At 34.9% G+C, this 142,436-nt stretch overlaps 4 protein-coding genes and 1 long non-coding RNA gene across 7 annotated transcripts in view; 3 read left to right on the top strand and 2 right to left on the bottom strand.

Annotated features, from left to right (window-relative positions):
* The first annotated feature begins 6,118 nt into the window (after positions 1-6,118).
* LOC127837203 (ras-related protein Rab-14) lies at positions 6,119-31,570 on the top strand. Its single transcript, XM_052364127.1, has 9 exons — positions 6,119-6,215; positions 11,930-12,064; positions 13,562-13,607; positions 15,258-15,389; positions 15,744-15,810; positions 19,878-19,965; positions 20,882-20,912; positions 21,207-21,275; positions 24,367-31,570. The coding sequence occupies exons 2-9, from the start codon at positions 11,959-11,961 to the stop codon at positions 24,470-24,472; spliced, it is 645 nt and encodes a 214-aa protein (XP_052220087.1). The 5' UTR covers positions 6,119-6,215; positions 11,930-11,958; the 3' UTR covers positions 24,473-31,570.
* Positions 31,571-36,518: 4,948 nt separating this feature from the next.
* LOC127837202 (coiled-coil domain-containing protein 105-like) lies at positions 36,519-52,535 on the bottom strand. The gene is made up of 6 exons (XM_052364126.1): positions 51,998-52,535; positions 44,817-44,921; positions 40,982-41,350; positions 40,082-40,177; positions 38,584-38,697; positions 36,519-36,912 (listed from the first exon to the last, which is right to left on the bottom strand). Exons 1-6 carry the CDS (start codon positions 52,370-52,372, stop codon positions 36,727-36,729), a joined length of 1,245 nt encoding a protein of 414 aa, XP_052220086.1. The 5' UTR covers positions 52,373-52,535; the 3' UTR covers positions 36,519-36,726.
* A 308-nt stretch (positions 52,536-52,843) lies between these two features.
* On the top strand, positions 52,844-108,476 carry LOC127839267 (neurofilament heavy polypeptide-like). The gene is made up of 5 exons (XM_052367547.1): positions 52,844-52,945; positions 60,938-63,644; positions 105,588-105,704; positions 107,645-107,762; positions 108,134-108,476. Exons 2-5 carry the CDS (start codon positions 60,993-60,995, stop codon positions 108,331-108,333), a joined length of 3,087 nt encoding a protein of 1,028 aa, XP_052223507.1. The 5' UTR covers positions 52,844-52,945; positions 60,938-60,992; the 3' UTR covers positions 108,334-108,476.
* A 9-nt stretch (positions 108,477-108,485) lies between these two features.
* On the top strand, positions 108,486-112,262 carry LOC127839280 (uncharacterized). The gene is made up of 2 exons (XR_008030268.1): positions 108,486-108,828; positions 108,985-112,262. It is a non-coding gene; the product is annotated as an uncharacterized LOC127839280 (long non-coding RNA).
* An 8,586-nt stretch (positions 112,263-120,848) lies between these two features.
* Positions 120,849-142,436, bottom strand: part of LOC127839273 (plancitoxin-1-like) — a 284,745-nt gene continuing 263,157 nt past the window's right edge. For all 3 annotated transcript variants that reach the window (XM_052367555.1, XM_052367553.1, XM_052367554.1), the window contains exons 2-8: positions 134,304-134,463; positions 130,905-130,998; positions 128,242-128,406; positions 125,713-125,910; positions 124,611-124,717; positions 122,872-123,003; positions 120,849-121,966 (exon numbers count right to left, since the gene is read on the bottom strand). In XM_052367555.1, coding sequence (XP_052223515.1) covers positions 121,820-121,966; positions 122,872-123,003; positions 124,611-124,717; positions 125,713-125,910; positions 128,242-128,406; positions 130,905-130,998; positions 134,304-134,463 — 1,003 coding nt within the window. In that variant the 3' untranslated portion in view covers positions 120,849-121,819. The remainder of the gene's footprint in view (positions 121,967-122,871; positions 123,004-124,610; positions 124,718-125,712; positions 125,911-128,241; positions 128,407-130,904; positions 130,999-134,303; positions 134,464-142,436) is intronic.

Genomic DNA, 142,436 nt, shown 5'->3' with positions numbered 1-142,436 from the left:
TGTTTTGTTTTGTAAATGATCTACTCTCTCTCTCCCAAGAACATATTAGGCCGATGATTGGATGCTCAGTGTTGCAAACGTGCTACCTATACTTGCTTAAGATGCCTCTGCTTAACACAAAATAATGTAAACCTAAAGGAATAAAATAACATTAAAACATGCATATATATAGCACATTTTCATCTTTAAAAATAACCTTAAAAGGGAAGGTCGCTTTCTTACCCAATCGCAGTTGGTGTTATGTGGGAATTGAAAATAAAGTACAGGTGTTAGGCATCGGAACAATGCGATATTAATACATTTAAAAACAACAAGTTTGGTACGCGATTATTACTTTACACAAACCTGTGCAAACAGGAAAAATACAAGTAAAGACAAATTTTACTTGCACTAAACAGCACATAGAACTCATTTTAACAATGCAGTCTCTTATACATCTATACCAACCTTATAAATGATTCCATCATAAATAAAATTAGCTGAATTCACTGACAAATGCAGTCATGAAATCCTGTTTGCCAACGGAATAAGTAAAACATAATTAAAGGGCAGGTAATTAGCCCAAAATTACCAGCAACAAAATAGGATAAAAAGCAACCATATGATTACAATGGAGACAACTATGATAACAAACATAAGTTACAAATCGGAAGCAGAAAATTCCTACGAGATATACCGGTAACCAATCCACTGGCATCTGTACATAACGCGTTTGCTGGTCAAGCAAAATGTGTGTAACAATGTGCATAGAAGTTTAACATCATGTTGTTTTTCTTTATTTAAGTGTTTTCAACGTCCAGAATTCCAACGCTCCAAGATGACAATAGTTTGTATTCAGTATAAACAAATTGAAAAAAAAACACAACATAAATTATTCATTTGTTCATACAATTTTATAAGCCAAATACATATCTCGGAAAAAAATAAAAACAATGGCAATCGAATTTATTTTGCATTGCTATATTTCTTTGTGAAAATCGATCGGTCAAAATGTTTAGTTTCAAAAGAGTTAGCAGTCAGGCACACACAAAATATAATAAAACGTTTCAATAATGTTGTCTTTTTATAACAATTTGAGAACAATACGTTAACAATGAAGCACAAACATGTGTTACTTAAATTACAGTTCTGCTAGTGTAATTCCTTGATCCAACTACACCTACGTACATATCAGCTTGAGGCAATTAGCGGATGGAAACAAAATAATTTATGTAGTTCAAGAAACAAATATGATAATCATAGTTACTAAACATTCACTGTAAATAAACGTAATTGTTCAATTAACCTTATGCAAGTTACAACTAAACGCAGTATAATTTCTCACTTAGTTTCTCAAAATCATAATTGAGAACAACTGCGAAGCTCGAAAAGGAAATGGAAGAAGTATTTGATGAATCGAATGTATAATAATTAGCCAAAACCCTTCTGCCAGCAACAACACGTTGCACCGGACTTTAATAAAGATTCTTTGAAATAAGGCCATTAATGGCGTGTACATTAGATGCAAGATGAATATTAAATAGCTGTGCCTGGACACGTAGGGTCTTAAATGTCATAAGGGAAATAAGCACATAGACTGCATTTTTGAACCAATAATATGGTTGGATCGAAGTCATTAATTCGAGCACTTTCTCATTAAAAGCATGGTTTATCGCACATTATTTCTGGCGTTCGTTGAGTTGTTTTTAATTCTGCTTTTTTCTTTAATGTTCGAAAGCGCTTGGTGAGAATGTAATAAATGTTTTGAATGCAAGGTTGTGTGTTTTAGGCGGTGAGATGAAAAAAGAAACAACTTCTGAACAGTGTTTTTATTTTATTTGTCAGTGGTTGCTTTAAACATACTTTTAATAATGAATGTGTATCTATCGATGACAAATGTAATGACAAGTATTGTGACAAGTATTGGATAAGGATTTCAGAACATATATATCATGTTTGCCGCTTTAACAATTTACTTGACTCTCTGGGACATTAATTTGGTTATGTATAAATAACAATTATGTTATTCATATCCTTCGGATAAAAGTTGTGAAAACCAATGCGCGTGAGTCGGTAACGGATGGAGGATTCTTTAAATGTTTAAAAATGCTGGTTCATATATAAACACACGATGAATATGTTTAAAAGCGATTCGCGCGAGGTTTCCGTTATGCCGTATGCCCTTCAACGTCACTCTCAGTTAGATGACTATAATGCGTTCAAAAACACAAATTAAAAGCCACGTATCACGATACTACGGCCCAATGAGAAGCCATCCCTTAAAGGTATCGATGTCAGCTGTGGTCAGGGTTCGTAGAAGCTAGTTGTATAACGGATTACCAAGTTTAACGAAGGAGAACTTCATTGTGTTATAACCTTATAGGTTATCATGAGCTTGGCTTTGGATAGACCTAGCTTCAGTGTGGACTAACATAAGTATGAGAGCATCCGGATATTGAACGCCGTTTGCTCAGTTACAAATTGACCTGTGTTGATAGCATTATGTTGATACTAAACTGTGCAATCGTATTTCATGTGGTCTTTTGTATAGGAGATTTCTCTTACGGGTGATGTAGATTATATTGCATTTACTGCTATTGAAATTAATCGTTTAGTTGGGTTTCCAATTCCGTTTATAAGCAGAACATTTGTTGAACGGAAATTCCCAATCAGTTGTGGTGGTGGTGGTGGTGGTGTTGGTGTTGATGGTGGTGGTGGTGGTGGTGGTGGTGGTGGTGGTGGTGGTGGTGGTGGTGGTGGTGGTGGTGGTGGTGGTGGTGGTGGTGGTGGTGGTGGTGGTGGTGAAGATGGTGGTGGTGGTGGTGGTGGTGGTGGTGGTGGTGGTGGTGGTGGTGGTGGTGGTGGTGGTGGTGGTGGTGGTGGTGGTGGTGGTGGTGGTGGTGGTGGTGGTGGTGGTGGTGGTGGTGGTGGTGGTGGTGGTGGTGGTGGTGGTGGTGGTGGAGGTGGTGGTGGTGGCTTCTGCGGCGGCGGCGGTGGCGGCAGCGGTGATGGTGGTAGTAGTTGGTAGTCGTTGTTGCAGCAGTAGCAGTAGTAGTGGAAGAAGTATCAGTAGTAGTAGTAGTACTAGAAGTAGTAGTAGTAGTAGTAGTAGTAGTAGTAGTAGTAGTAGTAGTAGTAGTAGTAGTAGTAGTAGTAGTAGTAGTAGTAGTAGTAGTAGTAGTAGTAGTAGTAGTAGTAGTAGTAGAAGAAGTAGTAGTAGTAGTAGTAGTAGTAGTAGTAGTAGTAGTAGTAGTAGTAGTAGTAGTAGTAGTAGTAGTAGTAGTAGTAGTAGTAGTAGTAGTAGTAGTAGTAGTAGTAGTAGTAGTAGTAGTAGTTGTTGTTGTTGTTGTTGTTGTTGTAGAAGAAGTAGTAGCAGAATTCAATGAGAACATGCGTGTGATAGCTGTATTGAGCCGGTGTTTTCCTATACAAAGATGATAGTAGAAAACATAAGTAAATGAATGGAACTTGAATCGTATATGTACGTCATTTTATTTGAAATGGAAAATTTCAAACTACCTGGTTAATAGGTTTGCCTCAATCACATAGCATCAAAACAGATACATGTGTTTATTGTCCTTGTCTTCAGTCAAAGATTATTTTTCTAATACATGGCAAAATGTTTTACATATTTTTCATTCAAAACTTAGATTTAAATGTCAAGAAAGAATGAAAGACTAACAGATAAATTTAAAATTTACAATCTGCTTATCTGGATTTAATTTAATCAATTGTAATTCTTTATTTCTTTATATGAATGTTTACCAACTATGAATCTTAATGAGGAACTTACCAGATATTTATAACCACTAAATTTTAGCTCACACCATACACACATTTATGCGCAGTGTAAATTGTCGCCAAGTTACATGTACGCGTTAAAGGGGCCTTTTCAAGTTTTGGTAAATGGACAAAATAAAAAACAATGTTTCAGATTTGCAATTTTTTGTTTTCGTTATGATATTTTTTAGAAAACAGTAATACTCAACATTTACCATGCTCTAAAATAGCCATTATATGCATCTTTTTACGATTTAAAAACCTGAAAGTTATAAAGCGTTGCAAAGCAAAACGATTGTTTAATTTGGAGAGTTCTGTTGTTGTCGTTATATTTTGTGAAACTACGAGGATTGCTTATATAAAGTATAAAATACATCTCTCATAGTATGAGCACGGATGGCCGAATGGTATAAGTGGCAGACTTTTTTTATCTAGAACTCCAGGGTCAGTGGTTCGATCCCTGTTAAGGGTTACTTTTTTTCTTTTATTCTTGATTTTTTTATTTCAGCTTTTTAGATCAATTTTTACATTTATCAATAGAAAGCAAACTTCAATACGTGCCAAAATTTTGTAAAATAAGGCCCCTTTAAATACCAAATTGAGCGTTCGGTACACCTTGCACGTGTCTGTCATTGAAATAAACCCGGCAAAACGGGATACACGTTTGAACACGTAAAGTGAGTCTTTCGAAAACGTTACAAGTGGCTCTATGAAATTACACACCTTTATGCAAGTTCTATGCAGTCAATATACCTGTATTCTTTGAAACGATACCATTGTCTCTATTTTAGCATCTGACAGCCATTTAATAGCAATCTCGGATTTAGACAAAGATATTTAAAATAGCTAAAACATATTTAACACCTTAGCAAGACAACACCTTTGTTATTTATAAACTCTTAAAGTAACTTTCGCAAAAAATAAATAATGTATTCTGGCAATATTCATTTATGAACGCAATCTTGGAGGTCACCGTGAAATATGTAAACGACAAATGCTAAGAGAGGACATATTACCGAATACAATAAATAATTTAAACTATAAATAATGAGAAGACCATTCTAATCGATTGCAGTAACACTGGTTTTTCTTGCCTCATCGTGCGTGATTATGAACTATATGTACTGGGGGGGGGGGGGGGCGTGGGCGTGTAAATGAGCAATATGGGAATGTACCCGGCCCAGTGAGATCATATAGACCATCACTAGCTTGAAAAGTTTGATCGACGTTAATTCAATACGATAATGGATACGTTCAATATGCAGGTGATTTGGGTGTGCCTTCATGTCTAGATGGCATTTTAACGAACTTTTTGGACAGTTGTTAATCTTCTTGGTTGTGACTTCGACACAGATGTCCCAAGACGGTTCTGAGTTGTAGATCATGAAGGCAATTAAGACGGATATCTACGTCAGATGCGGATCACTTCGCATTTACTGAATGGCATCATAAATTTGCTTTCCCACGAAATATTATTTTCCATATCCTGTTTGAGATAAGTGGATTCCCGGTAAAGCAGGCATAAAGGTGGCTATGTAGGTCTTTCATATACTACCTCTGATACTATAGTCATTTTTTTGAACGACATCAAACGCCTTGGTGATATCGAGTCGGATCGCACCGACTTGCTTTCTATTGCCTAGTTCTGATAACTGGTCTAAATGTTTGAGAAGGAGCTTGCATTCCTGTTGATCGGAAATAATTTTGTGGCGGTCGAACGGTTTTATTATATTCATATGCAGGTTGTGTTCTAGAACTGTGATGAACACTTAGGCGTTCGTGTTCAGACGGAGTGTTACCTTGTTGCAGGAATGCGTTGAAGAGAAGACTTACTACTGGAGTTATGTCTTCAGATTATAATGGAGCTTCTTAACGCGATTCGCTCACAAAGTGCATTGTGAATCTCTTGATATCTTTACCCATCCCTGGTTGAAACATCAGTTGTTGCTTTAAATTGCATTTTGTGGTGTTGTTTGTTTTTTCACGGCTGTCAGTTAACTTAAACTTTTCCTGGGTAAGCTAATTTACCCGTACTTTGTCAACAGTTCTGTTACTATCAACTGACAACTGCGGTATTTTGTAATTTCTCATAATTGAATAAAAAAATCGCTACTATTATCTTTAACTTATTTATATTTGTAGTAAAAACACAAAAAGACAATGTAATAAGTATTCAACCCATACACAAAGAACAGACCATTTAAATCTATCGGTGGGCCTGTGTAATACCGTCTCATGGCGAAAAGGATGAAGTATGCTCGGAACCAGTCTGCGCAGACTAGCTCAACCTTTGTTACTAGTGTGTTACCAAATTGCTATTAATACAAATTTTAATATTTTAAAAAATGGATTCTCTCCCTTTGCAGCGCCCTACGATGACGTCATTATTTTCTCTATTGACAGCCATATTGACAAATAAGACGAACTACGATTTTAGATTGTCATCTTTTAAAAAGGTTTGCTAATTGTTTATTTTGTTTGTTTTGCTTTGAAATTTAATAAGACCCGTTGAATGTGTTGTCATCCAATGTTTTGACTTCTTATTCGCGATGTGAAATTTTTTAAAAGGACAGGAAAGTCAGTTGTACACGGAAGCTTCGGATGTTGATACAGTTCAGTTAGTCATGTGACTTCAAGACAATCTTGCACTCTCGGCATCGGAAACAGAAGATAATGTTCTGCTCGACTTACCCTAAAACCGGTTTAAACCTTCTATTCTTTAGATTAATTAAATGCTTTGCATTGATCATTCAAATGTGTTCATTTGATCCCAGTTTTAACATATTTAATCATTGTATCTTTTAAGTTTGTGTTCGGTTTAGCATTAACAACTTTGTCCATTTGCTAACATTAAGTGTCTTTCATGGGTAAAATGGGTGCCATCAAATTGCTGCAGATGTATTGGAAGAAATTTCCTTTATTTCTTCCAGCTCCGAACTGAATATGATTGCTGCTTATAATATAAAGGTTTATAAACTCCGATAAAACATGTAAAAGTTTCTTATCACAAATTCTTTGTTTTTTTTTCTATTGGTTAAGGGCCATTCAAATAAGGCAGTCATGATTTCAAGGCCTGTGCTTGCTTATGTTTCTGTCAGGCTGTACTTAATTTGTATCAGAAGTACACATATGAAGTGTATCATTTCTTCATAAAATTCTCTTATAAATGCAGGTCATAAAATGTGTTACTGTCAGTTTTGTATTTTGGTTTTACATTACCATTCTTTTTATATGGTTGTTAATACAAAGTGACATTTGTGTATTGTGAATCAAAGCATGCCAGATGTTCTGATTGGTCATTAATAGCAATTAATTTATTAGAAAGGTAAATTGAGCATTTTGTGGCTTAGGCCTCTGACTGTACATTTTCATGATTTTTGGCGCAACTACACATTTTTTTTATCATTTTAAATATCTACAGGTTGTTGGATGTTTTGGTTTTGCAGGTAAAAACTTTCACAACGTAAGTGATAAGCTTTTAACAGCAGTATTGTCAATGCATTGAAGTCATTATTATTGTTTATTTCATAAACTATGCGTGCAAGGGGCATTGTTTCGAAGGTATATGTATAAGCGCAACAGTGTAAGTGCCACTGTGTGCCAAGTCAGACAATTCAAGCTGCACTGCAGGGCCCTCGATCAATAAAATCTGCTGCCGAATTTCGGCCGAGTCCCCCACCTGAAAAGTATACTTTTTTCTGCCCTTTTGGGGGGAAAAATTCCTCCTGATTTAAAAAAAAAGAAAAAACAAAGATCTGTCTCATGATTATTATATCTCAATTCTATTACAAATTAATCTTGTCAAACATACTTAATTATGAAAAAAGAAATGAATTTAGTGCAAACTATGATGTACAAATGTAATAATGAAAGAGTAAGTAAAAAAATCCCCCAAAAAATGAAACGCTGCAAAAATTCACCCTTATGAGGGTAGCCACCCGCTTCCCCTAAAATGGATTGAGGGCCCTGGACTGTAGCCCTTAAACGGCTCAGGAAAATCCCTGGTTAAATATTATATCCAGATAAATTTCACTAACTATAACATTCACGGGCACCTTTGATAATTATAGCTCAGCTTGCTGGCTAAATTGGTAGCAGGGCTCAAGCTAGACTCCCATTTTTGGGAGAAGTCACTTCTCCCTAAGCTCTGGAGAGGGAGAAGTGGGGCAGTTTAAGGGAGAAGTGGATCTTTTGCGATTACCGATGGACCATTGTGAAACATGACCTGTTAATGTGTATGAACTAAAGTAATAAAATAATTCCTTTTAATAAATGTATTACTGACAAAAATATAAGCATAAAAACATAAGAAAATAATGTTGAAAAATCAGTTTTGTAAGCACTAATTTATCAGTTCATACATGTGACACAAGAGCAAAGCATAAAACTCAATATATACATGTATGTTTGAATTTGAGCACTTCAGCTCAGTACAAAAAGCACTTTTTACTTATAGTACAGCTTGCGGACTTTCAAGGACTTTTCAAGATTTATTTCGGGTAAAAATTACAGACAATAGGAAAATCAGCGTCAGTAAAATTGCGACCCCATCAAATTTATTTCCGAGTCTGTGACGCATTAATATTGTTACATGTTAATTATATTAAACAAACCCGATATTAAAGTAGATAAAATAGTATAAATAATCTAATAAAACACTGCTGTTATTTACGATATATGCGTTTAGGAATTTTGTAAACACGTGCGTCCGCCATAATAATTTCGGCACATCGGAACTCAACTTGCGTAAAACACTTGCTCAATTAACTGTTAAACTCCACCTCCGTTCCAGGGGTGGCGAAATCTCAAAAAACTATACTTGTCCACGGACAACCATTTAGGAAATTTAACTTGTCCGTTGCTGAACTACACTTGTCCGTTAATGTTTATATAAATAATAAACGCATTTATTGATTAATGTAAAACAATGTGGAATAAACCAAAATGAGTATGATTTGCTAGTTTTGTTTATAGTTGTATTTCAAAAGTACATTAATTATAGCAGTATATTATAAACAATATAAAGACTTTCTAATATTTTTAATCTTGCAAAGGTAGTGTTATTAAAACATGTGTTGAACATTAGTACATTGTAATCTGAAATAATTAAACTAGTTTAATATGTCGACCTCATCAGACTGAAGCTTTGCGCCGCTACTGGTAGCAATTTGATTATCATCAACTGGTAACCATTGAATATCTGTGAGCCAAGTTTCTTGAAGAGTTCTGGTGCGTTTAATAGATCATATTTTTTATCATAATCTTTCTTAGTTTTTTGGGAGGTAGACTGCTCAAAGCTTCGGGTTTCTGCTCCGTTGTTGAAGATTTAAAAAAAAAAGTTCCATCTTTACCATTAAAGTCGTCTTAAATAACAAGGTAGACCGTGTTTTGATTATATTACTTTGATACTTTTTATTTCCATCTGATTGTAAAAAAAAAAGAAACCAGTATGTACACTATCTAACAGTCGAACCGAATGTTTAAAATGCGGCATGCTCCTGGTCTCTCATAGAATAAAGGAGATCACTGCGCAGGAGAGTGCCCGTATTTTAGCTTGATTGCTCCGCAAATAGCACTGAAAATGTAATTGCATGTCAACATCCGGTTTTGTAAAACTTAATTTAAATTACGGCTTTAATACAATGTATTTTTTTCATTTGTATACCTGGACCCGACTTTTAAAAAACTTGTTGTCCACGGACAACTTAATTGAAAAAAATCAGTTGCCCAGACAAGCAAATGTACAACTCGGGCAACTCGGACATTTGATTTCGCCACCCCTGCGTTCTCTGCAAAAGATTCGAAGGTGGAGCTATGCACGTGCTATTATTTAATTGGACGATTATCAATGAGGAACAAACACACGATTAGTTCGGCATGTTGATTGCTAGACAAAGGAAGCCACTTTTGTCGGCGAGAAATTTGTCGCATTATTGCTTCAGACAGGAAGCGGCTATCCTTTGATGACATCAAACTGTCAATTCACACGGAGTGCAAATTTTCTGAAGACTTTAACCGACTCTTTGTTTACAATTCAATTAAAAAACAAACACTTGCTAACATTAAACATTGGATAAAGTCAACGAGTTTGCATGACAATAACAACTTTAACAAACATTACCGCAACGACGCGGGAATTGATCTACCTAGATTTTTTTTCGACACATTAAAATCACTCTTTCATAGCCGCGTCATGCGAAAATGGGTTTTATGCGTTTAGGCCAGTATTTTAAAGTTTTATATTCGATATGTGTTCGTGTGTCGTACGAACGAATCTGCACTAAAACTAAATTTACGATTGTGATAGACACCTATAAACATAGCATTTACTGTTATATGCGCATAATATCACTCCAAGCGTTTCGGCATTGTATTTTAAAGTATTATATTCGATATTTAACATTACTGCCCCAGCCCTCTAAGCCGAGAGGAACTGTTTTTTATAAGGATCGGAGTTAGTGTTCGTGTGTCGTATGAACGAATCTGCACTAAAACTAAATTTACATCGTACATGATCAGTTGTCTTACGAAAGTACGCTTGATATTAAATGCATTATTTTTCTCTTTCCGGGATATTGTTTTAGTATGTTGATGCTGCATTAACAAATATAAGTGTATATCAGTGATAACACCAAAAATAAACACCGGTTGCGATAGACACATATAAACATAGCATATACTGTTATATGCGCATAATATCACTTAAAGTGTTTCGGCCAGCGTATCTTAAAGTATTATTTTCGATATATGCGCATAATATCACTTTAAGCGAAACAAAACGGTATAGTAAAATATACTCGCATGCAGCATGTCGTCCATGATTTGTGGTTTTTGCAGGAATCTCATGACCCTTAGCATACTGATTGTCAAATTTTGCATCTCGACACAACTTACAGTGCCAAAGTCCCTCACTATCTTTAACATACCAGTCAAAAGATGCCTGATTTAGTGATAAAGAAAAACTCCTTTTAGGTGTGTCACACAAATTAGATTCAGAGTCAATCTCAAACAATTTACGTTTCATCGAACTTGGTTTGGGTGAATCGCCATGTAACCAACTCGTTGGAGACATTTCAGATTTCAATTTTGTGTTAACATTCCGAGTTCTTGATTCAGAATGATCATGAAAAAAATAATGAGTATAAAGATTCGTCATAATTGAGGACATACGTTAATTGTTCGCACTTTTCATCGGCATCAACTCATCTTTTCCCGTCCTGGACCATTTTAAGCCATCTACTACTCGCGAAAAGCAAGTTTTCATGGTTTGAAAAACGGACAATACGGGCGAGGAGCATAAAATATACATACCTGTCTACCAAGAACAGATACCAATTAAGACATAGAAACCGACATTCTTTTAATCCACATTGTTTTGGGGACATTGAATGCGATAATTGTCATCAATTAACAAAGTGTCTCGCCCGGTGTCGGCATGTTTTCTATTATCCGAAATGGAGTTTGTAACCCACGCTCTGATTAGTCAGGAGAGAACCCTGCCAAATACCTGTATGACGAGCGCTGTGAATGGTTGCTTATCACTTTTCAATAGGTAATTTACTACGCCAGGGGGCGGAGTTTCGTCAATTCGGTCAGTTGATTGAAGTCGGCGTGTATTCGGTAATAAACAGAAGCAGCTTTGATAGCGCTGCGGATATGATAATTGCAAGATTTTAGGGCGAAGTGGTTATCGCCGGTGCTTTTTATCAGGGCGATTACAGGGAAGCCGCGGCGATATAATCGCCCGAGTCGCCCAGTTGCGTGAGCCCTGGGTAGAGAGCTGGACTACAAATCAGATGATTGCAGGTTCCATTTTCTTTCCGGTCTCTTAACTTGTTTGGTGATATGCCATGAAAGCATTTCTTCTCAGATTCAAGTAGGGCAGTTGTCAGTCAGTTTATGTATGATCATAAGATTGTGTCTTGTTATTGGTAAACCACCCAATACAACTTTATCCAAGAAAGTTTTAGTGGGTTGACTTTCAGCTGTGATATATGAAATATTGCTGAAAACTGCAATAACTCCAAATAAACAAAAGTATTACTTAATCCTCGTGAATCAGATTTCCTACATCATGATCGGTAATGGAACTGTATTTTAAAGGTCAAAATAGTTTTATGAAGCACATAGGTCTGGAATAAAATTGAATTTACTTTTCTTTCTTTTTCAGAATCCTGAACACCCCAGAGGCAGCTCAAAATGGCTGCAGGACCGTATAATTACTCATATATATTTAAATATATAATCATCGGTGATATGGGAGTAGGCAAGTCTTGCTTGCTTCACCAGTTTACAGAGAAAAAATGTAAGTTCACTTACAGTTATATTGTTAGTATTTAAAACGATCAACATATCATCAGTTGTTTGCATACACCTACATGTATGAAGCTTATTAAGGGGGTCCCTATATTCAACAACTTATTCTTAGTTTTGAAGTCAATAACCAAACTATAATATCGTGACAAAAAAGGAGGGACTTGGTTTTGAAATTACTGTTTTAATGTACTTTGACTGTATACCTCCATCAAAACTTTTGTCAGAACATTTCTATAGATGGCACACACTCACATCAGTGTATCTGTGCATGCGCTTTACACAGTTAACAATCAACTTACTGGGGCACATTAATTTTACAGTGCATACTTATATCGACTAGCATATGTGTATTCAATAGACATGTAAAGCAGAAATGTAAAACATCCTAAAGAGAGATTCTACTTTATGACTGTAATTTTTAAATGATATTCGCTTTTTTTCCAAACGTAATTTCCCCAATATTTAAATTTTAATGCCGCTTACTAAAAAGCACCCGAAATCACTTGGGATTGATATGTTTGACGTGACGACGGTACGTTCTTCGTGTCAAACTGATAACGCGGTCTGTATCAGTGTTGATTGTGCAATGCAATATACACGCTCTAAGAAAGTTTGTTGTTTGTCAATGGGATGCCAATTAACGGTTTTAATTGACTGGCAAATAATAATTAAGTTGATGTGATCACAGTATGTACAGCCATTAAAATGTGTGAATTACTCAAATGCGCAAAGGGCCCGAACTGTTGTTTGTCAATTAGGTGCCAATAAAAGGCTTCACTTGACTTGCGAATAATAATTTAGCTTCTGTAATCACAGTTTGAATAGGCATTAAAATATTGTGAATTACTAAAAGTAACAAATGATATAAATTAAAACATCATCAAGGGATCATAATTCAAATCTGAAAATACCACAAGCCCCTTCTGAAGTATGGAAATACTTTACACGGTCTGTGGATTAGATGTCCGCAACGTGTAATGTGTGTAAAGTTAGTTTTACATATGCACGGTCTACTACAAATCTGTGGAAGCATGTTACCACCGAAAGGACTTTGCATGACTTATTGATATGTTTCTATTTATAAACGTACATGGTATGGTTATTTTAAAAATTCAAATAAAAATTAAATTCTATGACATGATGTTTTTTTATATTTGTTCTGGAATTGTTGGTGTACTTTGCATGCTTTATTGATATGCTTCTTTATATAAACGTACATGCTATTGGGACTTTAAAAAAGCACTGATAACATATGTGTGCACACAAATTGTGTTCTTTCATTGCGTTCAAAAATTGATTGGAGAATACATAACCCAGTCACTGCAAACTAAAATATCAATACAATACTACCACAACATGATTATTATTTGCAACCCTTTATTTCATTATGTTAGTGATGCACTGAGCTGTTTTTGTTCTGCTCTGACTTGAGCAATCTCATGGATATTTTACAGATGGTCTTTGGATATTTATGTTCTCTTTTCAGTCATGGCAGACTGTCCTCATACTATAGGAGTTGAATTTGGAACGAGGTAAACTATCTCTCCCTAAATTTACCAAAAAAGCAACCTTTTCTTGGTTGTGTATTATTTTATTGAAATGTTTGTCTGTTGATGTCTGAATAGAGATATGTTTCATTAATGAATATGTTCAAAGATAATGCCTGTTAGTGTAGTGATGTTACACATAATATTATGTTTCAGATCATTGAGGTGTCACAGTAAAAAGACTACACTTTATGACGTATTTTTATGCCCCGAAGAAGGGCATATAGTGAACTTTCCGTCTTTTGTGTTTAGGTTTCGAAAAATGCTCATAACTACTATATCGCTTCGGATGTAACCTTCAGATTTATTATGCATGTGTATATGGACAAGTCCTTTCCATACGCACACAAATTTGTCATATGTCTTCTGATGGAGACAGCTCTTGTTATTTTAAAGGATTATTAAGTAACATGTATCCAGTCCTTCAATTGTTTGACACATGGTGATATATCTCTGAGACAACAGTGTTGAAATTTATGATTATGCACCCAGGTTTTTTTTATCTGATTTTGGGGAAAGGGCCTGGCCTTTTTTTAGGGGAAAAAAATTGCGCGAAATGCAAGATTTGGGGGGAAAAATCACGCGAAACGCCGGATTTTGGGGAAAATAAGGAAAGTCTTAAATAATCTATCTAACATATTTTACTGTTTTTAAAACATATTCAAGGCAACAGATAATTTAATTATGCAATATGTTATATTTTCTACACTGGATCAGGTTAACTTATGTATTTAAAGTTAAAAAAAAAATATTTTTTTTTAGGGGAAAAAAATGAAGTCTGAGGGAAAATTTACCTGCTGAGTGGGAAAAAAATTTGAGGGGAAAGGGCCGTTTTTCGGCGGGTCCCAAAGAAGGAAAAAAAGCCCTGTGCACTTTTCTTTCTAATGAAATTTATAATTAAAAACATATTGCAGTTAAAACTTTTCAATTGTGAGCGTTAAATGTGAGTATTGTATTTATCTTAGCATTGTAAGAAAAATTAAACTGCATTTTATTAGTTCGGCTGTTTTCGGAGGTATTGTCATAGCCAGCTCGTCCTGTTCGCCGTCCGCATCAAGGTTTGTTAAGAATTTTAACATTGGCTCTAAGATCAAAGTCCTTCCACCTACAACTTTGAAACTTCATATGTAGATGCACCTTGATGAGTTCTACACGCCGCACCCATTTTTTGGGTCTCTAGGTTAAAGGTCAAGGTCACTGTGACCTCTAAAAAAATCAAAATAATAACAATCTGACAAGCTTTCGCAGCCAAGCGTGGCACCCTTTTTGCGGTTCTCTTGTTATACCCCCAAATTCTGCTGCATTTCCAAAAATTTAAAATAAGGGCATACATTCATCCTCAAATAAAAAAATGTGGTGGGAACACAGTCAGACAGTCACACTTGATTTTATGTTACAGGATAATTTAAGTATAATGACATGTCAATAATGTGATACATTATTGTAGAATAGATGATAATTCAGATGTTGCGACAGATCTTTAATGATCTTACATGTGATTGTGTGTAACAGGATAATAGAGGTATTAGGGCAGATAAGTGATGTGACATGTGATTGCATGTTTCAGGATAATTGAGGTGTATGGAAAATGCAAACTATATATAGAACGTTGTTACACATGATATTATGTTTCAGGATTATAGAGGTGTCAGGACAGAAGATCAAGCTCCAGATTTGGGACACGGCCGGTCAGGAGCGGTTCAGGGCGGTCACACGCAGCTACTACCGGGGCGCCGCTGGCGCTCTCATGGTGTATGACATTACAAGGTAGGGCATCTATACATACATAAGCACATGAAAAATTATATTAGCAAAATATTTAACCCTTTTCAGATGAGATACAAAGTAAAAATGACTATATGCAACTAACCTTAAACCAGAACTAGCTGCCTGTGAAGGTTTTATGCTGTTTGCTGCTCAGCAGTATCATAGTGTTGAAAATTAAGGCTTTAAATCTTGAATCTATAAAGAAAAGCGTTAAAATTAGATTTTTGAAGGGACTACAAACACATCAGAGTGCATATCTGAGTGGTAAAGTTATAATATAACAACGATTGATGTGAGCATGTATAATGAAATGTGTGATGCAAGCCTTGTGATTAATATTGTTTTGTCTTGCAGGAGAAGCACATATAATCATTTAAGCAGCTGGCTTACTGATGCCCGGAATCTAACAAATCCTAACACAGTAAGTGCCTTCTAAAATTTGTTTCCAGTTTTTTGTTTGTCAAACTTTTTGGCCAAAATTCGTCTGGTATTAATCTCAAAAAGTACAGTACAGCTCACGCAAAACAAACATATTCCGCGATCCGCGGAGTCAGACGCTAGCTTGTGTTCGCGGAGTCGACTCGGAATCGACTATCTGGTCGCCGAGTGGCCGCGTCTGTCCGCCGAGGCACTCCGCATCTCGTCTCCGCGACTCGCCTCGGCATGATGCCGAGTACTTTGTTGATGATGTCGAGTCATTCGGCGGACAATCGTATTCATTATAATTTACAATGTACATGTACCTCGGATAGAAATGGACTCCGAGTTTCGCATCATAAAATTTATTACATGGAGCGTTACTACGTTGCGAAACAATTCACTACATAATATATTGACAATAAGGTTTTGCATCATCTGTCCAAATTTTCTCTATTAACTGTTTCTTAACCCTTTCCCTGATAAATTCGATAATCCCGAGCCTATCTTTTACCACATACATTGAATTTTCCCGTCTCTATCCATTACCCGCTAGTCTCGTGTATTCCACTTTCAAATGCAAATTCTGATTAATACTGACGAGAAAAGTGCTCAAGAAAACTCATTAACACAGACATCCAACATTTTTCTAAAATATCAAATGAATTTCGGCATATGTTTCTAATAAAGATTTGATGAAATAGGTGTCCAATCGGGACAAGGGTAACACAAATAAATACATGTATATGCCCATGATATTTTCATGTCCAGTGTTTATCTTAAACAAAAAGCGCGCGAAAATAGGCGTGGGTGAATTTATTGATACACAAAACTACGTAGCGCAGACAACATTGTAAAACTTCGTAGTGAATTTCCATTTGAGTACCGGGGTATCTCGCAAATGATTTTGACATTTTCCTGAATAAAATTAAAGTCAAAAACGCTGTATCATTTTCATATTTAAGTTCGTTCAATATTGCAACAATTACTTATTGTATCTGATTGCACACAAAGTGCAGTGTAAAGTTAATATTCTTTTACAACAACCAATAAACAGCGTCATTTATATTTAGATTTTATGCAACATGTATAAGTCATTTTCTGAAAATTTGGAGAAAGGAAAAGCGATTTTTCGAAAATAAACCAACGTTTTTTTTTCATTTAATTTGTCATAATTATTTATATTTTGTTTTGTCTGTGTATGTTTGATTGGTTCTCATTTGTTTTAAGCAAATCTTATGGAAAAAATATCGTAATGGTAAATGCCCCGTTTCCGAGATTATATACGAGAATTACTTCGATATGTTTACTGATAAATTATGGTTTTGACAGACGACACGTGCTTATCTAAAGTGTGTGTTTTTGTAATACACGGGATATTGGATTATCGGTGCTTGATTGAGCAATAAAACAAAGACGCAGTCGGCGGTATTCAGAAGGCCTTTTGTACTGACCAACATAATAATTAATAGTGCACGTGCTTATCTAACATTAAGGGATAAAACACACGGGGGACTAGACACTTTGTGCTTGTTTGGGCCATAACCGGTGGTTATTTTCAGTAGCACACGTGTCCAGAAACTAACGAGTTCGGGTAATAAAGCACTGAGATTATGATCTGAAAACTGCATGGAGTCTGAAATGAAACAAAATGCCGACAAATCAAATGATTAACCGCCTAATGTTTCAGTATAAAAAAAATGCCGACAAATCAAAAGATTAACCGCCTAATGTTTCAGTATAAAATTCGATATTTTAAGGCGGGGTTCTCACTGCATTTCCTTTTGCATTCGCAAACGCTTGTATTACTTGTTATATCCTCGTATTATTTGCACAGATTTATTAAAATAACCATGAAAATGCTCACGCTTTTCAGGCAGATAACGTGATATTACACAAGTCATCTTTATTTTTGCGCAATTTCTATGAGAACAGCAGATTTTCAAGTGTATTTAATTGTCACAATAATGATACTGTTTTGCGTCGCAATATTATTTTGGTAGTTTTATTTATGCCGAGTTTAATGTTTCTATATATTGCCCGATAATTTCGTTTATTAAATTTATATAAAGATGCAACATGTACTTGGCCATTTCTGAAAATCGGGACGAAGTGAAAGTAATCATTTTTAAATATAAACGAATATAAGTTTTTATTAAAATTGTCAACATTATTTATATTTGTTTTCTATGTGTATAGTTGTTTGGTTCTCATATGTATTTTCGCAAATCTTATGATACTCAATATGTTATTTTCGATGTTTAAAGCAAATCTTGTTTCTGAGATCACGTTCGGGATTAAACTGTGTAAGGTTCATTGATATGGTTATAATGGCCTACAAAATCATTATGTATAAAGTTCCGTATGCAGAGAAGCTGACCAAAGGTTTACACAATCACGCAGAAGTAAATATATCAACGTATTATTTGTATCTGTTTCTAATAATCGTTTATGTAAAAAATATTTAACATGTGTTATAGTATATAATAAATATTTGTATTTTTTTGGCGAACCGCAGCGTGTAAATACGCGGCGTGATGCCGCGGATCGATGCCGAGGCAGGAACAGACGCGGCGTAACTCCGCGAATTATCGCGGAGTGCCTCGGCATGATGCCGAGGGAATACTTGTTCTGGATGCGGAGTAATTTCGAAAACAAAAGAGTGTGTCCGCGGCGTAGCCGCTGATTTTGTTGGTTTTGCGTGAGCTGTACTGTAGATAATGTTCCCAAAATGACTGCCTATAATTCTCTTTTGACGGTTTACAAAAAAGTAATAATAAACAAAATATTTTTATATCCTTATTCAGATCTATGAGTTGAACCTTAGCAAAGACATGTCACAAAAATTTGTTATTTAAAATTTACAGTATTGTTTTCAGCAAAAAAACAGCTCAATTTCCCAATTTTGGTCAAAATGACAACATTTTTCATAATTCAAAGAGGCCTGTTCTCATTCACAAAATGATGAAAAATCACTGCGCACTCACTATATTTACTGCGCATTATGTAAACTTTTGCTTGGTTAATATGTAAAAAATACAATTCAAACCTATGTTTTAAATATTATATGCTTGATGCTTGTCTAACACACATGTCATTAAGCAGCAAAAAGTACATGTTGTTAGTTTCTGGAGCAGCTGGTAATAATTGTACTTTCTGCTTTCCATTTTCAAGCATATGATATGAGTTAAATAGAGGAATTTGATTATTTATACCACTTTTATAATAATAACATAACACATATAGTACCTTTTTTCTACAAACATTTCATTTAAAGAATTGCATGTTTTTTGCAATGAGTGCTTTAGCCAAATGTAACATTACTTAGATCAAGGTAGATTGTGTTATTAAAAAGAGCGGCTTGACTGTACTTAAATTAGGCGGTGTTAGTAAGAGGATGTATGGTTTTATAAATAAACAGGAGATGTGTTTGTCAGAAACCCTATGCCCCCCTATTGCGCTGCTTTAAAGCCATAAATTTGACCTTTGACCTTGAAGGATGACCTTGACCTTTCACCACTCAAAATGTGCAGCTCCATGAGATACACATGCATGCCAAATATCAAGTTGCTATCTTCAATATTGCAAAAGTTATTGCAAAACTTTTACCAAGGTTAAAGTTTTTAGACACACACATACAATGATTGACACAATGACAGACAGACAGACAGGCCAAAAACAATATACCCCCGATCTTTCGATCCAGGGGCATAAAAGTATTCCTATGCGTCCAAGCTATGCGATGCCTGATATAAACATGTACAGGCTGGCTAAACAGCTTTATCTATGAGTCATGTTCTGGGAAAACTGGTCTTAATGCATTTGCATAAAGTGTCAACCCTGATTAGCCTTTGCAGTCTGCACTAAACAGGGACGACGCTTTAATGAAATTGTTCTCTTCGACACAAAAATACAGTTTAGTTGAAAAGTGTCATCCCTGATAAGCCTGTGCAGAGTGAACAGGCTAATCTTGAACGACACTTTATGCATCAGAATTAAGCATTAAGCCCAGTTTCCCAAGAATACATGTTGTATGCTTGTTTCTGTGACTAGAACCTGTGTCTGTTTCAGGTAATATTTTTGATTGGGAACAAGTCAGACTTGGAGGCCCAGAGAGACGTGACGTATGAGGAGGCAAAACAGTTTGCTGATGAAAATGGTTTGTACTGTAGATTTGACCTGCACTCAGTAAAGACGGGGTTTAGAGCATGTGTTGTAGTGTTGTCCTAGAAAAGCCTGTGCAGTCCACACAGGCTCATGATGGACACCACTAACAGCTTTTTCGGAATGTTTCATTTAATAGAAGTCTTTTTGTATTGAAAATCAAGTTTAGGCGGAAAGTAGCGTTCCTGATTAGCCTGTGTGGACATCACAGGCTAATCTGGGATGACACTTAACGGACATTCAGTAAACAGCTTTTTTCCAGAAGGCCACTATGATTTTTTTTCTCCTTTTTACAATGAATTTGCTAATGAAGAACGTTCAATGAAAAGAATTTAAATTGAAAACAAATTGCTGTACAATAGTTTGAACAATAAGATTATGATTTTTAAAGGATTCTGTCTTTTTTTCCTCTCTTTGCAATTACTTTTATATTTATGAATGTTCAAAGAAATGAATTCAATATTTTATAATTAAGTATTTGTGGTTTACTTTAACAAAAGCATAATATATTAAACAGCAATTCTGAGTTTGTCTTTTGTTCAAGTTAAGATGTAAGAAAAGAAAAACGTAATGCTTTTCGTTGTAAATATAGGCTCTGAATAGACCATTTCAGTTTTAGAGATTACAAAATGAAACAGACCTACTAAACAAAATAAAGAAACAAGACGGGCTTTTTTTATCAAAGAAAAACTTGTGCGCAGACTTGATGTCTTTGTTTTAAATTACATGTAGATGTATTAATTACAGTTGCAAATTTAAATCTAAAATAATAAACTACTAGTATGCAATGAACTGTAATAGAAATAGGGAATTGCAAGTATGTTAAGTTGATGTTGCAATTTTTTTTCTATCCTTTATGAAAACCTACTTGATTTCATGATAAAGCATGTTTTCACCCATATCTGTTTCAGGTCTTATGTTTTTAGAATGCAGTGCAAAAACGTAAGTATATTTATACTAATATTGTAGGACTTGAGTAAGTATGAAGCGGTATATTGGTATTGAAGTTGCTTTCTTAAAAATTAGGCTGGGTTTTATTGAAGTGTTTTCAAGAAACATGACCATGCAATTGAATCAATATAAGGGTTTGATCAGTTTGATATATTATTATGTTTTGCCATTGGTTTTGACTTTGTTCTTTGAAGTCTCTGGGTTTGTTATGTATTTCCTATTAATATTTTAGCTAAGAGCAGCGCTGTAAGAAAACAGGTCTTGCATATATTGTTCTTCTTTCAGGGGTGATAATGTAGAAGATGCATTTTTAGACACTGCAAAGAAAATATACCAAAATATTCAGGATGGAAGGTTAGTGAACATTACTGTCTTAATAAGTTAACCAGCAATAGAATTTGTAGGTGCTGCAGAATCTGTTTCTTTTCCTTATATATATACTACTCAAAATTTGCTAGGGATCACTTTTAATAGTATGTGTAATTTAAAGTTCACCCCTAGCTAGATTCAGCCAATGCCATGCATCAATGATAAATCAATACATAAAAATAAAATCAAAAACACACATTCCAATATCAAAACCTGCCAAATAACAATTTAAATGAAATTGAATTAAATTGAAGATAATGTGAAAATAAAAAGTGATCCTTAGCAAAATTTGAGTAGTACCTCACTCTGGGAAATTAGGAATTTTTGTGTTTTGGTCCACTTTATTCCTACAGTATCAAAGCTATTGCTTTCATACTTGCAACACTTATTAACTATCATAAGGGGACTGTGCAGGCAAAGTTATGTAACTCTGACTGGCATTTGGACGGAATTATGGGCCCTTTATACTTAGAAAATTGAAAATTTTGTTAAGTTTTGTGTTTTGGTCCACTTTACCCCTAAACTATCATAGATATTGCTTTCATACTTGGAACACTCGCAAACTATCATAAGGGTACAGTAAAAGGACAAGTTACATAACTCTGGTTGTCATTTTTACGGAATTATGGCCCTTTTTGACTTAGTAACTTTGACTATATGGTTAAATTTTGTGTTTCGATCCACTTTACTTCTAAAGTATCAAGGCTATTGCTTTCAAACTTCAAATACTTTCATGCTATCATGAAGTTACTGTACCTGGCAAGTTGAATTTTACCTTGACCTTTGAATGACCTTGACTGTCAAGGTCAAATTATTAATTATTTATGATTAGATTTGATTGATACTTTGACAAAACTACTCTTACCTGACATACCACAATAAACTCCACCCAAACCATCCCCCGTGCCACCCCCTCCCCCCACGAATCTCCCCCCCCCTATTTTTTTTTTTGAATATCTCACAAATGACCACCACACCCTAACACTAAACTATACCCCCCCGAATCCCCCGAATCCCCCCCCCCCCCCCCCGAATCCCCCCCCCCCCCCTATTTTTTTTTTTTTTTAAAGATCATCTCACAAATGACCACCACACCCTCACACTATACTATACCCCCCCCCCCCCCCCATTTTTTTTAAATGGTTAAAAAACACAAATATTTATTTTTATTATTTCATGTTTGAAATACCGTCCAACCATCGCATCCAAGAATACCCCCCCCCCCCTCCCCCCCCTCCCCCCCCTAAAATTTTTTTTTTAACATCATCTGACAAATGACCACCACACCCTCACACTATACTATACCCTCCCCCCCCACAATTTTTTTTTTGAAACGGTTAAAAAACACAAATATTTATTTGTAATATTTTATGATTGAAATACCGTCCAACCATCGCACCCATGAATCCCCCCCCCCCCCCCCCCCCCCCCCCGAATTTTCGCATTTTTTTTCGCATTTTCGGAAGATAATGCAATAAATGTCCACGCCCCCACACCATACACACCCCTCTTCACTCCACCCCTCCCTCCTTTGTGGTGATGCGGACGGTCTGATTAATTATATTTCGCATAGTGTTCACTAGATATTGCAACTAGAAATCCTATAAAATACTACAATTTGAGAGGGCTTGAGGGGGGGCATTGCTCTTTATCTCCGTTGGGGGCCTGCGTTCCCAGACCCCCAGCCTAATTTTCTGAATTTTAAATGTGGGACAATTGACACCTCTTTACCCCTACAGGGTATATAGGAGTAACTTAAGCTTCATAAAATACTATAAGATTTGGGAGCAAACGATTTTCCACAAGTTTGAAGTTATTGAATCTAATAATACATGTATGTCAACTGCATATTGTGTAGATGTGCAAGACACTTTTCATGCCCAATTATCCACACATTTTTAAGTAATGTGCCCTTGTTCTTGTTCACTGTTGATTGATATCCAGTGTTTTCAGCAAAGTATAGGGGGGACATCTGTCAGTCTGTTGGTAGACACAAACTTTTCCGACCAAATGCTCATGAAATATTGTTTATCTTGGTGACTTGCATATATTGCCTCTTATGATATGATGGTCGTCTTGAGCAATTGTATTGTCCTATGTTAAGAATTTTAATCTTAATGCCCTTTTATCAATGTAAAGTTTATAAAACATTATTAATAAAACATATTAAGACCTCATCAGTGGTTGAGGTGTTTAAGGTTTTAATGTCGCTGCATTGGGAAGTTGAAAATTTTTTTACCTTTCAGAATTACATTTCACAAAATCAAACTGTAACTGTTGATGATATCAAAGCAGAAAAAGAATATTACACTTGTTTAGACTTTTAATAACGATGCAAGTTCTCATAACACCAAACAAGTGTAGTATTCTGTAAATGATAAATTGGTAACTTTTTTGGCATATTATCTTAAACTATTTGTATATGGAGTAAATAATGGTTTAGAGGTATAATGAATGAGAATGTCCTAAGTTTGGCCAAAGTTGTTTATACATAAAAATAGTTTGGCTAATAGTATGATTCAGAAACAGCAACTGCTAGTTGCTAATTAATATGTTTTCTTATATGAGATAGTTGAATACTAGATACCTCAGTGGCAGAAAAACAAGAGGTGTAATGGCCTTTTTCCATAGCTTTTTAGTGCAGTAGTATTAATGTTCAGAGTTTCCACTTATTTTTTGTTTTAATATGCAAAGACAGTCACAAACTTTAAGGCGTTTACAAAGTCTTGTGCAAATGCCAGGGCAAATTTTCACCAATCCACTAAAAATAGATCAAGAACAAAGAAAAATATGCCAAGCATTTGAATATACAGAGGCTTCCCCTGGTGATTATGTCATTAACAAAATGTTTTATATTAAGAACTTTGTAGATAAACGTGGTGAATGCCAAGTTTAACTAAAAATTGAAGGCATTCTTGAATATTCCAATTTAAATAATTTTCTTTATTCTTAGATTTTGATTATTTTTTCAGTTTGGATTTAATATTTATCAGGATATTTAATTATGGTAAAGTTGAAAGCAATATGTATTGGTTTGTAATAAATATTTGTACCATACCATTGATTGTTTCTTCAGTTTGGATTTAAATGCGGCCGAGTCGGGAGTGCAACACAAGCCCGCCCAGCCCCGAACGCCCCTGAACACAGACCAGCAACCCAGTAAGGAGGGCTGTCAATGTTAACAGTGCCCGCAGTGTGTAAAACATTCATCGTTGTCGTAACATATTGGCCACCCAGTGACAGGATAGACAGAACAATCATTCTCTGCCGTGACCAAGTTCCCTGCAAGTGATTTAATGTTAGCCGTGTGGTTTGGAAAGAAGTTTATTAAGAATTGAAAATGTTTAATTAAGCAGAGAATGCCAGGCTTATTTTGCTGTCATTCTATTCTATTACGTTGTTTTCTATACATGTACATTGATCATGATGTCCTTTCAATGCACAAATGTTTTCAGTGAATAATAATTCTTCATTAAACAATTGATCTATATCAATGTCGGCTATTAGCCATTTTTAGCTAATTGTACAAAGGTTAAATGAAATTGTTTTGTAGTGGTCTAAAATGTCGTGAATTGCTCGAGAAGAACATGAATAATCCTGCAGTCTTGTCTTTTGCTTGACAAAGACTTTTTTAGTGTATTAAAGTTGATTATAAGTCATTTTTATGAGTGCCTATTTTCATATAAACTTTCATAAACTCTGACGAAAAAATTAAAAGAATCTTTTAAGCTTTTCAATTCTTAAATTGGTTGTTAGTCATACATTTCTTTGTTTCTTTGTTTCATTAGGTTAATTTATATATACAAATCATTGTTTTCTCTCCCAAAATTTATTTTGGGGGGAGCATATAGTCGCCGCTTCGTCTGTCCGTGTGTGCTTCTGTCTCTGTCTGTCCGTCCATGCACACTTTTTGTCCGGGCTATTTCTCAGCAACTAATGACCGGAAATCAGCGGGTTCTGGTTGTATGATTTTTTACAGAGTTATGGCCCTTTGAAATTTTTGAAATTTTCCATTAATGTACATACAGTGCAATTCTTGTCCGGGCTATTTCTCAGCAACTAATGACCGTAATTCAATGAAACTTTATGGGAAGCTTCACTTCTTAGAGGAGATGTGCATATTATCAGCGGGTTCTGGTCGGATGATTTTTCACAGAGTTATGGCCCTTTGAAATTTTCTATAAAAAAATTATTGTTCCCCCAACTACTTTGCCCTCAAGACGTTTTCTTTTATCTGAATATATAGTGCAATATTGTGACAAAAAAAACCTTTGGGGAGCATCACCCGTCTCAGACGGTTTCTTGTTAAGAATGATGTACTTAGCATTTTAGCAGCAATCTGGATCATTAATATCTAATATCCATAATTTGCATTAGCGTTTGTTACATTTAAGTCCACTGCAAACCAATACCATTTTACATTATCTATATTATTCATAATTATACTACATAATTAATGTATGAATAAATGAAGTGTATTTTATGTTTCTAGTAATATTTATTATTTTGTATTCTATGTGTTTATTAACATCTTCAACAAGATTAGTGATGGAATGAAAACAAATTAAAAATCATGATTAACTCACTAATATATATTCTATATTTGTGTGTTTAAATTTAATCTAGACAGTTTTTCCTATTTAAATATTTCCATTGAAATGAAAAATTTCACTTTATACACATGTGTATGTGTATAATTTATATGTATTCAATTAAATAGTATTTATTGGATGATGCCACATCCTTTTCCTTAAAGTTGTCAGGCTGAATTTTCTCTGCAAAATGCTGGTTTCAAATTGAGCCATTTATTTTTTCATCTAACATCTTTGTAATGAAGGCTGTTTTGTCATGAGGGAGACTCTCATGTCAAAGAGATAATTATTTAAATGCATATAAACATTTGTCTTGGCATTGATCAAATATTGTTTACAGATATTTTTCTGTAAAATTTTGGTGTGGTTATTATGGCGGATTTTATTTTGTGACATGTTTTGAAGCCTTATAAAGGGATCGGGTTTATGGTTTTTTTCGCCTACAATATGTACAAGATTTATAACTTACAATATGTAGGAGACACTGTGCAATGACCAAAATTGTAAAAAAAAATCGCCACCTTTGGTAAGAGTATGTAAGAAAAGTTCATTTTGTGAAAAAATACACAATTGGAAATATTTATTTGTTATACAAGTTTGAAATTAACCAAAAAACATTGCTGTGCATATCGACGCTTATAAAACAAACAGAATATGGTGAAGTGTTAAATTCGAATAGACGCACATAAAGCATTCAGAATTTGGTAAAGTGTTATATTGTTCCCATTATGTTCTCAAAGGGACAGTGGTACAAGTGCTCAAAGGTGTCATAATGTTGTAAGTCCATTTAGGAGGATTTCAGCAAAAGTATAAATCCACTTATTAGTTTAGTAATGAACGATTGACAGATTTATGAGAGTAATACATGTGTATGTTGGTGACTATTGACTATGGCGTAAATGTTTTTGAATGCGTTCGTATATTTATTTGTTATTGTTAGAATAGATTATATATAATACTCCCGAAAGTTGTTGTTGTGTTTGGGATGTGAATCATTGCTTTTTGTGAATTAAATTAATACATAAATTAAACAGAAAAGCCTGGCATGCTGCCATGGTCATGCCTGAACTCAATTACTTCAGTCCCATAATCTTACTAAATGGAAAAAATCTGTATTGTTTTGACTATTTTGTTTTCTTTGATTAAAAAAAATGTTGGAACCAAACAATATTTTGCTTTATTTTTATAATGGAAACCAGGAGTCAGTGTTTGGCTGCAAGTATTTCTTCTAAAACACTCAAATACTAGGCTCAAATATCTCCAATACTTTTAATTTAATTTAGTTTTAATGGGATAAGCTTTATGGCATTTTTGTCATATTGCAATGTTATGAGCAAGCATTTCAATGAAGAAATATAACAATCTTTAACCCTTACAATGATTCGAATTTTTAAGGCCTTTGCAAACAGTTTGGATCCAGATGAGACGCCACAGAATGTGGCGTCTCATCAGGATCCAAACTGTTTGCTATTCTGATGATATTCTTTGAAAAAAATCGAAGAAAATGCTAATTTTAGAACTTCAGCAGAAGACATTTTAGCAGACGACAAATTTCCCAGCATGCAAAGGGTTAAAGGTAAAGAACATGGGAAATAAACAACATAAATACTATTTAGCGTAATAACAAATAGTTCTTTACAAATACTCAAAAACAGTAATATGAATCAATGAAATAAAATACTTACCTGGTAATAAAGCCAGTTTATTATAAATCATACCTAAAACTTTTTGTGAAATTGGGCCCAGATTCCACAACTTCTGTCATTCTTAAGTTTTGTTGGTCGTTATCTTTTTTTATATCCTTTACGGATGTAATATATTGGAGTCTTTCTGTTGGTTTGTTATTTGGTCGGGCAGTCCCCATTAAATGCATGTATGTGGAGAAAACTACCATGTAAATTCTCAAAGCAGTTGAATTAAAAAAAATTTGTTACACAATGAGATGTAGATGGGCAAGGCACTTTTCATTCCCAGTTATAAACATTTTTGTTTTTTGCCCTCGAACATTGCTGACAGTACATTTAAAAAAGCTTTGTACTGGAATATTTGCTTCTGAGGATCTAAGGATTACATTTGTCTTATTGCACACAACTAAAACAGTTGAACAATTCTTGTTTTTTAAAAATTGAAGTTTTTTTTTATTTCTTATTTCTGTATTGCACCGTACCTAGTTTTAGACATAGATCACTTACATATAGGTGTAAAGAACCATTCTCACATAGTATCACATATTCACAAACAATGAATACAACTTATGTTATTATAAATGTGTGCAAATGTGTATTGCTATGGTTGTGAGGCAAGCATGATTGCATTTTAAAATCATTCCATATCTGTGTTTTGGGAATAAGTTTTGAATGTCCTATCAGACAGTGGCTGTAAAAAAAAGAAGTCTTGTAAGAATTATGGATTGTTAATCATCTCTTATTGCTAAGTGCTACTTTTAAACTTATTGTACTAATTGGAAAACTGTTTAATGGGATATTTGATTGGTAAACTTTTTTCTTTAAATATGTTGTACACTTTATGTAACAACATGTTGTCATGTATATGTAAAAGCTGTGTTGTTTGTGCTAAATTCTTATTAAGATTTATCGTAAGAAATTGCTCGATGAAGGAATTTACCTTGGTCTTATTATAAATACACTGTGTAATGTCATTTGTCTTTGTTTTGAATGCTGTATGCTGTTCATGAAATGAACGTGCACTCAAATAAAAATTTGAAGATAATAAACATAAAATTTTTGTACAACATACTGATTTTATCAAATCTTTATAAATGTATGTAATATCTGATTGTGCTCATTAAGAATATGATTGTATAGACACAATCCATTCTTCCATCAAACATTTAGTGTCTTTCATATTACATTTGATAACAAAGTACAAAAAATAAAATTGTGTGTTTGCCTTCCATCAGTAATATTCATGTCTTCATGTGATTTTAATTTAGTACTTTTTTCCCGACAGGCCATGAGTGTTGAGTGCAACACAGATGTTATTGCTGTAAATGTATTTCTGCAGATACTACACACTTAAACACAAAAAACTTTTATTTGTTTGTTGGGTAAAATTGAAATCTGTTTTGAATACAAATGCAGAGGGGTCAATGTTCAGGATTATTCCTGAAATCAGGATTTTGGCACTCAAGGACCAATTTAGATATTGATATAAATCTGAGGATTTTTTTCTGGAATTTTAAGATTATTGTCACAAATGTCATCTTAAACACAAATTATTTTACTTTGACATATTGTTTACAAAGTTATAAACAATAGTTAACAAAGTTACATGAATTATTAACCCTGTTTTGCTCTGGCCCCCAAACGATAGGCTTATTTTCAGGATTTAAGATTTTGGCCAATTGACACCCCTGCAAATGCCATTCAAGAACTTTTTGCACTGGTTATGTGCACTGGTTATGCATATACCTTTTGGGTGAAATTTTTTATGCCCCCAGATCGAAAGACCGGGGGTATATTGTTTTTGGCCTGTCTGTCTGTCATTGTGTCAATCATTGTATATGTGTGTCACAAAACTTAAACCTTGGTTCAACTTTTATAACTTTTGCAATATTGAAGATAGCAACTTCATATTTGGCATGCATGTGTTTCTCACAGAGCTGTACATTTTGAGTGGTGAAAAGTCATGGTCAAGGTCATCTTTCAAGGTCAAAGGTCAAATATAATTGTATTTTTCGTTCATAAAACTTTAACCTTCGTTACAGTTTGGTGATATCTTTTTGAATATTGAAGATAGCAACTTGATATTTGGCATGCATGTGTATACATCTCATGGAGCTGCACATTTTGAGTGGCTAAAGGTCAAGGTCATCGATTAAGGTCAAAGGTAAAATTTATGGCTTCAGAGCGGCGAAATAGGGGGCATTGTGTTACTGACAAACACATCTCTTGTTTTTTTGCGCCAATCGGTATGTTAGACGGTTGAATAGATTATTGCTAATCCTAATAATAATGTTGATGCTGTTTATTGTAAATGTTTGTGGTCTTGTGATCTATGTTAGTGCTATTAGTGGCCATAGTAGCTATTGGCTTGGGTAATATTGAAAAATAAGACATGTTTTATGCTGTTTCCTTCTCATCAGTAACGAAAGGTTGGAAATGAAGCCTTTAAAATTTGAATCTAGTAAGAAAGGTCTTTAATCAACTGTAACTTTCTTAGGGACTTCAAATGCATCAAAATACTTATCTAAGTGGTAAAGGTTTAACTAAAAATTCCATAAAAGAGGAATGCGTTGTCCCTGATTAGCCTAGCCTGTCTGCTCATGTGATACATCATTATCTTCAAATTAAAATCATACAGCTGTCATACAGGATAACAGAGTGGTATTATTTTTGTTATTTAACATGCATTGTTATTTTGTACCCTTTAACTGGTGGCAGTGTATCATTATGTCCCCCACTATTGTAGTGGGGGACATATTGTTTTTGCCCTGTCTGTTGGTCTGTCTGTTTGCGCCAACTTTAACATTTTGCAATAACTTTTTCTATATTGAAGATAGCAACTTCATATTTGGCATGCATGTGTATCTCATGAAGCTGCACATTTTGAGTGGTGAAAGGTCAAGGTCAAGGTCATCCTTCAAGGTCAGAGGTCAAATATATGTGGCCAAAATCGCTCATTTTATGAATTCTTTTGCAATATTGAAGATAGCAACTTGATATTTGACATGCATGTGTATCTCATGGAGCTGCACATTATGAGTGGTAAAAGGTCAAGGTCATCCTTCAAGGTCAGAGGAACAATATATGTGGCCCAAATCACTTATTTTATAAATACTTTTGCAATATTGAAGATAGCAACTTGATATTTGGCATGCATGTGCATCTCATGGAGCTGCACATTTTGAGTGGTGAAAGGTCAAGGTCATCCTTCAAGGTCAGAGGTCAAATATATGTGGCCCAAATCGCTTATTTTATTAATTCTTTTGCAATATTGAAGATAGCAACTTGATATTTGGCATGCATGTGTATCTCATAGAGCTGCACATTTTGAGTGGTGAAAGGTTAAGGTCATCCTTCACAAGGTCAAGGTCATCCTACAAGGTCAAACGTCATATAGGGGGACATTGTGTTTCACAAACACATCTTGTTTTGTTTGTGTAAGGTGTTATGTATTTAGCTTTATTATAATTTCTTTTATATTCTGCAAATCAACCATTCCATAAAGTGCTACTGATTTATGTTCGGAAAAAAAAAAATCATTAACTTACATGTACTTGCATTTGTTTCTTGTATTCTCTTTATTTTGAATGAAAACAACTTACATTGTTAAAAAGACAATTTGACTCCAATACGACCCAACCTGATTTGTTTGGCAAAAGCTTTTCCGTAACTGCGGGTAAAAACACTTTGTTTTCAGGTACACGTTTGAGCAGTAATTTGTAGCCAGTATTCTTACTGATTCTAATATTTATTCACATAACCATTTTAAGAACAGCTTATTTTGACGAAAATATTAATATTTTTTCCTTATTTATCAACTCTTACGTGCGACTTCCATAGTTATAAGTGGTCATGTTAGTAGAGTTTGTCCATGCATGTTTTGTTGCAATATGATTTTAATTGTTATTAAATTATTTCTATCAACATTAAAATGAAAATGTATGTTGTATACATTGTGTGATGTCACTATTCTAAAATAATTATAAATAAACTGATAGACATATGGAATGTGTGCTTTTCTTACCCTGACTTTTTGTGTGAAGTTTGTAAAAGCATATAACTGATATCACGGCAATCAGTTTAACTAATAACTCTCTTTCGCAAGGTTATTTGACCTTAGTGGTCAATGATAATAAGGCCCATTTCAAAGATCTACGCATCTTATGTAATTTTTGGACTTATGCATACATTTGATATAGATAGAATATTAATACAATTAAAATAATTTACTTTAGATGAATACATTTGTAGTTTCTTGGAATATATCTAAAGAATTGGCAGACACTGTGAATTGCTTAAATCGTATTTGATGTACAGAAACTGTGATATAATTAGGAATGGTATCGAAAGTCTTGCTTGTACAAACTTATGCAATATACTGACATTAGCCCTACTTAAATTGTGCAAGTATTCAAGTGTTTTTAATAAAAAATTGTAGCTGTTAGGTTATTTTGATCAATGATATATCAATAGACAATATTGATGTATCTTTGTTTTGATTTTTGCACTGTTTTCACTTATCCTGTTGTAGCTGACGTACCATTATTTATGCTAGTAAGTGACAAATGCCCTAGCTGAATCACAGGTAAGAAGAGAGAAGGGTTGTAAAAGAATTTCATGACCAATACACAAGTTGTGTGACCAGGCCTGAAAATGAACTTGTACTGTAAGAGCCATAAGTTACATTGTATAACGCGCTACCATGCATAGCGGGCACCACGTTTTTTATTGCTGAAATGGATAAAACGATTAAGCCAAGAAAACTAGTCTGTAAGATTATAGGGTGTTGTTTTCTGGAATAAAAAAATGGTGGCTATTATAATTTTTTTAGGATAACTGTGAATTTTTTTTAATCTAGCAGCCACAATAGGGTTGTATCAATGTATAACGCGCATCAATTTTTTTATTTGAAATTTGGAGGTAAAAAAACCCGCGCTATATGTGGTAACTTACAGTAATCCTTTGATTAGTTAAAAAATACTCTACCAAGCAAGCGAACGAGATTGCTGCTGGAGAAAAGAGCGAAATGTGGTCCTAATAAGGTGAAAATGAGGCAAGATCATAATATCGGCCCATTGGTGCAAATAGGCACCATGTGACATTTAATTTTAATGTCAAAACGTACCTTTTTGCACCAATTAGACGAATTATAGGCTGATTAGGAATGGCAATAATTAACACTGTAAGAATTAAGTTTAAGAAGAGGTGTTTGTTCTTGACAAAAAGAAAAATCTTAATTGCATAAGTCATGAAGTCAGTCAGACGGACGGACTGATAGACAAACAAAAAGAGGGACTGGACAATTAGTATATGCCACCTGCATCAGAATACTGGGGCATAAAATCCCTGTATCTTATACTGAGGGCAAAAAGTAACTACACACATTTTATTTATTTTTTATTAAGCACTCGTAATGATTTTTATCGCTATTCTTTTAACAATTAAAGCTTTAACAGGAAGCTACAACAAAAACAATTTTTGAATTTCTATCGGTATCTATAGAATGTGTTTGTATTGCTATCAATGTGTTTGTTTTAAACATCTAATGTTATCTATTTCATATTTCTAATCCTATATTAAACTTAATTCATTTTGTTATTGTACTAAATCTTACTAAAATGAAGTTTGTGCCATGAAATTGTTTTCAATGCTGATGTAAAAAAAAATTGAGCATTGCTAAAATCAAATATCCTTTTTCCAATTATAAACTATATTAACCTATGCTATAAGCAATATGAAAAACATTTCTCTGTAAACATGTATATTTTATCTTTAAACTTTACAAAGATAAACAAAATATTAAGGTAAATGTTTGATTCTTTTAAGCATTTTTTCGGCGCGTTTTTTGTGTTTAAAAGAATTATGTTTTGTGAAGCTATTTTAATTAATAAAGTGCAGATATGATAAATACATGAGTTTTTCACCTTAAACCAAATGGTATTGATGTAAAAAACAACATCAAATTTACAAAGAATGGTTACACAAACAAAGAATCACAAGGATCAAAATGGAAGTGTGCGATATAATATATATGACAATCAACAAGAATATAAATTATGTACTCTAAATATTTTGTATAATAATACTGAACGAAGTATAGTGTAACAACAAACAATAACAGATCACAGCGGTTTGATAAAAATATGAGGACGCTTCTCATTGGTCGAATGAAAAATGTAGCCTGGTAACAATATTTTCTGTTTTTTTCATGGCTTTGAAATGCATAAAATGAGAAATAACATTTAGGTGTTGTTTTTTCTACATAGCCTTAAAATGTATCTGATTTTTATATGTAAGAAATTAAAATAAGTTTATTTATGACTGGTTTAGCAAAAAATGGAACGTATTCAAGCTCAGAAGTATAACTAAACAAACAAAACTACTGTATTCACTGCAAAAAAATAACTTGAACCCTTATTCCTATTTGTGCAGTAACACTCTTGCAAGAAAAAACTAGTGCTGAGACATCAAAACAAAACTATAAATATAAGTAACATGTTTGATCCTTTTTAGGACAATAGTAATACAGTCAATTTCAGACTGCAACAAATTAAAAAACAACATGCATTTCAAACAAAATCACATTTTTTTTATTCATCTTAACATTTTAACATTTGCATATGCTGGTAACACATTTAAACCTGAAAGAAAGGTCATTTAATTAACTACAGATCTTTTCTGTGTAAATAATATATAAATATGCTATACAACAACTTAATAAGTTAATAATTAATAACTTAAAAATTTTAATTGGAAATAACACAATGCAATACATTATAATATAATGTATTGCATTGTGTTATTTCCAATTAAAATTATTTGTTTTTGTGCCCATTTTCTCTCAACAGATTTACCAATTTACCATATTCCATAACCAAACCTGTAAATCAAACCTTCAGATCAAGTTCAAGACATAACAGAAATGGGTGGCAGTCAGAAAATGAACCAAACATTTTAAAATACTCACTTAGAATATGGCTCATTATTATATTTTATGTGAAGGCCCTTTCTTTAAACTTTTCTTTTATAATCCCGAAAAAAAAAACGCATTCACCTTTGACTAGCTCACTCGTAGCTACAACTAGATTTTAGTAGACAATGAAAATGTACGCAAATAGGCAATATTATCTGCAATGTTTGACAATTAAATAGGATTATTGTTGTTAAATTATAACATTCAAATATAAGTTCAAATTGTCATACCACGTTGTGTTACGAAGTATGCACATTCTTAATACTGACATCTCTATATCTTACAAATACTGTTAAAATGCATTTTTTAATACTGCAAAGAATAAAGCATATGCAACTATTAAGCTTGGAATACAAGTTTATAGAAAATTGAGCATGTTGCTTTCCAAAAATACAACAATCAAACAGAAAAAGTACAATTATCAAATTTAACTATGCTGTTGTTTTTTTTAAAAAGAAACAAATATTGATTAAAAATGTATAAAACTTTCAACATACAAAAATTGAGCTGAAATGTTTTTATTGCATGTTTCATGTGCAGCAATTTGTTTTACCAACGTAAATATACAGCTTCACAGCTCTATATTAAAATGTTTATTACAAATTCTTTATTTTGAAGTTTCAAAAGCTCTTCACTACAACAACAAATGCTCATACAAATTACTGACCCTGGTCCTTAGATGTTTTCCACAATTTACACATAAAGCTCAGATATAACAAAAAATGAACCTCACATATCATAGGTATTTCAACCTAATGCTATCACAAACTGTTCACATCTTTCACACCTTATGCATAGAAAGTCTTCACATCTTATTTATCATAATTTAGTACTAGACTGTGACACTTAACCCTTTGCATGCTGGGTAATTTTTCATCTGCAAAAATGTTGTCTGCTGAATTTCTAAAATTAGCATTTTCTTCGATTTATTTCAAAGAATACTATCAGAATAGCAAACAGTTTGGATCCAGATGAGACGCCACGTTCTGTGGCGTCTCATCTTAATCCAAACGTGGCGTCTCATCTGGATCCAAACTGTTTGCAAAGGCCTTCAAAATTCGGTTCCCGCACTGAAAGGGTTAAATGCTCAAACTTGGTTTTAGAACATATCCCATTGCTGGGAACATATACACATTGACTCTTAATTTTTTTCCACCTTTATTATATACCTTTTTAACATGGGAATGGAGCCAAATTTTTGCCCAACATAAGCACTTAAATAGCAACTTTGATATCCCACCCAACAGATTTTACATTGTGTGCTAACTCAGATATCACAAGCAATGGCTTCTAGATATTAAAAGAGAACCATTTTCCCACAGACTTCATGCAGGAAAGCTAGTTTCCAGACTTGCCTTTCTGGAAGTATTGACTTTCACACTTATCAATTTTTCTGTTTGTCCACACTTTTATTTCAAATTTACTAAAGTAGTAGATAAGTCTCACAGATTTGCATAGAGGAACTGTGAAAACATGAAAATGTTAAACAATCACATGTGATGAATGTTTGCATAGAGATATCCAAGAATGATATGCCTTTACCAGGCAAGAACAATTTGAATCTAAAACGTGCTCGGGCCACTACAAACATAAATGGATATTTGAACTACTGGTATTTCATTCTTGAAAGTCATTTAAAGACGAAATAAAGAACGAGCTTGTTTTTTTGTGGACAAATCTACAATTTATATGTAACCTTTGTTTTTTAACAACATATCAGTGTTTTTAATAATTATTTTACTCATGCTTTGAGGTAATACCTAAGTAAAAAATTCCCTAGATGTATTATCTGGGACAATTCAAAACTATCCAATCAATACCATGGAGGGTAAATACATCCACCTACTGGCAAATACTGATTTGTAATACTTCACACTTGCATTATGCATAAACATGTCCTACATGCCAAATGTATCATGATACAATCTCTCTGGATGAGCATAAAAACCCTCCTCATGCAAAAACATACAAAGAATGATTTACAAAAAACAACTTTAATTCAGATTTATAAAAAGTAAATACATATCACAAAAAATTATGCTTTTGATTTCTGTCTGTGAAGTACACAACAAATTACGGTTATATTTTGTTCTCTTCTCTTTGAAAATTTTGAGAGAAAAAAAGTCAACGATAACACAATACGTTGAAAATTGAAAATACTCATAAGGTGAAACAAGTCTAAATTGCTAGAACGCAGCCCCCAGAGTCCATCTGTGGTCGGATTTACGGCGTCGAAGGCGGATGATGCTTCCGTCGATAGAGGCAGCGGCACTTTTACTGCGGATGTCGTCATCAAGTCGTAGGCTCGCAAGACGAAGTAGGCCAATGTTGCGACTCGTTGCAGTGAGGGACTGGAGCAGGCCGTCTCCACCCTGTGGGCAGGAAAAGGGGTTTTCATGCATAGCATAAGGTTACAAAATCATCATGAGGGAAGTGATGAAAGAACACACAGTCGCATTGCAACAAAAACAAGACAATTTACAATAGGGCCGTGCTCTGTGAAAATGGGGTTTAATGAATGTATGCAAAGTGTCATCCCAGATGAGCCTGTGCAATATGCACGGGCTTATCAGGGACAACACTTTCCGCTTTTATGGTATTTTCTGTTTGAAGAAAATTTCTTCTTAGCAAAAATCCAGTTTAGGCGTAAAGTGTTGTCCCTAATTAGCCTGTGAAGACTGCACAAACAAAACATTTGAGCTAGTTATACAAAAATCCAGAACAATTTAGAAAATTTTGTGGCAGAGACAGGACTTTTCGGATGGACGTCGGGAAACTCTTCCAGACAAAGAGTGCGACTGCTTATTATGCCACTTTCTTTGAGGAGGGAGGCATAACAATACATATTCAGTTTAACTATCTTGGGTTTTGTTGTTCTTAATTATTTAATATCTAATAATTTGAAATGCCCATTCATTTTTTTGCAAAGTCTATTAGTCCAGAGCTCCCCCTCCCCAACTCCCAACAGAGGGTACTGTTTTAATCTAATCTTTTGCTTTTTACAATATTTTTTTATCTGTGTCTTAAAAAAGAGGTATCTAAAAAATTCTAAATGTGATTCTTCACTAACACCAATTACACTGCTACTAGTTTGCAGCAAATGCACTACTTCCATGTGACTCTAATCCAGTTGCTATGATCAGTTGTTTAAGTAACTGGTCATGATTTGTGAATGGTTAAGTCTACTGCAGAGACCAATAGGTTGGAGTTGTATAACAAAGCCAACAAACTGGTGCACTTGAACCATTCCTATTATAGATCGATTGTGAGACATGATTGGGTTTATCCATGGATCACTGGTTCATCCACATTCACACCCTTACTGCCTTGAGGCCATGACAAATGCATATTGGGTAAACAAAAAGGGGAAATATTGGAACTTTGACACTGCATTATCACGCTTACATAGAGAGAGGGAATGTGTACTGTATGCTGTGCATGGCATACCAGGATTTTATTCAATTTTCATATGCTGACAAAAGAACATTTAGCAAATTGGTATGTGCAGACTGCATTTCTTAATCAATCTTTCTAGAAAAACTAAACACAAAACTTTTACTATCCCTGCATTAAACCTATAGGAGAAAAATTGGCACCGACACATCTTCATGGTTTTCAGAAGATTCTGGTGATTTTGAGGGTAGACATGGTACCTCTACAAAAAGCTGTTGACCTGAGAATGGTTCCTTAAAGTCTAAGCCATACAGACCAAGATATTCTTACATTAACCCTTTCTCCCATAAGAAAGATAAGAGAAAATGGCTTTTGCAACCAGCATAAAACCAGAACAGCCTGAGAGTAACTCGCAGTGTGTTAAGGTTTTATGCTGTTTGCTGCTCACAAGTATCTAAGGGTTGGAACTGAAGCCTTTAAAACTTGAATTAAGTAAAAAGGTGTTTAATTGAATTCAGCTTTTTATGGACTACACATGCATCAAAATAGATATGTGATTGGTAAAGGGTTAAAACCTAAATACCAACCATTTCTCACACTATGTTGAAACAGTTGCCTAAAAACACACAAATTTTCGGTGTTGCCCTCACCTCAATAATCTGTTGGGCCTCAGGCAGCTGTGTGCCAGGGTGTCGCTGGAAGACCCGAACCATCGGTCGGTCAAGCCTCTCACGTGTGGACAGGTCAGCGCTCATCACTGGACCCTAGGAAACCACAAGCAGAGTGTGATGTAATTTGCATGATAATGTTATACCAATACCAATAAAACTAATAATGTGAGATACGTTTTGAGGAAAGTTAGACTCAATGCAAGTGAGTAAAATGTCGTTCCAGATTAGCCTGTTAAGTCTACACTAAACAATTGGATGAGACAAACAAGGTCTGAAAATCATTATGCTATCAGAGCGATGTACAATTACAGGCACTGTGTAATGATCAACAGCGCTATGAGTGGAAATACTGGTCTGTAAATTAATTTGGATAAGTCAAATCAAAGGATAATAATATTTTTTGGCAAACACCAATTGAACTAAATGCACCGAAATAAACAGTTTTCAAAACAAAACAGTCAACAATAACAAAACTGTCTAAAAAAACCTTTGAAATTCAATGATACCTGACCCTCATTATCAATTTCATTTTCAGTGTTAGCCAAAGGGTTTCTGGTCTCAACTTTAGTCTTACGTCTTTTGTGAACCCTTACTCTGGGTTTCTATCAAGCATATTGGGCACATTAACAAATCAATTACAATAACACAAACGATTATTAATTAACATTGACAAAGCAGGTGATTAATTAGCAGCTCATTTGTTTATTTTTTTCTATAAAAATTATACGAAATATAGTAACTTTCCCGAATAATATTTTCTTCTATAATTATTGATTCCCTATAAGCGGAAAAGAAACCAATTGAAATAAGAGTAGCAAGAGCTGTGTTCGTAAAACACAATGCCCCCGACTGCGCTTTGAAGCCGCACGGCAGCTATTGTAGAAACGAGGTTATATATTGCATGTAAATGTCACAGTGACTTTGACCTTTGACCTATTGACCTCAAACCATGTTTGATTGCATGTAGATCTCATTGAGATGCATGCGCATGTGAAGTTTAAAGAACATAGACCCAAGAGTTTTCATTTTATGAGCAAGGTTAAAGTTTTGGGACAGACCCACACATACAATGACAGACAGACAGGCCAAAACCAATATACCCCCTGATCATTCGATCTGGGGGCATAAAAAGGTGGCAAAAATACAGAAGAGTATATTTTTCTTTAAATGATTTATAATAATTTTGATTTCAACTTTCATAAAAGCCCAAATAAAGATCTTTAAATTTCAAATAAAATTTTAAAATATTTTAGATCCATAATTTTTCACTGGTTTACTTTCCACCTTCCTCGAAAATTTCATCAGAATCTGTTCAAAATCTATCAAGCTTCAAACAGACAGCAAGACATATGCTTTCATGCAGGCAAATTTATCTATTAGACCAGTGCAAAGACAGTAATGATTCTGGAAAAAGTGGTATTATTATCCATATTTAAAGCATTTTGAACAACATGACATTCACTGCATGCACTCGTACCATGGTGTATCCTCTGGCGCGATCTGTGGCGTCATACCAACGCTGTGATCGGTGGATGGCGTGGCGGTTCTCACCCAGACTCACGGTCAGGTGTTGCTGTAATGTATATCGAGGATATTTTGTTGGTTTCACTAAAATAATGCATTTGAGCCTTGCCCAGGGGAATCTGGGCTTAATGCATGAGCGAAAAGTTTTGACTCAGATTAGACTGTGCAGTCAGCACAGACTTATCAGGGACGAAACTTTCTGCTTTCATGGTGTTTTTTTGTTTAACACTTTGCATGCTGGGAAATTTGTCATCTGCTAAAATGTCGTCTGCTGAATTTCTAAAATAAGCATTTTCTTCGATTTTTTTAACAGAATACTATCAGAATAGCAAACAGTTTGGATCCTGATGAGACGCCACGTTGCGTGGCGTCTCATCTGGATCCAAACTGTTTGCAAAGTCCTTCAAAGTTCGGATCCCGCACTGAAAGAGTTAAAGGAAGTCTCTTCTGAAGATCCAGTTTAGGCAGAAAGTGTCATCCTTAATTAATCTGGGAGGACACTTTGTGCACATGCATTAAGCCCTGTTTTATCCGAGCACAGCATAGTTGAATTTCCATTAGTAAGCAAAGAATTAATGTTTTCCAGATTGGAGGAGAATACTGACTTTTATGAAATGTTATCACCATTATTATATTAGCTCATTAATTCACGGTTTTAAGAGTGATAAATTTCAGGAATAACACACAGTGAATGGCTTATTTTATTTCATGGATATTTACCTATTAATATATTATAAAGATTGGAAAACATAAAATAAAGTATGATAAAATACTGTGAAAATGGGAAAGATAAGCATAAACATTAAAATACATCAACATTAAAATTGTCATAGTTGGAAATTAATATCTTTACCTTCAATGTAACAGTTTCAGAAAACTTCTGGGTCATGCCATCGTTTACAGACTTGTGTGCGGCCCTTGTTAGTTTGTCCGTACGATCAATAACATCGTTCAACTCCTTTCGAAGGTACGCAGAACGCGCGCGAGCGTCTTGGGCATCAGCCAATGCTAGGTCGGCCTCAGGGGTGTACGGACCAATTGGATCAGTCATTGACGGTCCCAAGCGAGAAAGACGCCCGTCGAGGGATGAGCGACTGCGGGACCCAGTGGCGCTGTGCTTTGCGCTGTTTCCAATGGAGGACAGAGCGTGACAGAGGAGATCCAGCACTCTTGATCTTTCTTGAAGGACATTGAATAAACGCTTCCTCGCAGCATCTAGTGTCTACAAAAGTGAGCGGTGAATGGGGTATTTAAGTTGTGAACAGTTAAAAGCTAGTTATTTAAAGTAATGAACAGTTAAAAACTCGTTATTTTAAGTGGTGAACAGTTAAAAACTATAGCAGTTATAACAAGATGGCAATTGTGTCACACAATACTCCCATTTTAAGGTCAAAGTTAAGTTTGAAAAATTCAAGCGCCATAACTCAGAAGTGCTTTAGGCCATCTGGCTGTTTAACATACTTGGCTGAGATTTAATTCCCATAAACTTTTTGACAAAGTTTGATGATGATAATATTTAAACAATTTGAGTTAAAGAGTTATTTGGCCACTTTTGGTTTACACAATGGCAATAATTCAGAACTGCTTCAGGTGATCCGGCTGGAAATACATCCAGACAGAAGTAGTAATTATTCCCAACAAGAGATGTGTTTGTTAGAAACACAATGCCCCCTACTGCGCAGCTTTGATTTATTAATTGTTTTTTATCATTTGGCAGGTTAAGATTGTTATCTCCCTTTGAAGCTTATTACTTCCCTTGGATTATTTTTTTTTACCTTTAAGGATGACCTTTACCTTGAGCTTTCACCACTCAAAATGTGCAGCTCCGTGAGATACACATGCATGCCAAATATCAAGTTGCTATCTGAATGGACATAGAAGCTATGAGCATTTTTCAAAAACTAAACGCGAAGTATGACCGAAAGACGGACGGACAGATGGACGGATGGTCCGATCACTATGTGCCCTCCTTCTGGGGCATAAAAACAATATCACCAAGTCACAAAGATCTTATTTACACTTTTCCATTCACAAGCAAAGTGAAAATGGCTATGTGCAAACACGTAAAATCAGAACAGCCTGCAAGTAACTCGCAGTCTGTTCAGGTTTTATGCTGTTTGCTGCTCGTCAGCATCTAAGGATTGAAAATGAAGCCTTTAAAACTTAAATTCAGTAAGAAAGGTCTGAAATAAAATATAACTTTCTAAGGGGCTACAAATGTGTCAAAATACGTATCTAAGTGTTCGTTTTAGAGAGTGGACATGGTTAAATTTCCCTTTTTTACAAAAAAACAGCAATAATTAAGAAGTGCTTCAGGTGATCTGACTGGTTATCAAACTTATTGCCAAGATACAAGTCCCATAACCATTATGTCCAAGTTTCATGATTACCTGAAGTTTAATGAGGATTTTGTAAACTTTTTGCGTGAGAAAGCGCCCAATGTTGATTCGGCTATTTATTAATAATTTTAATAATTCAAGGGCCATAATTCAGAAGTGATTAAAGCAATAATGTTTGTTATCAATCTAGGTTGAAAAGTGATGCCCGCAAATACCTTGACAATGTTAACTGTTATATCATCACAATTTGGTGATAATTTATCAAGAGGTTTTGATGATATTACAACTTTTATCTAAGTTATATATATATTAGGGATGCAAGAGGTTACAAAAATCATTAACCGGTTAACCTTTTCCCGTAACCGGTTATTAACCGGTTAACCGAAACGCCTTAAGTAGTGAAAATGATTTAGAGTTCGTAAAAATTTCATACCGCTCGAACAGCTCTGTAGAAACAAAAGTTATTTCAAATTTGAAATCGCTTGCGTTGATAACATGCCAGTTTCGTAATAAAATGTATTGTACATTTTATTTTAATAATTTTGTAAATGTATGCTATATATCTTATTTAGTTTTCCTGCGTACATGCACAGGGGTAAAAAATTTTAAAACTACACAATGTTCATTTTCACGTGTTAATTACTTATTTTTGGTTGGGCCGCTTATTTTACGTTCGCGTCGTATCGCTCACAAAAATGGTGGGTTCATTCTGTTTTAATTTTTGAAACTCAAATTGGCTTAATATAGAAACGTTTTCCCCTTTCTATTCGACGTAAAGTCGGTCATGTGTGTCCAACGAATTCGCATCTCTTCTTATTCGATACTTACATATTTTGTTGTTTGCATTTTAGCGTTTGTAGCCGAAGTAGTATCGTTTGATTTTCATTATGCAATTAAAAAATGTGGGTAAAATAAAGAACACGAATGCAAATTAAATTAATTTTGCACGATATGTAAGTTGAATGTTTAATATAATCAGTACATTTATTTCATAGCGAAGTAACTAAGTATAATGATCTCAAATACTGATAGTTACGTATGTTTGTTAACGTACCATAGCGCGAAAATTTTAAGCAATTACACAAATACTAAATTCAACGGTTTTATTTTGTATCTATTTTTAATTGATGTTTAATTATTTAATAACACTTTCATCGGACGGTAATGGTGGAATCATTAGACGTAATATTATCATAATTATATTAGTTTTTGATAAATAAAAGGACGTTAACTCGTCAAGATTTAAACTACGGATGCAATTCTTGATAAAAATGTTACTTATAAACACGGTATTTTTGCGAGCAATCAGTGTTGGGTATTGGTAAACAAAACATCAAAATAAGCCGTCTAATGTCTCAACTGTTTTGTTATCGCGAGTTCAATAAACGTGTCAATTACATCTTCGCTAATAGCTCCCACTCATCGCAGTTCGCTAGTTAAATTTTAGCGAGTAAAAAAAAACACAATAGTGTCAGTTATCAAAACGTACCGCCTATTTGTTATCACAAAGGTATTGATTAATTGTTTTATTACTTTGATTGTTGACACGTTATTTATTACCGTCGATCGTGCGGCATGTTGTTCTAACTAGTCGCCAGCGCAAGTTGGCAGTATGTCATGCGAAAACAGTAAAATCGTACGAATTATTCCATGAAAAAAAATCAAATATTTTTTTTCCAGGTTAACCTTTTTCAGAAAATGTAACCGGTTAACTGGTCGTTTCGGTAGGTTAACCGGTTAACCTCTTGCATCCCTAATATATATTGCATTATTTTTGCCAAAATGGCCAGATATAGGCCTCTCTGATTTCTAGTGCTGGGCCCTAAGGCCAAAATAAAAAATTGGTCCGTTTCCGATCGCCCCACCGTGTCTCCTGACCGTGTCTCCCGAATTGGCGCCAACCATCAACATTGTATTGGGGTCGCCAAAAAAAAATATTTTCTTTTCATTTTCGTTCATATAAGATGTAATATCAAGCAAACAAAGCATATATATACATGTATTTCTTATTAAAAGCTTTAGTAGCCTTCCATTTTAGTACCCCCCGCCCCCTCCCCCTCCAAAAAAATAAAAATAAAATAAAATCCCTACCTACTGACCCTGTGTTTTTTTTCCAAGGAGACCAGAAACGGGCCTATTTTTTATTTTGGCCTTACCAATGAGCTTTCTGACCCATTTAACATTGTAGGAATTTTGCAAAAACAAAGCATACACGTTCTCTACATCACCCCCAAAGATACCAAGTTCTACCCAGCTAGGAAACAAATTTGAGAGAGTTTTAATAATTAAGCCAAAGGCTTTCAATGCAATCGAGCTTTAATAAACGGGTTTGAAACCAAAAAAACATACATGTAACTGCTGTTGTACGGATTTCAGCTGTTGTTCAAGAGCCTTCTTGCAGTTCAACAAATGTGAGCGCTCTGCGTTTAGAAGATCATCTGCACCATCGTGATCCTGAAATGAACAACATAAATAATCAAGAAGTTCATTTTTGCAGATCAAAAGATATGAGCACAGTCTGTGTTTAGAACATCATCTGCACCATCGTGAGCCTGAAATGATCAACATAAATAATCAAGAAGTTCATTTTTTGCAGATCAAAAGATATGAGCACTCTGTGTTTAGAACATCATCTGCACCATCCTGAGCCTGAAATGATCAACATAAATAATGAAGATGTTCATTCTTGCAGTTCAAAAGACATGAGCGCTCTGTATTTAGAAGATCATCTGCTCCATCATGGTTCCAAAGAATGAATAATAATAACTCATGAAGAATGCAATCGTGCATGAGATGAAAGGTCCTGGGATGGATCCCACGCAAAGAGCGTTCAAGATATTTTAAGGTACTGATTCTTTCCGCAAATTGGACTTAAGTCTTTGTTAAGGTCATAGCAAATTTCAAATAATCATGATGAAGTTTGTTCTTGCAAATCAAAATAAATGATCTTGCCATGATCTTTGAAATAGGAATGGAAATGAGGAGACAAAATGAATCAGAATTGTGCTTTATATAGAGATAATTAATACTTCTTTTTAAGGCTTTTAACATTCAAACATGCATCAAAAATTGATTTAAAGCATTTAAAGTCTTTTTTTTTGTAAACAATCAGCCAAGTTTTTAAGCTAACATAGCTGCCCCACAGTATCAGTGATTGAAAGCGGTCTAATTTTATGATATGAATCATACAGGATTCCCATAGTTGCTTCCGATTGATATGTTGCTCATGACAATTTAAGCTTGATTTAAAATAGTTGTCTTTATTTTGGACACATTACTTTTAACAATGAAACTCTTGTGACTTGAATTAAGTTAACAGACCTTGCTTGGATATGTCACTAGGATAAGTCTGTTACATCTACCCTCAGAGACATGGTTCAAAGTTTGGGGACATTCGTCCAAGCCTCAACTTCAGAAGTTATAGCTTTTTTGTTGAAAACATACACATTAAAACACTGTATTGTGTGGAGTTACATAACATCATACTTGAACATAAAATTATGGGTACATTAGTTATGCAATTTCCTCACACAAGACTCGGTGCATTTTATTATGACATTAATATGTTGTTTTTGTTATTTTCACAAGACTCGGTGCATTTCATTATGACATTAACATGTTATTTTTGTTATTTTTACAAGACTCGGTGCATTTCATTATGACATTAACATGTTATTTTTGTTATTTTCACAAGACTCCGTGCATTTCATTATGACATTAATATGTTATTTTTGTTATTTTCACAAGACTCAGTGCATTTCATTATGACATTAACATGTCATTTTTGTTATTTTCACAAGACTCGATGCATTTCATTATGACATTAACATGTCATTTTTGTTATTTTCACAAGACTCGGTGCATTTCATTATGACATTAACATGTTATTTTTGTTATGTCATTTTTGTTATTTTCACATGACTCGGTGCATTTCATTATGACATTAACATGTTATTTTTGTTATTTTCACAAGACTCGGTGCATTTCATTATGACATTAACATGTTATTTTTGTTATTTTCACAAGACTCGATGCATTTCATTATGACATTAATATGTTATTTTTGTTATTTTCACATGACTCTGTGCATTTCATTATGACATTAACATGTAATTTTTGTTATTTTCACAAGACTCTGTGCATTTCATTATGACATTAACATGTTATTTTTGTTATTTTCACAAGACTCGGTGCATTTCATTATGACATTAACATGTTATTTTGGTTATTTTATGTTTACACTTTTGTTATTATAGGCATTCTTCCATAATATTTTTGATTATTAGACATCAGGATTTCTCTGGATAACAAAAAATCATAACACTTTTGAAATAAAATCTATTAAATATGCACATTCTATATTACTCATTTGTCATAAATATTCATAACACTTTTGAAGTGAAAATTCAACAGGCAAAACTATCCACATAAATTAAAACATTAAACACTGCACTTAATATTCATTCACTTAAATAACTTGCATGACCTCTTAACTTCTCATTAATTTATTATTTGATCAGTTAGCTTTGAATCATCTGGGACAGATTAGTTTGTATTTTAATCACACTTAATACCTCACTACATGTAGTAACAAATAGATAATCCTTTCTTTTCATTTTGAATAAGGTGGGCATATTTCATTTTGAACATGCATATCCCATAAAGCTCCTTAATTTTATACATGCCAGGTCATTTTGTTGCTAGCTTTCATATGCTTTTTTATCTGCTGGCTTATTTATTTATTTATTAACCGATGGACTGAGTGTTCACTTTATAAACTAACTTGCTTTTTTCTATATCATACAACTCATTATATATATAATAATATTCACTTTATAAACTAACTTGCTTTTTTCTATATCATACAACTCATTATATATATATATATATAACTAGATACTGTGCTAAGCATGATATTGTATGAAGTAGGCTTGGTTTTAAAATTGTGACTATGTGAATAGTCTCTTTATCATGTAAAATCATCTCTCTTTTATGATAAAATTGTATTTAGATTTGAAGCTTAGGTCATACAAAAATATGGGACAAAGTCGGTGCCTTTTGTGACATTAAACTTAAATTTAATCTCAAAATTACTGCTTACAAAATCCATCTAATCCTAAGCAGGCAAAATCAAAGACAACGAAGCTGTGAGAGACAAACCAGTTTCGTATTTGAATAAAAAAATTCAGATATATATGGCACACAATCACAGTAGTGTATTGATTAGCGCACAGATTTTTAACAGTCTTTTGAAGTAATATATTTACATATGGATATTGCGGCCTCTAATGCTAAAATGTACATAAGTTTTGTTCAAACAAAAAATTGAACAGGGATTTTGATACGACGAAAAAACGTAATTAAAAGTTTACGGCGAAAATCTACACATATATACTGATTAAACATTTGGTTTGTGAGTAATGCCATTCTTCATCATCACTTTATGTAAACAGAACTTTCTTTAACCCTTTACCACTTAGATACATATTTTGACGCATTTGTAGTCCCTTAGAAAGTTCTACTTAATTATAGATCTTTCTTACTAGATTCAAGTTTTTAAGGCTTCATGTTGAACCCTTAGATACTGATGAAGAGCAAACCGCATTAAACCTGAAGAGACTGTGAGTTACTCGCAGGCTGTTCTGGTTTTTATGTTGTTTGCACATAGCCATGTTCACCTTGCTTCTGAGTGGGAAAGGGTTGAAGGGGCATAAAGATGGTATTGACCAAAATATGTATACACTTACTAAAACCTTTAAGCGTATAAAAGTTACCGTTTTTGGCAAGACTAAAGTGAAATAAGTTCCCAGAGCAAATAAATGTTGTAAGAAACGAGTTTTATAAGGGTTAAACTTTATGCATACTATATATGGTTTTATTTAACTCACATACAATTTATCTGCACTATAAATTCTATTGAATACTAATTTAACTCACTTCTCACTTTTTTACTCAAAACCGATTCTAGGCATTGCTGTAGGACAAAAAGATTTGTTTTGACAAAAAATGTATGCTTTTTGTGATGTTAGTTTTTTAAACATAAGTGGTTTTTGGAACAAAACAGACCTGTAATAAAGAATGTTTAAAAATTCTGACTCCATTTTATAGGAACTGTCAACCACGACGAAAAGAAAAGTTGTTAAATACTGTATTTTTTACATTTATTAGTTTATATTGATTAAAATATCATGACTGGTATATTACATTTCTTGCAAAAAGTTGTTAAGTTTTCATATTTTCAGTACATTTGGTAATACATTTTACTGGGTATGTCTACCACTGGTAACGACCAGTTCACTATCAATAACGCCAGTAAGATTGATCATCATTGTCGCATGGTAAACCAAGAAATGCAATTTGTGCATGCGTAGTGAATTGTATATATTTTGTATATAAAAAGATCAATCTATTTTGTTATTTATATATTAAGTGTGTGTATCGTTATGTCACCTTTTTCGATGAATACTTTCGATTTCACATCACAAAGTTTTATAACCGAATATACTGAAAATATGAACTTTTTTCAAGATTGTAATATACTAGTCGTGATATTTTAATCAATATAAACTAACAATTGTAAAAATATACGGTATTTTAAAACTTTTCTTTTTTCGTCATTCATGGTTGACAGTCCCTTTAAAATCAATATGATGCACATTGGTTAGCATATTGTAAAAACCTTATACATCTATAATTTGATCAACAGATATTACAAATAACACATCATAAAATATGCACTTCTCACCTAAAGCATTTATCAACTAGTAATTATAGGTCTAAATAAATCAATTGTGGTATAACTATTAGATATACATGTGAAATAGTTTGTCTCTGTCTGCCTCATTAATTATTACAGTTTGCTTTTTGTTTTATTCTTTTCGATCGAGGAACCAGCAGCTGTTTTATTGAACTGATTACCATATAACGCGATGCTTAGCAGAGTAAAAGAAAGGACAGGAAATAAAAACCTGCCAACCTATGAATTATTTATTGTATAATTACTTTCATCATCCTGGCAACATATCAACACAATCTGAGTATGGAATAAACCACAATACACAGGTTTTTTTCCCCTTCTTTGTGACCCACCCAAAAATGGCCCTAAGTTCCCCTCGGATTTTTTTCCCCTCAGCAGGTTAATTTTCCCCTAGATTTCATTTTCCCCCCCCAATTTTTTGTTTGTTTTTTAAACCTTTAAATATATAGGTTCACCTGATCCATTGTAGAAGATAGAAAAATATTGCATAATTAAATTATCTGTTGTTTTTAATTTGTTTTAAAAACAGTAAAATATGTTAAATTGATTACTTAAGACTTTCCTTATTTTCTCCAAAATCCGGGTCCTGTGCGATTTTTCCCCTAAAGAAAGGCAAGGCCCTTTCCCCAAAATCAGATAAAAAACCCTGATACAATTTACAAATTTGCAGCAAAATACTTTTACAAAACAAGCGGAGCGAATATAGCATAAAATGAAAAAAGAAAGTTTATTAATTTATATGACACAATAAGTAATTGTGATTTTGTTCTTATAAGAGAATGTATACTGCATGGTTAGCGAGTATTTCTCGGATGATATATAGGGTTTTTCTTTAACCCTTTGCATGCTGGGAAATTTGTCGTCTGCTAAAATGTCTTCTGCTGAATTTCTAAAATTAGCATTTTCTTCGATTTTTTTCAAAGAATATTATCAGAATAGCAAACAGTTTGGATCCTGATGAGACGCCACGTTTTGTGGCGTCTCATCTGGATCCAAACTGTTTGCAAAGGCCTTTAAAATTTGGTTCCCGCACTAAAAGGGTTAATAACTTTCTTAATTATAAGAACTATTGTATGAAAAAGTTACTGATATATCCTTGGTTTGTCATCTACAAGCAAATGTAGACAAAAAATGTTTTTCATGTGCGCATGCGTATGTACGAGTGCTGTATATGGAGTCATTAGAGGGAGGTAATTTTCTACTGTACAGAAGTATTTACCGGACATTTATTTAAATTGAAAATTTGGAAACAAATTATAGATAAACTGAAATTTTTCTTAACATGACCGTTAAAATGACTTTAATACATTATTTTAAAGATGCCATACCGGTATGTCCTCTAAGTACATTTTTTCAAGCAATTCAGATAGCTGTTTACAACAAAGTGTGTCGAGTTTTAATGTACAAAATGTATGTATAATTATGTATGCGTTTTGACAAGATTAGTTTCTGAATCAATAAAAGATTGAAAATAAAATTAAAATCTGCTCTATCATAGCAGACAAACAAAAATCACAAGGGCATTTCTTTTGCGCATGACCATGCCATTGATATCCCTCTGTCACATTTCACTTGCCCATGACCGTAGTATTAGTAGCCCCTTCGCCGAGTTCACATTTCATTGAGATGACATTTGTAAACAATGCAATTGTTTAAATATTATAAATGCCTGTTAACAAATTGCTGCAGTCAATTTTTAGAAAACAAGTGCCTGTAAGTACCTTACAAAGAATTTTTTTTTACAATACACAAAATAAATAGAATGTCCGGTAAATACTGCTGTCCAACAAATACTCTCTAATCAGCAACTGAACTTAAAAATACTTGCTACAAAAATCACAACAAAAATTAATTTTAACTTTATATCTTAATCATGTCATAAGATTTTTTAATCGTTTAACAATTTATTGACATTTGAAAACTGATCATACATTACATGATTTGACTTTGACTAATAAAATCAAAAGTATTGACTAATAAAAATAAATTCAAATCGCACAGCTGTTTGTCATGCCTTATACTGACACATACCCTGACTGAATGACATTAAGCTATACCTAAATTAAACATTTAAAAATACTTATGACAAATATACGTAATAAAAAGATTAAACATTGAAAATCCAGGTACTCTTAAAGCCATGATACGTTTTGACACCTTATTAAACTACAGCTAGCAGTACAGGGCTAGATTGCACTTTACCAGTACGCAGTTGTTTACCACCATCGACAAAGCGTGGGTTTGGGGGACAGCAGCCCCCAATACTAAGGAAATATATAGGATAAAAAGGATTATTAGGTGTTGCGTTAGGTGTTAGGTATTAGGTGTTGAGTACCAGTAAAGTGCAATTGCCCTGTACATTTGTGCCAGGTATAAGGTTTCTACCCCAAAAGATAAATTATTTCATTATTGTGAGGTTTATATGCTATGTGTAAGTAAACCACATTTTAATAACTTACAAATACATAAAGTACATAAATTACCTACACAATCTTTGAATCATATCATTTTGATTTTTAGTTGTGAAAGTAATTATTTTTGTTAATAATTTATCAGATGCCATTGAAACAGGAAACATAATGTTTAATTGATTCAATTTATGTAAAACCCAATATTAACTAACGTTCATACATTTCAAATAGTATTGGTCAACTCATTGGACAAAAGTGAACACAGCTGATTATTGACACTGTGAAAAACACAACACGCTTACAAACGATGGTGAACCCTGATGAATCAAACATAACACACATGAAAGAACAGCAAAGTATACCCTTTCTTTAGTTGGTCTCGAAATACGATTTTCTTGACTATCTTTGTTCAACTGAATGTCTTTTCTTGTGTGTTCGAGGCTTTTTTCCAGGGCTTCTTTTCCACGTGTAAGAGATTTAATCTCTTCATTTGTTTCTAAAAGGCTCTCTCTAAGCTTAGCAACAACTGCTCTCACTTCCCGTGTGTATCTGTGTATTTCTTCATTGCTCAGCTGTGCTACTGTATCTCTCAACTGAGGCAGTGGGTCCATAGAACGACCAATATCACAGTTTTTATCACTTTTCTGTACAATTGTTTGTGACAGTTTTATCCCTTTCAATGTAGAATTTCTCCATCCTTCGGGTCCGATCGTTGTCGCTGCCTTTGTTCCCAACATCTCTGACCCTTTCTGAAAATGTCTTGTTTAAAGAAAATACCGAACAGTTAAAGTATTGTCATAAGAAAACGATTTTACTATGGCAGATTTTCCAATTTCTTCTAGGCAGCGTCAGATCTCCCCTGGTAACGATCATTCGGCTACTTCCGGTAGGTGATTTAAACGCACCGCAGTAAATAAACACGATATAAACTTAAAAGAATTTCTCATGAAATCAAAATAATGTGTTGGTATTTAATTTATTAAACAAATAATAACAATGAGCATAAGATTTGCTGTTTATTTGGACTTGTTTATTCTTTGAAAAGTAAGTGTGACTCTTGAAAGTATATTGTCCATTTTATTTTCGAGTTTGCCCATACAAATTGAAAGAATAAAAATTTGCTTTTATTCATCGAGTAAGATTTTTATGGAATGAGATACTTAATATATTTTGCTTTATGGGTTTTTCACGAAAATATTAATCGAAAGTGAAAGTAGCTATAAATAGTATTGTCATGCCGCACCAACGTCTGGATCATGACGTCATCAATCACAAAATGGAGGAATCGGTCGACACCCGTTGATTAATTGGTAAGAAAACATATTATTACGTCTACAATGTTGTATTATTTGTTTTGACACCAGTGGCTGGTGTAAGTTTACATTAATTCAAAATAAGTTCTAAAGGAAAATTGTGCTGGAAACTGTCATTGAATCCCAGAAATCGAAATATTTAATCAATTTACATGAAAATTTACGGTTCAGAAAATAATAGGAAGTACATGTAGCTCAATGCAGACCGTTACGTCGTTAGCTCATGTCATGTAACTGTCATAACAAATTAATTGTAAGGTAGACAGCGTTTTTTTTTCATTAAAAATCGGGACCGGTAACCGGACCCATTATTTCCAATGGAAAAAAGTTTATATTTATCCGAAATAGGAGCTAAAAATTCCCAATGGAACGAAAAAAAAAAAAATTTTTTTTTTTTAAGAACAATATTATGTTCATCTCCCATCCATATAAGATCAACTGTAGTAAATATAATACTGGACACACTTGTATCCTCAATTTTGAAGCATTTGTTAGCAAAACAACAACAACACTCATTTCCCAAATTTAGTCAAAACGCCGCGAATTTTCCCAATTCAAAGGGACCCAGCCCATTCCCAAAATGGTGAAAAAAAAACACTGGGTAGATCCATTAAAGAGTTGGCGAATGTTTAGTTTAATTTTTGTTATGTTCATGCCTTGCTTATTATTAATAATGCTTAATCCTGACAATAAATGTAATGTTTAAAAAACATATTTACTGTTATTTTTTATTTCATTTTTAACTATTCACAAAATTTATAAAAGTTCTCCATATCACTGTGTCTACAACAGGTATTCAATTGAAATTCTACATGGTCATTTCTTTGGGGTCATTCTGTGTGGTCACTGCAGGGATGTCATTATGATTGTAAACAAAGGATTATTTTGGAATAGTAACCGATTCGGCCGGGGGTCAAGGGGGCTGCCAAGGCCCCTTTGTAGGTCCAGGGCAAGGCTCTGGTAGGGGGTCAAGCCCCCCGACCGAAAACAAATTCTAGACATTTTAGGGACAAAATACTGCTATTCTCATAGCATAAAAAGTCAAATGAGGTCTAAAAAGAATAGAAATTTTTAAGATTTTCACATTTTTAGTATACTGTACAATGTAAAAACATATTATATTTATATGTATTTGCATGTTCCAATTCTATCCATTACCCGACAATCCAGTATTAATATGATTTCTTTTTTTTTCAAAACCAAATAACGGCCAATATTGACGATGAATGTCGTCCGCCATTTAACGCAAGTGCATATACAAATTGAATTATGGGATTGGGGAATTCCCATTGAACATGCGTGAATCACATGACGCGATTTGAGAGCATTGAGAACTGTTAATATTTAGTAATTACGACAAATCAACGACTCAATCTAAACTGTTACATGTACCTCCTTTCAGAAAAGTTTGCGAAAGTGAACGTGAATATCTGAGAATAAAAACGCGTCTTTCTTTAAATTTATCGAGTACTTTTCATACCGGATAGTGATATAACTTGTCAGGTCATTCATTTAACCAAACACAAATCAATATGTTCTTTATTAATTTGTAATAAAAGTGCAGAATAAATTTCAGTCAGGTGTTGATCACACATCATCATATTTTAATTGCGTTTAATAGTATTGTCTTTAATCCGGATTTGCCGCGTGTTGGCTGTATAATCTGCAACACCCCTGAAAAACACAATACACACAATGGGTAATAAAGTTGTTAACAATTAGCGCTAATCAACACTATTATACCTAAACGAAATCGACGCATTCTATACAGCCTTATTCCATTCGCGTTTTACAGGAAATGTCAGTTGTCAGTACACTGTATAATGTACACCCCTTTGTGTCAAAACCGGATTTAACTTGAGTGTGAATAGTCAACTGTTTCATGTTCTTTGTATCAATTCCATCCGGGTATCTGTACTATAATATACCAGTCTACAAACAAGGTGCGCGATTTGGCATATGCGTATTCAGACGTTCATAAAATTGACCAACGGTTTAGCATTCACGCCGTCGAACGCATTTAGCAATATAATTCGAGTTTTTTTCACTATTTCTTTACTTGCAAAAAATACTAGTGGCTTATAACTAACCTTGCAATCTTTTTTTCTCGAATTGTGCGAGTGTTAATTTCAAGCCCTGTGTATATGCGTGGATTACGCTGGATTTAAATGCCGTTGCCTACGGTTATTCAGTCTTATTTGTTTCAAATATGGGACATGATTTGTTAGGATCTTGAATTCGTCCATCGGTCGAAGGACGAAAAAGACGAAAATTAATGTCTGACGAATAATAATGGTTTCACAGTAATTCCGTCAAAACATTTATTCGACTCGTACCGTGTTTAAACAAATGATCGTTGAATTCATAACGCAACTGTTACTATTTGTTGAAATCTCAAATGGGAATAATTAAATTTGTAATCCGAAACCCATTCCCTTAAGTCGATGTTAACGCGCTTTTAATTGGAAACACACTTCCAAATGTAAATGTTACTGCAACGTTAAAATATTCTTGCTTCAAATTAGCAGTGCAAATTTATTTGTGTCCAATCTGTTTCTCAATTAAAAAGAGCGCGAAAACTGTGCAGCATGTACAACGTCGCGTCAAGCGTGCGTGTATTGAGCGTTTTAACAAGCACACAACACGTCAGGGCAGTGCTCCAGCTAGGATTTGAAAAGGGCAGGGAGGCTTTTTTGTCAAAAGGGCACTTTCAACGCGCAGTATTTTGTCAAAAGGGCAAGTTCGAGCGCGCGGGTGTTTCTGGAATGCTTCCTATTGCATGTTGATTTATATGTTATAAATTATTGTATTATTCCCATTATTATTAAACCATTAAAATATAATGTCTACAATGAGGATTAAACTAATTTTATTTAATGCTTTCCGGTGGGGGCGGAGGTTTGGGAGGACAGGGTGCGGCGCCCTTCGAATTAGGCCTAGCTGGAGCACTGCGTCAGGGGATTGACGCATGTTCAGAGGCAATATTTCATCAAATCTATAAATAGTCACTTAAAATATTTTTGATACTATAGAAAAATGGCAAGGTTTGTGTTAAAGAAATAGATGAGAGCTTTTATTGTAAATATTAACTATAAAGTTATTTCTAAAAACGGAATAAACGGGATTATCGGGTAATAAATAGAAACTTTACAAGTAGTAAGTATACAGTGATAGAGTCCGGTTGAAACAAATGTATTGGGGAATTGTTCGAGTCGGGATTTTACTTTCTGTGCGGGTAAGTTTTAAAGCAATGAAACAATATAAAAAAAAATATTTTTTTTTTAAATGACTGGGGGATTTTCTTGAAGAGTCATAGCGCACCAAATGACGTCTTTTTACGCTGTTTTTCTTTGAGTTATAACGCACCACAGAATGTGAATTGACACATTAAATATAAAAAAAAGTCGGGTGGGGACACCCCTCCTGAACCACCCCTATCAGCCCCGGGGCGCCTGACAAAAATCCTGTGGAAAGCACTGCTGTGCGCTGATTGGTTGACGTGCTTACCAAGAATAATTTGATTGACAGCTAGAAAAATCAATATTGGCCACTCGCTGAGAAATTCATTGAAAACAGTAGCTCTTAGGCGGAGTTAACGGACTGACTGAATGGGTGTCACTCTACTATACCACGGTTATTCCTTGTCAATTATTGTCGGTTTACGTGATCAAAACTTCCGATAACATATTGAAAGATTCGGGAAAAACAACAGATTTTCTGGCAATTTAAAATGATGAATTCGATTGGCAATTGGTTAATAATCATGACAACCCTGCACTGAGCATGTTTCATAAGCTTGCCTGCAATTAAGCAGAATTATTCCCACTTTTTGTAGTTTGAAATTCGGTTTAAGGTAAACATGCAACAACTCCATATCTTTGTTTCTACTTCTGGTATTCAATTGAAATTTCACATATGCATTGTTGATAATTTGATTAGGTCCATGACAAAGTTCTGTATGCCCTTCTTTGTAAAATTGTTGATTTAGGTTAACATGCAACATCTCCATATCATTATTTAAACTACAGCTATTTTCATTTTAAACCTCACACACATTTTCAGGTTCATTGTATTCTAATGAGATCACTGACAAAGTTCTATAATTCTTATTTTGACCTGCAATGTAGCAGAATAATGATCCTTTTAGTGCTTTGGGGCATGGGTTCATTTTTCTGCAATGTAAAAAAGGCCGTAAAACGTACCCGATCCTAAAGCGAACAGCAAAGCAAAATCCCAAACCGCAATTTAAAAAAAAAATCCAAATTCAGAAAAAAAAAATTATTGTAGAAAGCAGTGTCTTATGATTATTGTCTCCTACCGGTTTCACCGCATGGTTTGTGCTCTGTGCGTCTGTCTGTGAGTCTGTCTGTCTGCCTGTCACACTTTTCTGGATCCTGCGATAACTTTAAAAGTTCTTCGGGTTTTGTTCATGAAACTTAAAACATGGATAGATGGCAATATGGACATTTTGCACGTCATTTCATTTTGTTCCTATGTCAAACATTCTGGTTGCTATGGCAACAAATAGACTAGAAATACTGCTGAAAATGGTGGTTTTCTGGATCCTCATTTCTCGTGTTTTTCATGTACAGATGAAAATCATGCTTAAATTAGGCTTCATGTACAGAACAGCCAAAGCGGAACAAACGTATTTCACGATCCGCGGCGGCAAGGCGAAACGAGTCGATGCCGCGTCAGTCGTTGAAGCCGCGTCAGTATGCGGCGGCAAGTCGCATTTCGCCGCGAAACTTCGCATCTGTCCGCCGAGGCATGCCGCGATCCGCGACATGATGCCGAGTCGATGCGCATCATGAAATAAAAAATCTTTTTAAAAATTATTAGTTACATGTAGTTAACAAATTTTGAAAGAACAATTAAAATAATAATAAAAAATCATAATAAATTTATTGTGCGCGGATTGTATTAGCATATACATGTAAGCATAGTTAATGTGTCTGGCCAATTATTAAGTTTGTTTCCCGCCCGTAGCGTATGTATTTCACACATAAACAAGGTCACGTAATTATGTTTTCGCACATACAAGTGGTCAAGGCTCCAGCATATGGTGGATTTATAAATTAATTGCATGTTGATTCCGCTTTTATATTTTAGCTGAGAAAATTAGCAGTTTGAAGCCACATCAATAATCAAGACGGTGACGACGTATTTGTAGTTTGTTAATTATCAGCTTATTATAACTATTGTTTGAATATGCGTATATAAACACGTTTTATTTTGTTCATATTATACAGTTAATATCGCTACTAATTACCCGATAATCACGTATATTCCAGTTTTAAAGCCAATGCTGGTAAATATTTACGATACACAAACATTCTCGATATTTCCTTAAGTATCAAATACATTTTGGCATTTGTTACTATTTATAGAGATGATGAAATAATGTCTAATAGGGGCGTTTTTTTTTCTCCACTGAACACGCGATTTACACCTGACGTGATGTTCATGTATTTATACAACACAAAATACACCCAAACTTTCCAAACAACGTTCTACATGTCTGCGTAATTTTCACGTGCTTTTTATGAAACAAAGGGTATTTTAGCACTGTTTATTTGACGCTAGAATTTGCCAAATGACGCGTTAGCATTAAAATTCGGAAGTGTGTTTCGGATTACAAATTTAATAATGATAATTGAACGAAACATAAACAGTTGCGCGTAATTAATTCTACGCTACACATACATGTATGTACATGTAGGTGGATATCTTTTCACTCGATCCGCCGCGTATGTATGCGGCGGATTTACTCTGCGAAAGTACGCGAGGTTAATACAGACTCGGCGTCGTTGCGCGGATCGATGCCGAGTGCCACGGCGATACGCCGCGTGAACACATGATTCGGCCGCCGCGGACTAATAATCTGGCCGTGGCGTAGCCGCGGATTATGTTTGTGCCGCTTTGGCTGTACTGTATAACATCACGTCGCTCTTCCTCAGGGAAAGCGTGGGCATTAATATTGAGAAGCTGAATAACAACTTTGTAGCGCAGAGGTCACTAATATCTTTTATTTTGGTATAAAATGGAAGAGCATTTTTTAATATATGTGGAAACCTTTTCTCTAACTAAAAAATCTAGTTAATTACGCTCTACAGTGCTACATTCGTTTAGATACGGTCAGTAATAATCTGTGAAATGTACAGCTATTTGATACAGTTTCACGTGGGGTCGGTGTGTTTTCGGCTGCCTGAACGCTGATTGGTTGACGTGCTTACCAAGAAGAATTTGATTGACAGCTGGAAAAATCAATATTGGCCACTCGCTGAGAAATTCAGTGAAAACAGTAGCTCTTAGGCGGAGTTAATGGACTGACTGAATAACCGGATGTCGCTAGCTATACTACAGTTATTCCTCGTCAATTATTGTCGGTTTGCGTGATCAAAACATCCGATCGCAATTTTAAAGATTCGGGAAAAACAACTTGTTTTCTGGCGATTTTAACCTATGACTTAGATCGGCAATCGGTTAATAATGACAACCCTGGGTAGAGGACATATATTGCTTGGCAATAGTCTTGTTATATCTGAATTATATTTTATTATCACATTACAAAGTATGTTTATTTACTATAATTTATATGATTTGTATGCCCCCGGATTGAATGATCCATCATTGGGGGTATATTGATTTTGGCCTGTCAGTCATTGTATGTGTGTGTGTGTGTGTGTGTCCCAAAACTTTAATCTTGGTCATAACTTTTGCAATATTGAACTTGATATTTGGCATGCATGTGTATCTCATGGAGCTGCACATTTGAGTGGTGAAAGGTCAAGGTCATCCTTCAAGGTCAAATATATCAGTGCTCCAGCTAGGCCTAAATCGAAGGGCGCCCCGCCCTGCCCTCCTGAACCTCTGCCCTGACCTTCCTTGGGCCCCCCCTGCCTTAATTTTTTTTTTTTTTTTTTTTTTTACATATTATGATGATTTATAAACCTCTTATTAAAATACATTGTAATTAATTTATTCCTCATTGTAGTCATTAAATTTGAATCGTTTAATGACGATGGGAATAATTTATTCTTACAGTTATTAAAAACATATAAATTAACATGCATGAGGAAGCATTCTAAAAACGCCCGCGCGCTCAAAAGTGCCCTTTTGACAAAATACTGCGCGTCCAAAGTGCCCTTTTGACAACCCCCCCCCCCCCCCCCCCCCTGCCCTTTTCAAATCCTAGCTGCAGCACTGTATATGGATTCAAAGTGACGCAATAGGGGGCATTGTGTTTTTGACAAACACATCTCTTGTTAAAATCCATAAAATGGCAAATTTTAGAATTTTTCATCGACAAAATGGAAAGTTGGGATTATTTTTATCAACAATTTTTATACACAGGTCTTTTCCGAGCAATTTTGGGGAAAATTGCAATTCGCGCGAAAAGTTATAGTTATATCCTTTGTTAGATGTTTATAAAATAAAATTGAGATATTATAAAATTAATATAAGACACCTTTTTTTTTTTTAAAAATACATATTTTAAATTGATACTTTTTGTACAATTTCGGCGTTGAATCAGGTCTGTTTGTTTTGGAAGAGGGTCCATTTTACGGCCTTTTTTAATTAGCAGAAAAAAAACTTCAGTAATGCATGTGCATACAATTATCTAAGGCAATTTTTATTTAACTTCCTGATTTGAAATTGGATTCATAAAGAACAACTGTTATCAGTACATTTATATAATTGCGAAAATCATTCAAATATTTGAATATAGAAGGTCTAAAATACACACTTAACCACCTTGTTATCATTCAAGTACCTAGATAACACTGTTCTGTTTTAGCCATGCGGAAACAAGAAGTTCCTAAAAGATTTCTCATGCAAGTTTTATGATGCACAGCAGCACAAGAAAAATAAATCTGCGTGAAAGCCTGTCATTGTTTCTCTGGTAAAAATATGCAAAATAACCCGTTACCTAGAAATAAATTATTCCACCTTATAAAAGAACATAAACTTCTTTTCTCATTACAGCCCCTGTCCCATTTCTACTCTCCCCTTACCATCTATTCTGCAACCAGGCGTCAAGATGAGCTCTGAAGGGGTGGAGCATCTTTCATCAGTACAGAACAATCCGTTTATACGCCAGTACGGTAGACCAAACATCGGTTACATGGACACTAACGGTCCGTCTGCAGCATGCTCTGCTAGCAGCGACAGGGATGATGATGATTTGCAGCAGGAGTATGGCGTTAATTCGGGATTTGTCAACAAGCTGCGATCGAAATTCACTCAGCTTGAAAGTAAGAGCAGCAGAGTGGGTCTCTCGAGAAAGTCGGCCAGCGTTGAAAACCTGTTGAGTCTGGGTGATAATAGTTCTGCATTGGGGAATAACTGGTCGCGATCCAAGGGGGATAAGTCGAGATTTGGAAACGCTGGTCATTCTACCAATGACGATTCTGGAGTTGCTTCAAAAGTGTCTCTCAGGAATTTTGCTCCTGCTGGCTACAAGCCTCAAATTAGACCAAGGTCTACGGATCTAAACAAAACTAATGAACAACCTATGCTGTCAAAGAAAAAGGAAGTGGAAAACTTGAAACAAAGTGCTATACGAAGTGTTAAGCCCCCGTTGCCAAGAAGAACAGTTGTTGACAATAAGATCCCAGCGTACTCCTCGAATAATGAGACGTCAAATAAAGTTAAGCATAATTTACCTGAGCATCATGACTGGAAGGTTGCTCCTGACCTGGAAACGTATGGAAGAGAAGACATTGTTATTATTGAAAATGTTAAGAAATCAGAAGAGAAAAGTAATCAATCAAATTCGAGCCTAAAAGAAAGAACAGATTCTCCTGATGTCTCTGATACCTATGGTAGAGTGCATCCAATAACTGATAAAGAAAAGGTAACAGACGAAAATGAGTTACCAAAGCCCAATACTGTATCAGCATTTAGACACCTGTTTGAGAAAACTGGTAAAGCCATTGACACGTTAAATGTATGGCGACACATTTCCCCCACTCGCAAATCCTCTGGTTCAGACACAAATTCTCCCCAAGTTTTATCACCAGTTTCTACTCCAAGGTCCCCATTGGTCAGTGTTAATGACAGCAATGTTTTTGAACCGTTGACGTCAAATTTGTTGCCACCAATGGATCCAATAGGTGCAAAAATATCGTCTGACATTAGCTCTGAACAAACAGAAATCAGTGTTGACACAAGTTCAGTTTCTCTGCAAAAATCTATGGAGGTATTTCGGAGAACTTCCACTTCGGAGGATAAGGGTAATAAAAGTCATGGGTACAAATGGAAAGTGGAATCTATGGAGAAGAAAAGAAGTTCAAAAGAATTATCTCCCCCTGAATCTGTTGATTCACATCGTACCTTAACCCCTGTCCATCCTGTTCAAAAAGTCTTTGACTCCAAGTCCCTTGCATCTGCAAAATCTGGGTCTCAAAAAAATCACAAAACATCCATTCCAAAGAAAGTGCCAAAAGATGTTATAGAGTTGAAACATGAACATGACCGACTTGAAGAATCCATGAAGGATCACAGTTCTTCAAGTGGTGGTAAACGTTTTGCCGACTTCTTTTCGAATCAGGTTCCTAAAAGCAAGGCGGCTGAAACGCATAATTCTGATATGTTGGCTGACACTATACCTTCTGTGTCGAGTGAAGAAAATACAGGGTTTATTGATAAAGGGAAGGACAATCTGTCTCCGAGACAAACAAACATATTTGATTCCAGTAAAATGGTGAAAAAGGACCGTGATCCACCAAGTCTTCCAACCTCCCCTACAGAAAGACCTAGTTTGGATGGATTCAATACATCTATACATGTAAGTGCTCCCAGTTTTGAAAAACAACGCCCCAGTATTGAACAACCGTCAATAAAATCAGTACAAACTGTACCGGTGAAAGCTCAGAGGGAAGAAATGGAGATTTCCCCTGTTAAGCCAACGATAGAAATTCCTGAACCAAAAGTGCCACCAAACACCACTGGAATGACAGATATCACTCCAACTATTCTCAGAAACACCCAAACAAACGCTGAATCAAGGAAAGGTAGAACTTTTAAGGCAAGTGAAAGGGTGTTTTCAAAGCCAGACACTGCCATATCAGAAACAAAGTCAGAAAGTACAAGGATGGAAAATGATTCCAGCGAAGCGCCGGTATCTGGTATGTCTTCCTACCTGGCAAAACTCTTAAAGAGGGACACAGACCAGGAAAATCAACAATCAGGCAAAACAACCTCGAGTCACTTGACCAATGGAGCCTCACCATCTCCCATTCCTAGGAAACGGCAGGCTCCTGACATTCCCCCACTGGTCACCAATGGGGAAGGACCAGAACCGAAATCCCCTCCACCGTTGCCACCAACTTTGGAACCACCGCTGGCGCAGTCGAAGATAGAAGAGGTGATGGCGAGAAAAGAAAAGAAGCAGAAGCAGCAGCCAAATACTAAAATGGTCTTTGATTCTAGTAAAATCGTCTCAAAGAGGAAAGAACCGCCAAAGCGTAAACCGCCACGGAAATCGTTGGAAGAGTTAAACACGAACATAAAGAATGAAAGTGTTACCATAGTGCCAATGTTGGATCTCACATGTCTAACAAATGATGGGATTGAGACTGAGTATCAGGAAGGATACATACCGACCAAAATAGGGCCTTGTCCATATGTATTCATTGGAGCTGAGGTGAAATTGCATAAAAATCCACTGAAGAAAACCAAGAAAGCCAAGGTATGTAGTGCGCTTTCAGGGCTTTTTGCCTTCTGTGAGAATGGCCTTTTTTCACAATTTCCGGAAATTCGCGACTCATATTTTCACAATTTGAAGAAGTTCGCAACTCACATTTTCAGAATATCAAGAAATTCGTGACTCAAATTTTCACAATGTTAGAAAGTTAGCGACTCATTTTTTTCACAATTTTGAACAGTTTGGGACTCATTTTTTCACAAAATGAGGGGGGGGGGGGGGCAAGGCCACTTAACAAAAAACAGCAAAAAAAGCCCTGGATTGAAAAAATATACAATTTAAAATTTAATATATATATTCTGTATAATCAAAAATAATGATGCATGAAATTGTTGTCTACAGTCTTACTCTGTCCATTTGCTTAATTAGCCACAAAGTTGGCTTAAGAAAATTTATGTTCGGCTACATTTGTTTTCTTTATGACAACACATTTCATAGACAATTTAAGTTAAACATAATCTTGGCGAAGCTACAATTTGGCTGAAGACAATTTTAAGCCAGGAATATGCTTCTTAAATCTTGTATCAAAATGCCTTTGGGTGTCCTAATTTCAATAAATCATGTTCATTATGCATTTGATGACTCAGTGGCATCAGACCAGAGGCAAGAATCTAATCTTTTAGATTTTGTAAGACACCATTTCAATTCATTTTGATATACTGTAATGTGTTTATGTATTTGATATACATGTATTTTCCCATAATTCTTTGAAGTAACCTCAGTCTTGTACATCTGGTTGAATTCACTTTTATCACATATATAACATGTAATATTAGATGTTAGTGCTAGACGTGAACTTTGATTGTGTCTCAAGATTCTTAATGGGCTACATGTATCTACATTGTTACGTGTTGAACATGGTATTCTTGCGTTCAAACAGTGTTAGCTATGAACATGGTTTTCTTGTGTTTAAACAGTATGTTTTAAATGGATGAATGCATTTGCTTTAGATCCTATGTTGTAATGTACATGTTATACATAATGTTACATGTATCTTTGATATGTTACATACTTCTTTATGAGGAACACAGTATGGTTAACATTTTAGCAAGTTCACGTCAGTGTATTATATTTTGCTACTAATGTGGATTTAAATATACACATGAATTGAAGTTGCGGCAGCGCTATATAATGCAGTTTGACAGAAAATAATTTTATAACAAAGATTTATTGTTGGAAAAATTAAGGATTGATGACCAGGTTTTTTTTCTTTAGCAGGGACCTTAAATTGGCCCTTCCCAGAAAAGAAAGGTCCCTATTGGCCTACTCCCAATAGAATTTCTTAAAAATGATGCCATTTTTCCCAGTTTCAGGTTTACCTTGGACATATTTTACTAGTTTCCCTTTGTGATTTTTTTCCTTCTAAAATAGAAGGTCCCAGGGTCTTTTTCCAAATAAAAAAGAAATGCAATATTTGGGATTCAATGGGAATATTTGTGTGCGATAAGTCCACTGATTTTTGGTCAACCTTATTTAATATAATTATTTATAATATTTCAAATTATTAGAACAAAATTCTAAAATGATAGTATTAATAAATATTGTTGGATGTATTATAAAAGGAAATTGAAGTATTATAATCATAAAATGCTAATTAGAAAAATAAGATATTTATTTTTTTACTTTTTGGCTTTCGAGTTGGGTCCGTTTTACTGAACCGTAGGTAGATACGGCTTGAAAAGGATGCAATCACATGCATTGAGAAATATTTTTTATAATAATCAAAAATAAGTATTAAATTTCAGAAAAATATGTTAACATGAACAAACTTGATAGATGTTTTGTTGAGGACTGGAACAACTTGTACATAGATGGTTTAACATTAAGACGAACCATTTTGATATTTGTGTTTCCTGAATAGAGAAGTTACATGTATCTATGATAAACATTTAAATAATGAAGATACACTGGAGTGGTGATGATTAGATAGGGAATGACAGAAGTTTTGTCAAGTGGGTGCCTTATTGTCAACTGTTATCACCTTTATCTATGATGATGTATTTACTTACTCCATGCTGTTATCAGAACAATGCACTCAAGGTCCATATTATTTCTTTGAAAATTTATCAAAATGTAGCCATATATTTTAATACTTTTTAGCTCACCTGATTGCTCAGGTGAGCTTTTGTGACCGGTCTTTGTCCGTCGTACGGCCGTCCCTTAACATTTGTTCGTAAACACTCTAGAGGCCACAATTATTGACCGATCTTCATGAAACTTGGTTAGAAGCTTCGTCCCAATGAAATCTCGGTCGAGTTCGAAACTGGGTCATGTTGGGTCAAAAACTAGGTCACTAGGTCAAAAAAAAAAAGAAAAAGCTTGTAAACACTGTAGAAGTCACATTTCATGCCCAGTAACTTTGTCAAAATGTTTGGCTTAATGATTTGTTGGTTGAGTTCAAAAGTGGTTCCGGTCCGTTGAAAAACATGGCCGCCAGTGGGCGGGGCAGTTTTCCTTATTTGGCTATAGAGAAACCTTGTAAACACTCTGGAAGTCACAATTTTTGCCCAATCATCATGAAAGTTAGTCAAAACATTGGTTTTATTGATTTCTCGGACGAGTTCGAAAATGGTCCAGATCGGTGAAAAAACATGGCTGCCAGTGGGCGTGACATTTTTCTCTATATGTGTATATTGAAAACATGGTAACACTCTAGAAGTCACATTTTTGGCCCAATTTTCCTGAAATTTTGTCAGATCTTTTGTTTCCTAGATACGCGAGTTAAGTTTTCCTTATATTTGTATAGTAAAAAGGCTAACAAACAATCATGAATTAAGGTCATGTAACATGTGAGACAACTCTTCTAAATATTGCATTTAAGAATACAGTAGTTACTCCCCTTTGATTATTAATGTTTTCATAATAATACAATGTAGTTGTGTTTCATTGATTTGTGTTAATTGTTATTCGAGGTTTTATGTTTTTATGCCCCCTTATAAAGAAAAGGGGGCATATAGTGATCAGACTGTGCGTCCGTCAGTCTGCAGGCTTTTTCCGCCCTATGCCACGGGTCCGAAATTCGGCCCCATTCCCAATGCAAATCTGGTTGTTTTTTTCCCAATTGAAAAAAATATTCCCAATTAAAAAAAAAAACCCTTACCCTTAAAATATATAAGTTGACCTGATCCGGTGTAGAAAATAGAAAGTATTGCATAATTAAATTATCTGTTGCCTTGAATTTGTTTTAAAAACTGTAAAATATGTTAATGATTATTTAAGACTTTCCTTATTTTCCTCAAAATCCGGCGCTTCGCGCGATTTTTTTCACCTCATAAAAGGCCAAGCCTTTACACCAAATTAAGATTAAAAAACCTGCACTTATCACACATGTTCATAATATTTTGTAAAATTTTAATAATAAGTTATCCAAATAGTCGTTATTTACCAGTTAATGGCTTCTTTGAAATATAAGAAACACTATTTATATGCAATAATTTTTCCCAATTGAGCCAATTTTGCGATTAATTATTTTCCCAAAATGGTGTTTTTCACGACGCGAAATTCCCAAAATTCCAGTGTGGCATTTTCCCAAAATGGAGCGGAAAAAGCCTGGTCTGTCCGTACGTCTTTCCGTCACACTTTGCATTTAGGTTTCCAAAAATGCTCATAATAAACTTCTATGTCCCTTGAGATATAACCTTCATATTTGGTTTTCATGTGTATATGGACAAGGCCTTTCCTTACGCACACATATTTTTAGCCCTGTGACCTTGACCTTGAACTTAGGGTCCGCGTTTAGGTTTCAAAATCTGCGTTTAGGTTTCGAAAAATGCTCATACATGTAACTTCTATGTCCCTTGAGATATAACCTTCATATTTGGTATGCATGTGTTTATGGACAAGGCCTTTCCATACGCACACAAATTTGTACCCCTGTGACCTTGACCTTGAACTTAGGGTCCGCGTTTAGGTTTCGAAATCTGCCTTTAGGTTTCGAAAAATGCTCATAACTTCTATGTCCCTTGAGATATAACCTTCATATTTGGTATGCGTGTGTATATGGACAAGGCCTTTCCATACACACACAATTTTTAGCTCCTGTGACCTTGACCTTGAACTTAGGGTCTGCGTTTAGGTTTTGAAATCTGTGTTTAGGTTTCGAAAAATGCTCATAACTTTTATGTCCCTTGAGATATAACCTTCATATTTGGTACATGTATGCATGTGTATAATTATGGACAAGGCCTTTCCATCTAAATCTGCGTTTAGGTTTTGAAAAATGCTCATAACTTCTATGTCCCTTGAGATATAACCTTCATATTTGGTATGCATGTGTATATGGACAAGGCCTTTCCATACGCACAAATTTTTTTACCCCTGTGACCTTTACCTTGATATATGGTCCGCATTTAGGTTTCAAAGTCTGCGTTTAGGTTTCGAAAAATGCTCATAACTTCTATGTTCCTTGAGATATAACCCTCATATTTGGTATGCATGTGTATATGGACAAGGCCTTTTCTACGCACAATTTTTTTTTCCCCTGTGACCTTGAAATTGAAGTTAGGGTCCGCATTTAGGTTTCGAAATCTGCGTTTAGGTTTTGAAAAATGCTCATAACTTCTATGTCCCTTGAGATATAACCTTCATATTTGGTATGCATGTGTATATGGACAAGGCCTTTCCTTTCGCACACAATTTTTTACCCCTGTGACCTTGACCTTGAATTGAGGGTCCGCATTTAGGTTTCGAAATCTGCATTTAGGTTTCGAAAAATGCTCATAACTTTTATGTCCCTTGAGATATAACCTTCATATTTGGTATGCATGTGTATATGGACAAGGCCTTTTCATACGCACACCATTTTTTACCCCTCTGACCTTAACCTTGAAGTTAGGGTCCGTGTTTAGGTTTCGAAATCTGCGTTTAAGTTTCGAAAAATGCTATAACTTCTATCAAAGCGTTTATAGGGGGCATATGTCATCCTATGGTGACAGCTCTTGTTTTTAGCTCACCTGATTGCTCAGGTGACAGGTTTTTTTTCCCACTTTTTGGGAAGATAGCCCATGGCTTTGGATTGGGAATTATGTCGGCATTTTCATGAAATTGGGAAAATAAATTTACCGTAGGTTTCCACGTATAGCGCGCTCCCGTGTATAGCGCGCAGGCTGTTTTTTAGATGCAAAAATGGAGAAAAAAATATTTAAAGACAATAAAACTATCAAATCGGAACGAAAATTGCCGCCATTTTACTATTGCACAATCCAATAATCCAGGGCATTGGAAAGCTTAATTAAGCATTCAAAAATTGTGTTACCTGCAAAAAAGACCTCGTTCGCACCTACACTTGCCTGCTCTCCGGAATGCCGACAACAATCCCCATCGGAATTCATCAATAAAAAAGTGTAAAAATACAAAGAAATGTCTGCAAGTTTATTCAAACAAATTTATTTTTGACCAAAAATTCTTCTACCGCATTCATATCTACCAGTATTGACTTCTTGTTGTTTCGACAATGGCCCCTCAGTCTGTACGATTATAGGGTGGTAGTTTTATGGAAAAAAACATGGCGGCAATTTTGATTATTTACGATTACAGGGTTTTTTTTGGCCCGATTTTATAGCCGAAATTCGGCTATGTTCCCAATCCCAAAAAGTAATTACTTTTTTCCCAAAATGTGGCAAAATTATTTATTTTTTGTATTTTTTTTTTTTTAGAAGTGTCTAATGCGTATTTTATCTCAATTTTATTTCAATTACATCTTACAAAGTATTGTATGATTTTGTTCTTTTAATTTGAATGATTATAACGAGTTAACAGCAATTGTAGTTTCAGAAATTATTAATTAAAACTTACCTGCATATAATCAGATCAATTGGGAATGCCTTAGGCAAAGTATGCTGTGCATGTTAAATTATACTATATACGTTTGCAATTGAATTTTATATACCAATACAAATATTCTCCCGTATTTATCATGTTGCCATAGCAACCATAATAAAGCGATACTAATTATAAAAATGTTGTTTTCCTATATACAATAGTTTGCCCTATAAGATAAAAGTAAATTCATTTAATTCTGAAACAGGGCATATTTCAACCCTTCGTGAACCTAGTCCTTTATTATTTCCCTAATCAGTGGACTTCGTGTGGAAAAAAAAGGCTAATACTGTAGGTTTCCACGTATAGCACGCAGTGTTTTACCTCCAAAATTCAAATTAAAAAGCTGGTGCGCGCTATACATTGATACAGCGCTATCCTGGCTGCTAAATTGGTAAAAAAAAGTTGTTTAATCCAGGGTTTTTTTCCCACTTTTTGGGAAGATAGCCCATGGCTTTGGAATTGGGAATTTTATCGGCATTTTCATGAAATTGGGAAAATAAATTCATTAGCCTTTTTTTCCACACGAAAAGTCCACTGATTAGGGAAATACTAAATTAGATTTTACTTTTTATAATCATTCAAATTAAAAGAAAAAAAATCATATAATACTTTGTTAGATGTAATTGAATTTAAATTGAGATAAAATACACATAAGACTTCTTTCTAAAAAAAAAAAAAAAAAAAAGATTATTAGTCCGCAGCGGCCGAATCGTGTGTTCACGCGGCGTATCGCCGTGGCACTCGGCATCGATCCGCGCAACGACGCCGAGTCTGTATTAACCACGCGTACTTTCGCGGAGTAAATCCGCCGCATACGTACGCGGCGGATCGAGTGAAAAGATATCCACCTACATGTACATACATGTATGTGTAGCGTAGAATTAATTACGCGCAACTGTTTATGTTTCGTTCGATTATCATTATTAAATTTGTAATCCGAAACACACTTCCGAATTTTAATGCTAACGCGTCCTTTGGCAAATTCTAGCGTCAAATAAACAGTGCTAAAATATCCTTTGTTTCATAAAAAGCGCGCGAAAATTATGCAGACATGTAGAACGTCGTTTGGAAAGTTTGGGTGTATTTTGTGTTGTATAAATACATAAACATCACGTCAGGCGTAAATCGCGTGTTCAGTGGAGAAAAAAAACGCCCCGATTAGACGTTATTTCATCATCTCTATAAATAGTAACAAATGCCAAAATGTATTTGATACTTAAGGAAATATCGAGAATGTTTGTGTATCGTAAATATTAACCAGCATTTGCTTTAAAACTGGAATATACGGGATTATCGGGTAATTAGTAGCGATATTAACTGTATAATATGAACAAAATAAAACGTGTTTATATACGCATATTCAAACAATAGTTATAATAAGCTGATAATTAACAAAACTACAAATACGTCGTCACCGTCTTGATTATTGATGTGGCTTCAAACTGCTAATTTTCTCAGCTTAAATATAATAGCGGAATCAACATGCAATTAATTTATAAATCCACCATATGCTGGAGCCTTGACCACTTGTATGTGCGAAAACATAATTACGTGACCTTGTTTATGTGTGAAATACATACGCTACGGGCGGGAAACAAACTTAATAATTGGCCAGACACATTAACCATGCTTACATGTATATGCTAATACAATCCGCGCACAATAAATTTATTATGATTTTAATTATTATTATAATTGTTCTTTCCAAATTTGTTAACTACATGTAACTAATAATTAAAAAAAAATAATATTTCATGATCGCATCGACTCGGCATCATGTCGCGGACCGCGGCATGCCTCGGCGGACAGATGCGAAGTTTCGCGGCGAAATGCGACTTGCCGCCGCATACTGACGCGGCTTCAATGACTGACGCGGCATCGACTCGTTTCGCCTTGCCGCCGCGGAAAGCGAAATACGTTTGTTCCGCTTTGGCTGTACTGTATATGTATCTTTTGACGATTTGAAAACCTAAAAATTATAAAGCGTTGCAACGTGAAACAATTGAATAATTTGGAGAGTTCTGTTGTTGTCGTTTAAATTTACGAAGCTACGAAGATTGCTTATATAAGGAAAAAATACTTTAACTGTGTATACCCGGCGGAATAGCCGAGAGGGCTAATGCGTTTTTACTTCAGACTAACTCCAGGACTCCGGGGGTCACTGGTTCGAGCCCTGGTACCGGCAACTTTTTTTTCCTTTTTTTAATTTTATTCTTGATTTTTTACTGGAGCTTTTAAGATCCAATGTTTACATTTATCAATATAAAGCATTTAATGACAAACTTCAAAATATGCCAAAATCTGTGAAAAGGCCCCTTTAACTATATTTATTGTCAATGACACTCATTATTTAGTATTCAAACCCAAAGGCATCGAAAGTTGATATCAAGCACCATGATAAGAAACAGGTGTTAAAAGTGTCATTAAAAAGACTTGCTGACAGATTGGTGATTTTTATGTGTGTCATTAAATGTCTTAAATGGTTAGATTTAATAGTTTGAGCTGTAGATCTGCATTTTCATAAGTAGAATATAATTTAAGAAAGGAAAAAAATAAAAGTTTGTCCCCATGAGGGCCTGAACCTATGCCCTTTGGATTAAAAGGTTAAACTACTCAGCCATCAAAGCCTTTCATATTATAGAATGCATTTGATACACACTGTAAATAATTGAGCCACCACACAATTTAAAGGGGCCTTTTCACAGATTTTGGCATGTTTTGAAGTTTGTCATTAAATGCTATATATTGATAAATGTAAACATTGGATCTTAAAAGCTCCAGTAAAAAATCAAGAATAAAATTTAAAAAAGGAAAAAAAGTAGCCGGTACCAGGGCTCGAACTAGTGACCCCGGAGTCCTGGAATTAGTCTGAAATAAAAACGCATTAGCTCTCTCGACTATTCCGCCGGATATATACAGTTGTCGTATTGTATACGTTATATAAGCAATCTTCGTAGTTTCGTAAATTTAAACGACAACAACAGAACTCTCCAAACTATTCAATCATTTCGCGTTGCAACGCTTTATAATTTTTAGGTTTTCAAATCGTCAAAAGATACATATAATGGCTATTATTGGACTATGGCAAATGTTCAGTAATAGTGTTTCCTCACAAATATCATAACTAAAACGAAAATTTACGAATCTGAAACAACTTTTTTCAATTTTTTCAATTTACCAAACCGTGAAAAGATCCCTTTAACAATAGCACAAAAAAACATTCCAAATTACTAAATTGTTTTGCGTTTTTAACAATGTATAATTTTGGCGTTTTCAAATAATGATTATCCATACAAAAAGCTTTGTTTTAAGTATGGTTCTACATTATAAGTGTTATTTTGCCCTCTCATGACTACATTGTCTTTTTAAACTGAAAAATAAATAAATGGAAAACTGTCATTAAAAACAATCTCTGAACAAGTAGCTTTAAATGTTAAAGCATTCACACTTCATTATTATTATTAGGCTAGATCAAGCTGATATCCTTTCCCCTCCCCCCTTTGGAAATGAACTTTCAAGTCTATCATGGCTGTATCAACCACATATCTACATCTGCTCCTACATTGTTCCTGACCCCTAGGGTGATGTGATGACCCTAGGTGAACAATTATAGCACTATGGGGTATTGGTAATGTAGATAATAGTGACCATAATGTTTCACCTTTAGGCCACCAGCAATTCATGAAGTTTTTTATTACACATGTACATGAAAAACAGCTTGTCTTTCTTATTGTTTATATGATCAGAAATTTAATATGTATATAAGAATAATTTATAAGGACTTGAGAAACTTGTATAGGTTCTTCATTGTAGATATAATTTATATGTATAACACTTGGACTTAACGGTAGCTGCTTGTTCACATATCTATTGATTGATACGCTTAATTTTACATGAAAAATTACCACTAGCCAAGAAACGGTGTAAACTCTGTATTTAAAGTCCTGTTTTTTTCATAAGAGATACACATCAGTAGAATTAGAGCTTCATTACTCACACCTCAAGCAGACTAAATTGTGTGTCCTGGGAATTCTATATAAAAACAAACAATTCATAGTAAATAGCAGATCTAGTGGCTTTCATGTAAAATAACAAATATGCCATTTTTATCATGAACATTTCATTATCTCATTCTGTCAATTTTTCATAGGGGTTTGTATTTTAACTTCCTTCTTCTCAAGTTGACCGTATTTGGGTACATGTTTTTTCTTTTCAATCAAAAGAGCAGCAGTAAAAATTTACTCTATAAATTAATTCTCTACTCCATCAATTATACTAATGCACATTTAATGTATTTTTGCTTACTAACTTGATGTGTGAGAATGAAATATCATCAGGAATATTTGAACATGCATTGGAAGGTCATAGAACAAAATCAATATGTTCTGTTAAATTATTTGTTTGTTTAAGAAAAACAGCTTGAATTGGAGATGGAAACAAACATTCCTGTGATGATGCCTGTATGCTTAAATTATTTTAACAGCAAATTTAAAATAATTTAACCATTTCCCTCTCAAAAGTATTAAAGTAAAAATAACTTTTGCAAACAGCATAAAACCAGAACAGCCTGCAAGTAACTCGCAATCTGATCAGGTTTAATGCTGTTTGCTGCTCATCAGTATCTTATGGTTGGAAATGAAGCCTTTAAAATTGAATCTTAGGTAACAAAGGTCTTTAATTAAATTTAACTTTCTAAGGGACTACAAATTATGCGTCAAAGTGCGATTCTGAGTGTTAAAGGGTTAAAAGAGATATTTAAAAGCCTGTAAAAGCTGACAATCCGTAATTATTACCGATTTTTAAATATTTTTTAAATATTTTATTTATAAAGGTTATCAAAAAATAATATATATATATATGTTATTGGACATTACAATAAAAAAATTAGCAATGCAACTTGTTTTGAGCTCAAAATACAGTGTCCTCCAAGTCAATTGTGTTTATAAACAATCAGTTTATTTATATCGCTGTTTACTCAATCATGCCGAGCGATTCCGAGCCGGTTTTTCCGATAACAAATTTATATATGCGTACTTTACGAAAGAAGCTGAGGAACATCCGAGATAGCGAAAATGTACGGAAATTGCAAAGTTGTAAACATTTCTTCAAATAATGAAATGGATATATCTTCCATAACTCTTGACAACGTTGCACCTAAGCTGTGTTATTATTATTTTTAATGCAAGAGTAACTGACATCCGGTAAAAAATAGACCAGTTTATATGTATAATAATTGGATTTGTCACCTTTTACGAGCCTTTAAAACAAATATATGATATAAAAATTCATTGATTGTTAGCTAAGTTACAAAGTAAAACCCATTCGGTTTACTGACACATAATCTGATAAATAGAAAACTGTTAGTACTTGTTGATACCATCAACCATCATCATACATTTTATTAATCACTGGTTGAAATGAAGGTTGAAGACAACGCTCTGTTACCTCGCAACACATCTTTTGAACAAACTACCTTTATGTGAAAAGAAAGAGTTTTATTATCTAAAATAAACTTCCTTTTAAGTTACAGTACAGCCAAAGCGGCACAAACATAATCCGCGGCTACGCCACGGCCAGATTATTAGTCCGCGGCGGCCGAATCGTGTGTTCACGCGGCGTATCGCCGTGGCCCTCGGCATCGATCCGCGCAACGACGCAGAGTCTGTATTAACCACGCGTACTTTCGCGGAGTAAATCCGCCGCATACGTACGTGGCGGATCGAGTGAAAAGATATCCACCTACATGTACATACATGTATGTGTAGCGTAGAATTAATTACGCGCAACTGTTTATGATTCGTTCGATTATCATTATTAAATTTGTAATCCGAAACACACTTCCGAATTTTAATGCTAACGCGTCCTTTGGCAAATTCTAGCGTCAAATAAACAGTGCTAAAGTATCCTTTGTTTCATAAAAAGCGCGCGAAAATTATGCAGACATGTAGAACGTCGTTTGGAAAGTTTGGGTGTATTTTGTGTTGTATAAATACATGAACATCACGTCAGGCGTAAATCGCGTGTTCAGTGGAAAAAAAACACCCCGATTAGACGTTATTTCATCATCTCTATAAATAGTAACAAATGCCAAAATGTATTTGATACATCAGGAAATATCGAGAATGTTTGTGTATCGTAAATATTTACCAGCATTTGCTTTAAAACTGGAATATACGGGATTATCGGGTAATTAGTAGCGATATTAACTGTATAATATGAACAAAATAAAACGTGTTTATATACGCATATTCAAACAATAGTTATAATAAGCTGATAATTAACAAAACTACAAATACGTTGTCACCGTCTTGATTATTGATGTGGGTTCAAACTGCTAATTTTCTCAGCTAAAATATAATAGCGGAATCAACATGCAATTAATTTATAAATCCACCATATGCTGGAGCCTTGACCACTTGTATGTGCGAAAAAACATAATTACGTGACCTTGTTTATGTGTGAAATACATACGCTACGGGCGGGAAACAAACTTAATAATTGGCCAGACACATTAACTATGCTTACATGTATATGCTAATACAATCCTCGCACAATAAATTTATTATGATTTTAATTATTATTATAATTGTTCTTTCAAAATTTGTTAACAACATGTAACTAATAATTAAAAAAAAAATCATGATCGCATCGACTCGGCATCATGTCGCGGACCGCGGCATGCCTCGGCGGACAGATGCGAAGTTTCGCGGCGAAATGCGACTTGCCGCCGCATACTGACGCGGCTTCAACGACTGACGCGGCATCGACTCGTTTCGCCATGCCGCCGCGGATCGCGAAATACGTTTGTTCCGCTTTGGCTGTACTGTATTGTTGTGATAAAAAAAACTAATGCTTAGATGCAATTTTTTTAGGGTTAATAATAAAACTGTTATTTCTGATGAAAAAATGTTTAACATTTTCAACAGTTTGTAATTTATAGACAATTAACATGTTTATAGCCATATCTTTGCTGACTAAAATTCTTTAAAAGAAAAGACATGTTTGTTTGTTCTTTACAAGAATTGTTCATAACCTGGATACATGTGGTATAAAAAACCATTAACTCTTTCAGTGCTGGAACCGAATTTTGAAGGCCTTTGCAAATAGTTTGGATCCAGATGAGACGCCACAGAACGTGGTGTCTCATCAGGATCCAAACTGTTTGCTATTCTGAAAGTATTATTTGCAAAAATTTTAAGAAAATGCTAATTTTAGAAATTCAGCAGAAAACATTTTAGCAGACTACAAATTTCCCAGCATGCAAAGGGTTAAAGTGGATTTTCGTAAAGGAGAGACTTCCTTTAAAAAACAACAACAACATAAAAGCGGATAGGATCATATCTGATTAGCCTGTGCGATAGGATCATATCTGATTAGCCTGTGCGATAGGATCATATCTGATTAGCCTGTGCGATAGGATCATATCTGATTAGCCTGTGCGATAGGATCATATCTGATTAGCCTGTGCGATAGGATCATATCTGATTAGCCTGTGCGATAGGATCATATCTGATTAGCCTGTGCGATAGGATCATATCTGATTAGCCTGTGCATAGTGTGCATACAAAGGCTTATCTGGGACACTTTTCACACATGCATTAAGCCCCGTTTTCCCAAAACGATGTTAATATTTTATTTTATTTTTCCTAACCACAGTAGTTGAGGATACAAGTGGTAAAATGCCATAACTGTGGGTGTCAATTCACAACTTTGTATTTAATCTTTCTTACCACAGTTGTCAACATTATGGGGCCCGAATATTTTGTCATAAATTCAAACAAGCGCCTGATGGACTCTTCATCTGTTGACACAGGACTGATAAGAGGGTTGAATTAAAGTAATACCAACAGAGTGTTTGTCCATAATAATTGGTTTAAGAGATTAGGTATACGTAAGGGGATTAGAGAGCAAAAGTCTTGCAGCAATTTGTTGGTGTATAATATTTAATGAATGGGTTGAAGAATTTGTATTGAACTTTAATAAAGTTTGTTGTTTCATGTTAACTTACATTTAGTTACACAGATAATGAAGCATGTTAGTTTAACCCTTTCAGTGCTGGAACCGAATTTTGAAGGCCTTTGCAAACAGTTTGGATCCTGATGAGACGCCACAGAACGTGGCGTCTCATCAGGATCCAAAGTGTGTGCTATTCTGATAGTATTCTTTGAAAAAAATCGAAGAAAATGCTAATTTTAAAAATTCAGCAGACGACATTTTAGCAGACTACAAATTTCCCAGCATGCAAAGGTTTAAGAGTTGAGTGAAGTTTTTTTGTGAAATGAGTCAATTCTCTTGGAAGAACCAGTGATTTTATCTCTAATTGGAAGATGTTGAGCAAGATCCTTTTGAGGGAATCAAACCAGTGAGCTACTATATACACCATACACCAACTTCATATGCATTTGACTTATTTCATTGATACTTTGCACATTATTTGAAACAGTTTTACAAATGTTCATAAACATGATTTGAAAACTTGTGTGATCTTGTATTTCATTTAAAGATTAAAACGTACATGTGTTAAAAAATGTCATGTCATTGTACTATAAGGAATTGTTTTGTAAATAAAGTTTTTAACCAGCACTTACATGTATCATGATGCGACTAACTGTTAAAGATACCATTAAAGGTAAAATACAGATTGACTATCCTGAGGTAACAATTTGTCAGGCTAGACTGTAATTTATATGTTAATTATTCCATACATAATACAATTCAACGTTCTCCAAAAACTAGTCATGTTATCTATACTGTTTTTACTGGGATGGCAAAAGCTTACATGTACCTGGTCATAATTACGTTCATGCCTTTGTTATTACAGAAACAAAATCTGCTTACAATATGTCAATTCAGAAAGTTATAGCTCTGGGAATTTTGATTTATTTGGAATTCTTTGGAAGTTAAATCTAATATTATTAAAAAATTATGTTGAATTCAATCTAAGTGTTTAAATAATTGGTATAACAATTGTTGAATCAAACTGCTAGGAACATAATAATGTTTATTGTTTGTATAACTGGGAAATGTTACCATGTTCAGGGTTCCTGCGTGCTCAACTCTTTCAGTGCGGGAACCGAATTTTAAAGGCCTTTGCAAACAGTTTGGATCCAGATGAGACGCCACAGAATGTGGCGTCTCATCTGGATCCAAACTGTTTGCTATTCTGATATTATTTGAAAAAAATTGAAGAAAACGCTAATTTTAGAAATTAAGCAGACGACATTTGAGCAGACGACAAATTTCCCAGCATGCAAAGGGTTAAAAAAAAAGATGCCACCACTTCATTTCACCACTTTTAAAAAACTGTTGCCATTTTTCAGTGTAGATGCTTTTGGCCACTAATTTCTGATTCTATTTAAACGTAATTATTGACAGAATAAACTGCATGCATATGATTGCATCTTAACATTATGGCCCTTTTGTTTAAAGAATTTATCCCTTTGGGGTGCATTTAAGTGACAGTCCCTAAAACCAACTTGTATTAGAAAAAAATGGAATGTTTATTGTAGAAAACAAACAAACAATAAATGAATAAAAATGAGAAAACTATAAAGGTAAGTTACTTAGATATAGACATTTACAATAAATAAAAAATGGTGTATTGAATAAAGAAATCATGATAGACAGTTGATTTACGTGTTTGCAATTCAATTTAAAAGCGTTATATCCTGTGAGTAAGTTGTTTCCGTTTGACAATAAGATGTAAGCTATGTACGCATCTTCATATATGTACTTAGTACAGATTTTAATAGATTGCAGCATTATTTCCTGATTCATGTTGTCAAGAAAACATGCATTACAGTTCAGTTAATACATAATTAATCAACAGTTAGAACATGGACTTCCATTTTGTTATTCATTTATGTCAAATTTCATAGATTAGGTAAATTTTAAGATAGTATATGAATGTGTCATTTCATTAAGAACTTAGTTTAAATCCTAATGAAGTAAATATTTGAAAAAAACAAACACTTTTGTAATAATATAAAAATATTTGTTATTGGCACATTATGGCTAGTAAATCTATATAAGTCATGCAAGACTGTGTGTCCATATAAATCACTGGATAATGCTCTCTTTCATTCATTTATTTCTCCATAATTCATTCATTTATTAATTATCTGCCCTTGTTGAATGCTGAGAAAATCTATTGCATCTGATGGGTAAACAATGTACCAGATACAATTTTCCAATTAAAACCTTGATAAGGGCCCTGCTCTGTGAAAAGGGTGTTTAATGCATGTACTTAAAGTGTCGTCCCAGATTAGCCTGTGCAGTCCGGATAGGCTTATCAGGGACGACACTTTCCGCTTTTATTGTACATTTCGTTTAAAGAAAGACCCTTCTTGACGAAAATCCAGTTTAAGCTCAAAGTGTTGTCCTTAATTAGCCCGTGCAGACTGCGCAGGCTAATCTGAGATGACACTTAACGTGCATGCATTTAACCCCCTTTTCACAGAGGAAGGCTCATATACAAATAGACTGCGTCCTTAGAGCTAAAAATATAGCATCCGTTCTAAATGTGCACATTCAAATATTTAAATACCTATGCAAAGTTTTAAAATTTGATATTGAAGCATTTACAAATTCATACTTCTTTAAGCAAGCACTCCATGTGGGCTGCTTTAATGATACATCACCCTGTGTCAGTAGGTTAGCTGTCTTTCTGTCATCATCATAGTCAGAAACTAGATTTAAATAGTCAGTTTACAATAAAACAACAGTCAATATACTTGATTTACACTGTCAAGTATGGTAAAAATTAGAACAAAAAGTGAAAACAAAATATGAAATCGTGTGAAGCTTAATGGAACATGAATATGAGTACATGTATCAACAAGACATACAATCCTGTGAAAAAGGATTGACCTTACGAAAGCTTACATCCCTTATATCATTAAAAAAGTTCAGGTACACTGTATGTTACATTTTGAGAGAAAAGTGTAACTACAAAACTAAAATCCAATCTTGTGGACTTTCAATGCTGGTTAAAATTTATGAGATGATTAGGTTTGTTCAAAATAATAACACCTTCTATCTGAATCATTAAATCCAAATTTGATTCTAAATAGATATTTTGCTATGAAGAAAATTAATTTCTTCACTTTAATCGCTAGGCAACAAAACTGAGTGGCATATGTAACATGAGAATTTTTTTTTCATTTGTTGCGCTGCTGTATGGTTGAGATTAAACTAATATGGTTGAAATGATGTCGCAATGTGTTCAATACACCATAAAACATGTTGAAGGTATGTTAATGATGTATTAAACATTGTGCGATAGAGTGAGTCACTCTTGAGATCATTGTATGTTACAATACATATGTTGTAGGCATGATTAATAGATGAACACAATTGTGACAAGTCAGTGAATGGAGGTACTGCACCTTGGTAGGTTACACATCAAGACAATGCTGTAAGCATTACGTGTGGTTGTTTCATCAACCGTCTTGACGTAATGTTTGGGCTTTCTTTCATATGAAATGAAAAAAGTGGTTTTAACCAAAATAATACAAAAATAATAGGAGAGTCATCACTGGTGTAATAAAATGAGCCCCATTGTGGGAAAAGCCAGGCTAAATGCATGCTAGTAAAGTGTCGTCCAATATTAGCCTGTGCAAAAGTCTGTGCAGGCTTAAAACAGGGATGGCATTTTCTGCTTTTGTATAGTTTTTCGTTTAGAGGATTCAGTCTCTTCTCAATGAAAATCCAGTCTTAGCGGTAAGTGTCATCCCTGATTAGCCTGTGCAGAGTGGGCAGGCTCAAATCTGGGACACCTCTTTAGGCACATACATTAAGAATGGTTTTCTGACCTTTTACTTTAGCTACCACCTGGCTTTAGAACTTGTGTCAATATTAAAGCATATCCAATGGCAATCTATTCAATCACTCTGTTATTTTATAATAATAAATAGAATTAATAAGTACATGTAACAGGATGTAGACTGTTTATTATTGTAGATTCAACTGCTTTAAGAAGTGAAGCTCAACACTGTTATAGCCAAGTTAACTGCGTTAAAAATTAGGCATATATATTACTTGTTCAGATTTCTTTAAATTGGCTACAAATTTGCCTTATTCAAATTTAATTTTTTAAATAGCCATTCCATGTTTTAACATAATTGCACTGCCAGGTGTTCAAAAATCATTTTGGTCTATCAATATCAAAAACTATTAATTTTCAAATGTACAACATGTTATTGTGCAGAGATCTTAGAAATTTTCTTCTCAATGTCTTTAAACAACTTAATTTACTATTATGCTTGTAATTTGGACATGAACGTAGTAAAACCCCATCTGTACCCAAATTAAGTTTTGCCATAATTTTCAATGTCTTATAAGGTAGTTTTATTTTGTATTTTTTAATACAAGTGAATCACTTAACTTAATTTGCAACCGTGGCATGTATCTGTATGAAATGCAGCTCATGTTACAAAATTACACTTCAATTGTTAAAACAAGTACTCCAAAATGTGCAAAACAATTGTATTTTGTGTTTAAGGATATCATAAACGCAAAATAAAATTGTTTTGCACAATTAACACACTTTCTTTTAAGATGTATACCGATCATTTTACAAGTAAACAGAATATAGACAAATTATCTTTCAACTGTTTCAATTGGTAAATTGTTCAGTATGAACAGAATTTTGAAGTATCAAAATTCTTTATTGGAACTTACTTACAACTTTTGGGGAATAAAATTAATTAAACACTGTCGATATCTTTGCATATGGCATTCTTTCTCATAACAAATATCTACACGTTTTGTGTAGAGTAACTCGCCCTTGAGTCAATATTATTACCCAATTCCAGTTGTCTGCTTTTACCTTAACCCATTAATACCTAAGCGTCTAGAAAAAAAAGCCTTGGCAAACAGCGCAGACCCAGATGAGACGCCACATGATGCAGCGCCTCATCAGGGTCTGTGCTGTTTGTTTAAAGGAATTTCTGTAAGAAATATTCTAAATATTGAAATAAATATACTAGACATCCCTAATTTTGAAAATAAATTGATCCAATTTAGAAGGATGGGAGAGTCCACTAGGCATAAATGGGTCAAAATGTATTTAAAGATTGCTAGTCACCATCACCAATACTTAAATGCTAGTTGGTGCACTGTGGAAGCGCTATATGATGCAGTTTTCATAACAAATGTATTTTTGGTGTCCATAAACGATGAATGCAAAATTTACATGTTTTGGTCCTTTTCAGATAGTGTTTTTTAATTTACAAAAAAAAACAACTAAATACACTGTAACTCCAATATAGCGCGGTCAATGGGGTCCAAGCCGCGAAACAGCGTTATAACGGATCCGCGTTATAAGTTTTGAGCTCATTTACTGCAGGGCGCTATAAAAAAAACAGGTATAGAATAGCCTATAATATAGGTCATGTATATTGCCATGCTGTGTTGACGCAAATACATGCATATAAACCGAATCGTATCGATAACAGTATACATACCGCTTTTCTTATGTGCACATTTATCCGATAATCCAATAAAATTGCAACATCACTTAAAAAATTATAATCTTGAACATTAATGACGATATATGTTTAAGAAATTCGTTAACACAACCGTACGCATAAATGCCATTTTCAGTAGTGTTAAGAGTACAGTGCATTATTGGGCAGAGCTTTCATTGGACGAGCGACTTTAAATTTAGATTGAATGCAATACGATTCATGAACAAAAAATTGTTTTATTGCGTCATACGCATGCAAAAAACGTGTATCCCGGGGACTTTCTGATACCGCGCGAAAATGAAATTGACACTCTTTTAACAATTACCGGTACACTGCGTTCGCATGTAAATAAATCGTCTGCATTATTTAATTTCTTATACACGAACTTAAAGATCAAATGACATAATACTAGAATGATAATGAAATGACAGAAAAAGTTGTTTTATACAGTGGGCAGTATATTTCACAGCCGCTCATTTAATATAGTCAAACTGCAACCATATCAAAGTAAGAATGTTTCAATCGTTTTGAATTTCTTTAATTGTATAACTATCCCGCTTGCACTTAACTTATGGAAATTATCGCACTGAACTGCTCTGATGAGGAATATATGTAATAAACACTGACACGCGAGTTTTTCACACCTTTATTGACATTACACAACAGATTAACACCAATTAGCTGTCGGTGTTGTTTAACCTCGAGGCGATTATAATCGGTTCAACGGACGGTTGAATAAAGCAATCAACATGTGATTGCCGCCATCTTTGAATTGTCTGAAAATACATGAAGTTGCATAATACGGATTTGAATCAGAAATCAAATGGAAGGTTGGAGAAAAAATGGGATCCAAGCACCCCCCGCGTTACATTGGATTCAGCGTTATAACGGAGCGCTTTATATTGGAGTTACAGTGTACTGTTCAAGCTAAGATACTGTCATCTTGCTTTAGATTGAAATTATGCACAATCATTTGTGATAGCTAAATATGTACATTAAAAAAAAGAAACAGGTAATAGCTCAAACCAGGTGATATTATAAAGTAAACCGTTGGATATTCTGAATGTTTTATATTGAAATAATGCATACTCATTTGTGATAGCTAAATATGTATAAATATAAACTGAAACACTTTAATACTCACACTCTCAAACACTGAGGTGATATTAAAAAATAAATAATTGGATACTCTTAAACCCAGAGATAATTTAGCCATTGCTATTAAGTAAAATCTTGTGATAGTTACAACTCCTTATAGCTTGGACTAATTGTTTTGGTAATTTTATACAGTAAAACAATGTTTGTTGACTTTCTGTTCAGTGAGTATTTGGGGAGTGTTGAATCTATCAGAAGCCGTATTAACAGTAGTCTGCAGATGGGGTGATAACTGATACCCAATACAAGCATATCAGTTATTAAGGACCTTATCTCAGGGGTCTTTCTTACATGTGTAGCCTGTCGACCATTAATCATTCCGTAATTGAAGTGTCAGATTAAGACAAATATTGACCACGCAGTGTGGACAGTATTTGGTGCAGTGCCCACAATTTTATGGAATTTCATTTAGAATAAAATGTTTAACCCTCATACCCCAAACTAGCCCCTGTATTTGTGGAATTTCATTTTATTTTATGTCTCAGATTTTAAAGGATAAAATGTTTAACCCCAGAACCCCAAATAAGCCACCAAAAAAAAATGTTGGTGGAATTTCATTTTTGTTTTTAGCTCACCTGTCATGAAGTGACATGGTGAGCTTATGTGACCGTGTGATATCCGGCGTTCGTATGTGTGTGCGTGCGTGTGTGCGTGCTTGTGTGCGTCCGTCAACAGTTTGTTTGTGTAGACAGTAGAGGTCACAGTTTTCATCTAATCTTTTAATGATGAAGTTTGGTGAGAATGTTCATCTTGATGAAATCTGAGTTGGGATTGTATTTGGGTCATCTGGGGTCAAAAACTAGGTCACTAGGTCAAAAACTAGGTCACATAATAGGTCAAATAATAGAAAAACCTTGTGTAGACAATAGAGGTCACAGTTTTCATCCAATCTTTATGAAATTTGGTCAGAATGTTTATCTTGATGAAATATGGGTTGGGATTGTATTTGGGTCATCTGGGGTCAAAAATTAGGTCACTAGGTCAAAAACTAGGTCAAATAATAGAAAAAACCTTGTGTAGACAGTAGAGGTCACAGTTTTTATCCAATCTTTATGATATTTGGTCAGAATGTTTATCTTGATGAAATCTGGGTCGGGATTGTATTTGGGTCATCTGGGGTCAAAAACTAGGTCGAATAATAGAAAAACCTTGTGTAGACAGTAGAGATCACAGTTTTCATCCAATCTTTATGAAATTTGGTCAGAATGTTTATCTTGATAAAATCTGGTTTGGGATTGTATTTGGGTCATCTGGGGTCAAAATCTAGGTCACATAGGTAAAAAACTAGGTCAAATAATAGAAAAACCTTGTGTAGACAATAGAGGTCGCAGTTTTCATCCAATCTTTATGAAATCTGGTCTGAATTTTTATCTTAATGAAATCTGGCTCAGGGATTGTATTTGGGTCATCTGAGGTAAAAAAAACTAGGTCACTAGATCAAATAATAGAAAAACCGCCAACAATTTGTTTGTGTTGACAGTAGAGGTCACAGTTTTCATCCAATCTTTATGAAATTTGATCAGAATGTTTATCTTCATGAAATCTGGGTTGGAATTGAATTATGGTCATCTGGGGCCAAAAACTAGGTCACTAGGTCAAAACTAGGTCACTATGTCAAAAACTAGGTCACTAGGTCAAGTAATAGAAAAACCTTGTATAGACAATAGAGGTCACAGTTTTCATCCAATCTTTATGAAATTTGGTCAGAATGTTTATCTTGATGAAATCTGGCTTGATTTTGTATTTGGGTCATCTGGGGTCAAAAACTAGGTCACTGTCAAATATTAGAAAAACCTTGCGCAGACATTAGAGGTCACAGTTTTCACCCAATCTTTATAAAATTTGATCAGAATGTTTATCTTGATGAAATCTGGGTTGGGATTGTATTTTGGTCACCTGGGGTCAAAAACTAGGTCACTATAGGTCAAATAATAGAAAATCCTTGTGTAGACAAAGAGGTCACAGTTTTCATCTAATCTTTATGAAATTTGGTAAGAATGTTTATGTTGATAAACTCTGGGTTGGGATTGTATTTTGTTAGTCAGGTGAGCAATTCAGGGCCATTATGGCCCTCTTGTTTTTTTGTTTTTTCTGACTGGTCTTTTAGAGAAATTGTGGAACCACAAATAAGTCACCAAATGGGTGGAATTTTATTAACCAGGTTTTCCGAAGGAAAAAAACTGGTTATTAGATTGGCAAATGTCGGCGGGCGGTCTGGCGGGCGGGCGGAACAAGCTTGTCCGGGACATAACTATGTCGTTCATTGTGCGAATTTAAAATCATTTGGCATGTTTGTTCACTATCAATTTTGGACAGTGTGTCGCACAAAAGAATTACATCAATATCTCCAAGGTCACCAAGACTAAAAATAGATTTATTTTGAAACAAAAGGGGTTAATTATAAACAATCAGTTCAGTTTTAGTTGTCTCCCTTTTTTTCACTTTGAAAACCTGGTTTTGTGAAAATTTTCTCCCTTGTTTTGATTTGTTTTTTGCAAGGAGTTTTTAGGACAAATGTGTATAACCCTGAATTTACCAGCAAATATGTAGAATTTTATGTAGAAATGTGTCTCTTATTGCTTGAGAAATACAATAACCCCCTCTAAAACTGTCAATATACACATACTGTGAAACCATTTATTTTCGACAGCACAAAATTTCGTCATTTTTATAAAAATGACGATTTCGTCAGCACTTAAATTCACCGATTTCTGATTTTGAATTTAAAAAAATGCGTCAGTCAATATCCGATTTGTGTGAAATACATATTCGCGATCAATCGCAGTTGCGAAAAATCGTGGTACGAATGCGTGAACACACTTGAGAATCACTGCAGGAGGTGGGGCCTGTTTGTCACATGCCAATTAACTAGTCTTTTGTTATCAAGGGACAGTAATGGACCCTCTTAATGTATGCCATTCACACGTTCATTGTTATGATTAGCGGACGATTGGGATCGAATAACCGTTAACGAGTGTTTGTAACAACGAAGCCAATTGCCAATTAGTCTTATTCTATTATTATGATTTCAAATTAAATGCTTTTTTATTCTGATATCAACATTAAAATTATAAACTCTATGTGTGTGTGTTTGTTCTTAAAAAGTAAACTACCGGTATATAAATCAATATTGTCAAGAATTTAAAAATAAATAAATTGATACATATAAAATAGTGATAAGTGCGGTTAAACGCAAACAATCAAACAACAGCAATTAAAATATTCTTTATTAATTTGTGATAAATACGCAAGTTGATCACACATCGTCATCTTTTCATTTGGTTTATTGTCTTTCATCGGCATTCGCTGCGTGATGGCTAATATGCAACACCCCTGAAAAACACAATGCACCTAATGGGTAATAAAATTATAAACAATTAGCGCTAATTCATTACCATTCTACATAAACGAAGTCAACGCATTCGATACAGCTGTACTGCACACGCGGTTTAAAGAAGTGTAATGTGTCAGTTAAGACCTTGTGTAATCTACATCCCTTTGTGTCAAAACCGGATTAATCTTGATTACGAAACAGCAGTGAATGTGTGCATGGATTATGTTGGAATTTAATGCCTCATGTCTACGGTAAAGTTTTAAAATATTGTTCAACTTATTGTTTGTTTTTGTTCAAACATAGAGCATGATTGTTCGTTAGGATCTTAAATTCGCCGATCGGTCGACTGACGAAATTTATGAAAATTAATGCCTGACGATTAATAATGGTTTCACAGTATTTCAAAATATAAATAACATAATGAACAATGGTATTAAATTTCTTTGATAAAGTTTGTTTGCTGCCAAGTTTTAAACAAACTCTATAGTATAATGGTTGCTATAATATACACTTGGTAAATGCATACATTTATTGTGCTTTATAACTCTTGGAAATCTGCGAATATATGGAGCACCAGTATCATCTCACTTTCAGAATTTGTCTGAACAAAAAAATGGCTAAGTCTTATATTGATTGTATAATTTATTCACACTGATGTTTTTTGACTATTTTTGGGCACATCCCATTTATAATTGAATTTCATAAAATACATGGTTTTCATATTTGCGTGAGTTATGGAATTTCTATGGCATGAACATAAATATCCAGCTATGGAAAATTTTGTCTGAAAGAAAAGACAATTTATCCTATAAATTAAACACTTTATTTGTAATTTCTGATATTGCAATTATTTGATAATTGCATGTGTATTGGAATACCTTACCTCCTACATAGTCAGGTTTTGTAACTCTTTAGAGCTTTCTTTATCTAACTGTAGCAGTTACATCCCTTGGCAGTACATAAAAATGCATTTCTGTCCTGAATTATTGACAACCCAATGCTTACGTCATGTTATCCTCTAAACGGTATAGGTGTGAGAAAAAGGATGGTGGCTTTGCAGTGCATGTGATTCAGCAATTTAACTTTTGTTTGCAATGAAAAACATCGTAATGGTTGAATGAACACCTAAAATAGTTTAGTATTTCGTAAACTTGTGACAGTTTGTCAACCCTTCAACAATAGCTTTACTTTGTTGAACATTATTCGAATGATACCTTAGTTTGTAAATGGGAAAAAATGTACTAGTAATATATTTTCATCTTGTTTGCAGGTGTAACTGCCACCATTAGTCAGTATATCCAGGGCTACGCTCTAAAAGTGAAAAATCCAAACTGACTTGTAGGCCCAGGGGGGGGGGGGGGGGGGGGGGGGGGGGGTAACTTCCCAAATTTTAGGGTAGGGGTATCCCGCTGAGACTTCCGAAATGTGACCCATTTTTATACCGGAACTCTGATAAAGCATTTTGATTCAAGATTTTTGAAAAAGCATACCCATTTGTATACGAAGGGGAAATAGTTTAAACATGCATGTAAAAAGATCATGAAACTATTGTTCGCGTTTTAAATTAAGTTATAATTGTTTAATCCCCAGTTTATTGTCCCCTATCGGTTTCACCAGAGGGGGACTTATTAATTGCGCTCTGTGTGTCTGTCTGTCAGTCCGTCACACTTTTCTAAATCCTGCGATAACTTTGAAAGTTTTTCATATTTTTTAATGAAACTTGAAACATGGATAGATGGCAATATTGACATTATGCACGTCATTTCATTTTGTTTCTACGTCAAAAATTCTGGTTGCTATGGCAACCAATAAAAAAATCAAAAAAATCTGACAATGGTGGAGCCGGTAGGGGACATGCAGGGTCTTCCCCAGGCCATTTAAGCGCCCCTTGCCGGGGCGCTTGAATTTCGAAATCAGAGTCGCCGGGGCGCCTGAAATTTTCCGATCAGTGTATTCTTCAGTAAAAGAAAGTGGAGATTGTCCAAAAAAAATCAAGGTTTCCCTATCAGTGTATCATTTAATATTCCCTGTTTTAAAAGAGCACTCGGTACCTACTTTCACAAGTAATCGCCATAAACGACACATGGGGTAATGGATAATCCACTGATAAGAGAATAGCATGACGCGCGTATCGATTATTCTAGCCGCATTACACGGTCATTTAAATGCTGACAAGGCTGTAACTTTCCAGTCGTCAAACTGTGAAGTTCATCGTCCAATCGGTTACGCGAATGCTTATGAGGGCGGGGTTAACTATCGACCATTATTTTTGATTGACGTCGGGCATGAAGTAAGAGTTTCTCGCAGCTTGATTAGCAAGAAGTTGTACCATTTGAGTAATATAAAACCGGTAATTAGTACAGTACAGAACATTAAAGATGGTTTCGGGCATCATCATCACACCTTTTTACTGTAAACAAGTGTTACCTATGACTCATAATTAATACGAGAAATTAATTGCAAGTGGTAAACAATTAATTATTATAGCGAGTAAGTTGTGCAAATGACTCCCGGTTAAAATTATGTGATAACAATTTATTTAATTCCAGTACATGTATATTTCAACATGTCCATTTATAGAACTGATTCACCTCGTTTTTCTGACATTTATTCGACACGTAATGCGCTTTAACAAATGTTCGTTGAATTAATTACGCACACTTGTAAATGTTTCGTCCGATAATCGATAGTTAGAAGACTGATAATGGCAGCCGGCCGTGATCCTCGTGGACAACGTGAATTTCATGCATAATTCCGTCAAAACATTTATTCGACTAGTAAAGTGTTTAAACAAATTATCGTTGAATTTATAACGCAACGATTAATATTTGTTGAAATTTCAAATGGGAATAATTAAATTTGTAATCCGAAACCCATTCCCGTAAGTCGATGTTAACGCGTTTTTAATCCGAAACACACTTCCGAATGTAAATGTTACCGCAACGTTAAATATTTACATTTTTGCTTCAAATTAGCAGTGCAAATTTATTTTGTGTCGAATCTTTTTCTCAATTAAAAAGAGCGCGAAAATTATGCAGCATGTACAACGTCGCGTCTATTGCATACAAATGGCGTGTATTGAGCGTTTTAACAAGCCCACAACAGGTCAGGGGATTGACGCATATTCAGGGGCAATATTTCATCAAATCTATAAATAGTCACTTAAAAAATGGCAAGGTTTGTGTTAAAGAAATAACTGAAAGCTTTTATCGTAAATATTTACCAGAAAGAGATTGATAAAAACGGAATAAACGGGATTATCGGGTAATAAATAGAAACTTGAAAAATAGTAAGTATACAGTAATAGAGTCGGATTGAAACGGATGTATTGGGGAATCGTTCGAGTCGGGATTTTACTATCTGTGCGGAAAAGTTTTAAAACATTATTTAACAATATAAAAAAAAAAATATTTTAAATGACTGGGGGATTTTTTGAAGAGTCATAGCGCACCAAATGACGTCTTTTGACGCTGTTTTTCTTTGAGTTATAACGCACCACAGAACGTGAATTGACACGTTAAATTAAAAAAAAAGAACCCACCCCCGATCGGCCCCGGGGCGCCTGAAAAAAATCCTGGGGAAGGCACTGACATGTATTGCTTGGCAATAGTCTTGTTTTAGCTTGATTGTGTTGAATGCCAGGAATTCATTTGAGTCTTTTTCTGGGTAGAAGCCATGTGGGTTTTTGCTTAATTTTTATAAGTAGGTATTCGGCTTTATTCCAAATCACAACATGTGAATATTTTCCCAAAAAATTAAGTACAAAATTTACAACTGTCAAGTGTTATACAATCCTGCTGAATGGTAACACAATATGGCAAAATATAAAGATCTAATCATAAATGTTTTTGTTTTTAGCTCATCTATTTTTTGAAAAAAAAAATGAGCTATTGTCATCACCTTTGCGTCGGCGTTGGCGTCCCGTTAAGTTTTGCGTTTAGGTCCACTTTTCTCAGAAAGTATCAATGCTATTGCCTTCAAACTTGGTACACTTACTTACTATCATGAGAGGACTGGGCAGGCAAAGTTAGATAACTCTGGCTTGCATTTTGACAGAATTATGTGCCCTTTTTATACTTAGAAAATTAACAATTTTGGTTAAGTTTTGCGTTTAGGTCCACTTTTCTCAGAAAGTATCAATGCTATTGCATTCAAACTTAGTACAATTACTTACTATCATGAGGGGACTGGGCAGGCAAAGTTAGATAACTCTGGCTTGCATTTTGACAGAATTATGTGCCCTTTTTATACTTAGAAAATTGAAAATTTTGGTTAAGTTTTGTGTTTAGGTCCATTTTATTCTGTAAGTATCAAAGCTATTGCTTTCATACTTGCAACACTTACTAAATATCATAAGGGGACTGTGCAGGCAAAGTAATGTAACTCTGACTGGCATTTTGACAGAATTATGTGCCCTTTTTATACTTAGAAAATTGAAAATTTGGTGAAGTTTTGTGTTTAGGTCCACTTTATTCCTACAGTATCAAAGCTATTGCTTTCATACTTGCAACACTTATTAACTATCATAAGGGGACTGTGCAGGCAAAGTTATGTAACTCTCACTGGCATTTGGACGGAATTATGGGCCCTTTATATTTAGAAAATTGAAATTTTGGTTATATTTTGTGTTTTGGTCCACTTTACGCCTAAAGTATCATAGATATTGCTTTCATACATGGAACACTCGCAAACTATCATAAGAGTACAGTAAAAGGACAAGTTGCATAACTTTGGTTGTCATTTTTATGGAATTATGGCCCTTTTTTGACTTAGTAATTTTGAATATATGGTTAAATTTTGTGTTTCGATCCACTTTACTTCTAAAGTATCAAGGCCATTGCTTTCAAACTTCAAATACTTTCATGCTATCATGAGGTTACTGTACCTGGCAAGTTGAATTTTACCTTGACCTTTGAATGACCTTGACTCTAAAGGTCAAATTATTAAATTTTGCTAAAATTGCCATAACTTCTTTATTTATGATTAGATTTGATTGATACTTTGACAAAACTACTCTTACCTGACAAACCACAATAGACTCCACCCAAACCATCCCCCGTGCCCCCCCCCCCCCCCCCCCCCCTCATCGCACAAAGGTCAAGGTTATCCTTTAAGGTCAAAGGTCAAATACATGGCTTCAAAGCGGCGCAGTATGGGGCATTGTGTTTCTGACAAACACATCTCTTGTTTAAACCATTTTCAAGGTTTATAGCGCTATTTTTCCCAAACCAAAAGACACAACCTGTAGAATAAAAAGCAACAAAAATCACCGTATATGAGAAGTTGAACATACCCTCCCAGTGTTTTTTAAACCATTTTGGGAATCATAGGGGCCGGGTACCCGAGTTGAATTGGGAACATTTGCTGCTTTTGACTAAAAATTGGGTAATAAGTGTTTTTTGCTTAAAAATACTTCAAAGTAAGAATACTGACGTGTTTTTCAGTATTATTTTTAATAAGATTCAACTGGACAGTAGATGAACAAAATGTTGAAATTAAAAAAAAAAAAATTCAATTGGGCATAATTTTAGGTCCCATTTGGGGCATATCCATATCCTGCAACACCTTAAATAATAAAATATGTGAATAAATAATTACAATTAATGCAAAAACCCAATTTATGGTGCATTACGCCTTTATTCTTGAATAAATATATCTTGTCCTTACAGCCTAATTGACAGGCGACAGTGGTGGGTGATAAATTTGATACATGCATGACATTTGTTTGATGTCAAATCACATGTATGTCTTAATTAGCTACCATGATGAATTGATGATGTGCACATTAATCAATGTAAAGAAAATGTTAAACACTACGTAAAGTGATACATTTTCAATCATAAACTTTTAAGGCAACCATTTGGACATTGAGCAGGAGTTTCTACTTTATTTCCTAATGAAGAAGAATGTTTACAAGAATATTCCTGTGTTTACAAGGCATGAATGATATCTAGTTAAACAACAAATTGCTTGTTGTGTGTTAGAAAAAAGTCAAATAAGCAATATCAAAAATGTTCAAACACGGGTCATCTATTATTATACTCTTGTAAATGTAAAGTGTCAAATAAGTGCTTTGCACAGCTAAAACACGGTTCATTTGCTACAATGCTTAGGGGTCTATATAAATGTCCCCTGAACTAAGCACAAATTCTAATTACCGTCTGGTTCAAACACTGGTCAAATCTATTGCTTAGGGGTTCATAACTTGTGGTGACAATTCGCTTTAAATCAAAAGATAGCTACATTAGCTTAAAGCATGTAAAATGCAAATACATGTAACACATACAGTGTAGCTGTGCATTCAAATTAATGATCCACGTATCAGTGATTTATCGTGTTTATGGAATACATGAATATATAATATATATTATCTGTTTACGCTTGATTGGTCAAGAAAATTACTTCTCAACTTGAGGCAAATCGTGAAAATATCCATGGAGAAAAATGTGTGATCGCTTTTTAATGCTTTTTGTTTAGTAGCTGTTTTAGGTGATTGTTTTCCTTTTGAAAAATTTGTGAAGCATTCAAATGCCTCGTCTTTACGGATAATGGTGTTTCTTTTTGACCAAACCGTCGGCAATTATGGGCAATTTTGGAGTCGCTTGTTTGAAAGTCGTTGAATAGGTTTGCTGAAGACACTTGTTAATTTGTACATTTAAATAGTGGCTCAGGATGGGGATTTCGAATTGATAGAGAAGGTTGGCGCAAGTTGAAATTTTAACCACAAATTATGGGGATTTTCATCTGTCGACAGATCTTTGTGTATATTTGTTAGTGGAGTGTGCGTTAATCAATTTGGATTTGTTGTTTTTCAGTGTGCATTAGGTTAAAGAAATTGGTAGAGGATTAGTTGATCAAAAATTGGCATTGGCAAAATTACATGTGAATTAAAGCCTGGAGTTTAATTTTGTGTTCAATTATTAAGTATGTGAACAAAACCTAGATTAACATAAATCTTTTTTGTTGGTGTTTAAAGGAAAAATAATATAGGAATTTAATTTAGAAAATATGGAACATGATTCACAAGCTTACAATTTTGGATATTGATCGGAATGACACAAAATCTAATCAGTTTTATTGATTATAGATCAGATGGTGTTAAAAAATGGCATTTGTAGTTTGAAAATGCAAAAGCAAACAAATGCTTCTGTTAAAAAGTTGTCAGAATGGGTATGGTTCTTTCTGATAAAACACATACATTTTGAAGAGTACTTCAAATGTTATACATGGTTCTTATATAGTTTGTGAATTTTAACTTGATCTGATAACGCATGTCAAGGGCGTATCTAGGTTGAATCTATAGCAGAGCAATTGTGTCTTGTTCTGTGAAAGCTGGTCATAATGCATGTGCGTAAAGTGTCGTCCCAGATTAGCCTGTGCAGTCCGCACAGGCCAATCAGGGACGACGCTTTCCGCCTTAACTTGATTTTCGGCAAGGAGGGACTTCCTTGAAACTTAAAATACCATAAAAGCGGAAAGTGTCGTCTCTGATTAGCCTGTGCAGACTGCACAGGCTAATCTGGGACGACACTTTACGCACATGCATTAAGCCCAATTTTCTCAGAACAAGACACAATTGCTTCAGGTTGCATGATTGGCAATATTTGCTAATACATAAGAGCCTCTATCTTGGGAAAACAGGTCTAAATGCATGACAAATGACGTCCTTTAAACGAAAAGTATCGAAAAGTGGACACTGCACACTTGCATTAAGTCCTGTTGTACCAAAGCGAGGCTCATAAGAATTCTATTTTATTGACCAGGAGTTGAATTACCACAAATTCTCAGTTTTTATGCCCCAGCATCGAAAGATTGGGGGTATATTGTTTTTGGCCAGTGTCTGTCTGTCGCTGTGTCAGTCAGTCATTCATTGTGTGTGTCCCAAAACTTTAACCTTGCTCACAACTTTTGCAATATTGATGAAAACTAGATATTTGTCATGCATGTGTATCTCATGGAGCTGCACATTTTGAGTGGTGAAAGGTCAAGGTCATCCTTCAAGGTCAAAGGTCTACAAAAAATTCAAAGCGGCTCATTAGGAGGCATTGTGTTTCTGACAAAGACATCTCTTGTTCTTTTTGTCGTACCTAGTTTATTCAAGGATTTAAAGAAAGTTGATTGGATTCATGCTTACATGTGCTTTGAGTTGCAAATTAATGATAATTGGTTAACTTGTAACATTGATTGACAAGGAGGTCACCGTTGCGTATTGGATACGATGTCCACATAGGTTATGACAGTGTGGATCCCCATTGTGGGAGCATTTGTTACTATCTTCTCTAATGACACCAAGTACTGGATCAACTCAGGACCAGTCCAATTGGAAAAATTGTGCGCTAAAAACCCTGAAATTGGGAAAATTCGTGTCGTGAAGTATTCATATTGGGAAATTGGTGTATTTGATTTTTTGCTCCTAAATACTTTAAAATTGATAATTAAATATTGTCAAGTTTTATATTAACTTGGGTTCAAGCCATAGAGCTGCATAGGGAAACTAACTAAATGTAATGTTTAAAAAAAAAATTGGGAAATTTTTAGTTTTTTATGCGCCCGCATCGATAGATCGGGGGTATATTGTTTTTGGCCTGTCTGTCTTTCTTTCTTTCTTTCTGTCTGTCATTCTGTCCCCAAACTTTATCCTTACAGTAATTAGTTTTGCAATAACTTTTGAAATATTGAACATAGCAACTTGATATTTGGCATGCATGTGTATCTCATGGAGCTGCACATTTTGTGTGGTGAAAGGTCAAGGTCATCCTTCAAGGTCAAAGGTAAAAAAAAGCAAAAGCGGCGCATTAGAGGGCATTGTGTTTCTGACAAACACATCTCTTGTTTCTAATTGGGTTAGTTTTTTTTCTTATTGGGAAAGTGGCGTTTTCTGGTACTTTATAAAGAAGGAAAAAAATCGCTGTGTTCTTATTTGGTGTAGATACGCCACTGATTGTATGTGTATGTTGAAGAGTGTTAAAAAAAATTGAACATGTCTGATGTCTTGTATGAAATTTCTCATGTATTCTATTAATATGACACTGATAAGATGTTTGAGCTGTTCAGAAAAGGAAAAATTATATTTGAGAGTGGTCTTATCTAAGAACGAAGAGGAAGAATTATTACATCATGGTTTGTAGCAACGGAACTATTGGTTTCAGGTGTGCATGGCAAAAGTGGATAAATATCTGAATTGCCAAGTGCTTTATGATTGCAGATATATGAGTTATAGTCTAGTATGATGAACACGTGGGGCAATAACTTGAAGTTAATCATGTTTTAGCGGATTAGATCATATGTTTTTGAATGGCTGCATTTTATAGTTTTTCATTTTCCTTTGTGCACAAATTGTCGGATGGATTGCTCAGTGTAATGGTGGGAAATTGTTGAGGATATTGCTTGTATCCGAGATGAAAACATTGATTGAATGATTTTCAGTTGATTAAACTTATGGATTTGGTGGATGAATTGAACTATATGGGTGGCTTACTGTGCAAATGATGCAAAGAAAAGTTTAAATATTAAGCTGTTCAGATATTTTGTTGATGGGTGTTAGTTTTTAAGTTGGAATTGTTTGAATACATGCAAAACTATGTATTGAGACAGTTATTAATTCCAAACAGCTCTGTGTTCTACATGTGTCAGAAATATTTTGTTTTTAGACATAAATAAAATAGTTTAAAACAAAACAGAAATGAACTTCTTCAATTAGAAGAGAAACACTGGAGGTAATTAAATGTGTTTGAAATATATTCTCTGCAAAGCACTTACCTTTGGAAAATGACTTTAAATTCCAATGGTTGATGCAAGAAATACTACTTTTCAAATAATCAAGTGGCCAAAAATTGGGAAGGAAAAGACTTTCGCTGATCCTCATTTTTCTTTAAAAATGATGAACCCAGTTCGGAATCCGGGACTGTCCGGTATTGATCCACAGTCCCGGAGGAACCAGTTAAAATGCATCTGGGACTCGAGTATTGGAGCCCGGAAGCCGGAGGGCACCAGTTCGAAACTCATTAAGGGCTTTGTAAGAACAGGATTTGTTAGTGACAGTGGTAGTGGTTATAGTACTGTGAAACCTGTTGATGTTTCGCGTTTGAAACCGACCAATCAAAACAGTGCATCTGCTTCTAGCGCTTTGGTTGGTGAGTTGAAGGCTAATATGACTCCAAAAGAGGGTATGGAATTAGATTCTGGACCTATGAATAATAGTAGTGTGAAACCTCTTGGCTTGAACGTTGATATAAATAAATTGGATGGAATTAGGGATAAAGCAAAAGCGAGGAAAACTGAACCACAGTCATTGTATGTTCAAGAAAGTGCAATAATCAAAACAGGTGACAATTCTGGATTCGCGCTTGATAATCAAAATTTTAATTGGAATCGTCGTAAAAGTTCAGGAGCGGTAGTGGCAAATAAAGTGAGTTTCTTTGAGATTGGCCATGAGAAAAAACGGACTAAAAAGTCAACTGTTCAGGTAATTTTTTCTTAAGATATTTTCCTCGTATAACAAATGTATCTCAAGGATTTTTCTGAAATTTTGAATCATCTTTCAGGTACAGATTAATGTTGCTAAAATATATGATCTAATCTGCATACAATTGCATGTTAATTTTATGTACTTCTGAACAAAAAACAACAACATGACTCTTGGTTTATTTTAGCAACAGTGAGTTTTAACCATAATGGTGTGTGTTTGAAAAACATCTGAGTTGTAATGTTAGCTTTTTAAAACTACAACTAATCACAATCTAGATGACAAGTCTTTTTAAAAAATGGCAAATTTTGATGTTTACAATTTGGTTGATACGTCATGAATTGTCAATATTGAGTTTTGTTTCATTATAAAAAGTAAGGATAATATCTTTGGGAAAATTGTATAATAAAATCCAAGTTAGGTGTATACCATAGATGCAAAGTGAAGTACTGGCTGTAATCATCACTGTCACAGTAGATTGGGTTGGAAATGAAGTTTCCATGTTTGTGATGTGTTGATACGATTCATACTTTGGGAAAACTGGTCTTAATGCATTTGTGTACAGTATTGTCCCAGATTAGCATGTACTAATACTGATACTTTTAGACTACACTGATTTTTGTTCAGACACTAATTTTCAGGAGTGTTGCTCATTTGTAATCCAGTGTTTTATTTCACCATTTTGAGAATGGGGCCGGGTCCATTTGGATTTAGATACTGAGATGAGCAGCAAACTTAGATACTGAGATGAGCAGCAAACTCAGATACTGAGATGAGCAGCAAACTTAGATACTGAGATGAGCAGCAAACTTAGATACTGAGATGAGCAGCAAACTTAGATACTGATGAGCAGCAAACTTAGATACTGATGAGCAGCAAACTTAGATACTGATGAGCAGCAAACTTAGATACTGATGAGCAGCAAACTTAGATACTGATGAGCAGCAAACTTAGATACTGATGAGCAGCAAACTTAGATACTGAGATGAGCAGCAAACTTAGATACTGATGAGCAGCAAACTTAGATACTGATGAGCAGCAAACTTAGATACTGATGAGCAGCAAACTTAGATACTGATGAGCAGCAAACTTAGATACTGATGAGCAGCAAACTTAGATACTGATGAGCAGCAAACAGCATACAACCTGAACAGACTGCGAGTTACTCACAGGCTGTGATGGTTTTATGCTCTTTGCACATAGGTTTTTAGCTCTCATGGTGAGCTTTTGTGATCGCCTTTTGTCCGTCGTGCGTTGTCCGTTGTGCAACGTCAACATTTGCCTTGTTCACTCTCTAGAGGCCATTTATTGTCCAATCTTCATGAAATTTGGTCAGAAGATTGGTTTCAATGATATCTTGGATGGTTACGTTTGCTTGAAAAACATGGCTGCCAAGGGGCGGGGCATTTTTCCTTATATGGCTATATAGATAGTAAAATCTTGTGAACACTCTAGAGGCCACATTTATTGTCTGATCCTCATGAAACTTGGTCAGAAGATTCATCCCAATAATATCTTGGACGAGTTCGAAAATGATGCCGGTTGGTTGAAAAGCATGGCCGCCATGGGGCGGGGCATTTTTCCTTATATGGCTATAGTAAAACCTTGTTTACACTCTAGAGGCCACATTTATTTTCCAATCGTGATGAAATATGGTCAGAAGATTTGTCTTAATGATATATTGGATGAGTTCGAAAATGGTTACGTTTGCTTGAATAACATTGCCCCCAAGGGGCAGGGCATTTTTTCTTATATGGCTATGGCTATAGTACAATCTTGTTAACACTCTGGAGGCCACATTTATAGTCCGATCTTCATGAAACTCGGTCAGAAGATTCATCCCAATAATATCTTGGACGAGTTAAAAAATGATGCCGGTTGGTTGAAAAACATGGCCACATGGGGCTATTTTCCTTATATGGCTATAGTAAAACCTTGTTAACACTCTAGAGGTCACATTTATTTTCCGATCATCATGAAACTTGGTCAGAAGATTTGTCCCAATGATATCTTGGATGAGTTCGAAAATGGTTTTGGTTGCTTTAAAAACATGGCCACCATGGGCGGGGCATTTTTCCTTATATGGCAATTATAAGGCTATAGTAAAACCTTGTTAACACTCTAGAGTCCACATTTATTGTCCAATCTTCATGAAATTTGATCAGAAGATTGGTCTTAATGATATCTTGGTTGAGTTCGAAAATACTTATGTTTGCATGAAAAAAATGGCTTCCAAGGGGCAGGGCATTTTTCTTAATATGGCTATAGTAAAATCTTGTTAACACTCTAGAGGCCACATTTACTGTCTGATCTTCATGAAACTTGGTCAGAAGATTCATCCCGATAATATCTTGGATGAGTTCAAAAATGATGCAGGTTGGTTGAAAAACATGGCTGCCAGGGGGCGGGGCATTTTTCCTTAAATGGCTATAGTAAAACCTTGTTTACACTCTAGAGGCCACATTTATTTTCCAATCTCCTCGAAACTTGGTCAGAAGATTTGTCCCAATAATATCTTGTTATCTCAGGTGAGCGACTTTGGGCCTTTCAGGCCCTCTTGTTTCACTTCAGGGGTTTTTCAGCACTGTCTGCGCCTCCAGACAACGGAGGCACTCCCAAAGCAAACGGACCCGATCCCAAACCGAAATTATAAAAAAATTCCCAATTTCCAAAAAAAAAAAAAAAAATTTTTTTTTTTTTTTTTTTTTTAAGAATGAAGTGTCTTATAACTTGTGTGACTAACCAGTGTTTGTTTTGGTCAAAAATATTTGCTATAAGGTTTTGACTGTTCAGTTCTTATCACAGAGTGTAACTGTAACTGAAAAACAAAACTGCAGTAATTGAATTAACGTTGAACATGCCCAATATTGCATCTGTTTACATAAAGAAGACAAAATAACCAAATAAAAACAAATTTATTTGTTAAACCACTGAATTATTTAAGCATGATTAATTCACAATTTTTTCCCAAATGAGCCGTTTCATCGAAGCGAAAATTCCCAAAATGACCAATTTTGTCGATAAAAAATTCCCAATTTGGTCAGACTCCTTTTCCCAAAATAGGCAGAAAAACCCCTGCACTTTGCTTCTTATGGGGGAAAGGGTTGTTCAAAATATAACTTCTGAAACTCAGGATCAGAGGCCCTGGCATGAGAAAACGTCTGGTAAAAGTCACGGTGTTACAGATTTATAGATAAAGTTGATAGCTACATGTATTAACCCTGTGTTCTATAGTTTTTATGCCCCCCCCGGATGGAATGATCGGGGGTATATTAATTTTGGCCTGTCTATCTGTCATTCTGTCTCCAAGCTTTTACCTTTGTTTAACTTTTGCAATAAGTTTTGCAATATTGAAGGTAGTTACTTGCTATTTGGCATGCATGTGTATCTCATGAAGCTGCACATTTTGAGTGGTGAAAGTGCAAGGTCAAGGTAATCCTTCAAGGTCAAAGGTCAAATATATGGCTTCAAAGCGGCGCAATATGGGGCATTGTGTTCCTGACAAACACATCTCTTGTTTTATTATTAAATATAAGATAATTGAGGTAATGAATGATACAATATTGATCCATGAGAGTGAATAACGCACATAAAAATCATATTAACCCATGTATGCCTTAGCGTCTAGAAAAAAGGCCTTGGCAAACAGCGTAGTCACAGATGAGACGCCGCATGATGCAGCGTCTCATTAGGGTCTGCGCTTTTTGCTTAAAGGAATTTGTGTAAGATATATTCTAAATATAGAAATGAATATACTAGACATACCTAATTTTGAAAATAAATTGATCCAATTAAATAGAAGGATGGGAGAGTCCACTAGGCATAAATGGGTTAATGATAAATAATAATGAGTATGTGTCTTTCATTCTTTACAATAATATGGGTTTGGTTGCCTTTTACTTCTCTATCATTAAAAAGCATTAATTGGGCTTAAAAATAAAAAAAACAAATGACAATTAGTAATTATAAATTCCAAAACCTGATAATGCAACTGGTTGTTGTAAACATCTTATCTTCAGAGTCATGTGATTTTTCCGTTATTGACCAAATTTATTTTAAGACAGTAGCTTTTGATAAATGATAATTCGTCTTGTATTACTATTTGCATTTGTCACGATGATTGTCGATGAGTGATATTAATTGCTGAGCATACAGATATTTTCACATCATGTCTTCCTGTTGCACTGAATAGTGTGTGCTGGCCTTCCTACAAATGTATATCCACGTTGTTTATTTAGGTGTTGCAGTTCATGCAATATTGTCAATGTTTAAACGCATAATATAAATGCACAAGCACAGTGTATGTATGCATGACTGGATGAGTCAGAGTATGTCTAGTCAAGGCTTAATGATGTGATCATTATGAAAGTGTGCGAAAATATTGATTATGTTTACCCCATAAGAAGCAAAGTGAAAATGGCTTTTGCAACCAGCATAAAAACCAGAACAGCCTGCAAGTAACTTGCAGTCTGGTCAGGTTTTATGCTGTTTGCTGCTGATCAGTATCATCAGGTTTGAAATTAAGCTTTTAAAACTTTATTCCAGAAGGTTTTGAATTTGATTTTCTTAGAGACTTCCAAGTGCGTTTATAAGGGGTATAGGGTTAAATGAATATGAGGTGCGCTCTGTGGGTTTATTGCATGTGCGTAAAGTGTTGTCCTAGATTAGCCTGGTCCTTTGAAGTGTATTTGTATGCCCCTAAGCATCTACAGATGCCGAGGCTAACTCAAAATGACATGTTTCTTCAATTGTATGTTTTCGTGTTTGGTAAGAATATTATTTTTACTTTTAAACATGGATTGATATAAAGGCCTAGAAACCTGACATAGAAAATTATTAGTACTATGTCCATCTCAATTTATTGGTATCATATAATATTATAATATGTGTTTCAACGTTTCTTTTAAGTTTTATCTAAATTCTTATCAATTATCACTATTGGGAAAGGCGTATGATAATGTTACCATCAATGAGTTATAATACACCCTTGACTGTGTTTGTTCTCTGTGTTGAACAACAGAGAAATATGGAGAAAGAAGTTTTTGTTTTCATGGTTGCCAGGGAAACTGTTTCATAACTGTGAAAAATTCAGTTTACATTCTGATTATTATATATGGAAGTTTCAGACAGAGAAAGAGGCTTGTTTTACATGTTGATGGATTAGGAATACTTTGTAAGACGCAGTTGAATATGAGCGTAAGAAATATTTTGATGTTTCATGTTTTGTTGTACATGTATTTCTGTTTTTCAGAAGTTTTTTTGGTAATATTCACTCAAATTCTCAAAATATAAGCAGTTGGCCTCTCCTTTAAAAATGATTAATATTTGGTTACAGTTATTAGATAAAAACAAAGTTTTAGGGCAAATTTAATATACACAATTACAATTGTTCAGCGTTTGGACTGATTGAGTTAAAGCGTTTTGTAGGTAGATATTATTTACATTGTTCAAAAATGATATCTTTGATTGTTAGGCAAAGATGATATCTTTCATTGTTGGGTTTCATCAAGACAATGGATAAATTGTAAAATTCTAAGAGCGTTTTTTTTAACGCTTTTCATTGAAAACTTGCTTAACCCTTTGCATGCTGGAAAATTGGCGTCTGCTAAAATGTCATCTGCTGAATTTCTAAAATTAGCATTTTCTTCCATTTTTTCAAACAATACTATCAGAATAGCAAACAGTTTGGATCCTGATGAGACGCCACGTTCTGTGGCGTCTCATCTGGATCCAAACTGTTTGCAAAGGCCTTCAAAATTAGGTTCCAGCGCTATAAGGGTTAATACCCATTCACCGCCAAAGGTCATGAGTTGAATCTTAAATATGTAGGGTCAATTTGTTTTATAAAAGTTTGTTTTCTTGTTTTTATTATTATTGTATAATATTTCTAATATTATAGTTATGTTAAAAAACATTTAATCACAATTTTTAGAAAATAAAAAAATCTATAAAAAATCTTTTAATCCCATAACATTTGGAAACAAATTTCTCTTTCTCAAATAATTGGGTAAATTTTGCTTAGAAAGAATATCCCTTGCAGAACTGATTGATACTTTGTTGCAATTTTAGGACAGACTTGAATTCACACAGGATGATCAAATATCACCATCGTTGGCCATAGAAGTACTGGGCCTTTGGCAGAAATACAGTTTTTTTTAGCTCTGCTCTGAGAAAACAGACCTTCATGCATGTGCGTAAATTGTAGTCCTATATTAGCCTGTGCAGTCCACACAGGCTAATTAGAGACAACACTATCTTCACTAGATCTTTGCTCAGAAGTAACTTCATTAAAATGAAAAAAAAGCCATATTGTAGTCTGTGACACCTAACACATATGCATTAAGCATCTAACACACATGCATCAAACACCTAACAAAAAACACCTCACACACATGCATTAAACACCTAACACCAAACACCTAACACACATGCATTGATCACCTAACACACATGCATTAAACACCTTACACACATGCATTAAACACCTTACACACATGCATTAAACACCTAACACACATGCATTAAACACCTAACACACATGCATTTAACACCTAACACACATGCATTAAACACCTAACACACATGCATTAAACACCTAACACACATGCATTAAGCACCTAACACACATGCATTAAACACCTAACACACATGCATTAAACACCTAACACACATGCATTAAGCACCTAACACACATGCATTAAACACCTAACACACATGCATTAAACACCTTACACACATGCATTAAACACCTAACACACATGCATTAAACACCTAACACACATGCATTTAACACCTAACACACATGCATTAAACACCTAACACACATGCATTAAACACCTAACACACATGCATTAAGCACCTAACACACATGCATTAAACACCTAACACACATGCATTAAGCACCTAACACACATGCATTAAGCACCTAACACACATGCATTAAACACCTTACACACATGCATTAAACACCTAACACACATGCATTTAACACCTTACACACATGCATTGAACACCTAACACACATGCATTAAACACCTAACACACATGCATTAAACACCTAACACACATGCATTAAGCACCTAACACACATGCATTAAACACCTAACACACACGCATTAAGCACCTAACACACATGCATTAAGCACCTAACACACATGCATTAAGCACCTAACACACATGCATTAAGCACCTAACACATATTCATTAAGCACCTAACACACATGCATTAAGCACCTAACACACATGCATTAAGCACCTAACACACATGCATTAAACACCAAACACCTAACACGCATGCATTAAACACCAAACACCTAACACACATGCATTAAGCACCTAACACACATGCATTAAACACCAAACACCTAACACACATGCATTAAACACCAAACACCTAACACACATGCATTAAGCGCCTAACACATGCATTAAACACCAAACACATAAAACACATGCATTAAACATCAAACACCTAACACACATGCATTTAACATCAAACACCTAACACACATGCATTAAACACCAAACACCTAACACACATGCATTAAGCCCCGTTTTCCTAGGGGGAGGCTCTTATTTTATCTGCGTCATTTGTTCATTATCACTGTTCAAAAACATGAAGCAGGATGGGATACAGTAGCTCAACAATGGAAACAGCATGGAACAACTTTTCTTTTCTGTTTCAGGTGAAGATCTCATTTGCGGAGAACGCAACCACAACATTTGAGTATGAGGGTGAGGAGTCTGCGCTGCAGTCCTACCTGCAGGACCACCCGGAGGAGAAAGAGGAGGTCCTCAAGCAGGTAAGTGAAGAACTAAGTGTTGTCAGTGAGGGGGGACCATTGTGTGGTGGAGCATTAAGTGAGGTTAGTGTAAGGGAGGGGGACTGTGGTACCTGTAGGATCACCCTGAGAGGAAAGAGGAGGTCCTTTAACAGGTTAGTGAAGAATGAAGTGTTGTCAGTGAGGGGGAGGAGTCCCCCCTGCAGTCCTACCTGCAGGACCACCCGTAGGAGAATGAGGAGGTCCTCAAACAGGTGAGTGAAGGACCAAGTGTTGTCAGTGAGTGGGGAACCAAAGTCGGTGCTTATGGTGAGTTAAGTGAGGTTAGTGTTAGGAAGGGGACTGTGTTACCTGTAGGATCACCCTGAGGAAAAATAATGAGGGAGAAACCATTGAGTGAGTGGGGAACCGAAGTCAGTGCTGGTGGAACATTAAGTGAGATTTGTGTAAGGTAACTGTTGGACCACCCTGAGGAAAAAGAGACCATTGTCAGTTTGGGGTTACATTTTCACTAAGGTCGGACCCTTGAAAGTAAGTTGTTACATTGTCAGTTAGGGGGGATATTGTTCGTGAGGTGAGACCATTGTCAGTCAGGAGGGGGCACCATTGTCAGTGATATGGGCAGGGGCTATTGTAAGTAAGGGGGGACCATTGTAATTAATACGGTACAATTGTCAGTGAAGAGGGGGACTACTTGTAGTGAGGGGGTAACCATGGTCAGCGATTGGGGGGGGGGGGCATCAAAAGTGAGGGGGGAACAATTTCATTGATTGGGTATTGTAAGTTACGAGGGTGGGGGCCATTGTCAGTGAGAAGGACCCATTTTTTATGAAGGGGCACATGTTAGAAATGTGATTGTTGCTCAAGTGCTAAAAAGACCACAGCAAGGAGAAGGGACCCATTAAACAGGTCGTTGAGAGGGAACAAGAAATTGCAGAGGCATGCAAGTTAGGGGGACATGTGTGGATGACTTTGGTACCTGCAGGACCAATCTGAGGATTAGGAGGTCCTTAACCCATTTATGCCCAGTGGACTCTCCCATACTTCTAAATTGGATCAATTTATTTTCAAAATTAGGGACGTCTAGTATATTTTATTTCTATATTTAGAATATTTCTTACAGAAATTCCTTTAAGCAAACAGCGCAGACCCACGGCGTCTCATCTGAGTCTACACTGTTTGCCAAGGCCTTTTTCCTAGACGCTAGGCATAAATGGGTTAAACAAGGCAGTCAGTGTGTGCGTGTGTGGGCCTTCAAACAGGTATGTGCGGGGGTGGGACAATGAAAGGGTAAGCTGTGTTTGCTATTGGCAAATGGCAGTGAAGGTCTAACTCATCAGTAATTGAAGCATAGCGAATGTCCATGAGGTGTTTATAGTAATGTGGTTAATATGCTTATAAGAGGGGACATAACAGTTAGGCGGGAACCAGTGTTGTGAAGGGGAGAAAGGCTTGTGTAGAAGGAACCGGTCATTGGCTTAGAGGGGGGGGTTGGGAGGGATACTTGTTTTCAAGCAAAAATTAGCAATAGTTGAGTTTTGTTATCATGAAAACTGCAAAACTATTTGAGCCCCCTTCTGGGAAAATGGGGTTTAATGCATGTCCATAAATTGTCCTTCCAGATTAGCATGTCCATAAATTGTCCTTCCAGATTAGCATGTCCATGAATTGTCCTTCCAGATTAGCATGTCCATAAATTGTCCTTCCAGATTAGCATGTGCATTGTGCACAGGCGAATCCAGCACTTTCCACTTCTATAGAATTTTTGGTTTGAAAGGTTGTCTCTTCGAACAAAAATCCAGTCTTGACATAAAGTGCCATCGCTGATTATCTATCCTATTCTTACTGCACAGGCTAGGCTGTGACAACTTCTTACGTTCATGCATTAAGCCCAGTTTTCCGAAATTTGTGGCTCAAATATTCATAATATTATAAAGTCTAAATTATGTACATGTTTTCAGGAACAGGAGATGAATGGAGTGTCCAGCCCACGTGAGGAACTACTCAACGACCCGCCCAGGGTCCCCAGCGAGCCTGAGCCCACTATCAAGGTCAACACCATCCTCGGTCACAATGCAGGTCAGTAATTAAGAGTACTTCAATTTGGCCCCACTCCCAGTCTAAAAAAAGTATATATATGTCCCAAATGATTGCCAAAATTTCTCATAGTGGATATGATGTCCGTCTATCAACCAGGAGGTCATGGTGTCTATCCCCATTGTGGGAGCGTTCTTTAGATCTCCCTCCTAAGACAGTTCTATCCAGGAATCAGTCTCGATATCGTTACAGTAAGCCTTTGGCTTTGATTGCATAAGAGCTAAGATAAGAGCTAAGATAAAAGCTAAGATAAGAGCGAAGATAAATAGGTTTAAATGAATAATTTTCTGTGATTATGTCATAATGCAGGAATGCAAAAAAGTGAATGCATCAGTTTTTGCTACTAACTTCAGGGGCCCTCACCTCGTACAAATCCAAGATGCAGACGCAGGAGTTCCAGTTTGGTATGCGGAACATGGAGCAAGATCTGATAGACACAGAGCCGTACGATGACGAATCCACAGAGCCCACCTCCATGCAACTCTTGCCTGCAGGGGAAAGCGAAGTGGACACATTCTCAGCAGAAACTTCAGTCACCGACATGCTGTTTTAAACAGAGTATTAAATACACTTAATCGTGTCAAGAAGTTGGAATAACTCATCAAAATTAGAATGGACCTCATTTTTGTTCCTTTGTTTCACATACAAGTGTAGATTTCTTCTTATTTATGTCTGATAGTTGTGCTTTGTCACTTTTTATACGCCCGTATAAAATACGGGACGTATTATGTGAAACCCCTTGGCGGCGGGCGGGCGGCGGGCGGAAGGCATCACTTTGTCCGGACTCTAATTCAAATTGTATTCATCCGATCTTCACCAAACTTGGTCAGCAGTTGCATCTAGTTGATATCTAGGCCAAGTTCGAAATGGGTCATGCCGGGTCAAAAACTAGGTCATAGGGTCAATAAGTGCATTTTCAAAGGGGCCACTTTGTCCGGACTCTATTTCAAATTGTATTCATCCGATCTTCACCAAACTTGGTCAGCAGTTGCATCTAGTTGATATCTAGGCCAAGTTCGAATATGGGTCATGCCGGGTCAAAAACTAGGTCATAGGGTCAATAAGTGCATTTTCAAAGGGGCCACTTTGTCCGGACTCTATTTCAAATTGTATTCATCCGATCTTCACCAAACTTGGTCAGCAGTTGCATCTAGTTGATATATAGGCCAAGTTCGAATATGGGTCATGCCGGGTCAAAAACTAGGTCATAGGGTCAATTAGTGCATTTTCAACGGCGCCACTTTTTCCGGACTCTAATTCAAATTGTATTCATCCGATCTTCACCAAATTTGGTCAGAAGTTGTGTCTAGATGATATGTAGGTCAAGTTCAAATATGGGTCATGCCGGGTCAAAAACTAGGTCACGAGGTTACTTAGTGCATTTCAAGCATTTAGCATGGTGTCCGCTCTCTAATTGAAGTAGTTTTCATCTGATCTTCACCTAATTTGGTCAGAAGTTGTGTCTAGATGATATGTAGGTCAAGTTCGAACATGGGTCATGCCGGGTCAAAAACGAGGTCACATAGTGCATTTCAAGCATTAAGCATGTTGTCCGCTCTTTAATTGAAGTAGTTTTCATCTGATCTTCACCAAATTTAGTCAGATGTTACATCTAAGTGATATCTAGGTCAAGTTCAAATATGGGTCATGCCGGGTCAATAACTAGGTCTTGAGGACACTTTCAAGCATTGAGCATGGTGTCCAAAACCTTCGAACGGGCGTATCTTGTGACAGTTTGGCACTCTTGTTAAGTTATTAAAATCTTATTTATGGCTTTTCTTTCACAACAGAATGTTGTTTGATCATTTTTTTACTGAATTATAAACTGTGTTCATCCAGGCATTTACACAGTTTTACTTCAAACTTTGGGTGGTAAATATTTGTAAAATCCTATATAAGTGATCAGTTTTGTATATTCAATTTGAATGAATCAGTTTAATATGTGTGTGTCTGGTTCACCTATTAATGTGCACGATAAATAGATACACGCGGAACAAGTGCTCGTTAAACCTTAGTATAATAATTTTATTTATTCCAATTTTGATGTTTTATTCTAACTTGTATTCTAATAATATAATGTGTTCTAAGTTTGTCAGTTCGAATCTACACTTAGCGTTTGCAGTCACAAGATATTTTCACCATGAGCCCTTATTTATTTATTGATTTTCAAGCCATTAACCTGGAAATGTGTATTATATAGTTATAAGTATTTAGTTTTTAACTTGTAAACGTTTTGCAGAGATGTTTACCTTATGGTTTATTATAAAACTGTTTCTGTAATTAAGTATTGCTCTTCCCTGATTATCCTGCACAGAAAATCTCATGTTTATAACCATTACAAGGGCACCATTTTTTTTCAAAGTTTGGCATATTTCTGTATTTATAGTTGGCTACATGTTAAATAGACACAATGTCTTTGTAAATATTCAAACCATGTTTTCATATAGAGATACTTGTAGAATTGCTAGGTATGTTCTTTCTCTGAATAAAATGATTAAAAAAGCAAACGTCCATTTCCTGGTAAAATCCTCATACGCATTTGTCCATTTGTGTCTTTTTTTTCAAGTGCAAACATATTTATTTCTTGTGACACTTATAACAATTTTGCTGGTCATTTTATATGTTGACTTGTTTATTTAAGAAATACTGTACATTCTGTACATTGAATAGGACTGTCAGCATCATATAATCACTGCAGAATGTGATACTTTATCACTCACTGTGTTTAAATACTTTGTTACATCTTTTTTTTTAGAGCAGAAATATTGTACGTGCCCTTATGTAACATTATGATAATGTAGTGTTGTACTGGTTTATCAAGAAACACTATCTTACATATTGAATGTGTACACTTATGAAACATTATGATAATCTAGTGTTGTACTGGTTTATTCAGAAACACTTAAACTTACGTACTTCCATAGCGTACCTACTATAGCATGATTCATGATAAGTATAGCATGTATTATACATTGTATTTATTGTAAAAGCATTGTTTGAATTTACATGTGTAGTCTTTGTAAGACCTTTATATGTAGATGTTAACTTATATTTATTGAATTTCTTGTCTTAAATAACCCCCCACAGGAATTGCTTTTCATTTAGATCAGTTGTTTTTAATAAATTGTCATATTATACAATCAAAGCCCCTTAGAAGCTTGCAGTTTTACGTTGAATATATCAAGAAGTGCTCAACATGTTTAAGATCTTAAGTTTAAGGGCGCAAAACTGATGATTCTGGAATAAACTTACAACAATCAGTTCACAGAAAGTAATAACAAGTTAAAAAAAATACAAATATAATAATATTGGTAGAAATTGATATTAATTCATACATGGATTGCAACATAAAACCCTACTAGCTTATTTGGCAAACTGCATTGCCCTGCCCCATGTGTCTTATTTGCCTAATTAATCAAGAAAAACCCTGTGAAATTACCTCGCCTTAAAATCCATATAATTTCTGTCTCATACATTGATACCAATATGTTGTCAGCTTGTGTTAATACAAGTGTATGTATGGACACAATTCTTTACGTGTGTATGTATGGGCAAAGTTATGTGTTTAAAGTTTGTTTTTCTTGCAATGAGTTCATGTTTCATGCTTACAGAAACATGTCCCTTGAAAGCCTGCAAAGCTTATCAGCCTTAAGACAGTCATGTACTCATGGCACTGTCTGACTCAAAGATCGGTGTTAAGCCTTCAATATTGCATTTAAAGGTCATATGCTCCTATTTATGAAACACAAGTTCCATGAAGTGGATGATTAACACTTTAGTGTCTATTTTTGTGTATTTTTCATGAGCAGGAGTATTGTAAACCAGCGTTTATAGTATTTTATTTATATACGTTTATTAAGTTAGTAGTTATTTAAATTGTGTTACTGTTGATGAAATTGACTGACAAATTTAAGTAATCTAGCATTCATTTGTCATTCCACGTTTAATTTTGCAAAATTTTAGAACCTGCGTTTTGAAGTGAAACATTCCAACTTTATTGATGCATAAACATGTGATAGTAGTTATAAAGTTATAAACAGGAAAGTATAATTAATACAAAACTAGAATGTTTATTTAAATATACATTCCAGGAAATATTGATGCAGGATTTTGTCAAAATCTGTCAAGAATGCAAGGTCGTTCTCCTGTTATTCTTCCAAAACTGAAATATAATCCATGTAAGTTTGAAGCCAGACTGTAGTATCTGTTCAACATGTATGTAATAGACTCACTTGTTGAAAACTCAACTGTCAATTATTGCTATACAGCCCAAACTATACATAAACATAAATTGTTACAAACTTAAGGACTTAAGGACAAATAGCACAATTTGACACGTTTTAAAATGACTTGGTAACACAATTTCACCCTTATAAAGATGAAATCATTTTGTCTATAGAGAAATAGCCATTCTCCAAAATGTGTATCAGATGTGTATCAGATGCTCTGTCTCAGTGGTGCATTATTTTTTATTTGCCTAAATCCTCATTTGTAAGAAAATCAAAAGTATATTTTTTTCTGTGTTCATTTTTTTGCGGTGGGGGGGGGGGGACGGAGGGGGGGGGTAATTTTTGGGGAGAACTTTGGCCCCATTCCCTATCTCAAAAAGTTTAAAGTTCCGAAATTGCTGCCCAGAATGTCCAATTGAATGATTAACACAAATAATTTATCACAATATTCATTTAGTCATCTTCCTGTACAGCTGTGAGTTACATCTTAGCTAATGTATTATGCGAATGTATTATGTTTCAAACCATTTTTGTTAATGTATAGTCTTTGCCAGCAACTCCCCCCCCCCTAAAAAAAAACAACAACAAACAACAACACTAAAATAAGTAAATAAAAATGAAAAATTTCTTATTTTAGTCCAAACAATGTGATTTTTCCAATTTCGCAGGCGAATGTCCGATAACCAAAATGGTTAAATACTTGTCATTTATATGATTTATGTGAAAATTGTGTTACATCTTTGCTTACTGAAAAGCTTTAAACTTGTGAGTGACTTTAACGTCGTGTTGCATAATGCCGTATTATCAGAAGCATTTCTTATATTTGTTTATATTGTTTGTTATTTTTAAATGGATTGTTGTATTCAAAGCTTTGAATATTCATGATATATATATTTGATTTTATATACATAGTCAGTTGTTATATACAATGTTCAAATGTTATTGTATGCACATGTAATTTTTTAATTATTGAAACATCGGTCGTTCTGAGTTGCAATAACTGTCCTTTTCTATAGAGCTGTGCTTTCTGTATTTTGAGATTTAAATTTAAACTCGTATGATTATGTTATGTTAAGCAGATAGAACAGTTTATCACTCAATCATCGATTTGTAGTATGGGAGCAGGAGTATAGCTGCAGTTTCCAGCTATATAGTTGTTACTGAAAAATTTCAATTTTTATTGTGATCTTGTATTAACATGAGTCGTGTTCTGAGTTGTCCCTGATTAGCCTGTGCGGACTGCACAGGCTAATCTGGGATGACACTTTACACACATGCATTATGCCCAGTTTTCTCGGGGACGACAATTTAGATGCGCACATTAAGCCCTGTTTTCAAAGAGACCTGCTCATATGTACTAGTAGGCAGATATAGTTTACTATCTGCCTACTAGTACATATGAGCAGGTCTCTTTGAAAACGGGGCTTAATGTGCGCCGAGCTAATAATGTTAAACATTCTTGTAATACATCTACTTCTCTCTTGGCTTTAACCCTTTAGTTTACCAATTAGATCCGTATTTTCACGCATTTGTTGTCCCTTAGAAAGTTGAATTTTATTAAAGACCTTTCTTACTAGATTCAAGTTTTAAAGGCTTCATTTCCAACCCTTAGATACTGATGAGCAGCAAACAGCATAAAGCCTTGACAGACTGTGAGTTACTTTTAAAGTGCAGTCGTTTATATTTCGCTTCTCTATTTTTCCCCCATGACATGTTAAGTAAATGTTACTTTCTATTTATGAAAGCAGTTTAAGTGTGTTTACAAACGTTTCCCTGTGATTATGTAGAATATTTGCACACAAATTAGCTACATTTATTTGATAAGATTTTTGTTTTTGCAAACCATTTTTTCTTAGTTTTATGCCTATACAGTACGCTAGATTTTAGTATATTTGTACGTTTTGTATATCACACGTTGGAAGTTAATTAAGATGAATGATTGGACAAATGCGGTCAAATATTCTGTGATTTCCTTTTAAATTTGAAGTTTCAGTTTTGGGGAATTTATCTTTGGATTATATTTACGGCGATAAGTGTTTGTATATATTATTCAGCTATAATTAAGTCATATTAAATACTGATAATTATTTTATGTGTTGTTGTTTTTCCTAAAAAAATGTCCATGAGAAAACCACAGCAGAATAAATGATTAAAGAAAATAGAAGATTAGAAGAACATTTCTTGGAAAAAAGGTTTTTTACCATAGGAGACAAAATTTCCTGGTAAAAGATCAATGGATTCCACTAAATTGATTATCGGATACTTGAATATTGCACTTAATTGAATACAATTTAAAAACATAGAGCCATTTGAATCTAATCCTATTGTGAAAATATTGCTATTTGCAGAGTGGTGGAGAAAAATTTACCGGAAAAGTAATGGCACACTGAGAGCAAAAATTCCTGATGAAATTATTGGGTCACTGGGAATAAACATCCTGAAAAAAATTGCACACTGGGGTAAAAAGTGCTGGCTGTTTGGGAGAAAAATTCCTGGAATAGAGATTTTTACTCTGTGAAAGAACAATTCCTGGGAGAAGTTCAGGCAAACTGTGAGGAAAACAAATCAGGAGAAAGTGTTTGTTAAATAGGAGGGGATGGCAGGGGGGGGGGGGCTGTGTGCTGAAATTATTATAAGTGTTGAAAAGATTTTCATGGATATATATCAGCATGTTGGGAAAAATCTGGAGCACATGGTTGCTCACAAACTTTAATTTCAATAAGTTCACATTTCTCCCAGAAATTTTTCTTCCAGTGTTCAGACACTTTCCTTGCAATTTTTCGTCCATTCGTCAGCATACTGCCATTTTCAACCCTGCAGCGATGCATTCCACCACCTTCGAAGAAGAGGGGGTATATTTTTTTGCAGAATGTCTGTCGGTCAACCGGTTCATTTCTGATCAATAACTTCTAAACGGATAGACCAATTGGCTTAATACTTTCCATGTGCATTGGCCTTTGCCAGTAGATGATCCATATTGAAATTGGGGTCACTAGGTCAAAGGTCACTGTCACAGAGTGAAAATTGTTTCCTATCAATAAGTTGTTTACAGAGGGACAGATTGGCTTGATACTTCCCATGTTCATTCATGTATGACAGTAGATGGCCCTTATTGAAAATGGAGTCACTAGGTCAAGGTCACTGTCACACTAAGTGTGAAATCGTTTCCGATCAATAACTCGTCATTTGATTGACTGATTGGCTTGATACTTCTCATGTGCATTGGCCTTGGACAGTAGAAGACCCATATTGAAGTTGGTTTCCGTTTGATTTGTCAAAGGATTGAGTGATGGGCCTCATACTTTACAGATGCATTGACCTTGAACAGTAAATACTCCCTATTGAAATTTAGGTCAACAAATAAAAAGAGACGCGTTACAAAAATGAAGATGATGCTGAACTAAAAGATATGAGAAAGCGGGTTGACAAGATGAAAGCAAGCGAAAGTAGAATGAAGAAGGAAATTTAATAGGCTCATACAAGACAGAAACAAAAAAAGATGTCCATCTGCTTATCACACAGGAAGAGATGAAGAAATAAAGAGAACAAGAACAGCAGTTGATGCAGGGTATTAAGCTGCATGAGGTAACGTTGAACCCAAACCTAATGCAGATATAGAAAGATAGGAAGATGTTCATCAATGAATGGAACATGGAAAACAAGAAGTCTTCAACGGAAAATACATTAAACCAAAACTACCTAGATTAACAGAAGAATCGTTTGAATGGTGGAAATAAGAGGTGGAGGTTATATGATGGCATCAAGACTATATTGCACTTTTACATTCAGTACGAAGCTCTATTAGCAACTCCTAAAGGAACATGAGACAAGTTATATCAACCATTAGAACAAAAGCTACGACTAAAGAAATCAAGGAGAAGCTAGAGAACATTTACGGCGATAGAAGACCAGGAGAATCTCACTAAGCTTTAGAGTTTTATCGGGCTGAGCCACAACTGGACGAAAACGTTGCTGATTGGGGATTACGCATTGACCATATAATTCATATGGCTGTCAAGAAAGAACAGATAGATGCCCACCAGACAGAAACAATGTTGTGTAAACGATTCTGGAAATACTTACACAACGAGAAACTAAACTTAAGTACTCGGTTATTGTAGGAGTCTTGTAAATGCTTTGAAGAGCTTCGAAAACACGTTTGTGTAGAAGAGAATAAAATGAGTACAGACATCCAGAGAGAGATATCACAAGTTAAAAATGACTCAAAAGCTAATGTGAATCAAATACCAACAGTTGACGAACAGCTGAACATTTATATATAAAAAAAGATGACACGTATCGATTGACTAGAAAAAGATATTGCTGAGTGTAGAAATCAAGAAAGAGAAAGTATCAAGTCGGATTATGAGAGAAGAAATAGAAACGATAACTGGAGAGTTTCAGTAACTCCCCCCCCCCCCCCCCCAAGTGGAGATGATCAGAAAATCAAGGACATGGTGATTACCAGGATTATGGTAAAAATGCGTCAAGAGGGCAATGGACTAGACACAACAGAGGAAAGAGAGGTAATCTCAATAATTACCATGGTGACAGAAGCGAAAAACAGAGGCCTTAGCAGCAACATAGACGTAACATTGAACCGTCAAATGGCCAAGAAAATAACGGAGATGTTAACCAGAATTATAACAGGTATCAATATTAAAGTAGAAACGAACATTTAAACCAATAGACATCTCTTGTGACAGCAGTCATTGATGCAGGGTCAATGGTAACTACCATCTCAGAATCTTGTTCCGAACAATTACACTGAAAACCACCCCTTTTGCCCCTTACACATTTAACACTGAGTGTAATTGCGTCTAATGGTCCAGCTTAACCATATAAAGGTTATGTTGAATTCCAATACCATTTCAATAACTTTTATGACAAATAAAGGGCTCAAAGTACCAATTTTTATTGTTTTTGATTCGGAAGTCAGTAAATGTTGGTACAAAATTAATATTATTTGATAATGTCAAAAAGGGACTACTACAAAATCTGTACCATATGAAGGGGCTACTGCTTTCAAGTCAATAACTGATGATTATGTGGGTACAGTCAATTTTGATTATTTCTGATTCGGAAGTCAATAAAACTGAACCAGTAATTGTTAGTTCAAATTTTATTCAATTATGTCAAAAAGGGGCTACTACATAATATGTACCATATGAATAGGCTACTGCTTTCAAGTCAATAATTGATAATTATGTGGGTACCGTTAAAACACAAAAAGTAAAATTGCAACCAAATGAGGTTAAATTAGTTACTGTTATCGTTAGAAGGGTAAGGGCAGTTGACACTGCAGAGACTTTAATCTGTAGTGATGATCATTGATCCTTACGCGTGACTTTGAACAAACCAGGTAGTTTTGCAAGAATCTCTGTCAAACTGTTTAACTGTCTTCTAAACCTGTCACAGTGCCAGAAAGAGCTAAGATATGTGAATTACAAACAAAACAGTTGATGTTGAACTAAAGGGTACAAATCTTAGTGACGATCAAAAGCAAATAGTCGTATCTTTCCTGCATAAATGAAATGTTGTTTGTTCAAAAGGTCCTTCTTATCTCCGAAACACTTATCTTATAGAACATAAAATTCATTTGACTGACACTATCCCATTCCATGAATCTAACCGCCCTTTAGCCACAGCTTTACTAAATTAGGTTCGAGTGCATTTAAAGGAGATATTGAGTGCAGCGCTATGAGGAATTCAATAGTCAATATTTGTCCAACGTTGTTATTGTCCGAAAAAACGATTGTTCTATAAGGTTTTGCATTGCTTACTGGAAGCGCAATCAGAAAACTGTTAAAGATGCATATGCTATTCAAAAAATTAAAAACAATCTTCTATTGTCAGGTTCTAAATACTTTTCAAAATTGGATTTACGTCAGGTTACTAGCATGTTTCTATGAAGGAGTAGGACAAAACGAAAACAGCTTTTTCTGTGGGTTCGTTGGGTTTTTATGAGGCCAATTGTATGCCATTTGGTTTGGTGAACATCCCTGCAACATTTCAATGTTTGATGGAGAGGTGCATCGGCGAGTTAAACTTGTGGGATTGTCTCATTTACCTCGATGATGTTGTGGTATTCAGTGATGATTTCCAGTCATATATATCGAAGCTAGATGCCATTTTTAGTTGCCTTCAACAGCACAATATAAAACCAAAATGCTAAATACGTGTTGTTTCAGAGAAGGCCATTGAGACCGATCCCAACAAGATTGAAGCTGTCAAATAATGGTCTGTGCCTAAAACAACCAAAGAAGTTTTTGGGATTCACCCGCTACTACAAAAGATTCATAAAGGGGTATCTAAATTGCCCGACCCCTTCATGATATGTAATGGGTCATGCAACAAAGAAAACAAAATCAAAATTGAGTAAAAACAAAGCCATATTCAAATGGGAACATTTGCAGCAGAATGCTTTTGATAAATTGGTCGAAGCGCTTCCTCATCCTCCCATTCTGGCCTATGCAAATTACAAACTTCCATTTATTGTTTATTTCAAGTTCATTTAAACCAAAAAATGGATCTTCAGCTAGCTTAGAAGCATTTCCATCTAACTGTTTAAACTTCATTTATTTCAGCAAATGTCTTAAGGGACTGGATGATGTTTAAAATAAACTATGGATCTCCTCTTCCAAAATATTTTTTATTCTGTCTGTTGATGAAAACAGACCCATTCATAAACATACTAAAAACTTAGTTTTGTGTAAACAGGTTACAAAGGGATATCACTTTTGATTTGGAAAAATAAAACGCCAAATTTTGTATTAGTTAAGGGATGGAACGTAACCTTTGAAAACGTACACAAGCACAAAACATACTGTAAATATTTTACCAGTATTGATAAAGTAAATTAAAGTTAGCACAAAAACGCTTAAATAACATGGTTTCATTCTTTCGTAAAACTTTGTTATGGTCAATTATCCCAGTTAATACTGTATTATTGTATAAGGCATATTCTCTCTAAGCTCAACCTTGGCAAAATACAATTCAGTTCAAACACACTTTTATCAGCTATGAATATAATTATTTCATAATATAATTTGTTAATTTTGTTGTTTTTTTAATTTCCACAAAAAACTGACTGAATGCTCATATTTTTACAATATAAATGCATTTTTTACTTTGTAAACACACTATTTATATACATTAAAAAAAATTGCCATATTAACGCATAAAAAATGATTAAAACAACAACGTAACAAGTTTATATAACTGAATAATTCTTTAATATCATAATGCAAAAACAATACATGTACATTTATTGGCTTTATTTCTGGAAAGACATTGTAATATGTTATTACAAAAATCACAATGTACCCAATACCATGAATATTTCTTGAGGATGAAAATTTGAGATTATTATTGTTTTATAAAGAAAACACAGATCTTAACAATGCATTTAATTAAATAAGTACTTAACCTTTAACTTTTGATATAAACACAAAAGTCTTCAACATACGTTTTTTTTCTCAATAAATCTTTAAGGTTTTCAGAGCAATGACCAATATTAAGGTTCAATGTCTAATCATGTTTAAAAAATAATGTGAATGCAAAATCATTATCAGCATGAATGTCAAACAAAGACAATCCAAAATTTCTTTAAAAATGGTCCACAATGGCCTACATCATACCAATGACAGAACAATACCGACCAAACAATTATCATTAATTAAATAAATTAATAGCATGATCAAACTGGTGATATTTGTAAATAGGCAGTAACTTTCTACCAGTGCACATTAAGGTCTCATTCGCCACCATACATGGGTCTATATGAATCAAAATTATTTCTTTGGAAAATACCCGAGCAGCCAAATTTGACCTACTTTGGCTCAAAATTACTTTTTTCCGCTGAAAGGTCACAGGGGCAGGTCAGCAAATAAGGTAGTCGTGAAATCTGGGAGATGACCAGTAAATAAACTCAGACTTACACACACTTACGCACGAAACTTTTGTAAAACTCTCCCAGACTTGAGCCACAAGGTCAAACATTGAAAATAAGAGATTTTTTACTAATGCATGCCCCAGTAATCTTGACCTTTGATCTGATGACCTCAAAATTGATTATAGTATCACCTTCATCCCAAGTGAACATCATATAGATATCCATGCTGATAGGTTAAAGTGTTATCTGGATATTGCCTTGAAATGAATTGGTTAAGGAAAAACATCCAACAGACCGACAGGAGCAAAGCAGTGGGGCATAAATCACAGCATATTTTTCCTTTAAATACTTTAGTTAAACTGCCCATGTCAGAAAATGGACAACAATTGGTGAACATGTGCTAAGTATATGGCACAATATCTGTTTAATTTGTAATCACCAAGAATATTTACAGAAAACATATAATTTTAGCAATAAAAAAACATACAATTTTAGCAATAACAACATTTTAACAAACACAGCCAGTGTGCATTTTACAGTAAATTGATAAGAAAAAAGAACCATTTAGAATAAATTCAGGGACAATTAAAGTTAAAGCTAGAAAAGAAAATAATGGCACATATATCAATTAGACGTTCTATTCAGTATGAAATTTAAAAATGGAGTAAAACTGGAATAATTAATTGTAGAAACACACAATTATTATACACAAAAGTTCAATACACGGTAAAATCTGAAACCGGTAGAAATTTCAAAAATTTGGTGAATTAAACAACACAATATACACTTGATTATGGATTTACAACAAGAAATTTGCGTACTGAATGTGGAATTAGATACTGGATTTAAAACGATCCAGAAATCATTTTTATATGCTTCTGCACAGAGAAAATGAGACAGAATACATAAAAATATTACATAAAATATTAATTTTCAGAAAAACAATAAAACTAAAAACTTCTTTTATTCAGAAACTTTGATACAAAAATGAAATTTATTTTTGTTAAAACGACTCAATAACAAGACTTCAAACCAGGGCAACATTTCAAAGGCGCAATCATGAAATGCAATAAAATTACCTCTATAGAACATCTATCAAACATACTCAAACATTTTACATTTTCACAATAATAAAGCATATTTGAAAATTAACTTTTTGGATAAAAACACTTGTACCAGACAATATATAGTTGTAGAAAAAAAATTTGAGTCATACTTTAAAATTTATGTACACAGTAAAAAATACATTCTCTAATAAAAATACATTACCCGATAAATATTTATTTATGCGATAAACACTTGTATAAAAAAAAAAATTGTAAAATCAAGCAACAATCCTCTGCTTAATAAATATTAATTAGTAATCATGATATGCTATTTACCATGTCATGTTATACTGTCCAATCAGTATTATTGGTTGGACATTAATTTTTGTTGATATTGTGGGTTGACATATCCAGAAATCTAACACAAGCACATCTAACAATGACCGCTCGAAATTACTCTTGTTTTCTCCAAAATGAAAGATCCATGAATTTATTTGTCCATGAAATCATTAAAAAAATATGCCTGCCAACTAATATTAATGATTTTACAGTAATAAAACCATATTTATCTATTTACCATGTCATGTATACTTATTAGAATAAGTAGAGCTTTGTGACAAGCCTGACTAAAAACACAATGTCCACAAAAATCACGTTTTCCAAAATTACCTCAGGACCCATAAAAGTCTATCAACCGTCCAGAGTCTATCCATTGATTTGGCCAAATGTGTTAAATTTGTGGATCAGTAAAGATACAAATTAAACCAAAATTTCTGTCCCACGAATAATAATGATATTACAGTAAGTCTGGAAACCATAAAAACATATCAACCCGGGTCTTATGCAACCATTGGCCCGCCAGTCCATGGTCTATCCAACGATTGGCCCAAAATGTGCCGGCACACACTTGTCCTGGTCTCCACAGCTCTGTAGTTGAGTGATCAGCCCCTGGTAGCTGGCGTGCACCTGCTGGTTTTGAAAGCAGACGGTACCGCCCGGACGGGTCATTTGGGACTCCTACAGGACAATGGAAAGTATTTGTTATGTGGAGGCGTGAAAACATTGTTATGTAAGCTATGTTTATTTATTATTATTTTTATTCTTTGCTTGGAGTGTGGCTTAATTTAATGATCCACCTTTGGCTTCGACTGAAAGTGGACGTAATTTTGTTGGGTTCAAGCCAAACAATCTCATTCTTTTCCATTTCTTTTCAGAAAAAAAAATTGGCCCATGGGTCGATATGATCATATTAACCCAGACATACATGCCAGAAATTTTCAGGCCCGATTCGGGAAATACCATTAACAAGGGACAAAATTGTCACAAACCAGCTTTTCAATTTGAAAAAAAAAAATTGATAAAGGGAGACAATTCAAAATGTGAATTGTTACTGATTGTTCCTTGTTACCCCCCTTGTGCAAATTCTATCTATTTTTAGTCATGGCGACCTTAACCTTAGAGATATCGACATAATTCTTTCGCATGACACACCATCCAATAATTGTGAACAAATGTATCGAATAATTTTTTTTAATCTCAAAATGAATGACATCGTTATGGCCCTGACAAGATCATTTATGGCCGTTTTTGACCTTTGAACTCAAAGTGTGACCTTGACCTTGGAGATATCGACATAATTCTTTGAAATGACACATCGTCCAATGATGGTGAACATATGTGCCAAATGATTTTAAAATCTCACGATGAACAACATAGTTATGGCTCGGACATGTTTTTCCTTCGGAAAACCTGGTTAAAAATGTCGGGACAAAAAGGGGGACACCTAAAACAATCAATCATGTCACCTTTACTGTACCCAGAAGATTCGAATAATGCCTGCTTGTGACTTAATTGTTCCTATGTATATAAATGATATGTTATATAAACAAATAATTAAGTAAATAAATAATAATGTTATCTACCTGTCTGTTTATATCTCCCACACACACCCACGCAGAGCCAGTGGTGTTAGTGATGGCCCACTTGGCGTGGTCCTGGGTCTCTTTGAACGCTATACTGGGGGATGAAAACTGCAGGCCCTTGATGTTCATCACCTGGTCATAACAAGATCAGTTTTTTTTAAACAATTTATGGAAGAATATTACAATTTAGACAAAAATTGCCCACATTTGATATTTCAGTATTTCTAAATGTGCCATGCTCTGGAAAAAACAAGGCTTTAATCCTTTGCATGCTGGGAAATTTGTCGTCTGCAAAAATGTCATCTGCTGAATTTCTAAAATTAGCATTTTCTTTGATTTTTTTTTCAAAGAATACTATCAGAATTGCAAACAGTTTGGATCCTGATGAGACGCCACGTTCAGTGGCGTCTCATCTGGATCCAAACTGTTTGCAAAGGCCTTCAAAATTCGGTTCCAGCACTGAAAGGGTTAATGCATATAAGTAACATGCCGTCCCATGTAAGCCTGTGCACTTTGCGTAATCCAGAAGACTCTTTCTTCCAAAACTGGAATTTCACAAAGAAGAGACTTCATTTAAACAAAAATAACATACAAGCGAAAATGTCTTGCCTAATTAGCCTGTGCAGACTGCACATGCTTATCTGGCACTACCCTTTAGACACATGCATTAATTCCCACTTTTACCAGTGCCCCTTCATTTATGATTATGCAATAAAGGGAAGTAAATTAAATTTTAGACCAGAGTTACTCACACTTTTTATGTTGGTATTTCTTTTTTATCCAGTTTCATAATAAAAGTGACATATGATTGAGCTTTCCTTAATAACTCTAAATGTTTGGACACTCTAAATTTTTGGACACACCTGTTTTTAGACAATAAAATTATTTTGTGTGGCTCTATACTTTCGGACATACAGGTTTTTGTCTCAAATTAATGACTATATGTTCGGACAGTTTCTTTTACAATGCTATTTTACCAGAATTCTGCAATGTTGAGCTTATCAGGTGACACGTTAATTATGCATTTTTACAACCACATTAATATCATTAAACCAGGCAAACAAATGCCTTAGGGCAATATTATGGACCATTCCATTTGAGTTATTCAGAAGATAACTTAGTATGACCGTAATAGACAAAGGTTACATCCACCAGCTTAAAGTTAAACATGCATAACGGTAATTCATACTATACGGAGTGATATTTTACAAGCACGTGCTATTATTTGTTACAACAATGGACGCTATACATATTGCATACATGCAACCGCTCGTTGCTGCAATATTTTTAAAATGTCTCTCAATTTTCAAAGTTTTGTCTCTTCGGACACCTGTATGTTTTGAATATTTTTCGTATCTAAATGTTCAACACCTAATTTTATTTTTAATTTTACATGTCTAAAAATAAGTAAGAGTAATTATGTTATATCATGAAAAGCGATATCAGATAACAACGAAGACATGTATAGAAATATTGTCACAAAGACATGTATCGAAATATTGTCACTGGATATATGTAAAGATTAATAGAAGTTTGACGTGATGCTTCAAGTATATAAATTCTCACTGTGTAAGTATGTCCATGTCACCTTTTTTGTAAAATTCTTGCAATATAAAACTATATGTGTTGTATATATACAAGTTTGTTTGTAACCTACCTTCAAGTACATGACATGCATGTATAAAACACTATATGGTGAAAATAAAATGTTGCAAAAAAAATCAATAAAAAATTCTCACCCTGTATGTTCCTGAACAGTTTGAACACATTGGGTTAATCCCGTTCTGCCAGGTCTCAACCAACAGGGAGTCATGGAATGTTGGAGCCAGCCAATCAGCATACAGATCTGCAAGAGAAACTCGTATGAAACATTTCAAGTATATGCGGACTACAATGGAGCACCGCTCTGGAAAAACTGTGCTTAAACCTTTGCATGCTGGGAAATTTGTCATCTGCTAAAATGTCGTCTGCTGAATTTCTAAAATTAGCTAAAATCGATTTTTTTCAAAGAATAATATCAGAATAGCAAACAGTTTGGATCCTGATGAGACGCCACATTTTGTGGCGTCTCATCTGGATCCAAACTGTTTGCAAAGGCCTTCAAAATTCGGTTCCTGCGCTTAAAGGGTTAATGCATGTGCGCTGAGTGTCATGCCTGATAAGCCTGCACAGTCAGCACAGGCTAATCAGGGACAACACTTTTGGCCTTTTGTTTTTCGTTTAAAGAAAGTTTTTTCATAAAGAAAATTACACGTTGGCGGAAAGTGTAATCCCTGATGCTATACTTTACAATGCTATATGCAATACTCTAAAATTGAGAATATAATATTTACAAACGTTCATCTTATAGAGCTGAACAAGGAAATGTTGCAATACAAAAAGAGTATAATCTTGAATTAGGAACTTTAAGCAGTCATTTAGAGAAAAAAATAATTGAGATTGTGATTATGGTCGAACTTTGGCCCCCATTTTTTAATTTTTTTTTTGCATTCATTTTATTTTTGCCATATATTGGCCCCAAATTTTACAACAAAAACACTGGCAATTGTTTAACCCTTTCCCACTTAGAAGCAAAGAAAAATGGCTTTGTGCAAACAGCATAAAACCAGAACAGCCTGCGAGTAACTCGCAGTCTGTTCAGGTTTTATGCTGTTTGCTGCTCATCAGTATCTAAGGGTTGGAAATGAAGCCTTTAAAACTTGAATCTAGTTAGAAAGGTTTTAGATTGAATTTAACTTTCTGAGGGAAAACAAAAGTGTAAAAATACGTATCTAAGTGGTAAAGGGTTAACTGAAATACTGTTAAATACAGTGAAAAATTCAAACAACAAACAAAACAAACCTTGATCCCACTTGTTGAACTTAGCAAATGATGTGAAGGTAACGCCTGCAAGTGAATGCAACGTGGTTTGCCGGTTCCATGGTCCTGTCTGAACGTGTTTCGAAGCCAAAGCATTAGCCAACTCTGGGTACTTGGACGCAAACGCAGACGGTAGGTTTTTGTCGTAAAACAGAGGCCAATTGTAAAGGAACTGTTTACCTGTTTAGTTAAAAACATGTTTTGTTGAATATTTTTGTCGTAAAATAAAGGACAGTTCTAAAGGGACTGTTCACTTGTTAAGTAAATAATATGTTCATTTTATTGTAACTAGATGCATATGTTAAGCCATGCTTATTGTAAAAACAAGAGATGTGTTTTGCCCCCTATTGCGCCGCTTTGAAGCCATACATTTCAGCTTTGACCTTGAAGTATGACCTTGACCTTTTACTACTCAAAACGTGCAGCTCCATGAGATACACATGCATGCCAAATATCAAGTTGCTATCTTTAATATTAACAAGGGCTGTTTGTAAAACATGCATGTCCCTCCCCTATGGGCTGTCAGTTGTAGTGGAAGCCATTGTGTGAATACGTTTTTGTCACTGTGACCTTGACCTTTGACCTAGTGACCTGAAAGTAAATAGGGGTCATCTGCCAGTCATGGTCAATGTACCTATTGTGATGCCTTGCAGTATCTCCTACCATGTTCATTGTTGTGTAGTTCAAAATTAAAGAATTGTCATTTGTTAATTATTTAAATCACTCATCTATCACTCCTTCATCAGATTTATACATATAGTTTAAGGACAGCACATATAAGCTGAGATGATGATTTGACATGTATATTTAAAAGATCATTAACTAAAAGTATTTGCTTAAACTTGCAGTCAATGTCCAACTGTCATCTTGCAATGAGTCTTTTGATAATATCCATTTCCAAGTGACTTAAATTGTATAATTACAAGGGCTATTTGTAAAACATGCATGCCCCCCATGGGGGGCATAAAAAAGTTATGAGCAAACTTTAACGAAGATTCAAGTTTTAGGAAAAAAAATACAATGATTTTTGACCTTTGACCTTGAAGGATGAGCTTGACCTTAACTTTTCACCACTCAAAATGTGCAGCTCCATGAGAAACACGTGCATGCAAAATATGAAGATGCTATCATCAATAATTCAAAAGTTATCAAACTTTAACCGACACAATGAATGAATGAATGAATGAATGACAGACAGGCCAAAAACAATAAACCCCCGATCTTTCGATCCGGGGGCATAAAAATATTGTTATCATTTAACAAGCAGCCCCAAAACCATGTTTGACATTTGACCTTAAAGTATGACCTTGACAATTGTGCAAGGGGTATAGGACTTCTCTTCATGGTGAACATTTGTGGTAAATTATTTTAACTCTTTGCCACTCAGATATGCACTCTGATGCCTTTGTAGTCCCATAGAAAATCACATAAAATGCCCATACCTAAGGTACAGATGAGCAGCAAACAGCATAAAACCTGAACAGACTGCGAGTTACTCCCAAGCTGTTCTGGTTTTATGTTGTTTGCAAATAGCCATTTTCACTTCTGAGGGGCAAAAGATTTAAAATTGCATGAGGAAACATAAAATGTCAGCCATGACAAGCTGTTTCAAGCCTTATTTCATCTTTGACCTCATAGCGTGACCTTGACCTTGATGGTAGATAGACAGGTATTAAAAGGGATTTGACATCCCCTTATGGTGAAGTTCTGTGGCAAGTTATTTTTAATTGCCAAGTGAATGATGGATTAAAGTAGCCGCACTGTAAAGAATGTGGTGTCCGCCTAGCGACTGTGAGGTCACGGGTTCAATCCCCATTGTGGGAACGTTCTTGCAATCTTCCGCAAAGACACCATGAAAGCGCTTACACACCAACATTGTGACAGCTTTATCATAGCTTTCATAAGCCACCATAACAAAAATAATACTTTGTCAAACCAGAAGTGTTTTTTTTTAAAGACTTTTCCCCAAACATTCTTTTAATGAACTTACTCACATTTGAGAATAATAAAAACATCAGCAAATTCTAAATTCATTTTGAAGGATATTTCTATTACATAATTCATTTCAAAATAGCATGTGTTAAGAAATTATTCCTAAAAATAAAACAATAGACGTCAAAATCATTCACATCATTTAGTTAGAGCAACTACTGCGCTTTGAAGCCATATATTTGACCTTTGACCTAGAAGGATGACCTTGACCTTTCACCACTCAAAATGTGCAGCTCCATGAGATACACATGCATGCCAACTATTAAACTGCTATCTTCAATATTGCAAAAGTTATGACCAAGGTTAAAGTTTTGGGACAGACACACAATTAATGACAGACAGACAGGCCAAAAACAATATACCCCTGATCATTAGATCCAGGGGCATAAGAAACGAAAAATCTATGTTGGAAGTTGATATTAGAAGGTTTTGTAGGCATGGTACTGATTCTACCAATTTTGGCGACAGCTGTAATCCGCAGTATTGAATAGAATTATTATTATTTTGTTATTGTGTTACCTATTTCATTTAGATTACTACTGGTAGCCAAAGAAATACACAGGAACGACTGGGCGTAGGTATGAGCGCTCTCGGGCCAGTCGTAGCCGCTGGACCGTGCCGGCGGAAATTTTGGCGTACTCTGGACCAACCAGAAACCTGTTGAAGGGTCGAAGCCTACAACACCTGCAAGAGGTTTATGAAGAAAAATGTATTCACTGTTAAATATAGAAACTTCCATATTGATTTTTAAATGTAGAAACATCCATATTGATTTTTAAATATAGAAACTTCCATTTTGATTTTTAAATATAGAAACTTCCATATTGATTTTTAAATATAGAAACTTCCATATTGATTTTTAAATATAGAAACTTCCCTATTGATTTTTAAATGTAGAAACATCCATATTGATTTTTAAATATAGAAACTTCCATATTGATTTTTAAATATAGGAACTTCCATATTGATTTTTAACTATAGAAACTTCCATATTGATTTTTAAATATAGGAACTTCCATTTTGATTTTAAAATATAGAAACATCCATATTGATTTTGAATGCAGAACCTTCCATATTGATTTTTAAATGTAGAAACTTTCATATTGATTTTTAAAAATAGAAACTTCCATATGCAAGTTTTTTCCCCCAATAGTTCAAAATTTATCTATCAAACAATTAATAGTTTTCCCAATTTAGAGTTAATAATGAAGCTAACATTCCCAACTTCATGGGTAAATGTCAATAACATGAATGATAAGAAAATCCAATGGAAATTTTCCCCCAGGAAGTGATGAAGATCATCTGTTGGACCCAAGGCAATTCAGTTAAATACGAAAAATGTTGGATCAGTGTATATTTAAAACAACACATTTGTTTTTCACATTACTTACCAGGGCCACCTTCAGCCAAGCTAGAATGTATAAGAAGTGCTGATTGACGCATAATTAATTGGCAGATGAATTTACTGAAAATAACAGCAGCTGTTGGGTCGTATAACAGCCAGCAAGTCTTAGTTTGTCTATCTACCCCTCAAATTACTAAGGACTAAACACATACTTAATGTTATGTAATAATCTAGGGTCTCATTGTGTATCGTAGAGCCATGCATTTCTGTTAAAAACTATGATTGTATGTGTAGGGGTAACAAATCACCAAAGAGCCAATATTGCAGGGATCTGAAATCAAACCCAATTCTAGCAAACCTGAAAACACACTATCGTTTTTTATATGAAATTTTCTTGATTGTCAGAAAAAGACCAGTTGCACTTTGTCATTAAAATCAAATGATTTCATAATGAAAGCAACTTAATCCTTGGAGAAAATCTTGGCATAAGGTCAATCATCCATAGTACTGTAATTGCTGTTTCACCCCATTCCCCCCATTTTTTTAATCCCACACCCCCCTCTATGCTCAGTGTCTATTCTGTTAACTGCTGTTATATATAACAACACCTACAATAGTATTGTGCTGACTTGACTAAAAAATCTAAATATGTTTTCACATGACATTTCTTTACCATAATTTTTGTTAACAAAAATACCACTCACTGATTTGCAAGTCTATCATTATCTATTAATATATTTGATAATACAAACTAATAGTCTCATATTTTCTACAGTAAACGTTCACAAGTCGCATCCCCTGATTTTCTCAACAAATTTCTAATTTTTATTAACCAACATGTCCTTTTAAAGGGACCTTTTCCACAGATTTTGGCAGGTATTGAAGTTTGTAATTGAATGCTTTATATTGTTATGTAAACATTGGTTCTTAAAAGCTCCAGTAAAAAACAAGAATAAAATTAAAGAAAGAACACAAAAGTAACCCTCAACTGGGCTCGAACCACTGGCCCCTGGAGTAAAAGTCTAACTCTAAGACCACTCGGCCAACCATGCTCATACCATGAGTGATGTTTTTTATACTTTATATAAGCAATCCTCATAATGACGTTGTATCACAAAATATAACGACAAAACCAGAACTCTCTGAATTATTAAATCGTTTAGCGTTGCAACGCTTTATAATTTTCAGGTTCTTAAATCGTCAAAAGATGCATATTATCGTTATTTTAAATGTAAATGTAAATGTTCAGTATTACTGTTTCCTCACAAACATCATAGCTACAACGAAAATATGTGAATCTGAAACAAAAAAATTTCTTTCCATTTACCAAAACATGAAATGGTCCCTTTAAACGAAAATTCTTTAAATTTTATTAACCAGCATATTGGAGAGTTAATTCCTTTTGACTTCTGGTGTTCCTGTCAAAAATACACGAAGCCGATTTAAGCAGCTTCAAAATTTATACAAGCAGTGTGCACATTTTCTGTTGCACATTCTGAAAATGTTTGCGATCTTAAAAAAACACGAATCATGCAATTGCGCGGTCTAGAATAGACACTGTATACACATAGAGACTTAATACATATGGGCACTGTATACACATAGACACTTTATACATATGGACACTGTATAAACATAGACACTGTATACATATAGACACTGTATACACATAGACACTGTGAACACATATACACTGTACACATATAGACACTTTCTACACATAGGCACTGCATACAAATAGACACTGTATACACCCCAATCATGCTGGAAGTAATCATGAATAAGTGAACCCAATATGATCGAGACAGAAGTCAAGGTAGGTCAAGATTGCGCTGACCTTTTGTGTGACCGTGGGAGGTAGAGGCATGGCCCCCTGGCGGCTCATCATTATACATGGCATACATCACAGAGTCCTGGAATACTTGCAAGGACTGGAACAGAACAACATCATTATACATGGCGTACATCACAGAGTCCTGGAATACTTGCAAGGACTGGAACAGAACAACATAATTATACATGGCATACATCACAGAGTCCTGGAATACTTGCAAGGACTGGAACAGAACAACATCATTATACATGGCGTACATCACAGAGTCCTGGAATACTTGCAAGGACTGGAACAGAACAACATCATTATACATGGCGTACATCACAGAGTCCTGGAATACTTGCAAGGACTGGAACAGAACAACATCATTTTACATGGCATACATCACAGAGTCCTGGAATACTTGCAAGGACTGGAACAGAACAACATCATTATACATGGCATACATCACAGAGTCCTGGAATACTTGCAAGGACTGGAACAGAACAACATCATTATACATGGCGTACATCACAGAGTCCTGGAATACTTGCAAGGACTAGAACAGAACAACATCATTATACATGGCGTACATCACAGAGTCCTGGAATACTTGCAAGGACTGGAACAGAACAACATCATTATACATGGCGTACATCACAGAGTCCTGGAATACTTGCAAGGACTGGAACAGAACAACATCATTATACATGGCATACATCACAGAGTCCTGGAATACTTGCAAGGACTGGAACAGAACAACATCATTATACATGGGGTACATCACAGAGTCCTGGAATACTTGCAAGGACTGGAACAGAATAACATCATTATACATGGCGTACATCACAGAGTCCTGGAATACTTGCAAGGACTGGAACAGAACAACATCATTATACATGGCATACATCACAGAGTCCTGGAATACTTGCAAGGACTGGAACAAAACAACATCATTATACATGGCATACATCACAGAGTCCTGGAATACTTGCAAGGACTGGAACAGAACAACATCATTATACATGGCATACATCACAGAGTCCTGGAATGCTTGCAAGGACTGGAACAGAACAACATCATTATACATGGCATACATCACAGAGTCCTGGAATACTTGCAAGGACTGGAACAGAACAACATCATTATACATGACATACATCACAGAGTCCTGGAATACTTGCAAGGACTGGAACAGAACAACATCATTATACATGGCATACATCACAGAGTCCTGGAATACTTGCAAGGACTGGAACAGAACAACATCATTATACATGGCATACATCACAGAGTCCTGGAATACTTGCAAGGACTGGAACAGAACAACATCATTATACATGACATACATCACAGAGTCCTGGAATACTTGCAAGGACTGGAACAGAACAAAATCATTATACATGGCATACATCACAGAGTCCTGGAATACTTGCAAGGACTGGAACAGAACAAAATCATTATACATGGCATACATCACAGAGTCCTGGAATACTTGCAAGGACTGGAACAGAACAACATCATTATACATGGCATACATCACAGAGTCCTGGAATACTTTCAAGGACTGGAACAGAACAACATCATTATACATGGCATACATCACAGAGTCCTGGAATACTTGCAAGGACTTTAACAGAAAAACATCATTATACATGGCATACATCACAGAGTCCCGGAATGCTTGCAAGGACTGGAACAGAACAACATCATTATACATGGCATACATGACAGAGTCCTGGAATATTTGCAAGGACTGGAACAGAACAACATCATTATACATGGCATACATCACAGAGTCCTGGAATACTTGCAAGGACTGGAACAGAACAACATCATTATACATGGCATACATCACAGAGTCCTGGAATACTTGCAAGGACTGGAACAGAACAACATCATTATACATGGCATACATCACAGAGTCCTGGAATACTTAAAAGGACTGGAACAGAACAACATCATTATACATGGCATACATCACAGAGTCCTGGAATACTTGCAAGGACTGGAACAGAACAACAAACTATTGCAAGGACTGGATCATAACAACAAACGCTTGCAAGGACTGGATCATAACAACAAATGCTTGCAAGGACTGGATCATAACAACAAATGATTGCAAGGACTGGATCATAACAACAAACGCTTGCAAGGAATGGATCATAACAACAAACAATTGCAAGGACTGGATCATAACAACAAATGCTTGCTAGGACGGGATCATAACAACAAACGCTTGCTAGGACTGGATCATAACAACAAACGATTGCAAGTACTCGAAATTAACAAAAAATTATGCATTCATATGTTTCCTTCATAACAAGTCTCTTCTTAAAGAAAATCCAGTTTAGGCGGAAAGTGTCGTCCCTGATTTGGCACGTGCATTAAGTCCAGTTTTCCCCAAATTGGTCTCAAATACATATTTTGCAAATCTGATTAGCTAATAAACAGATTGTTTATAAAGGCCATACGCTTTTTTTGCACTCTTCACCAATCGCAATTTGATGGATTTAAACAATCAAAAACCTAAGACAAACTAGGGAAAGACTCTTAGTGAAATCAGGCGCTACATTTTCATAATTACTTGTACTTTATATGTTGACACTATGTTTAACCTTAGTGTGTACAAATGATTAACATTCATCAAATAAGAATAAATCTATAGTTGCTGGCATAAACTGCGTATACAGGGTGCAGGATCCCAATTAAAAGTTAATGGATGTAAATACAACAGCAAGTGGTTCATTTTTCAAATAACCTTTTAAAACAATTTTTCTTTAGAACTTCAACTAGTGCATAAAAGACAGATTTGTATGCTGCTTATGGCAATGTGAAATACATTCGAATTACTTAATTTAATAACCCTGTGCTCTTGTACAAAAATTCTATTAATACTACATGGTTATGCTTCACACAACATGAAATTTTGTCACTGACTTCAGACGTTTTCAAGAATTTATTCTTCTACTTTAAGATATCAGAACAAACTGCAAGAAAAACTGAGTGTCTTTTCTGCACGAAAGATTTGTGCAAATGTATTTCAATAACTTAAGATATTTGCAAAAATAAAGTTCTTAACAGTGTGTTTACATTCTAAAAGTAGTAAATTTATTTGTATTTTTTAAGGGACTATACATGAGTCAGGGTGCGTATCTAAGTGGGACTCCATGGGTCATTGTCGGGGCAGGTACTTCTTAAAAGTACCCCAGGTACTCTTAAGTATTCTTCAAAGTGCCCAGGGTACAGAAAATATACTAAAATGTAAATCGAAGTATGGGCAGGTGCCTTTAATCGTACTTTGAGTACACCTGGGTACATTGTAGTACACTTTAGAGTACCAAGGGTATTTTTAAGTAAAACCTTTAAGTAAAAGCTGACAACTACCAATTGAGCAAAAGTGGGAAAAGGTTAAAGGGCTACCTGGCTGGGTGTGTATATCTGGTTCAGGGTGTTGTAGATGGCCTGATTATTCTGGTCAAGAGTTTGAGCCACCAGCTGCCAGCGCTGGGACCGGGCGTCCAGGTACATGAGTGAGTTCGCCGGAACATTGGAGGAGCCGGGTAGCTTGTAACCTATGAACCTGAAAATAGTAAAAAAATAATTATAGACATGTAATTGTCACTAACAAGAACAAGGTACATGAAAGAATTTAATGGAACATTGGTGGAACCAGGTAGCTTGTAAACTATGAACTGAAAATTGTTTAAAAATTGAGCCTTAATTGTTCTTGGAAATATAGTCTGCAAAGGCTTTTATGAAATTTTCTTTCAAATGAATTCCCTTCAAAACCAAAACCAAGTATAGGCGGAGAGTGTCTTCTCGGATTAGCCTGTGCAGACTGCCAAGTTTTACCAGAACCAGTCTCAATAAGAGGCACACAATAGTCATGAGCAAGGTACAAGTATGAGTTTGACGGAACATTGGAGAAATTGGTAGCTTTTAAACTATGAACCTGAATATTGTTTAAACAATTATCATCACAGAATAATCTTGAACAAGGTAGGTGAACAAACTTGTTGCAACATTGGTGGAACCAGGTAATTTGTAAACTATGAATCATAAAATGTTTAAAAAAATTACCATCACACAAAAGTAACGAACAAGGTACATGAACGAGTAACCTATGAACCTGAAAATTCATAAAGATTTCACAACACAATAGTCACATAAAAGGTATAAATAACAGTGCCCAAGCTAGGCCTAAATGGAAGGGCGCCCCGCCCTGCCCTTCCGAAGACCTGCTCTGCCCTTCCCAGGCCCCACCCTGACCTTTTATAAAAAAAAACAAGGCTATTGTCAAGCAATATGATCCCCTACCGGCTCCACCATTGTCAGAAATTGCACCATTTTCAGATTTTTTTTTTAAATTTTGGTTGCCATAGCAGCCACAATTTTTGACAAAGGAACAAAATAAAATGACATGCATAATGCCCATATTGGCATCTATCCATGTCCCAAGTTTCATGAAAAAATATTAAGAACTTTTAAAGTTATCGCAGGATCCAGAAAAACACCATTTTCAGCAGTATTTCTAGTCTATTTGTTGCCATAGCAACCAGAATTTTTGACGTAGGAACAAAATGAAACGATGTGCATAATGCCCCATTGCCATCTATCCATGTTTCAAGTTTCATGAAAAAATATTAAGAACTTTCAAAGTTATTGCAGGATCCAGAAAAGTGTGACGGACGGACGGACAGACGTAAGACCAGTGCTCCAGATAACATGCGTAAAGGCGTAAAAACGTAGTAAATTTCTTAAATAACGATTTAGATTTAGAATCCTTGCGTAAAGTTACACATTGCAAAAATAAAACACGAATTCAAAATGTTCGAACGTGCGTAAAACTTCCGGTAACAAATTATATACGGTATATATTTCATCCCGGTTCTGACTCTTCAAGGCGCTCAATTAAAACTACCACTTTAAGTCAACGTCACTCAAGCGTTTGCTGTGAGGAAGAACCACACCTAAGAACGGTCGAAAGGCCAAACGGTCTCGATTCTGTTCTCCCAGTATTGCAGGCGTGTAATTACTGTTTATTGTACCTTTTTAATTACACTTATCGTAATTTTTATACACAAGTAATATACTGTATACCTATTCAAAATGTAATTAAAATTAAATGTTAAATATAGTTTTTGATATGACTTTAAAGGCGACCAAAAGGCCATTATGACCTAAGCCGAAGTGTCAGTGACTGTTTTACATAAAAAATCAAAATGGCCGACCGAAGCGGTGTATCGAAGCGTGGAAGTCAAAACAAAGCCATTTCAGTGTCAAAAGTCCACGCTGCATGTTCTTTCAATTAGCAAGAAACGGAGAAGGAAAGCCAGGTTTTTTCAAGACTATAAATCAAAATGTTGAATTGTTAATGTGTCAAAAACAATGAATAAAAAAATTTTTGGTAATATATCGTTAAGAAATAATTTTATTAATAGGGGGTAAAATAAGAATTAATTTTTAAAATAGGGAGTAAATAAGAATTTGACCAAATTTTTATCTGGAGCTCTGCGTAAGACAGACAGACAGAGCGCAAACCTTAAGTCCCCTCTGGTGAAACCGGTAGGGAACAATAAATATTTTTTTACATATTATAATTTTAAATCTCTTATTACATGTTATTAACTGATACCTCATTGCAGACAATTTATTTGCATGGTTTAATAATAATCGAAATAATATATTCTAACAATTATTAATAACAAAAACAAGATGTGTTTGAGAAACACAATGTCCCCCTATATGATGTTTGACCTTGTAGGATGACGTTGACCTTGACCCTTCACCACTCAAAATGTGCAGCTCCTTGAGATACACACGCATTTCAAATATAAAATTGCTAGCTTCAATATTGCTGAAGTGACATTACATGCGCAATTTTGACCAATATACTTGACCTTGAAGGATGACCTTGACCTTTCACCACTCAAAATGTGCAGCTCCATGAGATACACATGCATGCCAAATATCAAGTTGCTATCTTCAATATTGCAAAAGTATTCATAAAATAAGCGATTTGGGCCACATATATTTGACCTCTGACCTTGAAGGATGACCTTGACCTTGACCTTTCACCACTCAAAATGTGCAGCTCCATGAGATACACATGCATGCCAAATATCAAGTTGCTATCTTCAATATTGCAAAAGTATTCATAAAACGAGTCATGATCAATCTACCTATGAAGTTTCATGATCCTAGGCGTATGCGTTCTTGAGTTATCATACGACAACCACCTGGTGGACGGACCGACCGACCAACCTACCGACCGACCGACCGACATGAGCAAAGCAATATACCCCTCTTCTTCGAAGGGGGGCATAATAAGCGATTTGGGCCACATATATTTGACCTCTGACCTTGAAGGATGACCTTAACCTTGACCTTTCACCACTCAAAATGTGCAGCTCCATGAGATACACATGCATGCCAAATATCAAGTTGCTATCTTCAATATTGCAAAAGTATTCATAAAATGAGCGATTTTGACCACCTATATTTGACCTCTGACCTTGAAGGATGACCTTGACCTTGACCTTTCACCACTAAAAATGTGCAGCTTCATGAGATACACATGCATGCCAAATATGAAGTTGCTATCTTCAATATAGCAAAAGTTATTGCAAAATGTTAAAGTTGGCGCAAACAGACAGACCAACCAACCAACCAACCAACCAACCAACAGACAGGGCAAAAACAATATGTCCCCCACTACTATAGTGGGGGACATAAAAATAAAATGCAACAGGTAGCATTCATGATACGACCAAACACTCAAAAGAGCCGTTTTAAAAAATAACTGCGCTCTTTAAAGAGCCCTTTTGACAAAATAGCCCCCCCCCCTGCCCTTTTCAATCCTAGCTGGAGCACTTAGATAAACTAGTTTGTTATAACATTTGCAGAACCAGGTGACTTGTATCATGAGTTCATGCAAAAAGGTTGAAAATTATTATCACACAAGGTACATAAACAAGTTAGACAGAAGATTAGTAGAATCAGACAAATTGTAAACAACCAAACCAGAAATTACAAAACAATTATAGTCATATAAGGTATATAAAAGAGTTTGATGGAACATTGGCAGAACCATGTACCTTAAAAGATTGAAATAACAACTATGGAATGCCTCGAAATTTTGAGGGAGAAAATTCTCTTCAACATACATTTGGAAGAATCAAGTACGGAGCAACCTACAAATCTTCACAATAAATAACATAAGAAAATAATTCTGAATTCCATTTATTAATTATTTCATACCATTAGGTTTATTTAATTGAAAAGTAATATGCATTATAAAAAAAAGGAATTTAATAGTAGTACTTTTTTTTAAATGTTGATGGAAAACAGAAAACGCACCTAAAAAAAGTGTTAACCCATTTATGCCTAGCGTCTAGAAAAAAGGCCTTGGAAAACAGTGTAGACTGTAGACCCAGATGAGACGCCGAATGATGCAGCGTCTCATCAGGGTCTGCGCTGTTTGCTTAAAGGAATATCTGTAAGAAATATTCTAAATATAGAAATAAGTATACTAGGCATCCCTAATTTTGGAAATAAATTGATCCAATTTAGAAAGATAGGAGAGTCCACTAGACATAAATGTGTTAATAACTTTAGAGGCTTCACTGCACTTTAACATACAGAAACTGCATAATTATGATAAACTGTTACCAAAATATTATTAGTATTTAATGTAATATTGAAGATGCTATGTCTTAAGACAGATTTAAATAAGAAAATATCATTTAATAATTTGCTTATATCAATAGAATACATATTGTACACAAATTAAAGTTATTTTAACAATTACGAGAAAAGTAAATGCATTAAAACCATTATAAATGCAAAATCATGTCAGTATTATTAATTCAACAACAGTTAACTTAATGAAGTATATCTAAAGACTATAACAATGGTATCCTAGTTCAAAGTACTAAGCACATGCAGTCAGATTGATTATGATGGGTTTCGAAAAAGTCAAGTAGATCTCCCGCCCCTCCAATCACCCACACAACGTTGTTTGGCACAGCGTTGTACAAAGTCTTCAAACAATAACATTCCTTTCTGTCATTATCAAAGAGGAGTGTTGTTTTCCGCCATTTGGGAAAAGTGTCCCTTGGAATAAAAATTAAAAATATATATCACATTTATTAAAATAGTAATATTCAGCGGTTATTTATCTTGCTTATGAATACTATAAAATTGGCAATAAGTTAAGTTTTTAATTGGGCTGTGCTCTGTGAAAACGGGGTTTGATGCATGTGCAAAAAAATGTCGTCCCAGATTACCCTCTGCTGTACGCACAGGCTTATCAGGGACGACACTTTCAACTTTTATGATATTTTCATTTCAAGAAAATCTCTTAGCAAAATCAAGTTTAGGCGGAAAGTGTCATTCCTGATTAGCCTGTGCAGACTGCACAGGCTAATCTGGGACAACACTTTATGCACATGCATTAAACCGGCTTTTCACAGAGCACGGCTCATTTATATTTGCCAAGGTTCAACTTATAGAGCATGATAAGGAGATCAAATGAGATTTTTTTTTAAAGCAGGGAAAAAAAACAACTTAACATTGGGAATTTTGGCTGTTTGACAAAAATAAGATCACTGTGCATCTTTAAGATATCTATGATCACATATTATAAACCGAATAAAGTTTGTTTGTGCCCATTAATTTTCAACAACTGGAAATTTCCCCATTCAATGCATTGAAGCTACACCAAGGGCAAATTGGGTATATACATATGTGTCGTGTTCTGAGAAAACTCAGGGCATCATGAATGTGCGTAAAGTGTCGTCCCAGATTAGCCTGTGCAGTCCGCACAGGCTAATCAGGGTTGACACTTTCCGCTTTTATGACATTTTTCATTAAAATGAAGTCTCTTCTTAGCCAAAATCCAATTTAGGCGGAAAGTGTTGTCCCTGATTAGCCTGTGCGGACTGCACAGGCTAATCTGGGACGACACTTTACGCACATGCATTATGCCCAGTTTTCTCAGAAAGCGACTCATGCTTAGTCATGTCAGATAGACAGTTAAACTTTATATCCTCACTATTAAGAAAGGGAAATGCTAAAGGATGCAAAGTGTATATAATCGAATCAGGAAGTTTATAGGTGGTGGTTATCAGTTTGTCAATTGTCACACACAGTTTAAACACCTAAACAAATGTGTCAATACCTCAAGACTATGAGAAAAACACTTTCTTATAAGTTGAGATATAGTAAACCTGTCGGAATATTGTTGATGAGATGATTTGAATGTAAGAAATAGCATCCAGACAATTAAAACATTATTTTTAATGCATTAAGTAAAGAAATTTTAAGTAATGCAAGTAATTAACATTCTTTCAGTACCTGTATACGAATTCATAACAAACTGAATTTCACAATTTTGAGAAGTCCACAAAATGTTTTATTCAAAATTAACAGAAGCTTGCGACTACTTTTTCACAATTTTGAAAAGTTTTTCACAAAGTTAGGGGGCTAGGTCTGTTTGACACAATCGGGAAAAAAATCTGAATGGGATCTCGATCATTGTATGAAAGTGAATCTGTTGTAAAAGTAGCAAAATTTATCTGATTTTGAATTGTTTATATTGGTTGAAATTGTGGTCAGACATCAATGGTTATTGATAAGACACGAGGGGCTATTGTAGGAGATACATGTAGCGCTCAACTTTTCTTGTTATTGTAAGAGACTTTCTGATGCAGTTTTTACTGTGTGTTTAGTAGTTAAGTTATTTTAGCTACCAACTAATGCATTTAGTTCATAGTTTCCAAAAATTCTATTAGAAACAACAAGAGATTGCCAAGCAATATGGTCCAATACAGGTGAAACTCTACCATTATCAGTAAAAAAAAATAATATTTTTTATTTTTTGCCAAAGCAAACAGAATTTTTGACGTAGGAAAAAAATGAAATGATGTGCATAATCTCCATATTACCATCTATCCATGTGTAAAGTTTCATGAAAAAATATGAAGAACTTTTAAAGTTATCGCAGGATCCAGAAAAGTGTGACGGACTGACAGTCAGACTGACAACAGACAGATGGAGTGTAAAACATAAGTCCCCTCCAGTGAAACTGGTAGGGGACAATAATAATTATTGTTGGCAGAACAGGCGAGTGATAAATCATAAAGATATTAACTCGTTTTATTTCTTCTTTCATTAGTATCAAAACTTGGTGATCATGATCGCTTACGATAATTATGCATTTGATTTCTTAAAACAAAACGGAACGAGTCACTGTTTCTGTTAAGCAATTACCATTTATATTATTCATTATTGATTATATATTTTGTCGATGTATGAACCTTGAGGACTGCATGTAACTCGGGTGCTAGGAAGCAGTGAAAGGACGTTGTCATAGGTGACATGTGCGCTTTACACCGATGACGCCAACTGTATGGTATTGAGCGTTCGAATGTATTGTTTGTCACACTATAAATACTTATCAACTAGACGCAGTGAAGGCGCGAAATACCGGGTCAAACTGGATTTAATGGTATGCGTTTCTTAATGGGGAAGTTGATAAAAAATAAAATGGGATACACTGCCGATTTGCGTTAAATTGGACATCACGATGTAGCGGGTCTGCTGCAGACTTTGTCATACGATTGGATTAAACTGTGAGTGGCAGGTAATGAAAATGTTACACTGTTATAATGTTAGGAATATGTAATAGTAGTTTGAGTTTAACGCCCAGGGGTCTTGAAAAAACACGCACAGTGCGCGTCAATGCAGGACATATACAGTAGATACAATGAGCAGCCTATGCAAACATAATGAAGTTGTTGTTCAATGCATTATATTCTTGCATTACAATAGCTCAATATGTTCAAGCTATAATCATTTTATTATATTGAGTTACAGCAACCTTCACCATTAGTAAAAATAACAAATATATTTGTATCAACTATCAAATTTCATAATAATTGCTCCTCCATTTGCTTTCAAACTATTGAGTATAAACAATTCTTCAATTATCTACCACCAGTAACACTGAACCCACACACTGCAAGGCAAATACAATTATACATGCAGGGCTCAACATTAACGGTTGTCCTATTGACCCTGGCAAGTAAAAGTTGGGTCGGGGCAAGTTACTTTATAATCTAGTTGTCCGCCCGGGCAAGTGCAAAAAAGAACAAAGCATTTAATTTAGACTGTATTTAGACTTTAATTGCTGTAATCATTTTGTTAAATTTGCAAAAATAAAAAAGGTTTTGTGGTGTACCATTTTGATCTTTATTAAAAAATATGAGGTTAACAGTTATTGTGATATTTCATGTTTGGGCAAATGGCTTTACGTTCAGGGCAAGTAGATTTTCTAAGTACTTGCCCGGCAGTGCAAGTTGGTTTTTGGGTTAATGTTGAGTCCTGACATGCAAAACATACTTGAATAAAACAGGCTTAACAACATGCACAATGATGTAGTATGGCTTGCTATGTATTCTATTTATTTATCCAGGTTCATAAATTCTCTTAATTAGACCGTCACTTAATTGTTCTTATCTCTTCCTATCTTTAAATTATAATTAATGCTCA

The sequence above is a fragment of the Dreissena polymorpha genome, chromosome 7 (assembly GCF_020536995.1).
Source record: "Dreissena polymorpha isolate Duluth1 chromosome 7, UMN_Dpol_1.0, whole genome shotgun sequence".
NCBI lineage: Eukaryota > Metazoa > Mollusca > Bivalvia > Myida > Dreissenidae > Dreissena > Dreissena polymorpha.
Note: the sequence above shows the minus strand (reverse complement) of the source record. Positions and strands in the feature narration are given on the sequence as shown.

Bases quoted from the DNA above. Each gene is read 5' to 3' on its own strand.
- LOC127837203 (XM_052364127.1), top strand. From the start codon at position 11,959: ATGGCTGCAGGACCGTATAATTACTCATATATATTTAAATATATAATC. The intron at 15,390-15,743 runs GTAGGGCATCTA...TTTGTCTTGCAG, and splicing joins ATGGTGTATGACATTACAAG to GAGAAGCACATATAATCATT. The intron at 15,811-19,877 runs GTAAGTGCCTTC...TGTCTGTTTCAG, and splicing joins ATCTAACAAATCCTAACACA to GTAATATTTTTGATTGGGAA.
- LOC127837202 (XM_052364126.1), bottom strand. From the start codon at position 52,372: ATGTTGGGAACAAAGGCAGCGACAACGATCGGACCCGAAGGATGGAGA. The intron at 44,922-51,997 runs GTATACTTTGCT...TGTTCATTTCAG, and splicing joins CGAGACCAACTAAAGAAAGG to GATCACGATGGTGCAGATGA. The intron at 40,178-40,981 runs GTAAAGATATTA...TATACATTACAG, and splicing joins CTGAAACTGTTACATTGAAG to CAACACCTGACCGTGAGTCT.
- LOC127839267 (XM_052367547.1), top strand. From the start codon at position 60,993: ATGAGCTCTGAAGGGGTGGAGCATCTTTCATCAGTACAGAACAATCCG. The intron at 63,645-105,587 runs GTATGTAGTGCG...TTTCTGTTTCAG, and splicing joins AGAAAACCAAGAAAGCCAAG to GTGAAGATCTCATTTGCGGA. The intron at 105,705-107,644 runs GTAAGTGAAGAA...ACATGTTTTCAG, and splicing joins AAGAGGAGGTCCTCAAGCAG to GAACAGGAGATGAATGGAGT.